This window comes from Lissotriton vulgaris, chromosome 2_1, assembly GCF_964263255.1.
Source record: "Lissotriton vulgaris chromosome 2_1, aLisVul1.2, whole genome shotgun sequence".
Taxonomy (NCBI): Eukaryota; Metazoa; Chordata; class Amphibia; order Caudata; family Salamandridae; genus Lissotriton; species Lissotriton vulgaris.
The window spans coordinates 1104124253-1104268431 of NC_141687.1; the positions used below are offsets into that span (position 1 = coordinate 1104124253).

A 144179-nucleotide genomic window follows, 5' to 3' on the forward strand; every position below is an offset into this window, starting at 1 on the left:
CCGGACGTGGGTCTTTATTATCTATGTGCTCAACCTCACCATGCTATTCACTAATATGGCTCCACCCCTTTTCTCCCTCATCTGGCTATTGAACAAGGCTATATGGTACCCATCCCCTCGCCTCCTTCACTGGCATCCTTTTGGCTAGCCCCTCAAATACTTTATCTAGGGTTGCTTGCACAACTGCAGCCTGACAGAGACCATGCCATAAAGTGGGAAAGCGCATTGTTTATTAATCTTTGCCCCTCTGGAATATCACCCCCTGTTGCGGGTCACACATGAATCCTCAAGCAGACTATCAACTCAAAAAAAGAGGCCTTACTCATTGGGGTGATTCGAATTGTGCCGGCCTACTCCTTACGCAATCAGACTATATATAGGAGCTGAACAGGCTTTCCTCTGGATGAATTTATGTACTTCAGACTGAAATGTAATTCTAAAGCAGCCGTCCTAGATTTCACAGCTCTACCTCCTAACACTGCTTAACTGTTGCAGGCCAGGAGCACCAAGCACGTGGTTTCCTTTCTCTGCTGCTCTAAGAAGGCTAATTATCCAGGCCCCCGGGGTCCGGCTCGTCAGAGCTGGAAAGAATTGTTAGCTGCCCTCTCTCTTTTTTTTTTTTTGCAGAGTTTTATATAGCGCGAACTTGACCCGAATCAGGTATCTGAGCGCTTTACATAGCACCAGTTGCATTAAATGAGGACACATTCATTTTTGTTAGGCACAGGGAGATTAAGTGATTTGCCCAGAATCGCAGGATGTTCAGCGTCATTGCCGAGACTCGAACCCAGTCCCCCAGATTCGAGGTCGATATCTTCCAATAGGAGACTCAGGATCATCCACTGTAAGTTCCTTCAGAAGACATACAGTACCCCTGTCAATCTGCACAGGTTCGGTCTTAGGCCGGATAATCGGTGTGCCAGATGTGGCATGGGTGGGCAATTTCTTTTTTATACTTGGCATGGTCCTATGGGCTGGTGCATTCTTACTGGCTAGAGATGCAAGCTGCCCTCTCCATCATGACAGAAGAGATGCTGCTGACTCCTCTAATGGTTTTCCTAGGGCATGTTAAAGATTTGTCTGCCTCCTATAGGTGATGTGTTACACTGGCACTGCTGCTTGCCAAAAGAGTGGTCGCCTGTTGCTGGGGACGAGAATAGGCACCTAAGATCAAGGACTGGATCACAGATCTAATATACTGTAACGAACAGTTAACATTGTATGCTGAACTCCTACGTATCCCTCGAGAACCAGGGATAGCTGGCACCCCATCCACAACTATCCTGTTTACAATGTACAACCTGCCTCGGGAGAGTCTTCTGATATTATATTGAGACGCATCTGAGCGTAAGTACCCTCTGCCATAATGGACAACAGTTCAACAGCAGCCTGCTACCTGGACTATTGCCTCAATGAGATGGTTATTTCCTTGTATGTCTGCCATTACTATCTGTATGCTGCTGGTTAGAGGAGGCAACGGGATTGCATGGATATACCATTGTACATGGGGATGAAGGACAGCTACACTTTACATATGATATATTTAGGTTGCAGCCGTATGTTTCTGTTTTGACCCATTCCAATAAAATCCAATACACAAAAAAGAGTGGTAAACAGAAAAAGGAACACTGCTCAGGATGAGATTCGACCTAGGACAAGAAGGGCACCTATTAGGCTGTATTACAATGTTTAGTAACAACAGACAATAACTTTGTTCATTGGAAAGTTTCCATATTTGTTTTTTCTCATGTCCACTGGTTGTTACATTTGATAACAGGAGAGAAAGGGCTTGAGGCAACACTCCTGTGCCCCCAGTCAAATATATAATAACAACAGAGGAGTGAATAGCACAGTGCTCAAATTATAAAACTAAGCTACAAAAAACAGTGTGTCAAAAAACCCTTCAACAGGAATAGCAAACACCTCCCCCAGTTGGGTAGTAACTACAACTGGGCACCTGTATCCCACATTGTAGAACAGGACAGGGATCTCCCTATTTGTAGAAGGACCCTCACTCACCACTAGCTGGTGACATGCTTCATCATGGGGTCCCCGCTGGGGTGGTCTAATACCCCCCCAGCGTGCTGCAACGCCTGTTTACAGCGGAGCAGGATGTGGTGAATGCAACAGTGCCCAAATCAAAATGTAGTGATAATATGTGCAGATTAAGAAAATACTAGGTTGTAGCCTTTATACCTGTTTTAATAATGACCAACCCGTATTTGTTAAAAGCAAGTGAGCGGACTAATAGGTTCTGTATTAAGCAACCTGTGTCCTTAATGATTACAGAAAAATTGTGGTCAACATGTTTCTGCTGTTTGGCTGCGATTTGCTCAGCATTCGTCAGGACCTTAAAATAAACCCCCAGTGGTATGCGCGCGCTAAGGCGCTCCCTACTGTGAGGCTCAATGTGTGAATAACAATTAACCATCACGGGCAGTCTCCGTGATAAAGGTCAAAACAAAATGTAAGACCTAGCCAAAAAACGCAATTAGCGAAGTGAAATCTCTCCCATAGGTAAAGACAGCATGGGTAATCTTCACGCGATAACTGTTGCCTTACTCGCGGCTCCCCGCTCGCAACCTATGTTCAAGGCTGCCGTCTCACCCGGAAGGTGAGACGGCACTGGTTGTTACACACATATGGTTCATTTGGTTTATGCAGTGTTCGCCCTTCTTATACCCCAGTGTACCCCCGACTTATTAAGCTTGCATTTCAGGTTAAGAAAGGTTAGAAAGAAGGGATATGTGTTGTCAGGTTACTTGTTTTGCCTTGTGCAGTTTCTTTAAGTAACGTCTTTATATAATGGGATCCATAGTTGCTGGGAGCTCTTGGTCAACTGGTGTCAGCTGGCTAGTATGGAACTTCCAGTCTGCTGTGGTCAGGGTTAAATACATATAGAAGATTTTAAACTTAATCGGGGATAGGCAACCGACCTGGAGCTATGTTCAACTCAAGATCTACAGTACCCCTAACATTTAGCAATTGAAAGAATCAGGAAGAGTTATAAGTGAAAGGAAGCCACAGTTGCCCTGTTCCCAGCATTGTGTCAAAACACTCTCGCCTCATTTGCCTTTAGTCTGACATACATAGTTAATACAATAACATATTGCTTCTAAAGCGGATGAAAATAGAACATTCAAAAAAGAAAATGGCTATTATTGATTTTTTTAACCAAATACTGTGTGTTATGGCCATTCCGTCCCACGTCCATGCATCTTTACTCTCTACCAAACCATCACTCTCACACCCGCACCCCTGTGAGAAAAAATATAAATACCACAACACGTATCATCCTGAACTTAAAATAATTTATTTAATTCAACCTAATTCAAACAGTTATGTTTTAACAAAAGTAAAAGATGTCTTGGAGATGGATGTTAAAACACTTGCCGTTTCTCACCATCTTCCAATATTTCGACATTACTTTGATAACTGCTTTGGCCAATTTAAGCATTCAAAGTAAAGAAAATTCAATGATGCCTCTCTCTCAATATATCGGTTTCTTCTCGCTCTAACAAAGTAAACTCATTGGACAGTACATGTCTACTGGTCTTGTCTCATTTGCATTTTTCTACAACATATTTTTTTGGAAATAAGAGTAAGATTTGACCAGGACGGCGGATCCTTTTTAATAGAGTTGGGCTAATTCTTAAAAGTATTCCACTTGTGTAAACGCCCACATGTATTGGTAGTCCCAAAATACAGTCCGTGAGCAATGACTGAGCGGAGGTGGAAGAGAGAATTACTCTACAATATCTCACTTCCTGTGTTGGAGAATCTAGAAGAAACTAGGAGGAATTAAACAGCCTATTATTTTCAATTGAAGCAAAAAATGCATTGCATTTACTGTATGATAAGACATTAATCATTGTGCTTCCTTCTAACAAAAGCCTAAACTTTAGTGTGAATATTTCTGTGGCACGTTAAATGTTATATGGTAACTATCCCCCAAACACCTGGACAAGTGTAGAGACAGTAATGTTGGTCAGCATGGATTTTGCATAGATTAAACTTGAAAACCATCTACAACTAAGTAGGAGACGCCATTCCTGGTGGGCAAATTCAGACGTTTAATTATAAGTGCTTTGAGAAGTAGGGCCGGTCTTCAAGATTCTATTTGATGTGGTTTTGTTAGAATTTCCCGCCATCCAATCGAATGCAGATAGACGGCACATCAGATCATAAAGGCTTTTTGAACAGCAGATAATAGGTTTTCCAGATAGCTGCTCAACAGCATGTGTTCAACTTAAATGTGGTTAGAAATCATGCCTTGCTTTTAGTTAGAACAAGAAAAATGTCAGGAACAATGAAACAGGTAGTGGAAGGAAGGTCTCAAGAGCATAGAATCGTCACCACTTAAACTCACTTATTTTCTGCAAAGTTCCTCATTATTTTAAAGCAAATTAAAAACCAACTGCCATTTTGCTATTGCTTGTGCTGTTCTGCTTACCCCAGATGCCCTTCAGCAAACCACTGCAATGTTGTCTATCTTAGACATCCCACAATATTGTGGAGAAAATAGCAGCAAAGGCAAGTGAAAAGGCTGATCTGAAAGTTGCAGAAACAGATTCACCCACCCAGGTGCTGAATCAAAAGCGCATCAAAGCGACCCTCCCAATTTCAGATATAGTTTAGCTGAAAGAGGCTTCCTGGACCTCTCCTGCATTATATTTGGCACAACAGATGTATTTATACATTAGAAACACAGTTAAGGAAAAGAAAACGCTGATGAAAATATGGCACACAAATATAACTTTCCAGAGCAGTGGTGAAAATAACAAAAGCAAAACTTTAGATCCTGAACCGTCTGGCGATCGACAGCGGCTGACTGACATGAAACATGCTATTATCTCAATATTTTTCCACTGGCCACCTGTAACAGGAGAGCATCAGCATCCTCTCTAGGACTGTCTGGAAACTCATTAAAATCATATAAACTGCATCCACATTAGAATTCTCACTCAAAATCCTTAGTGCTTGATCTTTGTATTCGAGCAAATCATGTAACAAGCCCAATATAACTTTCCATGACTCCGCGAGAAGCCATTCCAGAAAGCAAGGTTGGTAAGAGAATAAGATCCTGGAATTTTGACTGGAATTCATATTTTCATTACATTCTTGGTCTCCCTTGGATTATTCGCCTTCTTTTTAATGCCAGTACATGGTTCTTTTTGTCCAGAAACACCTTTTCAATGTTTCAAGTGAACAGAGACAGAATTGTCTCCTAATTGAAGAAACTTCGCTCTTCGAGATGTCCAGCCGAGTTAGAAAGGCGGCCTATGACATGGCTTTTCTAACATCCAAAATGAAAAGGTCAATATCTTTCACCCAAGTAAAATAATTAAGATTATTAAGTGATGAAAGAGCCACTGCTACCGGCTGCTGGACTCCACTTCGCCTTCATACCCCTCGGTCTTCATGTCGTTCAAGCCTAGCTCCTCATTCTGCTCGAACGAGCGCTCATAATGCTCCACCTTCATTTCTGGGTCCTCCTCAGGGGCATAAACATTCTGCAACCACAACATATTAAGTTAGCAAAAATTTACAAACAACTGTATTATCTCGAAAAATGCAACTTGAAGTAGAAGACGGGTGTTCCCCGAAAATGTTTGTTAAAACAATGGACTGCTGAAAAGCTATAACTCCGTTCAAAAGTGGGCTTACTCGTTGCATGGAGTGTGTGTTGGATTTTGTGTCTGGAAGGTGGCGATGTCAAACACATTTGAAATAATAACTGGAAAGCATGAACCACCTTGCGCTATGGACATTAGAGCCCAATCACCTCAAATCTTGTGCAATGAATGCAAATGGGAAAAGACTTTCCTTGACACTTTTAACATGTTGGTTTAACAAACAATAGCATCTCCCCAGTACCCAACCTGCTTTGTGCAGCTGCAGCACCTTGTACAGTGTTACATAATATCTGTAAAACCTGGCTACTTGGGTGAAACAGACACAGAGAGATTGCTTTTTGATTAGACTTACCTGAAGGTAACTGTTACCCGCTAGGTCATCAAGCACCAATTGAACTTCCATCTTCCCCTCTATGATCTGCAATTGGACAAAACAAAGAGGGCAGGTCACACTTGGGTTTACGAACGTTACAGACTGGTGCTTCTAAGTGCAGTGCAGACTGGAGCACAGTGAATGCCCCCTGATAACACGGCCATCCATGCTTTTACACTCAACCTTCCTTAGTCCATTATGAAAGGAGGACATCCCATACAACACACTAGACTATGAGAAAGGTTTAAAATAATCACCTACAGAAAAAGCACTATGCATAGTCAGTAGTTATAAATTCTACCAGTTTGCAATATGCAATAGTAGGAAACCAAGGGCTCTTGACGATTCACACGAAGATGCTAAAGGGCACTGTGAACAGCGGAAAAAAGACCTTCAGTGGATACCCTTATTACCACGTGTCAACCAGAGAAGACATAATCAAATTGCTTGCATTTTATAAATAACTGCAAACGTTTGCGAACAGGACTCCCAGGATATAAAATACCAGATAACTGTTGTGGTGCACCTGGCAGAGCCAAGAACTATTAGGTGGAACAGTGGGAGGGTTGGCGTTTGGATTACCCGGAGCTACTCTTAAGAAGAATCACAAAACTCACCCTACATGAAAAACACCCAATCGCCACACATTCCAAATACCTCCCACCCAAGCCCTTCAGAAACAACATATAACCTGTTAAAAAAAAAAAAACTTAAATAAAAAAAGAAATCACAAAATTAAGATGTTTGACATTCTGTATGCATTATAGTGCAATTTAAGTATTTTTGATCTCTTAATAATACTATACATAGTTGTCTGGTTAATTGTATTGATGAGCCGTCCAAGTCTTTCTAAAGGCATTAGGCATGTGTCTAACTGTGGCACCAGCAGCGTTGTGGCATCAGGGACGTGTTTCCCTGCTTTGATGACCGGCGCACAAGGACTGGTACCCATTACCCTTTTTTTATATACATGAACACATCTTTGAAATAAATGCAGACAAAACATGGGAGTGACCACCAATGGACAAAAGATGTTTTATTTAAAAATATTGTAAAATACGATGCAAACCTGGTCAAGCTTCCTTCCAAATTCTTGTATTTTTTCTGCTCTGCCTGGGATGGAGCTATCTCCCACTGTGAAGGGGTTTTTCGACACAATCTATAAAACAAGAAGAGAAATGATCAGTTCTGTGGATGATTTCTACATCGTTAACATGGGGTTACAAAAAAGTATATTTATTCAGAAAAAATTGGCTCAACAATTAAGGTCTGAAACAAGCTTAGTGGCAGCTACGGTGAGTGTTTCAAAGAACGAATAAAGACTCTTGCTGTCATCTGGTTAGCATAGAGATTTTAAGTGACATGGGGTTAGTTCCAAGTGTGGCGTGGTGCATAGTTTCAAACAGTATTTCAATACATCCAGTACATGGAAATTCTGTGGCGAAAAGAATGGGTAAAGCATGGACACAAAAAGAAGAAAAGATACATGGGTGTGCTAGAAATCAAGTGTCAATTCCCCACTCACACACCCACACCCACGCCCACGCCCACGCCTTGGGACCCTTACAGGAGATTGTCGCGCTTTACAAGACAACTGAATGATTAAGAAGTGGAAGGATCGCTTTCAAGCTGTAAAGAAGTGCAGTTTTATGATCAAAAGATTTCACAAAGTGCAGAAATGACTCCACAGTGGAGGCTAGATAGTTGCCCTTACAATTTGGGGATATATTCAAGTTTATGCTTACAATCACTTTCAATCAATGGGTAGAACTGTGCAAGGCTGCATACTACTTCACCTATGGAAAGGAGGGCTACTACGAACACTCTGAAACTCCTCTGCTCAGACACAAAAGTTGAAGTGAGAAAATATTGGTCGAAAATATTGGTCCTGGTTCAGAGAATCAGTGCACAATATGCATGTTCCAGTGACTGGATAGTATAACCAGATGCTCCCTTACCAGTTCTCGGATATCTTTCAGTAGCCCTTCAACAGTGGTGAACTTCCCGCCAAGAGCACCCATGCCCAGCTCGAACTCCAGTTCTGGAATGTAGATGTTGCATGTCTCCGACTGTTAGGAGCAAAAGTACAAACGTCAGAGAAATGTCTAAAGCAGCAGTGACTCATAGTAGGATGTAGAGTTGGGCCATATAGTACAAAGATGAAATAACCAACACATGTTTGATCTGCTGAAGACAACATAAAGCACTTTGAGCCAACACAAATGGACTGAGAGGAAACATCAGTCTTACAGCTGTGGTTTGTGGCAAAGTGAATGTACGTGGGCTTTTAAATTTAGGAGGAACCAAACATGACAATCAATAAGGCCAAAGAAAAACACCTATTTTTACTATCAAGTCCACAAAAGAAACACTATTTTCTTTGGCGTAGTCTTTCAATATCTTATTTTAAAGCACAATATTTTTGTGAATTTGTGAGAAAATAACTAAAATCTATACTGTATGGAAAAAGCTAGTGCTAACCACCCAAAAATTGATATGCAAAAAATATAAGTTTGTAAATAACATCTTTTTGTAGGGCAAAGTCAAGAAGAATTCTGCCCAGGTATGCAATATCTTGGTATGAAACATTACACATTTTAGATACAAAGTACATCGACAGCTGTATCAAGCTCCTAATGTAAAGAACGTGATTCCTAACCCTAAAGAAATTAATGTAATGAGGACTTTTTCCAGTCTGTAGAGATAAAACCTCAGCTTCCTGGGTGCAAAGCCAGTGTCTGTTGGTAGTTAAATAAAGACCAATCACCACAGACAGATACCAATGTCTCTGCTGTGACGTAGCATAGTAACAGATAAAGGTCTGCCCATGATTTGCTCTTGTCCATGTTCACCTCAACAAATCAATAACAGTAATTAACCAACAGAATTCATGCAGACTTTTGATTGAAATACGTTTAATTTGAGGAAGATGGTGGACAGCTGAATATAACTTCCTGCAACCCTTATGAATAAATGGAACCGCCTGCTAAGTTTAAATCTTAAGACACAGGAAAAGCAAATCTTTTTAAGAACATCCGATTCCAGGCATTTATGTGTGCCTACTACTCAACGAATTGAAGATTAGAAGACATTTGCTACCGATATGCCCACAGCCTTGCCCTTCAACCAGGTGCTAATGTATTTTCATACAGCATCAGTTGTCCTTTCATTCAACTTATTTGCACTAAATGCACACACAATTTTCCTTTCTCAAGCCTTGCCTTGCGCCTGCTAAGGTGGCAGCTATGCACACAGATAATACATTTTTGCCTCAGCACCCTTTTACTATTCTTATTCAGCCCCAGCAAGCCTTTCCTTCTGCATGCTTTAGATACATATGCAGGAAGGCCTACCAGTTAAATATAGACCAATGAGCCATACATTTATGAAAGTGTAAACTGGCACTTTGATGCTCCTTTTGTAAAATCTGCTTTTGTTGTTATGTTCACTGAGGCACATTCACTGGTGGCAGCGCTCGCACGCATTTCACCTTTAGAGGTTTGATATGCATTTAACCTAAAAGTTAATTTTATTTTCTATGCGATAATTACATAGCGATAGGAATGAACCAATTTGTTTTCAATGAAGGAAAAATTAACAATGAATTGAGTAATATGCTAGATCAATTGTTTTTTCTGCGACCTGTACCATATAATTTTCTGCTTGAGGTACTCCTTGTGTGATAATATATATTAGGATAGTTGAACATAGAAGTAACATCAGGCGGAAAAAGATCACAACCAAAATGATATCCCATTTCATTGAACACAATCATACGCCAAATGATATGAAGTGGGTAATCCTTGAAAGACTGTATGGACAAGACAATTTGGAACAACGTCTTTTGGAAAAAGAACAACGGTGGGTGTATACATTGAAAACTGACACCCAAGGATTAAATGATTCCATCCCTTGGGGCCTTTTGGCAAGACAATGAAAAACAATGTAAAGGATCTATGTTCATTTACATCGTAATACACCCTCTGTGAACGATTATGCCCTGAAGGTCTCTACATGAAAAGATCGTAAAATTAATATTCTGATATAATCGTAAGTCCCTTCATATGTTTGTCCGTATCTATATATATTTGTGTAATCGTATTCTTAAAAAACTCATTTGTATTCGTTCATTTACCTATCCCGAGTATTCAAAGATGGCTCCCGTTCGGTTCCAACACGAGCGGCCATCTTTGTATAACATAAGTGGTCTAGCTACCCACCCGGAAGCAAGATCAGGGAAGCTTAATATTCATGCTGTGAGAACGAGACAGGGTCCGCCGGTCTCAAGGGAAGCCGAGTAGGTTTTCCGCAACAACAGAGCCTCGTAACAAGTAAGATCTGTCTTAATCAATGAAATAGAACAGTTATGAGGTCCACACGTTTTTTGAAGAGCGTGGTGTACCGGAAACCCAGGTATTTAAGATCTATACCACTCTTTGATTATTCCATTTTTAGGTGTTTACGGGGACAAATAACCTTACCGCGATTGACCATGAGGTTCAGTTAAGCCTCTGAAACAGTATGTGTTTTGTTCCTCCGTTTATTTGTATGCCCGTCATGTTTTGTGTTGAACCTGAAAACGACGCATTTGTGCTTTTTAAAATGAATGTATATATATTGTCACAGACAAATCACTTAGGGTGTTCCTTCACTGGGGGATCACTCGTCTTTTGAGAGTGTGTGTAAAACGGGTGAAGGTGTAATCAACTTCTCTCTATGAATGTCATTTAGACACAATTTTTTAAGTTAAAAAACTTTTGATAATTCTGAAATCGGTTTTTGAACATATAACATTGGAAGTGTCTTTTCTCTTTACAGATATGCCAATGATTTGCAGAAAAATAGTATGTATATCCATATATTAATATAGGCATACTTTTTCACGTTCTTTTTGGAGTGGTACTCACAGGGCGGGACCCTGTGCAGTCCTGAAGAAGAGCTGGGGGGTACAGCTCGAAACTAGGTGACTTTTTACTAGGGTACTGTGTTTCATAATAGAACCGGCTCACCTAGTAAACCACCCCATTTTTAATGTATCTGCTAGGCGCCTGAATAAAGTTAGTTTAGCTCACTAGTAGGATATTTTTAACCCTTATCACTCCACTTGACTTCCCTTTTTTCACATTACACGACACATAGTCCTCACAAAAAAGTGCTCCTACGCAATATCGATAGTTGTAGCACGCCTCAACCCGCAGCGGGTTGGGAAGCCCCTATGATGAAGCATGTCACCGTGAGGAAACTCCGGTGAGTGAGGGGACTAAAAAGAAATGTTCCTTTCCCGATCCTATTCTGTTTTTCCTAAAGACAGACCCAATGGTGTAATGTCTTAGTAGCTAGCTAGGTTCTCTGGGTCTGAATGGTTCAGATCTTTTTTGTATACTTGATGCTGTGGAGGGCGAACCTGGCTAATGTTTTTCCTCTACCCCACCCCCCCCCTTTTTAAATTTTTTTTTTTTTTAATATATATTATATACCAGCTTACGCGTTGCTGCGATCTCAGAAGAAAGGAAATTTAAGGAAACTTGTTATGATAACATTCAATTTACATTGTGTCATTTTTATTGAAATTTATTTTAATATGGAAAACATTTTAAAGTGTTGTTTTAATTCTGTTTATTTATTCGAGTGCTTGTGGATTTCTCTGTATTTTTTGTTTTTCCGTCTGGTGCGTACACAAATAAATCCGAAGGTTTTCTGACGCGTGAGCTGGCCACATACAGTTGTCCATGTGAGAAGCACGGATTCTCCAAATCTAGTCCATACACTTGCAGCGATTGTCCTTGTGCTTTGTTGATGGTCATTGTAAAAGCGAGTCACACCGGAAACTGTAAACGTTCAGTATGGGAAAGATTATGGGGGGACGGGGGGACGGGGGGACGATATTTAACCAATTTTTTTTTGTACTCAACAACTTCTTAAAGTTTTATGACGATCGGATGAATGGTGTAGTAATGCATGAAGGACAAACAGACATAGTTTCGTTTTTATATATATAGATAGATAGATAAAACAACAATCCTGCTCCTGGAAAGATGGCGGCACATACTCAAGGCTGTAAGTATACAGGGCTTCTTTATTTTCTCGGGTCTCCCTCGACCCCATGGCTAGAGAGACGCGTTTCGCCTGCGCAGCAGTATACATACATACATAATATTAGATAGAAATATATATATATATATATATATATATATATATATATATATATATATATATATATATATATATATATATATTTATTTTGACAGCGCAACAGAAAACCTATCCAGGTACATTGACTTTTTTTTTACAAGAGTGGGTAAAAGGATTGAACTCATATATACGAGATACAACTGACTTTTTGTATAAACTATCTGAGCAAAGCTGGTCTGAAGATTACTTACTCATGACATTGGACATTAGTTCATTGTATACGTCCATCAGGCATGTAGATGGCCTAAAGGCAGTGCAATTCTTTCTGGACAAACGTCCCATATATCACATACAGCACAACAAAATGCTTATGGGAATGTTAAACATATGCCTACAACAGAACTTTTTTACATTTGGAGGCCAGGCCTATCAACAACTAAAAGGGGTGGCCATGGGGTCTTGCTTCTCCCCCAGCTTCGCATGTCTACACATGGGGCTGTGGGAGGAGCAGACCCTGATGGGACAGCACAGGGCGGCAATGGAACGACATGCAATATTGTACCTCAGATATATTGATGATCTGTTTTTTATCTGGAGGGGGTCCAAAGAAAGGGCCGCCAATTTCGTTGATGGGTTAAATGTAAATAATTTAAATCTACAATTTAATTCAACGATTAGTAATGTCTCAGTTAATTTTCTGGATGTAGAGGTGTATGTTACTAATGGCAAAATAGAAACCAAACTGCACAGAAAGGTTACCGCTGGTAACACGGTTTTGCATGCCTCTAGCAGCCATCCTCGCCATTTGATTCGTAGCATCCCCTATGGGGAGATGCTACGAATAAAACGCATCTGTAGCACTGAGGAAGAATGCAACATTGCCCAACTACAGTGTAGGATGCGTTTTTTGGAAAGAGGGTATAGCAAGAAAATGATAGAAGATGCCATGAGGAAAACAATGAGAATAAGAAGGGAACAACTATTAGGAACTTGCCCTGTCCCTACTGTTATAACAGAAACTATGGTTACGCCAACAGAAAAAATACAATGTAGGGCCATTGTTACGTACAGCCAGCAGCATGCTGAGATACGTAGGATTTTCTCAAAGAATTGGAATCTCGTACAAGGAGATGCAATTATAGGTGATCTGGTACAGAATAGACCTGAAATCACTTTTAGAAAATCCTCGTCATTAGGCAGTGCGATTGTGAGCAATACCTTGGACGTTCCAAAGAAGTGGTGGGAACGCATTGCGGGCTTCAAAAAATGTCAGGTCTGTAAAGCCTGTAAGCATGCCATAAACAAGACCCATTACACAAGTCCTTTCCATGAGAAGCCTATAGCAATCAAACAGAAGCTGGGGTGTAAGACGGAATGTGTGGTATATGTGTTGGTATGTCCATGCGGACTACAATACGTAGGAAGTACACGCCTTCCAGCCCACAAACGCATCCTACAGCATCCAAGAGCCATATCTGGAAAGGACCAAGCTTATCCAGTAGCGAGGCACTTCGAAAAATGTCACAAGAGCAACCCAGAGCTGTTAAAATACTATTTGGTGGACTCTGTTCCACCTTTGAGGAGGGGAGGAGATAGGGACAGCAAATTAAGTCTGCTTGAGACCCGATACATCCCCGAGTTTAACAGCAAACATCCTGGGCGGCTTAACAGCACGGAAGATCTTTATACCTGCCTATAATTGGTGATGCGATCGTCAGCAAAGTTTTTTCTCTGATTTGTATAAGTCTGATGAAACAAAACAAATATTTCTACATCATGTTCGGTAGCCTGCGGAATCTTACCAAATAAGAAAAACTAAAAAATTAAATTTTAATTGCACATTCACTTTAATTTTGATTTATATATACAACCCTAAGGATAGTAACGGGCTGAGGCATATACACAATATAATCGGTTGTTCAATGTCCGATTTTCCTCCAACACCCACTTGGGTATTATCTTTTTCCTCAATATGTCATATTCCACTATTCCCCAATGCATTACACCATAACTGATGAAAACATTAGGTATCCTTTCCATAAATAGCACTAGCTAAAATAATATACTTGGTTTAGGACCTATGAGGCTTGACCAATGGAAATTTTATGGTATATATTTATTGTACATTATGTAAATATATGAATTTGAATATGAACACTACATCTATATATTTATTTTTCTACAAAAATGAATGTTATTAGAATTTGTTTAGAAATTTATGAACTTTTGGCCTCATTTTGATACATCAATTTATCTATAATGTTTTCTGGTATAATGTAAATAGATGATAATTGCATTTATTAACTTTCGTTGGGGATGTGACTACAATGTAAAACGGGCACTACGCCCTGTATAATTTTGTGAGGCATACCCCTTTTAAATTTAAATGGGAGGTACTAACAACCATGTGACCGATGATGCTATTTAAGGTTACTTCCTTCCTCCTAAACATGACATGTGATCAAGCCTCGGCTGAGGTGAAACGCGTCATGGCGACTGGTGGGCTGTTATTCTTTATCACGAATAAAATTCACTGGTAACGAGAGCACGGAGTCTGTGGCTTTACTCAACTTCCGTTCCTGCTGCACGGCGTGATACTGCTACGTTGTGCTGTATTGTATCGGACTGAGCGCATATATATATATATATATATATATATATATATATATATATATATATATATATATATATGTATATATGTATATATATATATATATATAATCTATCACAGCCCTTGGATAAAGCGTGGATAAATGTGGTCAGTTATCCCCATTTAAATCCAAAGCCTCATGCATTGAAAATAAATAGACTACAGATGATTTTTCATCACATTCACAGTCTTGTCACGCTGCAGTAGCAAGTTATTCGGGGTACCATGGTCATTAGTAGAGGGACTCAGCTGGTATATTCGAAAAATATTAGGTGTTGGATTTAAATGGGGGGGGAGGGGGGGGGGAGGGGAGGGAACAACTGACCACATCACGTGATGTATAGGATTAAGACCCAGGAGGTTCGAAATGCATGATGCACAGAACTCTCTGCAAATTAACAAAGTTTTTATGCTACTTACCGGCTGGTTGGCTCGCTTTATCCCTGGAGGCAGGGGTGTTTTCTGTTTGCTAAATAGGATTATACGATACATATATTCGGATTGGTGTCACTACAAAGCATGCTTTTACATCGCATGCCTTTACAACGCGGTTTTTACCACGCAGTCCATTACAACGCATAATGCTTTTAGGCGCTGGATAGTGAATTATTTAATTTACTATTCCAACTCCAGTCCCCGTGGATAGCAGGGAAGGTGTTGGATAGTAAATTAAATATATTTCCTATCCTAGAGCGCCCCCCAGCGCAATGCGTTGTAATGGTATGCGTTGTAATGGTAGTGCGTTGTAAAAAATGCGTTGTAAGTGATGTTCCCCATATATTCATTCCACACAGCGCTCAAACTGCAGGAGTATGAAACTTCCAAAAACCGAGGTCTTTGTGCTTTTGGGGTTCAGTGATGTGGGAAAACCTCATCAAATTTTCACTCTCTAACAAGGCCACTTGGGATTGTACATTTAAAACATCGATAGACAGGAGACATGAACAAAGTTCATAAGACCCTGGTCTAGCATTGCACACCTTGACTAATGAGAAGAGTACTCCCGGAAGAGGGTCTATGGACTAGGTGAATGCTTTGAAGGCTTACATTTTTTAATAAGACTGCTTCAATTCATTTGGGTGGGATTGGGTGTGGGGGTTGTTTGGAACGGCGGGAGAGGCGATAGCACGGATCCTACAATAACAACTTATTTTTATTTAGTGCATAACGCCATCCAGTCCCAGCCCGTCTTTGCATTAGGGAACTTGTAGTATTGCGCTGATCTCACAATTAGAAATGAAGGTCTACATGTATCAGAATGTGAGAAAATTACCAGGACTAAGTTACAATATGGTGTAATATGTCAGCCACAGCTTGAGAGATTACTGTAACCACGTCACGTGATAGCTATCACGGAACGCTGGGGTGTGATCTGGGGAGTTGAGACAGTTGGTTAATTTGGCGACAAGCGACTGTCCTCCGACCAGCTACTGTGAAGGTGAACCCAGATGAGACGTTTGACCGAGCCCCTGCTGTGAGTAAAGGGATCAAATACTCTGAAAACTATATGGAGGCTACAGATGGCTTGAACTTTCGACCATCGAGGAAAAGAGCATTATTAATAAATGCATGTTTTCAAATTTTTACTGGCAACAATAGGGGCGGATAGCAAGGAAATAGAAAATCCATATCTTGAAGCTAGGAAAAGGATGGATATTTACTTTGGAAAGCAAATGAACATTGTCATGCAAAGTCATAAGTTTTACACACAACCAAAAAAGGCTCATGAGTCAATCGATCAGTTCATAACGAGATTTCGGGAACTAGCACTGAAATGCTATTTTGGAACTATGAATGGTAAAATAAACAGAGACCATTTGATGTTGTGTTAAAATAATTTTTAAAGAACACTTACACCAATTGCTTTCTTGGCGCTAGTATAGGAGTAGTTGCGTCCCCGTAGAGCTATTCATGGCCTGGGAAAAAAAACAGGTCTTAAGAAGTCTCCTGAACACAGGTAAGTCTGAGCAGGATCTGATTTCATTGGGAAGAGCGTTCCATAAGTGTGGGGCCAACACTGAGAACCTGCTGCCCTCTAGTCTCTTCAGTTTAAAAGATGGAATGACCAGCAAATTCAGGTGGGCAGATCTCAAATTATGCATGGGTACATGTCTCTTGATTAGATTAGAGATTAATTTTGGGCCCGCATCCTGTACGGATTTAAAGATGAGGCACCCAATTTGAAAAGCACAGCGTTGTGGTATTGGTAGCCAGTGCAGCTGCCGCATAAGGGGGGTTGCGTGTTGCCATCTAGGTTGATGGAAGATCAGTCTGGCAGCCTGGTTCTGCACCAGTTGCAGTTTCCTGACTAGACAAGCTGTTGACCCAAGATATAAAGAGTTTGCTTAGTCTAGATGGGAGATGACCAGGGTTAGGACAACCTGCACCAGTGCTTCTCTCGTAAGGAATCTACAGATTTTCCTGATCCTCCTTAACTGGAAGAAGTAGAGACTACTGCTCTGATTTGGGACTTCATAAATAAGTAATTGTTTAGTGTGACCCCGAGGCTGATAGTACAATGGAATAAAAAAATGCAGAAGAGACTATGGGCAGTAGGAAACTCAACCAGACAGGAGGCAATTGGAATAGTCAAGGTCGTGGGGGAAATTCAACAGATGGAAACAAGATACAGACGGAGTCAATGTAGGGAGCAAGAAAGAAGGACATGCAAAATAAAGCAAGGATCTGAATAGTAAAGAAAGAGCTGATGGTGTTAAAGGGATGAAGAAATCAAACATTAAGTCAGGGTTTAATGAGCGTTACAGATGTGGCAGCATATTGCATGCAGCTGATTACAAGTATGGCTTTGCTTGTGACAAGGCGTTTGAAAAATGAGGGAAGAAGGGCCACTTGGCGAGAGTATGCAAAGAGATGTCTAACGGTCGTGTGGCGCAATTAGATAAGCAAAAAAACATACAGCAAAGGGTTCTGTGTATTGAAAGCAAGGAAGGGGAAAGCATAAACAGGCCATAGCTATATTTAAGGTGAACAATTAGCAAATTCAATCAATGGTTGACCCAGGGTCAATGTACACTATTGTCCCAAAATAAATTTGATCGGGTGTGGCTTGGGATGTCAATGTAGCCAAGTGACATACAACATACAGGGAGACGCTTCGCTGGTGGAGAAAGCGGCGAGCCAGCGCGGTGGGAACTTCTGAAGAGCACCTACACGCCCCAGACTGCCACGGGGCCAGGACCGGACTGCCGGCCTCTCCCACTTGCTCTGGGGATCTTAAAAAAAATCTCGAGCCTCCCGCTCTGCGGGAGATGCTTCGCTGGTGGAGAAAGCAGCAAGCCAGTGCGGGGGGGGGGGGGGGAGGCTTCTGAAGAGCGCCTACACGCCCCAGACTGCCACGGGGCCAGGACCGGACTGCCGGCCCCTCCCACTTGCTCTGTGTTGTATTTAATCACCCAGCTCCTCCCGCCACGCGGGGCGCGGCGGGCGCCGGGCTAAGCCTGGGCAAAGGGCGGGCCATCTGTGGCCATCAGGGGCCAGAAGAGGCCGGGACATCCCCCTAAGTTCTATCTATGGGTAAGCAAAAACAACTGTGCAATGGGGAAGAAGGGAGTAAAAAAGCTAAAGTGCTGCAAATATCTGATTCAATTATTTCCTACCCAACCTCAGCAGTGTGCGTTAAATCCAAAGAAATCGCTAATGCTGAAAAGGAGCTGGGGTTGAGCTCCTCGGCATCCGCTGCAGATGGTCTGGGTCTTAATGATATGACTTTGCCAGGAGCACACTCAAAGACTCAGCCAGCACAAAAAGATACTTTGTCTGATAACGAAGTAAATATCGCCACAGTGGAGGTAACAAGTGAGGATACTCTGGTCTCTCAGCCTCCTACAGAAAAGTTACCTGGCCCAAGTGTGCAACAGACTATGGGCAAAGGAAGTACCAAGAAATGCGCAAGAAAGACGAAACACGTCATTAACACCCAGAGTAACAATGAACATGTTATCATAACTAAACTGAGTGACAAGATAGAGGAAATGTTTATTCTGCGCTTAGAGCCAGTTTTAGTGGGAATTGCAAAAGACATTGTGGACTCGCTTAATACATGCATCTCAGGTTTATTAAAGAGATGTGATGTAATGGATTCCTTTGTGAAAGAATATCGTGTGCAACAAGAAGCACTGATACATACCCAGAAAGCACATATACTTGGTAAAGGGCGAAAGGAAAGTTATGCCACTAATGTTTGGTCAACCACTTCCCAGGATAAAACGACTCCGGTTCTAACCAATATAGATCCAAGTATGATTATTAAGCCACCTGTTTTGGGGAATCCACCGACACTAATCGTACCAGCAGCTGACAATTGCATAGGGCAAAAGAATATAGTAAATAATTTTAACGCAAATAAGACACCACTTAAACCCTGCAAGACCATGCTGCACCTCCCCCCAGAAGCAGTCTCTTTTGTGGCAGTACTTACAGGAGTACCCCCACTAGAAACAAACTGTAGAGAGTCCACTCAGGAGCTCCTAAGAAAATCTAGGAACTGGTGTATGCAGTATTCTAGTCGGGTGACAAAAGATGAAGATTATTTAAGGATGCGACTCAGGTCAAAGGTTGTTCATCCATGTCATCAAAATGAAGGAGTCATCACACAGACTCGATTACCGGACCAAAATTATCACTTTAAGTTATGTGGTCTTAAACATTGAACTCTTCCATCAGTATCGGGACATCACTATGTTTATATTGTGTTTTTTAGCGTTTAGTTTTGATTGACGAGGGACACGCATTGCGAGTAAGGTTCTTGCTACACGATGGACACAAGGGTGATGTTGCTTTCAATTAGTACAGAGTGGGTGGGGTGGAAATACGTGAACGCAACACATCATCATTAAGGGTATACAGGTGTGGAAGCGAGCGTCACTTTTTAAGTTTGTCAGTTCACATAGCTTGGTTATTCAGTCAGTTGAAGCACGCATGGGAAGAGCGAGGTGCTTTAAAGCAGCGATTACTTAAAAGGTATGGAGGAGTGAGGGTGGGAATTCATAGTTCAGAATTTGTTAAGAAAAAAACAAAAAAATGGGGCAGTCGGCCCGCGGTTGATGCTTTAAAGCTGTGACAACTATCTGTATGTAAGAGGAATTATTAATGAATATGGGAATATTCACCAACTTGGGACGTGGGGGAGTGTTTACATACAGCGTATGTGTGCATACTTTTCATATTGAAAAGGGTGTTAGTGGGACATTATTCACCATGAAGGTAGCAGTTTATTTTGGGTTTACGTTACATTGTTGCTATATGAATAGGGATGGTGGGGCAGAGATTCACAAATTATTTTCTTGTGTTATTTTGAAAATGTATGTGCTATATATGTTTCAAAGGATGTTGTGGTTTTAGTGATGTGTTAGATGGTCCAGTGGTTGATAAATGTATTTTTTACACATGCATTGGGTGTAGTGATTGGACTTTGGATAACTCGGAATTTTGTACAAGTGTTCTGGAATAGGCCTGGATGGGCAATTTTGGAATATGTAACACACACAAGCAATTGGAATTTCGAGCCTTTGACGTGATTGAGGAACTGTGAATAAAAATTGGAGATCAAAAAGGATGAACTTTGGAATACTTTTGGTTTAAGTGTATAAAAAAATTTAACACTAGTGTATCAGGCTGTGCAACTCTTTGTTGAACAGCAATCAGTGTTCGACATTGTTAGGGCAATATTCATAATCGAGTGCTTGAAACGGAACGGAGCACTATTTGGGTGCTGCACGCCAAACTTGAGTAAATGACAAGTAAGAGGATGTTAAAAAACACAAAGGGTGTGCTCCAGATTACACATGCAGTGACAGATATTTCCTCATGTATCAACATGGTTAGAAGGGTAGGTTGGGTTGGCCATCTTCCCAAGACCCTCGCAGGGGATTGCATCATTGTAAATTTGAACAAGAAGGATGTAGCAGACAGATTGTTCTGGGATGGATCTGTCCTACTTAACACTGGTATTAGGCCTTTGACCTTGGGTTATTTTTACCCACCTCCTAGTAACCTGAGAAATGCTTGCCCCATTTCTACATCGCCCCTACCACGGAGAAGAAATCTCATTTTAAGGACCGGCGAAATACCTGCTCCTCCCCTAATTAATACCCTCCCTCCCCAGTATTCCCAAGTGACCCAAAAAACATACATGGAGCCCGAAAGCTCACAGGGCAGGGGTTTATGCTTGACCAATCGTTTTTCTCCTTTGTCCCAACTGGAAGAACGATTGATTGGAAAACACAAACCATACACCAGAGGTGAATGTCACCGATCAGTTCCAAGTCAACCTTTGCATAATCATGAGCTGGAACACTGCGGGAATTAGGCCAAAAAGTAAGGACGAAAAATGGGTGGGATTTTTAAAGTTGTATGACATAATAGCACTACAAGAAACCTGGGATATATCAAACAGTTTCTTTTTAGATGGATATAGTCAATTTTGCATCCCTGCAAAACCTGGCCAGGCTGATAGAGCAAAGCGAGGCTTGGTACTCTTTGCTCTTAAATTTAACGGTAACTTAAAGCTGCTAGAGATGGGGTCCCATAATTGGAGTGGAGTATTGTGGCTCAATGGTTAGAGCGGCAGACCCTGATGCAGAGGTCTGGCCCGGGACCAGGGTTCAATTCCAGCCTCGGAGGGTCTTGGGCTCAATTTCCTCGGACCTGATGAATAAGTTACTTACCTTCAGTAACGCTTTTTCTGGTAGATACAGTATCTGCCTGTGGATTCCTCACCTTGTGAATATCCCCTTGCGTCAGCAACATTCGGAAATTCTTTTTGTAGCTTCGCGCCGACGTGGACGACGTCAGAGGCACAGCATCACGCGCGACTCTGCTGACGTCGCAGACACCATAATAGGCCCACACCGGCGTGATGACATCAGTTCCGCCCTTTTTTCCGTGCCTTCGAGGCACACTGACGGACCGATGACAGTAGATATATACACAGTACACAAATGTCAAGATAACACAAACAGTGTGAAGCAAATGCAGAAATGCAATTAAAATAAAACATGTCCTTGACAATAAACTCCGGTATAGAAGAGTGGACAACGGGGAGGCGGGTGGGTCAGTGAGGAATCCACAGGCAGATAATGTATCTACCAGAAAAAGCGTTACCGAAGGTAAGTACCTTGTTCTTCTGATAGATACATCTGCCGGTGGATTCCTCACCTTGTGAATAGAGTCCCACAGCAGTCCCCACTCCCGGAGGAGGGTGTCCACTCTCCTATACCAGGAAATCTTGGAGGACAGAGCGCGCAAAGTGGCCGTCCCTCCTCACCTCGGTATCCAAGCAGTAATGCTTCACGAAAGTGTGGAGGGAGGCCCAAGTCGCGGCTCTACAAATATCCTTAACAGGTACACCTCTGGAAAGAGCAGATGTTGAAGACTTCGCTCTAGTAGAATGAGCCCTAATACCCTCTGGAGTTCCTTACCCGCCAGGGAGTAGCAGATCTTTATGCATAAAACAATCCACCTCGAGAGCCTGCGCTTGTGCACTGCCTTCCCCTTCTTGCAGCCAGCAAAACCAACGAACAGCTGGTCATCCGACCTGAGCTCTCTCGTCCTGTCCAGGTAGAAATTCACAGCCCTCTTAGGGTCCAAGCGGTGAAGCCTTTCCTCCTTGGAAGGGTGGAAGGGTGAGGGGGAGGATAGAAGGTAGGGAGGGTAACAGACTACCCCAGATGAAATGGAGTTACCACCTTCGGCAGAAGAGCAGCCCTGGTCCTGAGACCCATTCGATCAGCATGAATGGACAAAAACGGGGGCTTTGAACTAAGAGCTTGAAGCTCACTTACCCTCCTTGCTGAGGTAATTGCCACCAGAAAAACAGTCTTTAAAGACAAAAGTCTCGTGAGGACATTTGTGAAATGGTTCGAAAGGCGAACCCATCAAAAACGTAAGCACAAGGTTCAAATCCCATTGAGGAACAATAAAAGGTGTTGGAGGAAATTTATTTGTAAGGCCCTTGATGAATCGTAATACAACAGGAGATTTAAATAAATAGGGCTGGTCCGGCAAACAAAGGAAAGCCGATAAGGCTGATAAATAACCTTTGATAGTTGCCACAGCAAAACCCTGCTGGGCCAAAGAAAGTGCAAATTGAAGTATATTGGACAAACGAGCCCCAAAGGGTCAATGGACTTCTCCCCACACCAAGTAACAAATTTAGACCATATATAAGAATAGATAGACTTAGTGGAGTCACGCCTGGCCTACAAAATGACGTCGACCACATCGTGTGGAAGAGAAAAGGAACTCAGATTGCCCCGTTCAATCTCCAGGCATGAAGGTGTAAGGTCTGGAGGTGGGGGTGTAGAACCTGCCCTTCCATCTGGGAGAGGAGATCTGCCCTGTGAGGGAGACGGAGCGGCGAGCACGAGGAGAGGTGGAGAAGATCTGTGTACCACACCCTTCTTGGCCAATCCGGGGCGATCAATATAACTTGGGCCCGGTCTTGGCGAATCTTCCTCAGAACCGGAGGAATCAAGGGTATGAAAGGAAATGCATAAAGGAGTTGCGAGTCCCAACTCAACTGAAACGTGTCCCCCAGTGCTCCTTGCATCGGAAACTGGAGACTGCAAGATGACGGGCAGTGAGCATTCTCATGAGTGGCAAACAGGTCCACCTGAGGAGTTCCCCACGTCCGGAAGACGTGACGAACCACCTCCGGGTGAAGACTCCACTCGTGGTCGGCCGAAAACTGCCGACAGACTGTCTGCACGTACGTTCAGAGCCCCGGCCAGATGATGTGCCATCAGACAAATCTGATGGTCCTGAACCCAGGACCAGAGACGCAGAGCCTCTCTGCAGAGACACAGCGACCCTACTCTTCCCTGCTTGTTGACATACCACATCGCGGTGGTGTTGTCAGTCAGGACTTGAACTGACCGACCGCGAAGGGAAGGGAGGAAGGCCTTGAGCGCTAAACGTATGGCCCGCAACTCTAGAAGGTTGATGTGAAGCAACCTTTCCTCTGGAGACCAAAGACCCTTGAACTCCAGATCCCCCAGATGAGCACCCCACCCTAGAGTGGATGCATCCGTTATCACTGTGGCCACTGATGGTGGTAGTTAAAAAGGCTTTCCTTGTGACAGATTGCCCTCCATGCTCCACCAAGAAAAATCCGCTGAAGTTTCCCTGGAGATCTTGACTGACTCCCTGAGATCTTCATCGTGCTGATACCACTGCCTGCGGAGGCACCACTGGAGTGCCCTCATGTGCCAGCGTGCATGGTTTATCAACAGAATGCAAGAAGGCATCAGACCGAGCAGACGAAGGACTTTAAGGACCGGAACAACCGCTCCACTGTGAAATAAAGGAATCATTTCCTATATGTCGTGAATCCTTTGAGGAGGAGGGAATGCACGACACACAGTAGTGTCCAGTACCGCACCTATGAACAGGTTGCGCTGGGAGGGCACCAGGTGAGACTTGGGTACATTTATCGAAAAACCCAACCTGTGCAACAACTGAGTTGTCTCTTGCAGATGATGGAGCACTATCTCTGGAGATTCTGCTTTGATCAGTCAATCGTCCAGATACGGAAATACAGGTATCCCTGACCTTCTGAGATATGCAGCCACTACTGCCATCACCTTGGTGAAGACTCGAGGCGCAGTAGTAAGACGAAACGGAAGGACCGCAAACTGGTAGTGTTGCGACCCAACCGTGAAATGGAGATACTTCCTGTGCGACTTCAGGATAGGAATATGAAAATAAATAATACGCATCCTGTAAATCGATCAACACCATCCAGTCTTCTTCCAGCAGCGCCTGAAGAACCTGCGCAAGGGTGAGCATCTTGAACCTCTCCTGTTTGAGATAGAGGTTCAAAATCCTGAGGTCCAGGATTGGACGAAGTCTGCCATCCTTCTTGGGGATCAGGAAATACCGGGAGTAGCATCCCTGACCTCTCTCCTGCTCCGGAACCACCTCTATTGCACCCTTTCTGAACAGTGCCAGGACTTCTTCCTGCAGGAGAAGCAGGTGGTCCTCCGAACAAAAACCCTGGCAAGGAGGGTCATTTGGGGAAAACTCCCGAAAAGGAAGAGCATACCCATTTTCCTCGAGATTGAGAACCCAAAGATCTGATGTAATCAATTCCCAAACTCGTAGGAAATGGGTAAGCCGACCCCCCACTGGCCCCACATGATCCGGAATGGCGGATCTAGGGCTGCTTTGCTGCGTTGGCAGGGGTCTGGGAAGGGGAAGAGGAGGAGGAGGCTTGACGACCTCTTGGACGAGCTCTTTGTCTGCCCCTATAAGACTTGTACAGCGTATTTTGCTGCTGCTGTGGCTGTTGTTGAGATGGTTTGTAGGCTCAAAAAGAAGACCTGCCAAATCCTCTGAAGCGCTTCCCAAATGTGCATCTTGTCTGAAGGCCCAACGACTTCGCCCTGCTGTCTTTAAAACGCTCTAAAGCAGAGTCAGCCTTCTTCCCAAACAGTCCAGACCCATCAAAGGGCAAATCTATCAAGGCAGACTGTACATCTGCTGAGAACTCTGACGACTTTAACCACACAGCTCTCCTAGTGGCCACCGAAGAGCCCATGACTCTCGCCACCGAATCTGCCGTGTCCAGCCCACTCTGGATTACCTGCCTTGCTGCAGCCTGAGTGTCCGATATAACCTCCTGAAAGTCCTTTCTATCCCCTTCAGGGATCTTGGGCACTAACTGTTTTACAGAATCCATCAGGGCATGGATGTAACGTCCCATCAGGCAAGTCGCATTAGTAGATTTTAACGCCATGCTGCCGGATCCTGCTTTCTCAACTCTTTCTCCAGGAACCTGCGGAAAAGCCCCCGCAGACTTCTTAGAGCAGGCAGCCTGCACAACTAAACTTTCAGGCAGGGGCAGTGTGTTGATAAAAAGTCAGGGTCATTAGGAACCACCCTCTATCTCCTTGCAACTGCCCTTGAAATGGCAGGAGCTGACAGAGGTTTCTTACACACCTCATAGATTGGCTCACCAAAGCATCATTGAATGGCAGCATTGGTTCAATTACAGAGGAAGGCGAATGGAGAACCTCCGTCAGAATATTTGACTTGCACTCAGCAGTAGGCAGAGTGATGTTTAACAAATCTGCCGCCTTCCTTATTACCACATGGTAAGGAGTCACATCTCTAGAAGGTGTATCAGATGTAGAGGCCAAATCCCACTCAGGAGAAAATTCCAGGCCACTAGCCTCCCTTAGGTCATCAAAAGGATCCTCAGACTCCTGAAGCTCACCTTCCTCCACGTCTTCATCCAGATACCTATGTTCCTCCAGAAGCCTCTATGCCTCACCCCTCGACCTCTCCTTCACAAACGAAGCTGACGGATCCAGCGCCGGTGTCGAACCTGAAGTCGGGCGAAGCAGTTTAACTAGAAGTCGAACCGAATTCGGCATCGGAGTCGAGGGTACCGCCGTCCAAGGAATCAGCGTCAATGGATTCGGCGTCGAAGGCTTCGCCGGCGTCGGAAAATGCCAATGCGGTGCTGGAGCAGGCATGAAAGGCATGAAGGGCGTAGGGGCATAAGCCTGGGGAACACCCAGACCTAAACGCCATAGGACCCGTGGGACCAACAGGTGCACCAGACGGGTAAATTGCCCTGGAGTAGACCCCGAACATGGCATTGAGGAATTGTGTCGGACCCTGACCTGGAGCCCGAAAGGCAGGATATGAGCCCCCAGGCTACTCCCGAGGGAGCGGAGTCGTCACGATGTCGACCTCTTCTTCAGGCTGGTGCACCGGAGTCGACTGATCCGCAGGCAACTGAGCCTTGACTTCACCAACTTCCTCCACCTCCCCTTCATCCTCCTGGCCTGAAGGATGGGACGGAACCGGAGATGGATTCACTACCTGCTTAGGTGAGCCAGGCGAATCCGCACGCGAAGCCTCACCCTCAGAGACCTGTGTTTCCGAAGCTGAAGACACCACCTCCTTCCGAAGCAGCTTAACCTACGACTTCGGTCTCAAACTCGAGTCCTTTCCAGAATGACGTCTTGACTCATGGCTCCTCTTCTTGTGTTTCTTCCTCGCGGACCTCAAAGCATGAGCAGAGGATGACTCCGATCGAGACCTCGAACCAGATCTCGACCTCGAACGCAGAGTTCGCGACTTCAAAGTTTATTACTCCTTCTTACTTTTTAATTTTGCAACTCGGAGCTTAGTCTCCCTCTCTCAAAGGGCCTTTGGTGTCATTTTCTTACAAGATTGGCACTCCTCGATGTCATGGTCGGAGCTCAGACACCAGACGCAGCACTCATGCGGGTCAGTGATTGACTTTGTCTTGCCACATTCACCGCAAGCCTTAAATCCGGTCATCTTCGACAACATCTCGACAGAAGACAATAAAACACAGAGAAAAATCACAGAGTAACAAAGTTACTGTAACAGCTACAGACGATCCCTTGAAAACAGTTAGCGTCAACGACGCGGAAAAAAGGGAACTGATGTCATCACGCCGGCGTGGGCCTATTATGGTGTCGGTGACGTCAGCGGAGTCGCGCGCGATGCCATGCCTCTATGACGTCGTCGGCGCAAAGCTACAAAAAGAATTTCCGAATGTTGCGGACGCAAGGGGATATTCACAAGGTGAGGAATCCACTGGCAGATGTATCTATCAGAAAATTCTCGCCTCGGTGTCTAATTTAATCATGGGTCCCACGCTGCAACTCTGGGCAATAGCTTGCTTAATCTCCACAACGGCCCCAACAGTGCTAGGATGCCTGACTTTGACCCTGGGGGTGCCCAGGAGTGGGCAATTCACAGGGAGAGGCCAGGAAGGGTTCCTCAGCGGTATGCTTACTGCGCCTTGATGCCACGTTATACAGGAAACATTACATTTACATTTACATAATTGCTTAATAGTAGAGTTGTCAGTTACAAAAACATCTACAGTGCTATTTATTAATTTTTATAATTCATCAGAGAGTGATTTTTTAAATCAGTATTTAGTTTCTTTAGATTAATTTTTGGCAGGATATAGATCTAAACAAAACACTTTTGAGGTCATCCTTATGGGGGACTTTTAACATTTACCCCTGCGGCCTAGATTGTATTATTGAAGATTACGAGGGGCCCCCATACTCTGTGTTTACACATTTCGAACACACAAAACTAGGGGAGGCCCTGAAGAATCTTTTGGCCTCTATGAATCTTTTTGAATAAGGGTGTAATGCTGGTGGACTAAGGGCACCCACGTTTAAAGGAAACGAAGCTGGTACAGTTATTGATTATATTTTTTTGTCTTCTTTTGTTTTATCTAGTGTTGTAACATATAAGGTAGAAGATTCTGTTTTTAGTGATCACAACCCTGTGATCCTAGAGGTGGTCCCAGGGGGTGTCTTGGGATTTAAAGAAACGTAGGTCATGGAAGTTAGTGACCTGATGCCTAGAGACCAGGGTAGAAAACTTAAATGGGCAAAGGTGATCCGTGAAACCTTTTTTATTGGAAGTCTTGTCTAAGGTCGAACCTGAGGTGGACATTTGTTTGGACATTTCTGCCCCAAATACTCAGATAGTTGATGCATTTGATGCCATATGTCACCAAATACATGTAGACCTGATGGTCAAAAAAAAAATCAGGCGGGCATAAAGGCAAAAGATGGTTCAACAATAGTTGTTCTAAGGCACATTCTGCCCTGCTCAAAGCTCTGAAAGATAAACCTAGAAACAGAAAACAAATAGTAAGTTTAAGAAAATCATATAAACAGGCTACCCATGAACGTAAATTACAGATCAAAGAGGATGCCTGGAATAAACTGCTAACAGATGAGGTTCTGCGGGATAGTGAAAAATGTTGGTCAATTATTAACCAGGCGTGGAGAATTCCCCCCTGGAATGCAACATACCAGACGACCGGTGGCTAGCCCATTTTGGGAGTATTTATGGACCCCAGAGGCAAGAGATCCTCCCTATGGCTAAATCTTTTTCACATTCAATTCCCGCAGTAGCTTTTGAGGCTTCAGGCGTGGAAAGAGCAATTATAGAGACACAAAAGAACAAGGCTCGGGGTCCAGACAGGGTACCGGCGGATCTATACAAGAGTGCGCCCAAATTCTGGGCAAAGATCCTGACTAATGTTTTTAATGCATCAGGATCAAACAGTTTCCCTGCTTCCTGGGCCAAATCTAATATTATCCCGATTTTTAAAAAGGTTCAAAGGGGGGATCCCTCTTGCTACAGGCCTATTTCCTTAATAGACTCTGCAGTTAAAATTTTAGGAAGAGTCATTTTGTATAAATTGACGGACTGGCTTGAAGGCAGAGGGGTCCTGTCTAATGCCCAGTATGGTTTTAGATCAAAGAGAAGCACCCTTGATCAGTGCCTAAATTTACAACTTTTAATAAGTAAGTATACCATAGCCAAAGAGGGGTCACTCTATATGGGTTTTATGGACACCTCATCAGCTTTTGACTTGGTGAACAGGTCAAAGTTGTGGCAAATCTTATTGGATCTGGGCATTGAACCACCTTTAGTTATTTTTTTAGCTGACCTCCATTGTGGTCTTTTGGCTTCAGTTAGGGTCTCCCAGGAGGGGAGGTGTACTAGTTATTTTAGGTCGGAGAAGGGGGTCAGATAGGGGTGTATTTTGGCCCCCCTTCTCTTTACGTTATTTATTAACGCACTAGAGCCAGCTTTAGGCGAGGCATCCCTGGATGTACCGCGTATAGGAGAAACTGTTATTCCGGTTCTCCTATATGCGGATGATGCCGTCCTTTTAGCCCGCTCTGGGATTGAATAAATTATTGGATTCCTTTGGTAACTTTATGGTGTCCCTGGACCTGAAAAAAAACACACAAAAATCTCAGGTCATGATTGAAGGGGAATATAGCAGAAAGAAAAAAACAAAAACTTTCTTTTGTTGTGGAGAAGAGGTCAAGAGGGTGCCCATTTTTACATATTTAGGGGTCCTCTTTGATGAAAGAGGGACCTGGGGCCCTCAACAGAAGTACAAAAGTAATGCAGTAGCTAGATCCACCTCGGCCCTATTGGGATTCGCAAATTAACTGGGGGCTAGACCAATGGAGGCAATCCCTAAGGTATATAGAGCCAAATGTTTAGCAATAGCTACATATGGTTCTGCCATCTGGGGACATACGACGCGAGACAGTATTCAAGTGGTGGAAAATAAATTTCTAAGATCGTTACTATCAGTGCCACAGTCTACCCCTACTTTTTCCCTTAATACAGAGTTAGGGTTGGGGTATGTTACAGACTCATTGAAATCTGCCCCTTTGATCTGTTGGCTTAAAACCTGGCTTAACCAGGAAATTTCTTTGAACCACTTGATCCTCAAGGATTGCTTAGCTCTGAATAGAGTCAATAGGATCCCATGGTTGGCTTATATCAAATCAACATTTGTAAAATTGGGGCGACCCGAGCTCTATTTTTCCCCCCGAATGTATTGAGAGAAGATATAAGCGGGATAAAAATTGCTCTGTTAAACCTGTTTACATTAGAAAGGGAGGAGATGGAAATGAGAAAACCTATTGTAAGAATGAATCACGCATTAATAACCTTTCCCGGGCTAGAGCCTTATCTTAACATAGTAACGAGACCCTACCATCGGTACCTTTTAAATAGATTCCGTTTTAATTTAATTCATTTTACACCATGCTACTTCCCAATTTGGGATACTCTTGCAACTGTGACAACTTTTCCGCACAAGACACACTACATTTTATAATGTTTTGTGAGCACTACTCAGAGAGAAGGAAAAAATATTTGTTTACTATTTTGAGGGAGGAGGGATTTTTACAGGTTAGGCTGGCCCTTCTTTTTTTGCAAATGCTAAGTAGTCCCCGTGTCATATTCCACTTTGCAAGTTTTTTAGTTGCCGGTGTGCGGATCAATAAGAAATGTTTATGTGCCCGGAACATCTCTGTTTAAATATATATGAACCAGTGGGCAACTGTAACACCCACTATATGAATTAATTGTTTAATTGCTATTTTACCCTACCTGAATTTTGATGATTTAATTTTTTTTTGCTATTTTTAACTGAAAATGTCTGTTGTTTATTTGATATGAATGGATTGTACCGGTGTCTTTTTTTGATTTGTATTAATCAAATAAAAGTGTTTTGACTGACTGACTGACATACAGCTCAAGGGATATGGTGGTAACAATATTCATACAGTGGGTTTTATGCACAACAAGTTTGAATTTGAAGGAAGAAAATCCGATGGGAAAATATATTTGTCCTAGGAGGGTCCAGCAATTTTGGGTTGTATACAACACCAAGATTTACATGTTATTACGGACCCTATATCTAAAGAACAAGTGTTGGTAGTGTAGGATGAGGAGGGGCTAGAAATCACATTGAAGAAACTTGACGAAGTGTTCAAGAATCAAATTGGGACCATGAAGAGATATGTGCATGAAATAAAGTTAAAAGAAGGTGCCATGGCAATTAAGCATGGGTTGTTGAAGGTTCAAATAGTGGTGAGAGGTTAAGTGAAGGAAATACTGAATGACATGCAGGAAGAGGTGGAGACATCGGAATGGCTTTCGCCGCTGATGATTATAAAACAAGTGGATTGGCATCTAAGATTCTGTGTGGACCTATAATCATTGAACCAATGCATAATGATGGACAGTTTCCCCAGTTTTCCCCTTCCAAGCAGATGATTGTTTTACTGTTATGTGATGCCAAATACTTCACTAGGTTGGATTTATATCTGTGTAACACCAAATTAAGTTGCATGCACGATCTAAAAACTCAACAGCCTTCCTCACAATGATAGGAATGTTCCAATTTTTTACAAGGCCTCCTTTTGGGTTAGTAGCAGCCTCTAGCGCAGAAGTAGTCAAATATTTTGATGCCAGGACCCCCTTGCCAACATTGTTTAGGCGTAAGGATCCCCCTCCTGACAAACATTTCTAGAACCTGGCACTCCTCATCATCGACAACTGACTATAATCATAACCACCCCACCCCCGATTCCCACAGCAAATCATTTTTACGGTGGGGAAATATTATTAAACAGTGTTTAGCAAACCAAAGGTCCGTGAGCGTGGGGACGTGGTCAAAGGTGTATCTAAAAACAAAGGGCTTCATTTATGCAAATTGGCAAAGGGCAGCGCCGCAAGTGTTCTTGCTGTGCTGCCCTATGCGCCAATGTGAAAGGGCAGGAATGCACTGTATTTATGAAATACAGTGTATTCCTGTCCTTTCCCCCTGCGTTGGCACACAAATTGCTGCCTATGTTGCACCAACATAGGCAGGATTGTTTTGTGCAGGAAGTGGCACTTTCCTTCACAAAAACAAACCAGAGAAGCGTTTTCCTATGCGTAATGCAGCACACATGGAAAGAGGAAAAAAAGAGAAATGAAAACATTTCTCCTCGTTACGCCTCTGCTGGGGAGGCGCAAGTTGTTGGTGCTGCCCGGGGTTTATGTGATTTTGTAACTCTGGGGCAGCATTAAAATCCATGTGTGTTGCGTGGGAACCCCCACGCAACGCCCATTGAACACCTCCTTGACACAGAAAAGCTACGCAGTGACTTGCGCTGCTTTGTCTTACTCTATATCCACGAGGACATGCAAAGCCACGCAGGGTGACTTTGCGCTGCCTCATAGGTATGGTTGAGACACTTGCGCCGGAGCGTAAAAAAAACACAAAAAAAACGATGCTTTGGCGGTGCAAACCCTTATAAATAAGCCCCAAAATATGCTAAATGTTTTTTATGCCTTTTACCATCAGGTAGCTAAATATAAAACAACGGGCAGCTTAAATGAAAAATAAGTTTTAAAAAGTTGTTACCCACTGGGAAACCTTTAATAGTTAAAGCACTGCAGAGATCTGTGTGTAACCAGAAAGCCACAGAATAAAATGTTGGTTAGTGCAGTGTAGAATAGTGATTTATGTATTGATAGGGCATGGAGGTCACAGCCTTTGACAGAAAGCACAATGAATATGCAAGTCATTATTTTCTACTTGCATTACACACAGTAGAAGATAGACTGATACAAAATGTGCAAATAGTTTTACAATAAAATGATGCTCCCAACATGTAGATTTTATTAATACCAGAGCGTATATTAAGCAATTTCTTTTTACATAACTGTCCCTTCAACACCTCCTTAGGGGCACTAAGGGCTGTATAAATACAATTCCAATTAAAACCACACACTTCACAGCCCAGTTGTTAACTCTTTGCACTATCACACCAAAAAAACAAATCTTTGTCATCACAAAGCTTAGAATAATACTGCACAAAGGCTTTTTACAGCACAAGAGACTCGATTAATGAATCTTCAGCTGGATTATTCAATCAAAATTAGCTGTCCCGGGATGGTTGTCTTTTTCCCAAAGAAAGAAAACGATATGAATTAAAGGTGCAAGTGAGGCTGGGAAGTAGCGATCGTGCTTTCCAGGAGCTGGCAAAGAGTATTTGTGAAGGGGGCAGCGAGAAGGGGATGATAAGTTATCTTTGCATTGTTTAGTCAATTCATGTTGTAACTTCACTTAAGGTGCGACTGATGCAATAATTATGAGAGGAGAGATGTACGTACCTCCGAAGGGGTGAGGAGATTAATGATGTTGACCAATAAAGGTCACTTGGGACGGTCAATTACAAAAAATACATTTAAAGGAGACCTTTTGGTGGCTAGGTTTGGACAGGGAGGTGAATGAGTTGGTGGAAAGGTGTGTTTTGTACAGGGAGGGCAAGAAGCGGTTGAAGATAACAAATGAGTGAATGGGTTCCTAGTGAGGGGGAAAGACCTTGGATGAAAAAGTGTTTGGATTTAATTGGTACCATTGACTATTTAAATGAGACAGAGCGTTTTGCAGTGGTGATGCTGGATGCGTTTTCAAGGATGTGTTTTCAAGGTAGAGGATGGTGGAATTTCTAAGAAATATAACTACGAAGAATGTTGTTAAAATACTGGCGAAGGTGTTCAGGAGGGAAGGGAGTCCGGGAATCCTAGTGGCACACGAGGGAACACAACTCACATCTATTGTTGGAGGAGAAGTGTGGCTCAATGGTTCGAGCGGCAGACCCTGATGCAGAGGTCTGGCCCGGGACCAGATTTCAATCACCCGCCTCAGCGGGTCTTGGGCTCAAAATTCCACGGACCTGATAATTCTCGCCTCGTGCCTATTCCAATCATGGAGTCCCACTCTGCAACTCTGGGCAATAGCTTGCTTAATCTCCACAACGGCCCCCACAACGCTAAGGATGCCTGGCCTCCACCTTGGGGGTGCCCAGGAGTGGACGCCTCACAGGGAAAGCCAGGATGGGTTCCACATCGGTATTCGTACAAGCGCCTTGAGACCCTTGCGGGTGAGTAGTGCGCTATACAAGTATCAATTTACATTTGTTATGAAAGACTTCTTTAAAAAGCGTGGTATTAGATATATCCATACATCATTATATAATCCAAACGCATGATTAAGGCCACAATACAGATGGTGGTGAGAGGTAGAAAGGGAGTAAGTGATGCGGTTGAGAGAATGGTGTGGGCGTACAATACCACGAAGAATTGCGTGATGGGTGAAACTCAGTTTGTGAGAATGAGAGGGAGAGAAGCTAGAAATGGCTTTTTCCCTCAATGGATGAGGGAATATAGAGCAAGAATTGCTCATGACATCAATCTGGAGGGAGGCAGGATTGAGAAAGGGGACTGTGTGAAAATCAAGTTAGAGAACAGAAGTAATGAGAAGCAAGTTTTCGGATGCCATGGAGGTACAAGAGGTCTATGAATTACATTTAGTGTTGCATAATGGACAAAAATAGAACAAGAGGAGGGTATCATTGTGCTGTAAAATGAACAATGTGACACTGGAAAAACAGGAAGGTTGGAAAGGAGGAAAACAGCAATGTATAGGTTTCATGTTGATGGGTGAAAATAGCAAAAGTGAGGTGCAGTACGTATGTAAGGGAAGGAGTAGAGGTGACTGACCTGAGCAGAAGTCGGAATGGAGTGAGTGGCGAAGATGCCAATATGAGGAGTGTGGAATGCAGACTATGTGTTCCTGCCAAGTTCCATGACTGTACAATAAATTGATGTGTTCCTAACCAAAGGGGAAGGGAATGATGGGTAAATGTGAAAGGGAATAAGTGTACTGTTGATGTTTCATCAGTGAATATATTTAAGTTGTGTTGGTGTAAATATTTAAGTTGTGTTAGCTTAAAAACTTAAGTTAAGTTAGTAATCATATTCATGTTTACTATCATGGGTTATATAAGAGTAGCATGCTATGATTTAATTCGTTAAATGCATTTATGATTACATAGCATACTATAATTGTATTGTAATTGCATTTACATAGCGCTTACTACCCCTGACGAGGCGTAGAAGCCCTTTTCGGTGAGTAGCACGCTACTCAGGAACTCAAAGGATTAGTGGCGAATTAGTATAGTGAAATATGAAAGTGATTTGAGTGATGGGTATGTTAGTTAGTTATTTTGGTTGAGAAGGATAGTGGAGGGATAGAAGAAGGAAAAAGGTTTACATTTATAATGTACACTTGGGGTTTGTGTTGAGTAGAAAAATAATTATGTAGAGTATTTTTGTTGTGTAAAGAAAGGGAATATGTTATAATATGGGGAATATATAAGCCACAGTTTGCGTGGTTAAAGTAACCATGTTGTCACAGTGATAGCCATAATAGAATGCTGGGGTTATCTAGGGAGTTGTGACAGTGGATGTGGAGCAGATGAGGGAACTTCACACATTTAGCTGGCTCTTGAATAAAGTACTGATAGAGGGGCTCTTGGAGTTACTTCAGACTTAATTAACTCACACATGGGGTGGGACAACTTGAGATGATATATCACATTTATTCAGGGAAGCAAGTGAGGTGGAGCACTGCAGTGAAAGAACAGTGGAGTGGTTCATCCCTCAAAAGATGGACAGTTAAGTGAGAATAGTGTATAGTTTACGTTTGCAGAGGATTATTCTTTCTTCTGGCTCCTGTCACGGATTTAGGAGAGATTAAAATGACCGGAATGCGTGGTTAACAGTCAGACAAATTGAGGCTCTGCACCAACTATTTAACAGTTGTGTAAGAATATCAGCCATACAATATGATGTGAGCAGGGAGCACGTCAGAGAAGCCACCTCTTCCCTTTTCTCAGGTTTGAACAAAGTGTTCCAAGGGGAAGGTGGCAGGCGCCTTTTGGGGCACTACAAGCCAAACACATGGTGGATCCCATGAGACAGACCGGACTACCCAGCTCTTTTAATACAACTTTTTATTTGCTTTTTTTCCACAAAGTATACAGGACCTCAATATCCAAGAATAATAACGTAACCATGACTCAACCACACATCTCCCATTCAAGATAAAAATAAAATATTTACATGGTATTCTCGCCCAAATTCTGGATATTCAGCTCTTACCTTTAACAAATCTCGAGTCATATCCGAAGAGTCTGTAATACGCAAGGTTATTTTGGTGCCACGCGCCTCAATGGCACCTCCTGACTTCACCTAGACAAAAAAGATCATAGCCAAGAAATATACTAGGTCAGAACAGTAAAAAGTTTGATAGTCAGGTACTGGAAAGAGATTAAGCCATGGCAAGAACAACTTTTTCAGATTGAATAATGAGTCTCAATTGGTCAACAACCAAGGTTTTTCCTCAAATCCGTTAAACGTTTTCGTGTTTTACATAAAATAGCAGCAAAAACAATAATAGAAGGAAAACATAATATCAAAAATTATTGAATTCCCCCTTCCTTATTCACCTTTTAGACCTTCACGTGCAACCCTATCATTCACAGCATTCATGATGTAAGTGGGTCTTATCACCCTCTGCCTACACTGTTTATGCCCTTATTCATTTGCAACCGTCTTCTAGAAGTTGACTAGCTGCAAGTTTGGAGATTTTCTTCTCTGTATGGTTAAGGTCATGCAGCAGTTTTTCAAAGACGATAAGTTACCAAAGCTTCCCAAACCACTAGCTTATCGCCAGGGGCACTTTGTACTTCCAAAACAACACTAACTATCTAGCAGCAGCAGCATCTTCCACATGAAAGCTCTGTTCAGTGTGATTTATCAGCACAGTGCCATCCTGCAGTATAGGGCTTTTTCGACTGTGCTGGACCTTCCCATGTGATACAAAAGCGCCAATGCTGCCCGCTGCGCGGGTCACGCCAGGGCGAAGACCGTGCCAAGATCGGCACCGGTCAGAGCCTGGAGGAGGCTGGGCCGGACCCCCACCCCCCCCTCCCCCCCCCCCACCCTTTGATCAGGCTTGTACACACGAAAGATACCAACACATTTTCTCTCAGCCAGCCCAATCTTCAGATATTTTTTGTATCGTAATTGCATTTATATAGCGCTTACTACCCTTACGAGGCGTCAAAGCGCTTTTCGGCGAGTGTCATGCTACTCCGGAATCCATATAACACCGAAGAAGGTGAAGCACTTAGTTTTCACATTCAGGGTACTACAATCGAGGCATTGTTGCCGACTAGGATGGGGTAAAAGAAAGCTGGTTATGGCCCACTTGTCCGTCCCACCAAGAGTACCTCCTATGACAGGATGTTATAACGGGCCGTTGGGGTGTTCAGCACGGAAATAGCTCTTACTGAGAGAAGGCTCTCACTGAACTCGGGTGCTGTACCCAACTTATCTGCTGCTGTGAATTTAGTTCCCTCACCCTTGGTGTTGTCGCCCCCTGTTCCTGAGAGAACCCTCTGGAGGTAGGCCCCATAAAAACAGAGCGCAGCACCCCAAGTTGGCTGTGAAGTCTGAATGAGGCAGATGCTGGAACTTGTGAGCCTCAGAGCGAGCTCCTTATAGAAGCTTTTAGTTCTAGTCTTAAAGATTTGCTGCAGACCGAGCTAGCTCCCATAGTACACCCTTTAGGCCATCTGCTATTTTTCGGTTAGGAAGACAATATCCCCAGCAGCTATAATCGAGATCTCTAAGCATTCTAGTAATGGTTTGAGACTGTTTTGGTGTCTCAAAGAACCTAGTACAACACTTTACCTTTTGGTGAAAAATCATTAGTCACTTTTCTTGGGGAGTTTGGCTGAGGGCAGTGAAGAAGTTTGCTCAGATCATTATAGTTCCTTATGTGTTAGTATTAAGAGGCACATGATGAAACCAATCACACCAACCACTAAATGTCCAAGATGGTTTATGTACAGTGGCGATCTGCCATTTGAGAAGGGTTCTGCCTCGAATCCCAGGGACCCCGAGGAAAATCAAGCGGTGAGAACATCCTACTAACTTACCCTAAGGTGTAGGAGGAATTTCCTGCTTAAAGATTGTGAACAACCTGAGCAGTCAACCTTGGGTAGCTGTAGTAAAGCTTTTCGGGAAATAGTAAACAATATCCAAATGAGATATATAGGTTAACCCTCAGTTAACAGGGGGCGTGGCCACGGAGGCAACCGAGAAGGCTGCCTGAGAGTGAAGTTCCGCTGCCCGGGCCCCCCGGCATCGAGGATGGACATGTAGCCCGTAGTTTTTCTGCCTGCAACACAACACCATCCGACTGTGGTGACCTTCCCGCATCCTCCGGAGGCTTTGACAACTGCGGGGACATTCGTGAGGTGCTAGACTGAGGGGATCGAGGGTCTCCATTCCCCCGGCGGCTTCCTCCCTGAACTGCGCCCGGCCATTAGGTGAGTGCTCTGCTTGGGGCGCCCGTCCTTGCCTTGTGGACTCCCGCGTCCAGCTCTTTGCCTGCCTCGCTCCTCACGATGCCTGGCCGATTGGAGCAGCGCCGCGGGGGCGCCGTGCCCCCCCCCGCTGTACATCTCAGCGGTGGACCCACTACCATCAGGGAGACGCCGAGCCTGACCCTCCCTGGAGCAAGACCGGCCTAAGCTGCAGCCACAACGATCGTGGTGACGGCCAGGCGGAGCCGAGGACTGGGGGGGCGTTTCTCCTGAGACGTGGTGGTGGAGACTTTGCTGGTGCCTGCGGTGGCCATTTTGTTGCTGGCTCTGGATTGAGTCGCCGGGCCGGCGCGGATTGCTGCCTTTCGTGGGGGGGTGGACCACCATGCCCCAGCAGGCATATTCACGCTTTGTTTTAGGAGCCAACGCCACGGATACGCCATATTGAAGCTGTTCACGGCCGTGCTTTCGCTTATGCTCTTACAATTTCAGGCCCTGTGACCGGCCTATTATTGAGAACTCCTGCCTCTCCGCCTGGGCCGTGCTACCACTTCTTCGCACTTCACTGCCGCCTCAGCGCTAACCATGGGGAAAAGAGATCCTAATCAGCGCAAACTTCGTTTCGACAAGACCTCCCTCCTCACATCGGACGCTCCGCCTGGCTCATCTGAGGGGGCTACTGGATCCGCTGTAAGTGAGGACACAAACTACCTAGTCACTGCCATGCTGGGCGAAATGCGTGCGGGTTTTAAATCACTTGGTCGCTTTGACACCCTTGAACAAAAGCTGGCAGATATGGGAACCAAAGTCCAAACCCATGACCGCCTCCTCGACGTGGAGTCCAGAGTTTCGGACAGTGCCACGAAATCACTCAAACGATTGGAACGCGCCGAAAGGATACTCAAGGAGGTTGCCATAAAGAATGAAGATTTAAAAGCGCGAAGCCGATGCAACAACATCCGCATCATAGGCGTGGCAGAGACGACCGCGACAGGTCGCATGGACTCTTTTGTGGAGCAACTACTTATTGACTTGTTTGGCAGAGAGGTGTTTACGCATGGCTTCGTGGTAGAACGTGCCCATAGGTCATTGAGACCTCTGCCTCGCCCTGGGCAACCACCCCGTCCGATCAATGCCAGACTCATCAACTTTCGCGACCGGGATGCGGCCTTGCGTGCAGCGCGTGAAAACGGGGAGATCCAGTGGCAGGGCAGTTATTTGTCCTTTTTTCCGGATTTCACGCTGATGGTTCAGGAGGGGCGGCGCAAGTTTGCTGGAGTCAATGCTACCCTTCGAAATCTGGGACTCAAATATGGAATGTTGTATCCAGCGAGGTTAAGAGTAGATGTGGCCGGCAGATTTCGTATTTTTGACACTCCCACGGAGGCTCAGGAGTTCTGCCAGACTTACAAGAAACAGGGAACCCAGTCGCCCTCTGCCGCTGGGACCCGGTCCCCGTCGCACGGCGACTCGCAGAGCAGCGTTGACCTCTTTGCAGATCAGGGATCCGGACAATAACTTGTCACGCCAAATCCTTCTACTTGTGTTGCAGGATTTGACTTTTGCATTCTTTGATAATTTTGTCAGGCAGTGTTTTGTCTTTGATGTTGGGGAGTCTGCGGAGTGTGGCGTTGCTACACCCCATGGCGAATGCCCTTGTGCCTTCATTCTTCTGTTTTTTTTTTTGTTGGTCCATCGGTTCTTTGGACGCTAACATGTTCATTCCCACGTATTGAAGTTTGTACGTATGGGGTTTGCCTCTATGGGGTTGTCAGGAGGCTGGGTGGTGGGCGGAGGGGGGTGGGGGTGGGGGGGTGGGGTGTATTTTATTTTTGTGTAGATTCGATTGTTACGACATTCACAGTGCATCTGGAGAGAGAGGAGTGGCGCGCAGTCCAACTCAACACTCATGTCCTTTATACTATGGCCAGAGTAGGCTTACAGTCTGGTCCTTCCAGACTATCCTTGATGTCCTGGAATGTTCGGGGCTTAAACAATACCAGGAAATGCAGACAGGTTTTTATTTGTGTATCTCGCCATAACATTGACATTGTTTTTTTGCAGGAAACGCACTTGGCACATTCAGATTCAGCTTATGTTGCCAGGAGCTGGGGGGGCTCAGAGTTTTATCGAATTTTAGTAGATATGCTAGGGGGTTGCTATACTCGTTCACAGGAGGGTGCCTTTTGTGTTGTCAAGTAGCATCACAGACACTGAAGGTAGATTTATTATTGTAACTGGTGTACTTATGGGATACAAGGTCACACTGGTGGGAGTTTATGGCCCCAATGTGGACACTCCTTCCTTTTTTCAGGACCTTCAGGTTAAACTCCTCAAGCTTGATGTTGACTTGTTGATTCTTGGTGGGGACTTTAATTTATTGTTGAATCCAACTAGAGATAGCACCTCTGTCTCCCCTGATGTCAAAACCCGCTCCCGCTCAGTGTTGTTGGATGTATGTGCTCATTTCCCTCTCATTGATATTGAAGCTAGACTCCAACCTCAAACACCGGACTACACACATTATTCCAGCTACCACAATACAAGGACTAAAATCGATTACTGATTCAGAAAAGGGGGTGGTGATGAACAGAGTGTCTGAATTGAGCAGACCACTCTTACCCAGTCCAAAGATCAGGGCTTGATCCATCACCGTTATTTATCTCACTGCACCATCCCAGCTCAGAACCTGGCTATATGCAAATCAGTCTGTCCCTGGCCCAGTGCATCATGGGAACAGGGCAGACTACAGAATTGTACAGATTACAGAAATTGTAGACTCAAGGGGTGCGGTTCACCATTCTACCCCGGATATTTGTGACATTTTTGTCTTATTATAAAACCCTATACTCCTCCACGCTATCAGGAGACAAGAGTGTTCCTGGGCCTTATTTAAATAAAATCGCCATGGTGTATCTCGAGAAGTATATGCAGGAATTCCTGGCCGCTCCCATCACTCAGGACAGCATAGTCGAAGCCATTGATGCTTTGAGAGGCTCCTCGGCCGCCGGGTCTCGATGGCTTCTCAGCTGATTTTTATAAAGCATATAAGGAAGAACTGGTCCCTAAGCTGGTGGAGGTATATGCAGAGGCCATGGACTCTGGCGTGATACCGCCTACTCTCCGCGAGGCGGTGATTGTTCTTCTCTCAAAACCTGGTAAGGACCCCACTTCTTGTAGCTCGTATAGACCCCTCTCCCTGCTGAATCTTGATTATAAAATCCTTGCCAAGGTCCTGGCCAACCGACTTTCGCTGTTGAAGGAATTCATAATTTCACCAGCTCAGTCCGGATTTGTCCCGCACCGCTCCACTTCCTTGAACTTGAGGACATTGTTTGCTGTATTACATAGAATAGATCCCTCCACCCCGGCCGCGGCTGTGCTCCTGGACGCTGAAAGAGCATTTGACACCCTGGAGTGGCCTTTCTTTTTGTCCGTTATGCGACGTATGGGTATGTCTGAGGTTGTGGCCCTGTTGTACACGGCGCCTAGGGCCCGGCTGCGCTTAAATGGTACTATCTCATAGCAATTTTCACTGTCGCGCGGCACGCGCCAAGGGTGTCCCCTTTCCCCGTTGCTATTTATCCTTGCAATGGACCCTTTGGTTCGTCACTTCCAGGAGAGGCATCTGCACCGCGGTCTCCAGTTTCGCAAGGGCCCGCTGTTGATGTCACTATACGCAGATGACACTATTTTATATGTCAGAATGCCTCAGGTTAACTTGGAACCCTTGGTGCTTGAAATAATCCGCTTTGGGGAATATTCCGGCCTATGCATCAATTGGCACAATAAAAATGGTGGTTCTCCCTCGTTTTTTGTATCTTTTTAACAATATCCTGATTCCACTCCCCAAGATTTTTTTTCCCCAATTACGATCCTTATTGCTACGTTTAGTTTGGGGAGACAAGACTCCACGCGTTTCTTGGCGTGTCTTAACACTCCCATATGAAAGAGGCGGTTTCGGAGTCCCTGACTGTTATCTCTATTTTTTAGTGGCGCAATGCTCCTATGCTCACTCCTGGTTTCATCCGGACGCCCGGATTCTGTATTTGAAGCCTGAAGCTGACCTGGTGCACCCTGCGCCCCTTCCCAATGTTCTCCCCAAGGGTATTCCTCATGATCCGCATGATATTCAGACAGTCTCGTCCACTTGTTGGGCCTGGGATAGAACACGCAGATTGCTTTGTCGCGACCAATTGTACTCTCCTCCCTCCCTTTGCCCAATGCTCATTGGCTTCCTATAACCGGGGAATCAGTGGTCCAGCGAACGTTGTCCAAATATCAAATCCATACAATAGGCGACCTCTCCCCCGAAGGGCATGCCTTTTCAATATCTGAAGACCATTGTTTTGCTGACCGATCATTCACGGATTCTTTTGTATTGACTAGAGTGCGGTCTATGTTGCGTGCGGCGTCCCCCACATTCCCGGTTCCCCCTGTTGAAACCACACCACTTACGTTTATCATACAAAGCCAGACAGGAGCGCATATGGTTTCTAAGCTGTATAAACAATGTGTGGCCTCGCTCCCCTCCTAGGACTCTAAGGTACGCGCCACATGCAAGAGTGATTTGGGTAGGCCAATAGCGGATGACCAATGGGCACTATGTTGTAGAGCCTCGAGGGATGTGTCCATCAACAGTAGACACAAACTCATTCACTTCAAGTTTCTGAGACGGCTTTATCACACCCCGCCCTTTCACACAAGATTGATCCCGGCAGGCCTCATTGTTGTCCCAAGTGTAGGGCTCCCCCAAAGGCCGACTTTGCGCACCTGTCATAGACCTGCCCTCTTCTCTGTGACTACTGGGTTAAGGTACATCGTATCTTCGGCGATATACTGGGTATTGAATTAATCCCTACCCTCGAAATAACTCTACTGGGCTATGTTGCCAACTTCCCACGTTCAGTCCGTAAGCTCGCTGCCCTTGGTTTTTTGTTAGCAAAACGCGAAGTCGCATTGCTCTGGTGTGCTAAACGTACTCCGAGTGCACAATCTTGGCTCCGGAGCATGGGGTTCTGTAATGTTAACTCTGTGGAATATTCCACACATGTCCCTTTGTCCTCCCGCCCAGTTGACATCTGGGGCCCAATCCGTTCGTATATATCCAAGATAACGGAGGAACACCAATCCCAATCTATGAGCTCCATTGTTCCTGAAGGGGTAGGATGAGCATTGGTATGCATTTTTCTCACTGCTGTCAATTCTGTTTTTGGTATTCATTGCAATTGATGTGTTAACTGTACATGCAATCAAGGAGGGGAAACAAAACAAAAACACAAAAAAGGTAAAAGGAGGAAAATAAGTTTTTTTTCTTTCATTCACATTTTTTTTTAAAATTCTCGAATGATATACTAGGGCACAGGGCCCGCAGCACTAAGTGTGTGTTTTTTCCTTTTCACTGTCAACGTTCTGTATTGTTTTGCAATGTTATCTTTACAGTGTCATACCGGTTTCATAACCTTATTCGATTGTACTCAATGCCCGTACACACATTATGTTAATGGTTGGATGCCGAGATGCTCTCCTCCGTTTGGATGTGAATGTCCACCTATTATGATTTGCTGTCTTCTGTTTTATCATTGTAACAATCACTTGAATCGATCTCATTCCTTTTCGCTTATTGAAAATAATAAAAATATTTTTTTTTAAAACCCTCAGTTAACATGTAACATAACTGGTTTCGCTTGGGTAGCACATTTCACCTCTATATACCAAATAGCTGAAGATACATCATTAATTAGCTTACTGAGTGACACTCTGCGCGAAGCACCACTCTTGCAAATTACATTCCCAGAAGTTGAGTATTGCATCCACCAAAGCCCTGGTAGTAAAGCACCAAGGCCAGACAGGGTTCTAATGAACCTGATTAAATGATCCATGGGGCACCTTGTTTGTAACTTTATTCAACAACTCCTTTTGCCATAAGATACCAATATCATGGACACTTTTGACCATTGTCCGTATCTTTAAAAACCGGAGAGGAACCTGCATAAATGCTATTCTTCGATTTCTCTCACCGACAGCACATTAATTCGCTAGAAAATTACCCTGCCTATGACTTTTAGAGACTGGACTTGCCAAAATAATATCTCATCTCTTTTTCAATATGGTTTTTGTCCTGGAAAAGATACAGTGGAATAATATTTACATTTACAGTTGATCTTGGGAAATTATACATCTGCCAAGCACTGCCCTCTGTAATTGGCATCATGTTATGTTATGTTACTATCATTTAGAACGTGTGCAGCCACTTAAGAGTGTCCGGGCGCGAAAGCCAAATGATGGAGGAAAGGAGCTGGACAGAGTGACACGTTTATTTAAACAGCCAAGTTTTTAGCAATTTCCTGAACAACCTTGGGTTAGTAGTGTTCCGTAGTGTGTAAGGCAGAGCGTCAAAGGCTTGAGACTCCTTGAAAGAGAGCTGCCCCCCCCCCCACTCGTACCAAATGAAACCGAGGGATCACTGCCAACCGCTGAGAGGCTGAACGCAACAGTCTTTGTGGCACATAGAAACTGAAGAGATTCCTCAAGCCATGGAGGGCTGCATGGGCCAGGGTGAGAGCCTTAAATTTGACCCGTTGAGCCACGGGAAGCCAATATAGGTCCAGCAAATATTGCTTCACACTAGTTCTTCAGGCGATGTTTAGCAGACCTCTGGCTGCCGCATTTTGTACAACTTGCAGCTTCCTCAGCTGGAAGTCTGGCAGACATATATACAATGCGTTGGCATAGTCTAGGCGCGAAAGAATCAGTGCACGTGTGACCATTTCTTTGGCTGCCTGGGCAGCAGTAGCAGAAACTTCCTGAGAATCTTCAATGTACCAAAACACTGTATGGCCAGTTTATTTGTGTGGAGAACCGAAGGTCCCTGTCAAACCAAACACCTAGGTTTTTGACCGGCTTACCCACAGAGCTAGGTAGAGAGCAGTTTGCGGCCAGAGGGTTTCCCTAAAGTACGGGAGAAAAGACCCATGCAAGAGAACCTCTGACCTCTTTGTTACTCTTCAGCTGGGCCAGAGCCAGCCATTTAAAAACTGCTGTTAGAAAGGCTAAGGCTTGGACAGGGGATACATCTACCTCCCTCCAAGTGAAGAGGAGCTGGGTGTCATCCTGATCTTCGCTCCCAGTTCCTCTGCAAGATGTATCAAGGGGGTGACGTAAATACTAAACAGCAGAGGGCTCAAGGTAGATCCCTGCAGTGGATTTGTTCGCAGCTTTTGATTCCGTTAACAGGCTTAAGCTTTGTTTGAAGTTGTTGGATATGGGTGTTGAAGACTACATTGTAAACTTCCTGCAGGTTTTGCATGAGAATTTATCACCCCAGTGCGGTATGGTCCTGCGGGTGAAACCACCGATACCTTTTCCTTGGCTCGAGGAGTGCGCCAAGAGTGTATTATTGGCGCCCCTCATGTTTATTTATATATCAATAACCTATGCCCACATTTGAATACAGTTACAAATGACCTGCCAAAAATTGCTAACACTCCGGTAACGGGGCTACTTTACATTGACAACACTGTTCTGCTGGCTAGGAATCAGAGCCATACATTGTTTAGTTGAATCATTTGTTTCATATATGAGCACGCTCGATTTGGCTACACATTTTGGAAAGTCACACATAATAGTGTGTGGGTCAGGGAAGAGAACTATGGCATCTATGACAGTTAGGGGTCAGGCCCAGAGTAGTGTGAATAACTTTTGCTACCTTAGGGTCACTTATAGCTCAGGAGGGTCTGAGCCCAGATGTGTACTGGTGGTACTCCAATTCTTGTTTTTATCTCCCAGCGTTATGTGGGAGTGGAGGTCCCTCTCGGATGCGGCGTCGACGACTTCGGCGGAGCCGGGAATTGCCAATGCGGCGTCGGAGCCGGCATATAAGGCATAAACGGAGCTGGAGGATAGGAGTGAGGAACTCCCAAGCTGTAAGCCAAAGGACCCATGGGACCCGAAGGTGCACCAGAGGGGTACCACGCCCTTGAGGAGATGCCATACATAGCGTTAAGAAACGCTGAAGGGTCCTGGCCTGGGGCAGGAAAGGGCGGTTGAAAACCCTCAGGCCGGTCCTGAGGAGGGATCGGATTCGGCTCTTCAACAGGCGCGGAATCCACATCCTCCTGAGCCTCTTCCTCTTCTCGGGCCGGGGACGGCGCCGGAGATGGATTCGGAGCCGGAGAAGGATTCGGAGCCGGAGTAGGAGACCGCCCATGCGACTCCCAAGGTGAGGCCTCACCTTCAGGCTCAGTGACATCCAGAGTAACCACCTTCGAACGTACCTTCTTCGGTGACCTTGACCTCGAGCCCGACTCCTTACCGGAACGACGTCGGGACTCATGTCTCCTCTTCTTATGTTTCTTCTTCGACTTCGAAGCATGATCCGATGCCGACCTCGAAGACGACCCCTCTCGAGAACCAGACCTCGACTTCGTCCTCGACTTTGACCTCGCCCTTCGAGAACGAGACCTCGACGATTTCTCTTTCCCAGCTTTCATCTTCTCAACCAGGAGTTTGGCCTTTCTCTCCCTCAGGGCCTTCGGGTTTATCTTCCGACATGAAGAACAATCTTCCACATGGTCGGAACTCAAACACCAGATGCAGTCATCATGCGGGTCGGTAATAGACATCATTTTACCGCACTCCCTGCAGGGCTTGAAGCCGGTCTTCTTAGATGACATCGTCGAAGAGACAGGATACAAAGAAGCAGAAATTTGCAACAAAAAGGCAACAAAGTACCAGTTGGCTACAGAGATTCCCGATAACCGTTAGCGTCGACGATGCGGAAAAAAGGGAACTGATGTCATCACGCCGGCGTGGGCCTTTTGTAGGCGTCGGTGACGTCAGCGGAGTCGCGGGCGATGCCGTGTCTCTATGACGTCCAAGTCCACGTCGGCGCGAGGCTACGAAAAGAATTTCCGAATGTTGCTGACGCAAGGGGGATATTCACAAGGTGAGTAATCCACACGGCAGATGTATCTATCAGAAACTCTGGTTTTTCGAATTTAAACTGGCTGTGGCCCTGCTAATCAGGACCCCAGCCTAGCTGTTCTCTCTCTAAATTGATGCCATGTACCATAGGTACCCTGGGCATAGGTGCATCCAAGGCCTACCAGGGGCTCCATGATGTATTATGCCACCCCTGGCTGGCCCTCCAAACTGACAACACAGGTCTGTTTGCACAGCCTGGGTAAGGTGGTGTAATCACCCCTTACTTATATATAGTATATCTACCTTATATATAGACACATAGTAACATATAAGTCATTCCTATGGCAGGCCTTATCAATCCTGGAGGCAGAGTGCTTGGTTTTATGTGAGAGGGTGCCCTAGCATGAGCTGAGCCCCTCTGCAGCTTTCGGAACCATCTCCTTATAGCTGTTCTATGATAAAGCCATACCATATACTCTTAAGTGCATTATAATCCTCGCGGTTAATGCTAACTTTGGTTTGGCTTTATCAAAACATGTTGTGTAAGGTGTCAAGCACTTTGGAATACTACCCCCCCCCCACCAGTTCTGGTGGCGGGGGTAGCATTCTACCCTTCTAGAGGGAGAAGACATGTAGTTACTGGTAAACCCAGTTAAAGTTAAACAGAGCCTCAGCATCATAAAATGGATGCTGCTGCCACAGACAAGAGCCTGACCTCCTGCTGCTGGACGAAACTCCGGCAGGGGAGGCCTGGACAATAGGTTTCCTGTCAAGGGAGGAGCGTACACCTCCCTAGATGGGCTGTAGTGTATTGGGGCAGGGAGGGCTGTATTCAGAATGCATTTTCCAGACACTGCCTGGGGCACACAAGGTGCTGCATGCATAGCCCGGTTCAAACCAGTTGCTGGGGCACTCCAGCCCCACTCTGGCGTAAAACTGGACAAAGGGAAAGGGGTGTAACCCCCCTCCCCCCTTCTCAGGTCCACCCATAGGAGGGAACTCCCAGGTAATCCCACCCCTTAACTTGGTATAAGTATAGGAGCTGTGTCCCTAGGACTTTAGATTATACTGGACGAAACTTTGAAACACAAATCCTGGACCTTTGACGTCTTCCATCTTCCAGTCGAAATGGAACATCTCCCTTGTGGTCAAGGAGTGACCACCCTGTGCAAACAGGCACCACCAGTAACTTGCCGGCAGTCCCGCCGGCGCAGGGTAAGTGATCTCAGCCGTCGGGTCTCCATCAGGGGCTGCTTCTCTGAGCTGGAGGGGTGGGGGGGGGGGGGGGGGGGGTGGGAGTGGGGCTTGGGACATCCATGGCAGAGTCTCGTGCACCAGAGGGCAGCCTAGAAACAGTTAACCATGGGCGCAGGCTGGAGCCCGTCAATAGAGGCCCTTTGTTTTCAGACCATACGTGCAGTATTGACATTGGAGGGCACAGGCTGCTGGGGATGGATGGGGCTGTGGGTTTTACTCTGGGCTAGTGCGTAAATATAGGGAGATAAACGCCGTGGAGGTTTGAGTGTGTCCAGTCCCTTGCACTGGGGTTTCCACCGGGATTGCGTAGGTCTGTGTATCGGGACTTATTTTGACTAGTCTGTGCTGGGGACGTTTCTTGTTTTGGGTTGTAATCTCTTTGTATCAGTGCAGCGCCCTTTCACGAGTGCTGCGCTGTTTGTACTTTATTTGTTGTGTATTTTCGCTCCAGTCACTGGCTCCAGTTTTTATGGGTGTTTGTAAGCTCTTTGTATCAGTGCAGCGCCCTTTCACGAGTGCTGCGCTGTTTGTGCTTTATTTGTTGTGTGTTTTCGCTCCAGTCACCGGCTCCAGCTTGTTTTTTGCTGTGTAAACTCTTTGTATCTGCGCAGCACCCTTTCACAAGCGCCACGCTGGTTGCAATTTATTTGTTGTGTATTTTCGCTGTTGGTCTCGTATCCCACTCTCTCTGCTCTCACTACACCCTCCCTTCTCCCCCCTTCCTCCTCCCTTCCGGTCACTGGACTCCAGCTTTTATTTTTTTTATTATGAGCTCTTTGAGATTATTACGTAAAAGCCATTCAAGCGGGTATGTCCAGAATAATTATTTAAATATAACAGAACCATATGTTTTTAAAGTTACTCTACATTCAGGCAAGGGAAAAATTAGACTTGATTCTGGTGGCAATCCACGCCTGCTGAAAACCATTAAAAGCTTCTTTAAGCAACAGTTCAGTAACCGTGAATCTCGCACTGCAAAAATTTATAGCAAGTCTCTGCACATCCGCCAAAGTACACCCAGGCCATACAAAAATATCACTATCCTTTCTGATTCCTGCTGGGGCATTTCTCTCATCCGGAGGCTTTTCACTTCAAAGCTGTACCTATACATTTAACAAGGAATAGAAGCAAACATAATCCGGTTTCTGAGGAGCCATGTGTGCCCTACTGCTCATGACTGGAGCCTAAGCTATGGTTTGCAGTGCATTAGATCTTGCATTTACACAAGTTTAAGCTATTGGTGTTGTAATTGACAATGCCTTTTATTTATGTTTTTAAATCCAAAACATAAATAAAAGGCATTGTCATTCACAATGCCAATGATTCAAACTTGCGTAAATGCGAGACCTAATGCACTGTAAATGCTTGTTATTCCAGACGTGGTTCTTATTCCACTATTTTAGTATATGGTTTGTGAGGCCCCTAGGGCAAAACTGTATTTGTGCAACTTATCGTATGCTAATTAAGTAACTTGTATTTTGCTTTTACCTCTGACCTCCGAGTGCAGAGGGGTTGTGTTTAGAATAAATACATATATATTGGATATATACCTTGTGTGGTGTCATTTCATTTGGCATTCAAGGGATTATAATTGGTAAAACCACCAGCTTCACATGCTCTCCCAAGTCTTAGCCTGTTGACTGCTGGTCCATGCTACCACTAGGATAGCTTTCTATAAGGTTGACTTTACAACCACCATCAATAAGGGTCGATTAGACTGGTGCAAGGTGCCCACTAGAACTAGTGGACATCATATGCCAGGCTAACTTCTCACAGGAATTTGATTGAGGTTATAGCCTAACCAAATGGGAATAAGAATCTAATTTGAGATGTTGCAATAATTGTAAGGGGTAGGTTGAGCATCTCCAACTTTTAATGGATACCTTTAAAACTTGATAGAGTATCAAATCCGTCAAGGCCTAAGCTACTGTGGGGAGGGAGATCTCTGGATTTTTCAAAGTCAATAAGATATCCTCTGCGAAAGTACAGACCTTATATTGTTCCCAACCAAATGTGAATCCATGAATTGTCTCCTACTTACAGATTTCAATCACTAGTAATTCTACAGCTACATCAAAGAGAAGATGAAAGAATGGACATCATTGCATTGTTCCCTCAGGAGATTAAAGGAGCACAGTGTTAGGCTACTATGGTGAATACAGGCTTCTGTAGCCCTGTAATTTGCCAGGATCCACCCCCTCATCTTCATGCTAAACCATCTCTCCTAAAACCTCTGTCAGATATTGCAAACTCACTATCAAGCTTCTTTTTAGCATCAAAGCTCAGTAGGATGGTTGGGAACTTGTTTACAGGATACCTTTTCAATGAAGTGTGCCCCTCGTCATCACTCTGTCTGCCTTATTAGAAAACCCACTTTGCCGGCTCAATCAAGCAAGGCCTCAGCTTAACCAATCTATTTGTCAGAATCTTAATAAAGATATTAGCATCCACATTGAATTAAACTATTGAACGAAAGCCTGAACATTTCTCTAGGTGTTTACCAGTCTTATGAATAAAGGTGCTATCCGTCCATTTACAAGGTAGGGATTCCTAAGACCCAACCAAATGAATTAAAGCGGGTTGTCATATGCTTTGCCAGGTGTGGTAAAGTTTTGTAATACAAAACCCTGGTGTTATAGCAATGAACATTTCCTTAGACGCTTTCCTTATTGGAGATCTCCAGGACTGGGGGATAACTAGTTGGGAGCTGCAGGTTTGGCATCAATGTCAGAAATTACGTCAGGTGAGGTCACTAAAACCATCTAGTGCCCACCATGGTGCAACATCAGCTTCCATACATTTTTCTAAGCCTTCAAGGTGAAAGGATGGACTGGCCTAAACTGTAAGTAGTAAAGTTCCAAACCCAATGAAATCTTATTGAACATTCCCAATAACATATCCATCAAACGGATGCCCACTCTGACTCGGCCCTTGAATTGTGCCCCTGTGATTCGTGTCTAGAGTAGTCTATGCTGCACTTTTTCTGGTTTTTTTGTAAGCTGTACAATTTGCCTAGGAATAAAATTCTAATCCAGTTGGGCTATCTAGGTATTTTAAATGTATATATCTGCGCAAGATTTATTGTGTTTGGAATGGCCTGGCGTAGATTATGATAAATTGAGCTCTTTCCTCATTCTTTCAGTCACAATGCACTTTTTAACCTGAGTATGGGTGGAATGGTTGGGTCTAAAGACATTCATTAATAGCAGATTTGAGTAGGCAATTTTTATGCGTCATTTGCGAAAGATGGTGCTTACTGTGATTGAGATTTTATGTGGATACATTATTTTAATATGACTCAATACCCAGATGTATTGTTATGATGTTTTTATATTGTATATTGCTTGCTGCTCATTTTTACAGGATCAAACACTGCATTTTTTCCGAATAAAGATTATTCTGATTCTATCAAACGGGGAGGCAGATGGGATCAACGAGGAATTTGCAGGTAGAGAAGAGTATCATCATGGTAGATAAGTAACTTTTTCTTCTGATGCATACTTCCACCTGCAGATTCCTCACCAGCAGTACACCATTGAAGGACAGTTGAAGGATGGTTAAATGAGAAAGTCCTGCAGAACAGAACTGGCAAGTGGCCATCCCAATGTACTCCGGAATCCAGCTTGGCGAAAGTGTATAGGGATGCCCATGTGGCTGCCTTACAGACTTTGCAACTGGATCCCCTCTGGCTAGGGTAGAAGTTGATGATTTTGCCTTGGTGGAATGAGCCCCAACTCCTTACGGGAGTTCTTTTTGCACAATGTGTCTTGATGCATTAAATGGTTCATCTTGACAGTGTCCGCTTTGCCTTTCTGGAAACCACAGTACTCAAAGAAGTGTGGGTCACGCAGTCCCATGTCTTCAGTATGGGTAGGTAAAAGCAGACGCTTGCCTAGGATCCAGCCTATGAAGCTCCTTCATAGGGTGGGGTGGGGAAAAGAAGGTCGGGAGGGTCATTGCCTGGCCTGAATAAGAGGTAGTCAATACTTTAGACAGTGAAGTAGTCTCATTATCAACACACATTTTTTAGAGAAAAATAAGATGAATAGCGGGCCTGTAATTCACTGAATCAGCTCCCAAGGTGATGACCGTCAAAAATACTGCTTCGAGGGTTAACATGGGCAACTGGCAACTCTGAAGAGGCTTCAAACATAGACCCCATTAAAAATATCAAACACAAGACAGATTTCACTAGGCCACAACAAAGGGAGTTGGAAGGTACAATATAGTCAATCGTTTGAGTAAAAACACCTCAATAAGGGATTTAAACAGGGCAGGCTGGTCAGGGAGACAGAGGAACATCAACAACGCAGCTAAATATTTTACAGTGCCAATTGCATACCACTCAAGACAAAGTGTAAACTGTAGTATCTAAAACAGACAATCCTGAAGAAGGTCTGCATTGTTGTCTGCACACTATGAAACAAAGATTTCCATCTCGCAGAGTAAATAGATTTAGTAAAGGAGCAACGAGCTGACAGGATTACGCGTACAACCTCTGATGGCAGATTAAAAGAGCTTAGGTGTCCCTGCTCACTATCCAGACATGAAGTTGGAGCATTTGTAGCTTGGGTGGAAGCACCATTACCTCCAACTGAGAGAGAAGGTATGGTCTGAATAGTAGATTAAGCTGTGGATGAAGGGGGAAGCACTGAAGGTCTGCATACCACACACACACATCTAGTCCAATCCAGGGCACTTGGAAATACTTGGTTGGGTCTTGAAAATTCTTCTTCAAAATTTAAGGAATCAAGGGTGTGGGTGGGAAACGTGTAGTGCAGCTGAAAGTTCGGCCTCAACTGAAATGCGTCCAACAAAAGCTCTCCACAACGGACACTGCAGGAAGGCACAGAACTGGTAGCATTAAGCATTCTCGAAGAAGGCCTAGAATCCACTTGAGTAGTGCCCTAAAGGTCAAAGATGTCCTAAGCAACTTTTAGTAAGAGTGTTGGCATGATGATGCCGGCTCAGACTGCTGGCTCTGGCATTCAAAGGCAATGCCTGGTGACTGGCTGTCAACCATATCTCTTGATGGTTTGCACAAAAGACCACAACCTCAATGCTTCTAAGCAGAGGAGCGGAGACACTTCTCCCCAATGTTTGTTTACATATCACACTGCAGTAGTATGGTCAATCAGGATCTGTATGGACCGACCTTGGATGGACGGAATGAAGGCCGTGAGCACCAGCCAAATCGGCTGCAGTTCCAGTAGGTTGATGTGAATCACCGGCTCCTCTGGAGACCAAAGTCCCCTAATCTCCAGGTCCTCCTGATGAGGCCCCTCCCACCCCCACCCCAGTATAGGGTGGCAGCTTCAGTCACTGCCTTGCCACAAGGTGAGGGGGAGTGTGGGCCATTCACGGTAAAGATTCACCCCATTCCCCCACCAAACTAAGTCGGCTGCAGTGCTTGGGGAGTTTACAATGGAATCAGACCGGACTCTCCCATGCTGCAATCTCTGCATGCGGAGGAGCCCCTGCAGAGATCTCATATTCCAACAGCTATGTGTAACCAGGAAGTCAGCAGGCGTAGGCTCTTTAAAAATGGAACTTGCGCACCCTTCAGGACAGACCCTATGAATTGGAGGTGCAGGGAAGGCACCAAGTGAGATTTGGGCCCGATGACTGAAATGTCCAGGTCAAACATTATCAAAACCGCAGATGACGCACCACCACCACGGACGTTCCAGCTTTGGTCAGCCAGCCATACAGGTATTGGAAGATTGTGCTTTCCGACCTTCTGAGATAGGCACTGTAAGAAATTGGGCTATTAATAAAGAGGGGTGGAAGTCCCACTCCAATATTAAACACAATCTTGGTCAGGGTGAAACACAAAAGTCACTAAAATAACCTGTGTTTAACACTCTGGCAGCTTGGCACAAAGCAGTCAATGCACTGTGTAAAGAATTTATGCAGCACTCAAAGAGTAATAAAGTGAAAAGACAACACAAAACAAATTTAAAACCAATTTAGATAGAGCAAGTTTTAATAGATAAAATAATACCAGAACAAAAAGTTGGCGTTGACGAGGGAAGCAAAGTGGTCACTGTTGGTGCGAGAGCAGGTCCAGCATCGCGGACAGTTGACACTGTAGCTTTGCATTGGCAATGACTGTATCCTGTCACTTTCAGTGTGCAGTGCAGGTCCTGCATTACTGGTCGCTGTTAGAAAGAAGAGCAGGCCTGCTGGAACTTCGCCTTGGTGGTCATCACAGGTGGTTGATTTTTGGAGCAAAGAGGTTACCTTGCAGTGGTGAGAAGCCCAACGTCTGTACCTCAACCTTATCTTCAGGAGGAGTTCACACTGATGCAGCCAAGAGTCCAGGACCTGGAGGGTATCTCTTGGGGACCAGGACTCCAGTAGAAGCTAGCAGCAGGGCTCACGTAGGTCCAAACATGTCAAGTTGGTGCTGGTCTGATGTGCATTTGTAGCTTGTGGAAGCTTGTTGTGTCCCTGAAGCTCACACAGATCAGTTAACTCGCCCCTTGAGTCACACTGGGTAGTATGGGTTCAAGGCAAGCAGGTCCAATATTTCTACACTCAGCAGCATAGTCACTCTTCCTCAGACAGCAGGGCAGTCCTTCTGAATCTTCCACAAGTCCAGGCGTATTCTGATGAGAGGATGTAAAGGTCCCACTTTTATATCTGGTAGCTACCTTTGTGTGGTGGGCATTCCCTGATATTCCCCCAAAACAGGTTCTGGTCAGTTCATGCCCTTACCCTTGCTTTGGCTCCAAACTGTTTAAGGGGACAAAGGCAAGGGCAGGCCTGGTATCAGGTCCCTTTCTGTGTGTAGCAGTCAGACCCCTCTGATGTGTAATCAGTGCAGGGTGAAGCGCCTCCCCAGCCATCCTGTCAGGAGAACTCACTATTCTCACCCCTAGGTTTCTTTTGATTCAATGTCAGAAAGCAATGCACAAAACACAACAAGAGAACAATTTTTAGTCTTGTGACTCTGGACACTGGCAGAAAGGCACATTTGATTAGAGTAGAAAATTGCCAAATTTCGAAAAGTGGCATTTTCAGAATAGTAACTTGAAATCTGACTTTACCATTAAAGAGGATGTTAAATTACAATTCATTACAGTATAAACAGCATCTCTCCATCTAGTCTCAAACTGAAGTTAGCATTTATAAAGTGTAATAGGGTACCACCGTGTTAGTCTATGGGACACTTAGGGTAGCCCAACAACACAACACTAAACAACAAGTTTAGCGACTTTTCACTGCCAGGACACTATACCCATATGTCCTACTTTTTTTTAATACAATGCACCCTCCCCTAGGAACTTTAAAAGCCTAACTCAAGGGTGACATTTAAGTATTAAAAATGAATTTTTTTAGCCTGGCATAAAGGTTTATTTTGCCAGGTCTATATGTCAGTTTAAAACGTAAGTACAGGCTGCTATGGCATTCAGTTGCAGCTGCTACTAAGCATGGGGGGGAAGCAGAGGGGGGGAATAAAACAAAAACATACACTGACTTACCTGGATTGCTGCTACCTCCGCTACGTCTCCTCTGCGCCGACACAGGAAGCTCCCAGAATCACCTGTCCATTTACAACGCTGTCTGGAGCAGTGTTGTGATTGGTCTGAGCACCAGGGATCAACGCTCAGACAAGAGCTTGGAGACTTTGCATCTTCCCCACCAAGCTGCATTACACGGCCTGGTGGGGAACATGCAAAGTGCAAATGACTGTTTGACCGACTCTCTTGGGCAGGTCAAACCGTCATGAGCACTTTAGAGTATACTTTAAACCCCTCCCCTGCGCCCTGCACTAGCCAGCTTGGCCAACCAGGAGGAGGAAAACTAAAATGATAATGTTACATTCATTTTAGTTTTCCTTTTTACACTGCTGAGTGAGTGAGGCAACCCTTCTCCAAATTAGCGGAGGAGCCGCCGCTGGTGGCAGGCCTGAAACATGTTTAAAAGGCTACTTTAGTGGGTGGCCCTATGAATCTGTTGCCTACTAGTAGCAGATAATTTACAGGCCCAGTGTACATGCATTACCATATACTATGAACTTACAAGTAGATTAAATGCCCCAATAAGGTTTAGGCCAATTTTACTATGTTTTCAAGGCTGAGCACGAACACGATCACTGGTTAGCAGGGAAAAATGTGCAGTGTTCTAAACTCCAACAAAAACAGGTTCAGCAAAACAATCTGTGGTGACCATGCTTAAAGGGCCATGTCCAATAGGCCGAAACTCCACCATAACCTTGGTGAAGACTCATGGTGATGATGACTAACCAAATGGGAGTACCACAAACTGGACGTGCTTAAAATGCTCTACAAAGCTTAAGTACTTCTGATGGGGCAATAGCACCTAAATGTGGAAAAGTGGGTCCTCTAGGACGAATGAAAACCATTACGTTTCCAGCTTCCAATGTCAACACCACCTGAGCTAGAGTTATCATCTGGAACTTCTTCCTTAGAAAGTTATTCAAGTCCGCAAGGTTCAGCACTGGAAGTGGACCACTGTCTCTCTTGGGCACAAGGCAATATTGACATCCATGTCCCATATTCGGCTGTAGCAAAAACTCCACAGCTCCCTTCAGGAGGAATGTTCCTACTTCTAGTAGCAGGATGGAAAGATTGTCTAGTAGAAGGGCAGATGATCAGATGTGGAGTCTGAAGAAAGAGTAGGGTGAAACCCCCCTCTATAGTCCAAAGTAATGGTCTTCCAGCCTGGCAGAAAGGAGGACTTAGCTTGAAACAACCACGCCCTTGCGTCCACAAGGGCTCGGAGAAGCAACCTAGACCTGCTTTCCCGCAGGGGATGAAGAGGAGGTGGTGCCTTGCTGGAGGGATTTGCAGCCCTTACCCTCTGGCTCGGTCCCTGTATTGCTTGATCAGCATATTCAGGGGCTGCAAGAATTAACCCTGGTGGAAGGTGAATCCTCTTGCAAACCCCCAAAAGTACTGTAACTGGAGATAGTGCCAAGTTGGCTGAGGCTGTTGGGAATCCCAAGTATGAGCCTGGCCTTACTTTATTGGGGGTGGGGGGTGGAGTGTTATATAGCGCTAACTCGACCGAAAGGTATCAGAGCACTTTACATGGGAACCAGTTTGTTACAGACGGACACATTTATTTGGTTAGGCCCTGGAAGATTAGGTGATTTGCCCAGAATCACAGGATGGTGAGTGTCCCTGCTGAGACGCGACCCCGGTTCCCCAGCTTTGAGGTCGACCGCTCTAGCAGTTAGGCTAGAGCCTCTCACCGTTCCAAAGCGAAGTCAGCTCTGTTCCAAAACAGATTAGCTCCATTGAAGGAGAGAGCTATCAAGTTAACCTGCACATCCAAGTAGTAGCAGGATATTTGGAGCCGGGCATTTCATCTCAACAGACGGAGTTACCCATAGCATGCGCCATGGAGTTTACAGTGTCCATGCTAGATTTTTATAACGCAACGAGATGCTTTATTCATCTCCTACAACAACCTGGAAGGGGGACCTCATGCCATCCAGGTAGTTGGTAGGGAGGGTTAACCAGGTGGGCTAGTTCCCATAAAGCATGACTGTATTGTGCATAGACACGTGGCATTGAGGGATTTGAGAGCCGTGCTGTCTGCTTGGAAATGTTTTTTCTCAACGTTTCCAGGTGTTTTGATTACATATCAGCACAAAAGGAAGGTGCAGGTGGACTGTCCAGAAGAGCAGGATGCTTCAGCAACCAAACTTTCAGTCAGTGGATGTGCAGAGAGAAAGTTAGTGCTGTGCAACCAAACCTAATGCCGAATGGTGAGGTGAGCTTGTCCCAGGCTGCCATGACCAGGCTCAGCAAGGCCTCGTTTAAAGAGAGACAGGGGTTCTGACAATGATGCAGATGGAAGGAGAACCTTGAGGATATTAGTTTTGACATCTACCATCCGGAGGTGCATCTCCGGCACCGCAGACACTTTCCTAACCACTGAGGGGAAGGACATCACTTCTGGGATGAGAGGCCCTGTAGGGAGCTCCAACTACATCTCTGAAGGCGGTGTTCAGTCTACTACTGGCTGATGAAAGGCATGGTAGCTCATAGATTTGATTTCTCCCACCATCATAGTCATAGGCATAATCACTCACAGGATCAGAGTCCGATTCAAAAAGGTTGTGATCTGGTGCCTGACTCTTCTAGCTTTAAGTGTTTCTTGGTCTCCCATCTGGACATATTTCAATGTATAGTCTCAGGAAAAGAAGTTGGCGGCGCCAATAGGTCCGTGTTCGGTGTCAGAGTTAGCAGCATCAGTGGATTCTGTGGCTTGAATAGCGGAGGCATTGCAAATCAGAGTGCCGCACAGAAAGATGGCGAAGCCAGTGCAAGACAAACATAACTGCATTTTAATTGGGGCAAAAGGCATAAAGTTTGGCAGGCCATAAGGTGTCATGGACCAAGGGGTGTGCAGGATGGCATTGTAGTGTGGGCAAAAATAGCATACATAGCATTCAGGGACACCGCCAGGTTCCAACCTGTTGTCGGGAACTCTGTTTAAGAAGGTGTTAGTGCCGGGAAATCTAGGAATGATGGAGCCAGAGCACCAAAGGCGTTGCAGGAGGTGATCAATATGGTTCCCTGTTCTTTGGAGACACTAGCACAGGGCTGCTCAGAGGAGGGTCTGCCGGCTCTACAACGTGCAACTCCAGCTCTGAATATGAAGATTTTGTGGATCATGGAGGGATTTTGGAGACATACCTTTTGTGGACTTGCCAATGGACGGCTGTGCCTGCCATGATGGTCCTGGACCCTGAACAATTTGGTCTCACGCTCGCTGATGGCCATCGGGTGCACACTGAGGGAGGATTGCAGAGACCGGGAGTCATGGTCTAAACGTAGGCACCAAAGACAACTGAAATGTGGGTAAGTAATCACCATCTGTCCCTCACAGTCCATACATAGCTTTATGCCAAGAGCTTCTAAATGGATTATTTTGTAATAATTTGTCACATTTGTGACAAAAACTTAAAACTCAGGAAATAGTTTCGGTTTTATCACCCGACATCACTTATAGCATCAATACGAAGACAGTGCCTCCCGCCAACTCCCTCCCACCAGACGTTTTAGAGCTTTTAAGTTTGTTGATCCAGTCCGACATTTAGAATTCTTCTACAGGTGAGGAATCTGCAGGTAGAAGTATCCATCAGAAGATAGTTACATTTTTAAATAGCTCACGAGAGGCTTTCATGCTATTCAGACCTTTACTATCTCTCATTTTCTAGTGAATGTTAAGTATAGTAAAAGTTATGAGCTGGTCAAAAAAAAAATTATACTGTCCCAGAGGATCTCAAACTCAAGATCAACCTACTCTCCTTTTGGCAAAATCTCAAAACCCACTTTCAAACCTTTCCAAAGAAATTAGTCCTATTGGTACTAGTTGGGAACTACACTTGCATTTAGCCATTAATGTTGCTAGGTCCACACAGTACAAATATCTTCCATTTGCGAAATAACTCTGAAACGATCACCTAGGTTTTCTATGATTTAGACCACAATCTTGGTTAGGCTTCAGAACACTCGAGCTCATGATTCTATTAGACTTTTTCAATGAGAGGGGAAGGCTGGACACTAACTTGAAACTGCAAAAAAATAGGCTGCTCCTAGCGCCTAGAAGCATTTCGAAACAGGAGTGACAAATTTGTCTCAAAAGATTTATTAGTAAAAATCAAAGCACCGAGGACAAACAATCCATCGTGCAGTGGTGAACATCCTCTAATTAGCACAGCCACATCACACTTGGTCTAACAACTAGTAACACAGAGGAAATGTGGTGAACGATATGTATGAACAGTATGCATGAATGCATGGTTGTTTGGTGTAACCCTTAAAATTGTTACACTGCACTAAGAAAATATAGTCTCTTAAGAGCATTAGTCTAATAGAAAAAAATAGAGTAAACTTCGATTTAAGAACAATGTCGCAAAAGCTACTCTACCAATACGACCACTTTTGAGGAGTGCGCAAACAATAGAAGCCTACAATGTGAATCAGACATGCAGCACAGCAACAAGATGAGCCTGGCATGCTGCAGAAGAACAACAAAAACCCTCGAAATAGATCCAACAGGCAGTGCAAAGGATAATGGGACACACCAGATTAGGTATTGCATGAGGTCACACTGAAGGCAAATGACGGAAAAATAAAAAAAATACATTCAAATTCACAATTGGACTGGGGACCTCTTCTCAGAAGAGCCAATGTGATACTGGCTTCCCTGGTACCAGCAGGCAGGTCCACAAACCCAGCCCAGAAATTTAAACATTCACCTGATCTGATGGGGCAATGCAAGAGGATAATGCACTTGGACCTAGGACATCAAATTCATGATCTGTATGTTAGTAGTTCCAGGTAACCCCACTATTGTGATAATGCCTAGTGTGCCAGTTAGGCTAATTTCCATGCTGACTCCACGACACACCAAGCACAATAAATGACAAAGGCCTGAATCCCCAACTCACCTCATTGGTTCGATGTCCACAGGTATCACAGTTTGTTGCCATAATGATCACCTCCTTGAAGTGTGGGATTTCTGCAGCAAGGAGAGTTAAGGAAACAGCTCCTGAATCTCCACAACACAACTAATTGAAGAACAAGGCTGTAAAAGGTATTCAAACTTGGGGCCACTCTTGTATTGTGGACTTTGGGCAATCTAAAGAGAGCAGCTGTATGACACTATCAAAGTTATAATAGTTTTGAAAGGATTTGAAAAAGTTATATCAAGATATCATAAGCACGGACTCAAACAGAAGGTATCTCTAGACATGGCAAGGGAGGTGTTTAACATCAAACAAAGGACAATGATTTTCATAAATAACACATTAAGGGCAGTTTGCAAAATTTACTCTCTTGGGCACTGCAAGTCCCACAGTTTCACAATAACTCAGTGGTTTAAAAAGGATCAGAAAAGACAGACAAAGAATTTCTATCAAACAGTTATTGAGACAGAATTACACAGAGCTGGGTCCTAATTCTGTTCACTGCCTACCAGAAGCACATTTGCTGATATCACTTCACGTATCATAGCATGCCCCTTTATAGCTCTACTTACTATTCACTCGAAATCACTTTCAGTATATCCTGAGCATATGCCACAACTTACTATTAACCCCACAGTACTGCAATGGCATTGCCGAAGCGACTCTTTCCCGCAGAGAATTATTTAATAGAAATGCAGGACCCAAAACCTTGGCTAGAGCTTCAAATCTAAAGGGCATTTCAGATGTAGAACACTGGCCTGTAGCTGTAGTCTTCATTTCAACGCAGATTTCATCCTTTGTATTAGTCACTTAGCATGGCATAAGGCATTATGTGCACATTTCTAATCCTATTACCGTAAAGGATACGTACTAACTTCATATTGGTATTAGCCGGGGAATTGCATTCAGGGCAATTAGTTCCAAACTGCAACACCTAAACAAAGAGATAGAAAACAGTCAGCAATCCCATCAATGTATGCTTTATATTGCAATGAGAAATTATTTCTGCTACAGATTACCACTGTGCTGTCAGAACTAGAGGCAGTGCTGTCCGGGCTCCCAGGTAGTATTCCCCATCCTCACCCATTGCAAATATTATTTGTCTAGTCCCCTACAGATGCGGCCACCACTTAAATGCCCAAAAAGGGCGACTAGCAGAGCTGACCAACTTAAGTCAAACATTGTGGAAGTGATCAGTACCTCATTTCTCAATTCATCCAAAGTGGCTGGTGAAGTTTCTTCTGGTTCTGCTTCATGGTCTTCTGGCTAAAAACAAAACATTGGGAGTTGACTCATTAAATTCTACGCTGCTCCTAAAAACTAACCAGAAAGTTAAACATCCTACACCTTTAAATGTTTTGTCTGTGTTACTACAGCCGGTCATCATTTTTAACATGAACAGCATGTGTTTTGTAATTACTTCTAACATCAGAACAAGCGCAGCAACAACCTCTCTCTCTCCCTTTAAAAGGTTCCACCCAGCCCATCGGATTTGGGCGCAAAAGGTTGCTTTAATGTAGAGAAGAGGCTGGGAAAACAAAGGGATTTGAGATCTCGGTCCCATCCACTTCGCACCCCTTTCTTCATGCAATAGCTAGATTGATAATTCCCTAAAACCTCCGAAAAAGTCTAAAAAATATAGAACAAATCCAGCCAAAGTCGCATTCAAAGTGCATTCCGTGGTATGCACATTTTTTCTTAAGTACTGTCTAATGCACCTCTTGCATCACCCAGCAGGAAGCCTTACTTTCCACAGTACCGCCCACTATAGCTTCTAAACTGCACAGTCTGAAGCCTTAATTTATTACCCTGTGAACAATACATTTAGATCCAAGCATTGTGGTATGAAAGAACACATTCATACATAACCACAGCTCAGGCACTTAAAAAACCTTCAGGTAGTGGTACATCTTTATCCAGTAACATTCAAAAGGACCGCCTCTCATCACTTCTGTATGGTGGACGTACAGCACCGTAGCAGTTTTCAAACAAGGTACTAGAGAATGGTCTACTGGACACAAAAAGGCACAAGATCGGGGGTGGAGGGTGGTCACACCAAAGGTCTCTAGGATCAAAATTTAAAAAAAAAACAATGGATCACCTTGACCACAACTAAAACAGAAAAGCAGCCTTTCTCGCAGCAATACTTTTATCAGCAGCTAAGTTTCAAGTATTAGTTGCAAACCTGAAATCAGCCTCCGTGTTCAAATTCAACCATACATGTGGGAATTCACCTTTAGAGAGCTCTGCTTACCCCGAGGCCTAGCATGGTGTCCTGCTCTGTGCTTCGCTTATAGTGAGTCACAGTCATGGCCTCGTCCTTCTGAGGAAAGGACGGATTTTCCACAAAGCTGTTTCCTGAAGGATCGTCTATCATCTGGGTGAGGCAAAAAACAGAAGTCGTCAATCTCCAAACTGCAGTCTACAGAATAGGGTTACCATGTCAGAATACCACCACGTGGTTACAAATTAAATTAATTTGGAACGGTATGAATACTTGTACCTTCTGCTAGCCTTGGTCTTTAAGTTTTATCGCTTAAGATTAATCTGTTTCTGTTTTTCAACCTAGTTATACTGATTTTCATTTATTTTGTAGCAATAAGCGAAAGCTCAAAGTTTCTTTAGGAATTTAGGAGAGAAACTGCATCAGAAAATCCGCAACATTAAACAATGTATCAGAAATAAAAGAAAATACAACAGTTCTGACAATTTGTTACGGAACACATTTATTCAGTGAGCAGGTTATCATGGACTTTAAAGCATTATTGGTACGTTCAAGCTTGTTGATTCTACTTCAAGAAATGTTTCAAAGCATGCGCAGACCTGTTTTTTGGTAAGGTGAAGTACACATTGATAATTTCTGATTGCTTCCTTTTCAGGTACTCAATTTAGTGGTCAACTGTTTATGTGTGATTGTTGTAAAAGTGGCATGTCATGGCTCATTCCAAAGAGGGAAACTCAGAATAGGAACAGTTTCCCACACCCCGTAACTACATGGGGTACTGGTTTTTAATGAGTGCAACAAATACCACACCCTACTCTGCCCCGCCAATAAATACCACAGCCTACTTTGCCCCGCCAGGAATTACTGCCTTTGTGTTTTCCTTCATAAATGAATTTACTTAGAGGTATAAAATCCGATTGTATTAATATGTCAGTAACCTCTTAGGAGTGTTGAACATAATTTTAACTGGGCACACCATACATCCCTTCATGCTCTACCTACCAAAGTGAATGGCGAATCGACTTCTTTCAGTTTTTCCAATTTTGCAATGAAGTCATCAATTTTGGCTGCAACGTCTTGCTCCTTCTCCTATGAAAAATAAAGTAATACTCTTTGATGACACACCATCCTATATTCCTGGAACACCATCCATTGGTGCAATTGACAGTAAGCCTCAACAACCTTACAAGAATATAAATCATATTACAATACAAAGCACAGCACTCATATGCAAACTCAGTTAACCTTTTACCCCAATGACACAACAAAGGCAAAATTATGAACCCCAAATTTGAAGATCCATCTTATGCCACATGCTTCCACCCAATGTCATCAACTGGTCCGACCACTTCCCCATCCCCTCCCACATTTTGGTCTCTACACCACCACAGTTTTTTCCCAATGCGTGAAAAGCTGCAGGATCTGTCTGGTAATAAAAGTATCTCCTGACCTACTTATGACCTTAGTTGTCTGAAACTAAATCAATTAAAGTTTTCTGCAGGCATAACTAAAATTTTGTCCTAAAACAATGTTATCCCCAAAAAGTATTGTCTCGCTCTCCTTCAGCTAAAAATCCTCAACTACTTTACTGACAAGATAACATCCATTTGAGAAAAAAATCAATTCCGATACTTCGGGTAATGTTTCTCTACCATGTTTCTCACACATGATCTTACTCCCATCAAACATCTCAATCCTACAACTTAGTTTCTTGACTACTAGCTAGAAACATTAGAACCCACTCCCATATCTTCAACTTGACCTGGTGACCATTAATCACAATCTTTAACCCAAGGAGTTTTGAGACACATTCAAAACCATTCTGGATCACCCCATCCAAAAAAAATAAATTCTAGACCTTGGACAGCTTGCTTTCTAACTACAGTGATAGTAAGATGTGTGGTTATTCACATGAAAACCATCATAGCCTAAAAACAGCTAATTACCAACTATCAATCTGGATTCTGTCCACAACGTAGCACTGACATAATCACTCTACAGATCCGGGAAGATGTCCACTGCATACTCTAAGACGGACTTCTGCTTACTCAATTTTCTGGTACCACCAGGGCCTTTGATACAGTAAGATCACAGTACACAGTACAATACTTTCTACGGTGTCTTTCATGGTAATGTTCTGAGCATTATTTCCTCTTTTTCACAAACCAAAACCAAGTGGTAAAGATGGATAATTTCATTCTGGAAGCATTCCTACATCTTGTAGTGTTCCTCTGGGTTTAATTCTAGCCCCTAGGCTGTTCAACGTGTACATGGGGGGGGGGGGGGGGGGGGGGGGGGGGGAGGTCTCATCTATAAAGTCTGGAAAACCCAATTACTTCTCAAAGCTCCTTATTGCCCTCAGGGGGTCAAAGGGATATGAGAGTTCTATCACACTACAGCTGTAATTCCTTGTTTCAAAGCTGCCCATGCAAAGAAACACTCCTTTTCAAAACCTGCAACCTCGGTTTGGTACTCACTGCCCACCAAGATAAGAACTGCATGCTCTCTACCAACACTCAGGAAACATCTAATAACATAATTTTCACCTTTTTCTGCACTAATACCAATCTAACCCCCCCTTTTTTGCTATGACAACTGACCGACACGGACACTTTTACAGACTGTTTCTAGCCTATTCTGCAGGTCAATTGCTGAAGTTTCTCATGCATGATAAGCAATTCCTTATTCAAGTTCAGAATAGGTTGTATGTAAAGCACACCAACATATCCTGTGGTGCAGGTGCACTATAAACAACTATGAAATACATATACCACAGATCACATGCGAATGCCTCATGCTCAATCTGCACCACAGTGGGTACCATCAACCAAAGTAACAGCCAAATACACTGCCAACAAAGTGGTGCAAATCTGTGCGTACAAATCTAAATGGTCGTATCCCGGGCCACATGCTTCTAGTGAAACAGAGAAATGCAATATAACAATGCTTTGTTTGACGTTGCAGATCAAGTCTACCCTTCACATAAGGTGCAAACTAAGCCCCAGTGGGTGTCACAGATAGCCAACAAAGTTCCAATCAGCATACGAATAGCCAAAAGGCTGTTGTGCCGAGAACAGAAAGCTACGCCAAGCTAAGTGTAACAGACAGCAATCACCCTGATGGTTGTTCCTAAGAAATGTAATCACCTATCAAGTACCAGAGACCACAAAATTCAGCTGTGTGTTATATTCAACTAACCTACCAATCACCTACCCACTCACTGCTTCCCAACGCTATTTGGGAGCTACCTGTAAAGCGATTAATCGACTTCAGGTGCTACAGAATGCTGCAGCTCGCCTCATTTTAAACCTCCCAAAAAGATCGAACTCCAAGGCCGCCCTCCAGTCACTCCATTGGCTGCCAGTGAGGAGCAGAGTTGAATTTAAGTCCCTCTGTACCTGCCACCGTATCCTCGCTAAAAAGGCGCCAGCACCACTCCAGAACCTTATTACAAGGTATGCACCAACTCGTGCACTGCGCTCCTCGCATGGAGGCTTACTTAAGGTCCCTAGGGTGAAAAAGGCCCGCATGGGAGGAAGATCCTTCCGATACCTGGCGGCAAAAAATTGGAATAATTTACCTCTTAATCTCCGTCTGGACCCCTCCGAATCTAGTTTCCGGAGGAAATTAAAAACTTACCTCTTTTCTAAATAAGTGGGCTCCTCGCCTACTTCTTTCTCAGAGTGCTTCAGTTCAGCGCGGGGACACGCATTCTTGCGTAACCAGGCGCTCTATAAATGCCCCTTAATAATAATAATAATAATAATTACGGATAGTTTCTAATGCCAGGCTGCTCTTTGCCAATTCAATTTATACCTTGTTATAGGTCAGGGCTGATTGATGGAATTCCAAGTGATTTACTACTGCATTTCTTAATCCAATCTAGAAGCTCAGTCTCTCCTATATTATGTGTCCCTGAATCAGCGGAAAACATTCAAAGGCATAATTCATTTTAATGGTATTCCACTGGAACAGGTTGAGGCTTTTACGTATTTAGGAATATCCCTTCAGAGTAACATGAGCTGGAAAAATCACATTGATATGGCTGTTCTAAAATTTCACCAGCTGGCGGGTGTAATCGCCCTTAAACATAAAGCTTCTCTGACCAAGCCAATCACCCCGGCCCTAGAAATATATAACATGAAGGTGATAAGTGCCTCTTTGTACGGTTCGGAACTGTGGGGATTTTCCAATCTGAATCAATTAAAATTAGCTGAGAATAGGTTTCTACGTCGTCTAGTTGGGGTCCCCCAAAGTACCCCCACTGTACCGCTTGTATATGATCTTGGCAGGAAAAAATAGAGGATTTGGCACGGTTACGTCCCCTATTGTATTGGAGACGGATCATGACAACTCCTGAACTAGCTCACTATGCCACCGCCCTGAAGGACATCACTAGGGCAGATCGATTTCATTCTATCCCGTGGCTCAAAGAAATAAGGGGTTTATTAACGAAATTGGAACTAGATCACTTATGGGTCGACCCAAATGTCTCAAGGTTCCCGTCAAAGATAACCTTGAAATAAAATGTACTGGGACATGGTTTGGTTGTCTGCCCTTAATACTGGATCCAACACAGAGTTAACTGGTCGTTTTCTTGATATTAAATTCCTACCATTGTGTGAGTCTTACTGGGACATTATAGAAAGGCCCTATGAAAGAAAATTGTACTTTCAATTCAGAATTGTGACTCTTCCAGTAAAAGCTTTTACTCATAAATGGTCGGTAAACCAGAATGACAAATGTCATCAATGTAAACATATGGTTGAGAATGTACCCCACCTGTTGTTTGTATGTCCCCTTTATATAAGCCCCTGCCGTAAGTGGATAAAACCGGTGTGTACAAACCTGGGGACACGCAGTTTTGTAGAGGCTTTAAGAATACTCGCATCAGATTGCACACCCTGCGATAGTGGTTGCAAAATTCCTAGGGTGGACCTGGACAATACGCACCCGCTCCTTGCAGTCCCCAGAGGCTAGCCAATGAATCTTATCATATCGAGTAATGTACGACCAATTTTTTTAATCAATGTTTAATTGAATTGTTTTAACTCATTTTGTATAAATTGTTCTTAATCTTTGCAAGCGACAGCAACATGGTTTAATAAGTTTTAAAAAAATGATGTATTTAACTTTGTAGTATTTATAGTGTAGTCTTAGGATGAATAATTGCTTTTATGACATGCTGTCGAATAAAGCTTTGAAATTTGATTTGTAACAGACAGCAATCACCCTGATGGTTGTTCCTAAGAAATGTAATCACCTATCAAGTACCAGAGACCACAAAATTCAGCTGTGTGTTATATTCAACTAACCTACCAATCACCTACCCACTCACTGCTGCCCAACGCTATTACGGATAGTTTCTAATGCCAGGCTGCTCTTTGCCAATTCAATTTATACCTTGTTATAGGTCAGGGCTGATTGATGGAATTCCAAGTGATTTACTACTGAATTTCTTAATCCAAGCTAGAAGCTCAGCCTCTCCTATATTATGCCACTTACATAAATACAGAGCTGAGTGAAAGCACTGTAGAGGATCCTGCTAAAAACACAGAGCGAGCCTATCAACAGAGCACTCTTCTTAGACAGAGGCCCAGCACCTAAATGCTGGGTGGGGTGCTAAACGTCATCTGCCATTGCACAGCCAGCCCATTGGGTAGGGGGTGTTGGTGGCAAATTAAGGTTTAAGCCCTTGATACTATACCATGCATACTGTTGAGTTTCGAAACCACAAATGAAAACCATTCCTGTACTGCACCCCAAAAAAATAAAGTCACTGTTACCCGTCGGGCTGCCTGGTCCTGCTCCAGCCCAGCTATGGCTCTCATGAGGAGACCTTCGATTGTAGTCAGAGCTGGAAGGAAAATAAAATAAGATGGTATGAGCATATCACTCAATAAAAGCTTATCAGTATTTCAAAATTTTACAGAAATCACTCTGCATACAACAAACAGTGTGCACTTAGACCACAGTATAGTTACTATTGCATGATGAATCCACTATTGGTCTTGTGGAGAGAGGATGGACAATGAGGACTCAAACATGTGTCTAAGATAGGCTAGGTGGAAGATCTAAAGTATCTTGAACGGTTTCAATACAAGACCTCAGAGTGGACTTTCCTTGCTTTTTTGTTTTAGATCCTGCACAAATGAGCAATTAAACAAAAAACACTTTGCTTCAATCGTAAGCCAACAAAAATGCTTCGCTTTTAATAAAAAATAAAATTCAAAAACAGGTTGCTACTCGCATGCCTTTGCATCTTGTCTAGGAAAACGTTTGTAAGAAGTGTAAGTCAACAAAAAGGTAATATCTGCAAACTTTTCCATTTAGCCAGTGAAATAAAAAAAATCGCTCACCTCTAAACTAAACCTCATTTAGCATATCAAAAAGATTAACAAGAGAAATAGTCCTTAGCAACATTCCATCATGCATCAAAAAAAGCACGGACTTCAATGCAGACAAAACAGCAAACAAGACAATTATTGAAATGGACTCCTGTTTAGGACCTGCAAATCACCACATATAGTAGCAAAATCAGTTTTGAAAACAAAAGATAAAAATAAATTTAGGAACAAGGTGCTCACAAAAGAGAATAAATAAACTGAATACAGCATATCGTCATAAATGGCGATGGAAAACCTTCAAAACACCTGGAAAACCTTCAAAACACCTGGAGCTGGCTTATATTGAGGCTTGTGGGCGCAAATTCATAACTTCAACTTTCTGTATTGTCCTTTAGCAAACATGCACGAATTCCATTTCCGAATCTGGATGTTGTTTTAATTTTACGGCCATTTGCAAATAAAATCACACAAACCCCATGCTTCAGATTTGGATTTCATAAAAACATCAATTCCAACAAAAACCACAAAGATTGTTTTATGTTAAGTTATCAATTTTTCAGTACCTCATAGGTTATCAGACTGTGAAAATCATGTCAAATCACAATTAGCCATACGTTCTGTGCAATAATGCATGCTTTATTCAAACACAGGGGCTACAAATATATGCTTCCAGTGACAGAACAAACCAATACATTGACAGCATTTAGCAAATCATATTTACACTATAAATCAGAAAAGGCACACAGGAGTATGCAAACCCGGCTATTTTAATTAATCAACAAAAACACATTATGTTCGCTATGAGAAAACTAGAGTCAAGCAAAAAACATATGTGCAAAAACACCAATTTGGTGCATTAGTTACTCTACCCTGCACCAAAAACATTAATAACCGATTCATTTAATTTTGTTTGATTGAAAAAATAATAAAACACAATCCCTTGCTAGCCGTGAGCTGTAGGATACAGAAAGCATTACTCACTCAGAGTGGGATCTGTATATCCCTCTCACTGATTGAACTGACGACCTCAGAACACTCACCTCCTTTCTGTGTAAAGGGTGGAATTTCAAAGTCAAGGTCTGGTATTCTAGTTGTTGCACTATCCATTTTCACCACCTCCCTGTCCAGATCCTACAAACATGTAAACAAATAAAAGCATTCTATGGTAAAAATCCAAATTATGACCAGTCGTTTGACCTGAACAACTTATTTACACGTGCCCTTGCTGCTTCAATCACTGACTTCTGCAAGAGATAATTTGAGGCACCACCTGTGAGCATAGGCCCGATTACATCATGATACCACATTAATACATTTCACAGAATATCTTGTACATGCAGTGCATTGCATCCACACAGAAACTCACTGCACTGAAATTTAAGTTCGAACCAAGGTATAACATATTTAAAACTGAAGGAAAAAAAATGTAATTAAAGATGCTGTTAAAGTACAATTCCACTGTACAACAAGAACTGTCAAAAGCCAATATGCAGAATTTTGGCTTTCTCAATGCAGAACTCTTGGCTTTGCCAAAACATTTTTCTGATGATGCTGTGCACTGGGAAAAACATTGGTTTGCATGCTGACCAGCCTTGGCTAAAAAATAAAAAAACATGCATTGGCATAGCCAATAGGTCTTGCCTTTTGGGCCTTATAAGTATTTAGTTATGCAGCACAATATTCTTGGTGCAACAACATGCACTGTTGCATGGTTAAACACTTATAAGGCCCCAAAGGCGAGACCTATTGGCTATGCAAATGCTTGTTCTCATCTTTCTGGAGATTTCGGCAATTACCATTTACTGACGGGCGCTCTGCTAAACTAAAAGCTCTCCCACATACTTTTTAAAAATTATTATTAGCCGATCTAAGTTGTGTAAGTCATCGAACTTATGTTGGTAAATAAATAAATAAATAAATAAAATGGCGCTGTTCTTATTTGCATGCATGCAGGGTGATGCTTGCTCACGCCTACAGAATGACGGGACATGCAACAGCAGCTGTGTCCTCTAGCCTTTTTTGCCTTTTTCTATTTTCTCTTTTTTGCCGATGCTAGTTAGCATCAGCAACACGCATTTGCAATGCAATAGGTCTCGCATTAGAAAAGTTTGAGCTATTGGTATTGTAAATGACATTTTTTTAAATTTATGTGTTGGTTTTGAAAATAGCAAAATTAATAGCTTTGTCATTTACAATGCCAATAGTTTTACCTTTCGCAAATGTGACACCTATAGCATATTTGTAATGCAATATGTGTTGTATTTACGTGACTTAGATGTATTGATATTACAAATAACAATGGCCTTTATTTTTTTTTAATAATAAATACAGAAGTGAAATATTAACATCTTTTTGTGACATTTGTAATAAAGCTTGAAACATTGAGAGAAGATATTTGAACCAGTTGTTGTTGAATGGTTGTACAGATTGCTGATGTGGTGGCGACGAGTGATGTGGTGGCGACGAGTGATGTGGTGGCGACGAGTGATGTGGTGGCGACGAGTGATGTGGTGGCGACGAGTGATGTGGTGGCGACGAGTGATGTGGTGGCGACGAGTGATGTGGTGGCGACGAGTGATGTGGTGGCGACGAGTGATGCGGTGGCGACGAGTGATGCGGTGGCGACGAGTGATGCGGTGGCGACGAGTGATGCGGTGGCGACGAGTGATGCGGTGGCGACGAGTGATGCGGTGGCGACGAGTGATGCGGTGGCGACGAGTGATGCGGTGGCGACGAGTGATGCGGTGGCGACGAGTGATGCGGTGGCGACGAGTGATGCGGTGGCGACGAGTGATGCGGTGGCGACGAGTGATGCGGTGGCGACGAGTGATGCGGTGGCGACGAGTGATGCGGTGGCGACGAGTGATGCGGTGGCGACGAGTGATGCGGTGGTAGAGCATAGTGATATTGTGGTGCCCCCGAGTGGTTGTGGTGATGCGATAGAGGGAGGGCGATAGATAGAGGGAGGGCGATAGATAGAGGGAGAGCGATAGATAGAGGGAGGGCGACAGATAGAGCAATAGATAGAGTGAGGGCGATAGATATAGTTAGGGCGATAGATAGAGCAATAGATAGAGTGAGGGCGATAGATAGTTCGATAGATAATAGATGGATAGAGTGAGGGCGTGCACTGACAACTGGTGGTGTGTGTCTGGTGAAAGCATGTATTGACGGCTCGTGGTGTGTGTACCTTTTGAAAGCGTGCACTGACGGCTGGTGGTGTGTTTGTGGCTGGTGAACGCGTGCACTGACATCTGGTGGTGTGTGTGAATGGTGAAATTGTGCACTGACGGCTGGTGGTGTGTGCGTGCTTGGTGAAAGTGTGCGCTGATGGTGTGTGTGTGCCTGGTGAAAGTGTGTACTATGTCTGTTGGTGTGTGCCAGGTGGAAGCGTGCACTGACGGCTGGTGGTGTCTGTCCGGTGAAAGCGTGCACTGATGGCTGGTGGTGTCTGTGTCCGGTGAAAGCGTGCACTGATGGCTGTTGATGTTTGTGTGTGGTGAAAGTGTGCACTGATGAGTAATAGAAAAAGTTTTATTGTTTCAGTTAATTAAAAGCATAACAATACATTTTATAAAATCAACTACTCATTTACAATTTCCTTTTGTATGGATAAATTCTCTATTAAATCATTCTAAAACATTGAGTCTAGTGCAAGCATTTGTTGTTTAAAAACAATTAAGCAATCCATGTAATTTATAGTTCCAAGAGTTCTGATATTTATACGTTATTTAGTTCAAAAGAGCCCTCTCACTGCACTACCGCAGTTATGTTGTCCTTATGTGGGCAGGGTGCCTGTTTGTGTTTTAACGCTTGGGCGTGAGCCACGAGGAACTTTAATAATAAACAGTTCAAACGGGTATCTATTGGGTTCAAAGTGGACATGATCGCCGATCTACACGTTTTTATGCCTCGTTCGTTCATTGCCTTTTTTAGGAAGAATGCTCGTGCTTGGGCTAAATTCGGGCAGATACAAACTAGATGAATAAAGTCCTCCTTCCTGCTCCCACATAGTCTACAGATTTTGGATCCGTCATGCAGCCACATTGGTTGGTCCATGGTTGATGGAAAATTTCCCAGACGGAGCCCCATTAATTTTCGTTTTCTGTAAGCTGGAAATGTAATTGTTAGATATGGGGCTGCAGTGAGAGTTTTGTAGTTTGATATGACCATCCAGGCGTGTTTTCTTGTGCTGAACGTGGCTTTGTCAAGTAAAAGAGACTAGAATTTTGTTGACTTGTTTATGGCTTGTTTAAACGCTGGATAAGGCAAGTTTAGTTCCCAGAGATTTCTTGTTCCAGTCTCGGTTATGGCCTTCTCAAGGTACTGGTTGTTTGGGGATTTAACATCTTTTATTTCTTCCCACAGTGCTTGATGCAGTTCTGAGGTTGCCATGTTCGGTTTCAAGCTGTACCAGTGCTTTATATTTGCGTACATTCTTCCCACTGTTTCATTTATTATTCCAAATTCTAATCTTGTCTGGGCTGGTGAAGCTCCCCGTTGAATTTGGAAGGTGGATTTAAAGTTGGCGGTCTGCATTTTATTGAGCAATTCCGCGTCTTTCCCGTGCAGTCCCACGCTGCCGTACGACAGGGTGGGAAGCACTTTTGCTTTTATCGTTGCCAATAGAGGTTTATATGATGGCCCCGTAAGCTTTTTGGCTAAGGATCTAAAAGCAAATGACAGCGAGTTAGCTGTCTGGGTGATGTACGTCTTTTGCTGCTGGTGGTTATGTTGATTGTCAAAATAGAAGCCCAAGTACTTATAGTTGGTCACGGCCTCTATTTTTGTTCCCTCCAGTTAGATGTGCAGGTTGACTGATCGTCGTCTGGTGATGACCATTGTTTTTGTTGTGTTTATCTCCAGGTTGTTATTTGTTATAAATTCCGCCAGCCCTACTAGTGACCTTTGAAGGCCAATCTTTGTTAGGGTCAACAGTACCACGTCGTCCGCGTAGGATAGATGGGTTAGGGATAAGGAGCCTAGTTTGGGTGGGTGGGATGAGATCTTGTTTAGGGTTGGGGCTAAATCTGCCATAAAAAGATTAACAAGCATTTACAATGCAATGGTCTCGGCATTATTAAAGGTAGAGCTATTGGCATTGCTCATGACATTTTTTTTATTTTTTTAATCTTCAATAAACGTCATTGTCATTTACACCGCCAATAGCTTACTCGTTAAATAAATGGCAGTGTCATTTGCAATGCCAATAGGTTAATCGCTCGCAAATGCATGACCTATTGCATTTACACACACACACACCCAGAGCCACACACACACACACACACACACGGGGGAGCAAGCACAGCCAGGGGGCGGGGGAGCAAGCACAGCCAGGGGGCGGGGAAGCAAGCACAGCCAGGGGGCGGGGAAGCAAGCACAGCCAGGGGGCGGGGAAGCAAGCACAGCCAGGGGGCGGGGAAGCAAGCACAGCCAGGGGGCGGGGAAGCAAGCACAGCCAGGGGGCGGGGAAGCAAGCACAGCCAGGGGGCGGGGAAGCAAGCACAGCCAGGGGGCGGGAAAGCAAGCACAGCCAGGGGGCGGGAAAGCAAGCACAGCCAGGGGGCGGGAAAGCAAGCACAGACTGCTTTTGCCTGTCTCTAAAATACGCTTGTTGCTCAAAACAGCCATCCTATATTGGAAAGCTACATTGAAATACACCAAATACATACATAAAATACATACATAAACTGTTTGACTATAGCAAGTACAATGGAAAAGTCATATGTCACTGAATGTAAGATTGGAAGACCAACTGTGTACTGTGTATTATGTTGATGATTCCTGAAACCTATAATAATGCCATGCTCGATTGTAATGATAACCTGAATAAAACCAATAAAAGTATGTTTAAAAAAAGCTAGTAGCTATTTTCTTTTATGTTGTGTGCACCCCAGAGCTCGCAGGCTAGAGTATTGTGCTGAGTGGGCCCCCTGCAGCTTGCGGGCCGCAGCAACACGGGGCCTGTGCGGGCCTGTGTTACACCACTATGTTTAGAGGGGGCTGGGTGAGTGCTCTAAGATCTATTTATTGTTCTCACTAATCATGGTTCACATATTGAGATTAACCTAACCTTTTAGGTGGCGCTAAGAGGTGAAATACGACAAAGCCTCTGCTCTGTGGGGCCGGGCGAGAGGTGATGGTCAGAGTGGAGATGCAGGGGCGCTACAACAAAGCCTCAATAACATGTAAATGGTCTTTTAAAGACCTGCTAAGTACTTTGGTGCGGCTGTCTGGGTGTGTGCGCTGAGGAAGCTGAAGGCTGACACAGACAGACAGACACACACACAGTGAGATGGGGGAGGGAGAGGGAGGGGAGAGAGAGGGCAGGAGGGAGAGAGGGGGCAGGAAGGAGAGAGAGGGCAGGCGGGAGAGAGATATGGAGAGGGAGGGCAGGAGGAAAGGGTGGCCAGAAGGAAAGGGTGGGCAGGAGGAAAGGGCAGAAGGGAGAGTGAGGGCAGAAGAGAGAGTGAGGGCAGAAGGGAGGGCAGGAGGGAGAGGGAGGGTGGGCAGGAGGGAGAGGGAGGGCAGGAGGGAGAGGGAGGGCAGGAGGGAGAGGGAGGGTAGAAGGGAGAGGGAGGGTAGAAGGGAGAGGGAGGGCAGGAGGGAGAGGGAGAGGGAGGGCATGAGGGAGAGAGAGATGGAGAGAGAGATGGAGAGAGGGCAGGAGGGAGAGAGAGGGCAGGAGGGAGAGAGAGGGCAGGAGGGAGAGAGAGGGCAGGAGGGAGAGAGAGGGCAGGAGGGAGAGTGAGGGCAGGAGGGAGAGTGAGGGCAGGAGGGAGAGTGAGGGCAGGAGGGAGAGTGAGGGCAGGAGGGAGAGTGAGGGCAGGAGGGAGAGTGAGGGCAGGAGGGAGAGTGAGGGCAGGAGGGAGAGTGAGGGCAGGAGGGAGAGTGAGGGCAGGAGGGAGAGTGAGGGCAGGAGGGAGAGTGAGGGCAGGAGGGAGAGGGAGGGCAGGAGGGAGAGGGAGGGCAGGAGGGAGTGGGAGGGCAGGAGGGAGTGGGAGGGCAGGAGGGAGTGGGAGGGCAGGAGGGAGTGGGAGGGCAGGAGGGAGTGGGAGGGCAGGAGGAAAGGGTGGGCAGGATGGAGTGAGGGCAGGCTGGAGAGGGAGGGCAGGATGGAGAGTGAGGGCAGGATGGAGAGTGAGGGCAGGATAGAGAGGGAGGGCAGGAGGGAGAGAGGGGGCAGGAAGGAGAGAGAGGGCAGGCGGGAGAGAGAGATGGAGAGGGAGGGCAGGAGGAAAGGGTGGGCAGGAGGAAAGGGCAGAAGGGAGAGGGAAGGCAGATGGGAGAGGGAGGGCAGAAGGGAGAGGGAGGGCAGAAGGGAGAGGGAGGGCAGAAGGGAGATGGAGGGCAGAAGGGAGATGGAGGGCAGAAGGGAGATGGAGGGCAGAAGGGAGAGGGAGGGCAGGAAGGAGAGGGAGGGCAGGAAGGAGAGGGAGGGCAGGAGGGAGAGGGAGGGCAGGAGGGAGAGGGTGGGCAGGAGGGAGAGGGTGGGCAGGAGGGAGAGAGAGGGCAGGAGGGAGAGAGAGGGCAGGAGGGAGAGTGAGGGCAGGAGGGAGAGTGAGGGCAGGAGGGAGAGAGAGGGCAGGAGGGAGAGAGAGGGCAGGAGGGAGAGTGAGGGCAGGAGGGAGAGTGAGGGCAGGAGGGAGAGTGAGGGCAGGAGGGAGAGTGAGGGCAGGAGGGAGAGTGAGGGCAGGAGGGAGAGTGAGGGCAGGAGGGAGAGTGAGGGCAGGAGGGAGAGTGAGGGCAGGAGGGAGAGGGAGGGCAGGAGGGAGTGGGAGGGCAGGAGGGAGTGGGAGGGCAGGAGGGAGTGGGAGGGCAGGAGGGAGTGGGAGGGCAGGAGGGAGTGGGAGGGCAGGAGGGAGTGGGAGGGCAGGAGGGAGTGGGAGGGCAGGAGGGAGAGAGAGGGCAGGAGGGAGAGAGAGGGCAGGAGGGAGAGAGAGGGCAGGAGGGAGAGAGAGGGCAGGAGGGAGAGAGAGGGCAGGAGGGAGAGAGAGGGCAGGAGGGAGAGAGGGCAGGAGGGAGAGAGAGGGCAGGAGGAAAGGGTGGGCAGGATGGCGTGAGGGCAGGCTGGAGAGGGAGGGCAGGATGGAGAGTGAGGGCAGGATAGAGAGGGTGGGCAGGAGGGAGAGGGGGGGCAGGAGGGAGAGGGAGGGCAGGAGGGAGAGGGAGGGCAGGAGGGAGAGGGAGGGCAGGAGGGAGAGGGAGGGCAGGAGGGAGAGGGAGGGCAGGAGGGAGAGGGAGGGCAGGAGGGAGAGGGAGGGCAGGAGGGAGAGGGAGGGCAGGAGGGAGAGGGAAGGCAGGAGGGAGAGGGAGGGCAGGATGGCGAGAGGGCAGGAGGGAGGGCAGGAGAGAGAGAGAGATTGAGAGAGAGGGGGCAGGAGGGAGAGGGTGGGCAGGAGGGAGAGGGAGGGCAGGAGAGGGAGGGCAGGATGGATAGAGATATGGAGAGGGAGGGCAGGAGGTAGAGGGAGGGCAGGAGGGAGAGAGGGGGCAGGAAGGAGAGAGAGGGCAGGCGGGAGAGAGAGATGGAGAGGGAGGGCAGGAGGAAAGGGTGGGCAGGAGGAAAGGGTGGGCAGGAGGAAAGGGCAGAAGGGAGAGGGAAGGCAGATGGGAGAGGGAGGGCAGAAGGGAGATGGAGGGCAGAAGGGAGATGGAGGGCAGAAGGGAGATGGAGGGCAGAAGGGAGATGGAGGGCAGAAGAGAGAGGGAGGGCAGGAAGGAGAGGGAGGGCAGGAGGTAGAGGGTGGGCAGGAGGGAGAGGGAGGGCAGGAGGGAGAGAGAGGGCAGGAGGGAGAGAGAGGGCAGGAGGGAGAGAGAGGGCATGAGGGAGAGAGATTGAGAGGGAGGGCAGGAGGGAGAGAGCGATGGAGAGCGATGGAGAGAGCGATGGAGAGAGGGCAGGAGGGAGAGAGAGGGCGGGAGAGAGAGGGCAGGAGGGAGAGAGGGCAGGAGGGAGAGAGAGGGCAGGAGGGAGAGAGAGGGCAGGAGGGAGAGAGAGGGCAGGAGGAAAGGGTGGGCAGGAGGGAGAGGGCAGGCAGGAGAGAGAGATGGAGAGGGAGGGCAGGAGGAAAGGGTGGGCAGGAGGAAAGGGTGGGCAGGAGGAAAGGGCAGAAGGGAGAGGGAAGGCAGATGGGAGAGGGAGGGCAGAAGGGAGATGGAGGGCAGGAGGGAGTGGGAGGGCAGGAGGGAGAGGGAGGGCAGGAGGGAGTGGGAGGGCAGGCTGGAGATTAGGGCAGGATGGAGAGTAAGGGCAGGATAGAGAGGGAGGGCAGAATGGAGAGGGTGGGCAGGAGGGAGAGGGGGGGCAGGAGGGAGAGGGAGGGCAGGAGGGAGAGGGAGGGCAGGAGGGAGAGGGAGGGCAGGATGGCGAGACAGCAGTCACTCGAGCGGACAATCATCAATAATTTCAGCATAGTGACGACGTCACCAGAGTGCACAATTATCAACATTTTCATCGTTCACACATAAGAATAATGGGTCCACATTAAAGAAATACATGATTAATGGGTCCACATTAAAGAAATACATGATGTATTTAATAGAGAGGATAAAGGAATGCAGTAGCTTAATTACAACAAGTAGGACAAAGCCAATTTGAGGTAGCAGGAGAAGACAGGAAATAGGTGAAATGGTACGGGCATATGCTAAATTGTTTGAAAATGAGTTTTCAGGGCACAGTACAAAAGAGTTGCCAGGGAGGGTGGTGATATAAGGAGTTTATCAAAGGCCTAGCTTAAGATTTTGTTTTCAGATTTGCCTAACCAGTGACATGAAATGTGTCGACTAGTTCAGAAAGTTGGTTGAGTGGAGGATTTTACAGCCAACCCAGTTTGAAGAGAACATGTTAGCCAGCATTGAGCTTTCAGGCTGTGGGAAGCAGCATGGCAAAAAACACAGCAGGCTGTTGAAATCTCTGTGAAACTTGTAGGTCATTTATTGGAATGGCTGGTGGGCTTACTTAGTGCATCATCCTTTCGAGGTTAGAAACATCAGCACCTTTGCATTAAAGCTGCATGTCAGTGGGAAAGTTTGTGGTCATTTCAATTTAAAATCGGCTGATTACAAACGACAGTGGGCCCACCCCTTCATGCTTTAGTTATTTATTTATTTATTAAAAGTGATAGTTTTTAACCATGATTTGAGAAATATTCCTGCCCCCACCCTCATAAAAATGTTGTTAATGTGTATCGTATATGTGGCTAGATGTGTATTAGATATGGAAAAAAGTTTAGGTCTAAGAAATCAAATTAAAGAACTTTTGGTAAAAGCAGACAGCATTTGAAGGTGCGATCATATGTCAAAATGGCGGCTCAATTAATTAAATGATTTGCCCTCGATCACATCATTTGAAGCCAGATTATGGGTCGAGAGCGTTACAAATAGGTCAAGTAGATTAAGTCACTAGACCTGCAGATCTAGTAACATTTTCAGGATTTTTCGAGGACTGAGTACACTTGCTAATAACCAGCTATATTAGGACTGTCAGGAGTGATTTTTAGGTCTACACTGAAAAGCTAATTGAGTCAACCCTCTAAAACGAGAAAATACAGATACTGAAAGTACTTAATACCAATTAATAGTCTCATTGACTGGAAAAAAAGGGAGCTTTCAGCATGATAAACCTCTCACACAATTAAGAACTAAAACAAAAGAATCAGGAACATGGGTAGTCTGGCTTCAGAGCAGCTCCATTCCTACAGAGCTCCACCTCCACTCTGGGTCTGGGGGTCTTGAATTGCGCCAGGCCTTGGAGTTCACCCCACTGCATACTGGCCATATGAAGGAAACGGGAGTGCACCAAAGGTATTTAGTCTTGCCTGTTGGGTGGAGACAACTAACTAAGATTAACATACGAGGCAGTGGCACACTGGCAAACACGCGTGAGTAATTGAGAGTGGTTCCACGCACGATTTCCGAGTTGAAAGAAAACCAGAACGCGTCCATCAGTTAGTTCGTGTGCCTTCTTTCAGGCTCAACAGGGAATTGGGGACGTGGGATGTATGAATATATATATATATATATATATATAAAAAAAACAGACGTGGGGCACAGCGAGATGCTTCTTGGTTGAACGATGGGGAGGGGGGCTTAACGAAAAATACGTGCTGTATACATCGTCGCTGGGTTAACGTATATCAAACTAAAGAATTTGCTATATGCGGTTTCGGTATGAAAGATGGCTAAATACAAGACATCTTGTGCCTGGAACAAGGTTAAGGTACTGGTACTTAAACTTGAATATACTTTCGGTCGTTCGAATCTGTAATTAAAACAGAGTTAAATAGCAGTACGATACCTTTTTCAGCTCCATATCTATAGGAGCCGCCATAGCGATCTTTGTGTCTTTAACTCAAGAACGACAACTCCCATCAGAGTTCACACAACCGGCTACTGCGTCTCTACGCGACATGCACGCAACGAGACGTCTTACGTCACATAAGTTCGTCTCACCGTTAAAGGGAAACGACTACCCGTTAGAGAAATGACCCTTAGCAACGCGATCCCTTTACTGTTTGTCACGTCATTCCCTGAGTTGCCCGAATCGTAAGCAACCCAGGTCCCTGTTGTGCAGGGCACGTCCCACACAGCTTAAAGTCTAGAGGTGGGGAGCTAGCAAATAAATAGGGAAAGCCGAGTCAGAGTTGGGGTCCGGCTTGGTTCTTAGAGACAGTCCGTGTACTTGCCGAGCCCTGAAAACATTTACAATAGAACTCATTCAACAACAATCGCGTAAACAATGGAAAAGTCTCTTTAAAAACGTGTATTTCTGTAACATGTGGAAGTTTTCACATTAATAGATCACATTGTAGCAATGCACTGAGAAGTACATATTAAAAGTGATAGTTTTTAAGCATTCTGTCTTCAGCCTTGCCGTGGCCTAATCACGATTACGAATGCGGGAGGGAGGGGTGGGGGCCGGGGAGCGGCAGAGCACGACGGAGGAGAGCTGCAGCAGAGGGAGGGGGGGGGAGGCGAGAGCACGACGGAGGAGGGCAGAGGGAGGGGGGAGGCGAGCGGAGCCAAGCAGCTCCTAAAAGCAGCAGGGAAGGGAGGCGAGCAGCTACGAAAACACGACCACGTCTCTCCGAGGCAAGGAGACAATGCCTCGGAGAAACGCACGGCCATTTTCGGATTCGGGGGCGTGTTTTTGCGCCCTGAGTGACAGACAACGTCACAGGGCTAAAGAATGCAAAAAATCACGCCCCCGAATCCGAAAGAGACGGAGCTTCTTTGGAGGGACGGGTCCCTCCTTCAATGGCTGGCCTCCTTTTAGGAAGCCAGCCAATTGAGGTGAGACGGCCGAGGGAGGCGGGTTCCAGATCCCTACTAAGTATCATACGATCTCCTCCCGGAAATGCTGGCAAGCCAGCATTTCCGGTCCTCGACCGAAAGATGAGGTGCCAGAACACAGCCCTGCTTGAGGCCTTTGTTGGTATTGATTTGTCTTGAGAGCCGTGTTCCTTTCCCCAATTTTACTTCCATCCAAGTGTTGGAATAAAGGAGTAGGATTCCTCTCAGTGTTTTGTCCGGGATGTTCCAACTGCGCAGTTTTCTCCATAAGATGTTGCGATCTACGCTATCGAAGGCCGCCTTTAAGTCGATGAAACATAGGTAGAGGGGCAGTTTTTTCCGTAGGTATTTGTCGGCTAACACAGAGAGACAGGATATTTGCCATCGTCCCGGTCCCTTTCCTGAAGCCTGTTTGGTTGGGCGGTATTCTCTTTGTGGCATGTTATGTTATGTTAATAACATTTATTAGGCGCAACAGCTGCCCCAGCGAAGGGGCGTCCTGGCGCCAGATCATGTGCAGCAACATAACAGATCAAAGCTGAACAAGGGGGATATTTAGCTGACAGAGGTAAACAGGTGGGTTTTGATGGCCCGTCTGAAGAGGGTCAGGCTGTTAAGGGCGCGAATGTGAACAGGAAGAGAATTCCATAAATCCGCCGCCATCACACGGAAGGAACGGCCTCCCATCCTGCTACGCCTGAACCTAGGCTTATTCGCCAGATACTGGACTTCGGATCTGAGGGATCGCGTAGGGACATACAAAGAAATAAGGCCTGTCAAGGCCGGGGGAGAAGACAGCTTTAAAATCTTGAATGTCAGGCAGAGAGCCTTGAATTTGATTCTCTGTCTGACCGGAAGCCAGTGCAGAGAGGCGAAGACAGGAGAAACAGAACATCGTCTTGGGAGGCCTACAATGGCCCGTGCAGCAGCGTTCTGCACCCTCTGGAGCCTAGTCGCCTCAGCCTTGTTGACTCCAAGGAGTAGGGCACTCCCATAGTCTATCCGTGAGAGGATAGAGGCCTGAACCACCAGTTGACGTGTGGGAGGATCGAAAAATTTGAGGACTGGTCTGAGTCCTCGCAGAATGCCATGGCAGGTAGCTGCTGTCTTTTTCGTATGACTGGTGAAAGAAAGGTTAGAGTCCAGCCATACTCCCAGATTTTTAACTTCGTCCACTGGAATGGGCATCGCCCCCAGTTCGAGAGGCCACCACTGGTCTCCCCAGAGTTCCGCCTGCTTCCCCACAATCAGGACCTCGGTTTTCTTGGCATTGAGCTGTAAGCAGTTGTTACGCATCCAGCTAGCCACAGCTATCAGTCCCGCCTGGAATCTGGGCGCAGTCACCTCAGGGTTCCCACTGAGTGTCACCGCCAGCTGCGTGTCGTCGGCATACGATGTCATCGTAAGGCCATATTGCCTGACGACGGCAGCCAGCGGTTTCACATACAGGTTGAATAATGTGGGACTGAGGGCAGAGCCCTGAGGGACTCCCAGATCCAAAGAATGGTACGAGGACTGGCCAGGTGGAAGGGCTACTTTAAAAAACCGGTCCGAGAGGAATGAGCGGAACCACTTAAGGGCCTTCCCGGCGATCCCTACCTCCTCCAGACGCCGCAGCAAGATGTCATGAGACACCGTGTCGAACGCGGCGCTCAGGTCCAACAATAGGAGCGCCGCGGTCTGCCCCGCATCCAGCACTGTCCGCAGATGCTCGATCATGAAGAGCAAAGCCGTTTCAGTGCTGTGCTGAGCACGAAACCCATTTTGACTCTCGTCTAAGATATTATTGCGCGAGAGGTGGGCAGACAGAGTGGTATTCACGTGTGCCTCCGTGACCTTGGCGGTCCAAGGCAGGAGGGAGATGGGCCGATAGTTCTCCAGGAGCAGGGGGTCCGAATTTGGTTTTTTCAGAATGGGCTTGACCACAGCCTCAGACCAGTTTGTTAGATCTTCCAGGATTAGGGATGCAAAGTACTTCGCCTCCATGTCCAGGAGGGCGATTAGTCTGCAATTTGCTGGGGATGTCCTGTCTCCTCCAATGAGTGATGGTGTCTGTGCGTGGTGAAAGTGTGCACTGACTGTTTGGTTTTCAGTGTGGTGTGTGTGTGTGGTGTGTGTGTGTGTGTGTGTGGTGCTGAGTGTGTGGTGTGTGGTGCTGAGTGTGTGGTGTGTGTGGTGCTGAGTGTGTGGTGTGTGTGGTGCTGAGTGTGTGGTGTGTGTGGTGCTGAGTGTGTGGTGTGTGTGGTGCTGAGTGTGTGGTGTGTGTGGTGCTGAGTGTGTGGTGTGTGTGTGGTGCTGAGTGTGTGGTGTGTGTGGTGCTGAGTGTGTGGTGTGTGTGGTGCTGAGTGTGTGTGTGTGGTGCTGAGTGTGTGTGTGTGGTGCTGAGTGTGTGTGTGTGGTGCTGAGTGTGTGTGTGTGGTGCTGAGTGAGTGTGTGTGGTGCTGAGTGAGTGTGTGTGGTGCTGAGTGTCTGTGTGTGGTGCTGAGTGTCTGTGTGTGGTGCTGAGTGTCTGTGTGTGGTGCTGAGTGTCTGTGTGTGGTGCCGAGTGTCTGTGTGTGGTGCCGAGTGTCTGTGTGTGGTGCCGAGTGTCTGTGTGTGGTGCCGAGTGTCTGTGTGTGGTGCCGAGTGTCTGTGTGTGGTGCCGAGTGTCTGTGTGTGGTGCCGAGTGTCTGTGTGTGGTGCTGAGTGTCTGTGTGTGGTGCTGAGTGTCTGTGTGTGGTGCTGAGTGTGTGTGGTGCTGTGTGTGTGGGGTGCTGTGTGTGTGTGGGGTGCTGTGTGTGTGGGGTGCTGTGTGTGTGTGGGGTGCTGTGTGTGTGTGGGGTGCTGTGTGTGTGGGGTGCTGTGTGTGTGTGGGGTGCTGTGTGTGTGGGGTGCTGTGTGTGTGGGGTGCTGTGTGTGTGGGGTGCTGTGTGTGTGGGGTGCTGTGTGTGTGGGGTGCTGTGTGTGTGGGGTGCTGTGTGTGTGGGGTGCTGTGTGTGTGGGGTGCTGTGTGTGTGGGGTGCTGTGTGTGTGGGGTGCTGTGTGTGTGGGGTGCTGTGTGTGTGGGGTGCTGTGTGTGTGGGGTGCTGTGTGTGTGGGGCGCTGTGTGTGTGGGGTGCTGTGTGTGTGGGGTGCTGTGTGTGTGGGGTGCTGTGTGTGTGGGGCGCTGTGTATGTGGGGAGCTGTGTATGTGGGGTGCTGTGTGTGTGGGGTGCTGTGTGTGTGGGGTGCTGTGTGTGTGGGGTGCTGTGTGTGTGTGGTGCTGTGTGTGTGGTGCTGTGTGTGTGGTGCTGTGTGTGTGGTGTTGTGTGTGTGTGGTGTTGTGTGTGTGTGGTGTTGTGTGTGTGTGGTGTTGTGTGTGTGTGGTGTTGTGTGTGTGTGGTGTTGTGTGTGTGTGTGTGTGGTGCTGTGTGTGTGTGGTGTTGTGTGTGTGTGGTGCTGTGTGTGTGTGGTGTTGTGTGTGTGTGGTGTTGTGTGTGTGTGGTGTTGTGTGTGTGTGGTGTTGTGTGTGTGTGTGTGTGGTGCTGTGTGTGTGTGGTGTTGTGTGTGGTGTTTTGTATGTGTGTGTGTGTGTGTGGTGTGGTGTTGTGTGTGTGGTGTGGTGTTGTGTGTGTGTGGTGTTTTGTGTGTGTGGTGTGTGTGTGGTGTTTTGTGTGTGTGGTGTGTGTGTGGTGTTTTGTGTGTGGTGTGTGTGTGGTGTGTGTGTGGTGTTGTGTGGTGTTGTGTGGTGTTGTGTGGTGTTGTGTGGTGTTGTGTGGTGTTGTGTGGTGTTGTGTGTGTGTGTGGTGTTGTGTGTGTGGTGTTGTGTGTGTGTGTGGTGTTGTGTGTGTGGTGTTGTGTGTGTGTGTGTGGTGTGTGTGTGGTGTTGTGTGTGTGTGTGTGGTGTTGTGTGTGTGTGTGTGTGGTGTTGTGTGTGTGGTGTTTTGTATGTGTGTGTGTGTGTTGTGTGTGTGGTGTGGTGTTGTGTGTGTGGTGTGGTGTGGTGTGTGTGGTGTTGTGTGTGTGGTGTGGTGTTGTGTGTGTGGTGTGGTGTGGTGTTGTGTGTGTGGTGTGGTGTTGTGTGTGTGGTGTTGTGTGTGTGTGGTGTTGTGTGTGTGTGGTGTTGTGTGTGGTGTTGTGTGTGGTGTGTGTGGTGTGTGTGGTGTGTGTGGTGTGTGTGGTGTGTGTGGTGTGTGTGGTGTGTGTGTGGTGTGTGTGTGGTGTGGTGTGTGTGTGGTGTGTGTGGTGTGTGTGGTGTGTGTGGTGTGTGTGGTGTGTGTGGTGTGTGTGTGGTGTGTGTGGTGTGTGTGGTGTGTGTGGTGTGTGTGGTGTGTGTGGTGTGTGTGGTGTGTGTGGTGTGTGTGTGTGTGTGTGTGTGTGTGGTGGTGTGTGTGTGTGTGGTGTTGTGTGTGTGTGTGTGGTGTTGTGTGTGGTGTGTGTGGTGTGTGTGTGTGTGTGTGTGTGTGTGTGTGGTGTTGTGTGTGTGTGTGTGGTGTGTGTGTGTGTGGTGTTGTGTGTGTGTGGTGTTGTGTGTGGTTGCATTGTAAGGCATTCGCGAGCGTGGCACTGCTAGAGTTCACACCTTTCACCGATAGGCTTTGGGGTAGAGGTGTGCCAGAAAAAAAACTCAAACTCTAGATTACAGCATAATGTGTACTAAAATAGATCAGCCTAACAAAAGTGTGTAAAAGACAACACATAATAAAATAGTTGTCTAACAATTAGGCGGGTCAGATGGTGGTGTGTTTGCCTGCTAGAAGCGTGCACTGATGGCTAGTGGTGTGTGTGCCTGGTGGAAGCATGCAAATATAGCTGGTGTTGTGTATGCCTGGTGAAAGTGTGCAGCTGGAAGAGTGTGCTTGTTAAAACGTGCACTGGCAGCGTGTGTCTGCGTGGTGAAAGCGTGCACTGACGGCTGGTGGTGTGTGTCTGATGGAAGCGTGCACAGACAGCTAGTAGTGTGTGTGCATGATGGAAGCATGCACTGATTGGTGATGATGCCATTTGGACCTTCTGAAGTATTTAGCCATGCAGCACATTATCCGAGGTGCTACACCATCTACTGTTACTTCAGGTGCATTGGTTAACGACCACACACCCAAGGATGGGCTTCCGGGCGTTTCAATGAAAATATGAAAAAGTTGTGTACGTGTGTCATGTGGAAAAAAACAGTGGAATTGAGAGACAGGTAAAGGGACGTCGTTACCAGTGGTGCAGCAGGTGGCGCCAGGTCAACTGCAACCAAATTGCACAAGAAAAACGATATTAGATGTTCGTGACCGACCTCACACTATATGTGGAGCACATGCGGCTTGATTGCTATATGACTGTAGGTAAAAACTCACATGGACAAGGAATTAGCGCATCAAAAGTTCAATGTGATGAATCAAAAAGTTCCACAGTCAGAAGAGACAACATGTGTTAACTGTTTGTTGTATCTTTAGCCAAGAATAAAGAAAGAATATAGAAATTAGTCTTTGTGGACTTTATTGTGCATTGATTACATTGAAAGTTTGCTCTTCCTCGACCGTGATTCAGAAATAAAGTTTTGATGTTTTTTACTTTAAAACTAGGGGATAGTTGGGCCGTTTTCTTTCCTTGCACATGTGCACATTACGGTGTCTGAAATCCCTCAGTGCTCTGTGCGGGACGGTCACATACCCAGCTTCAGGTAGGAAAGCACCTGGGGTGATTCATTCTTTAGGGCTTGTCTCTGCTTCCGGAGCGCGCTGTGAAACGACCACTTGCCCCTGCTGGTTGGACGAAATGTCGAAGAAAAAGCTAATTTCCGCTAAGCCTGCTACAAGGGGTGTCAGCTTGAAGGCAGAGCCATGCTCTGTGAGAGGATGTGTGGGCAAAGAGGGTGGGGGCGCTGCGGTGACTGTGGGCAGAAGAGAGGCAAGGCCTCTGCCCAAAATCCTGCCCTGAAGGGATATCCCGGGACTGAGAACGAGAAAAGGCCCGTTCGGGGGTTGGGATCCCTGGAATGAGAGAATACAAGGCGAAAGGGGAAGGAGAAGCGTACAACGAAAGAGGGAGTAAAGGTCAACAGAGAGCAAATATTGAGAGGCAGAGAAGGGGAGGACGTGAAAATAAAGGAGAAACAAGCGGTATATAGATCGCGCAATCTGATTATGCAAAGGAAGTGGGTGATGTGAAGGGAATGGACAGTCCAAAGATATAGAAAAGGAGAGCAGGAACATATGAAAACAGTGGAGGGAACGGGCAAATTAAAAGGGAACGCAGAGAATATGAAGTGAGCAGAGGGAAGAGTAAACTAATAAAAAGGGAAGTAGTAAAGAAAAAAGCTAGAAAAAAAGAGATTGAGGAAGTGAGTATAGAGGGTAGCGATAAAGTAGTTGAAAAAGAGGGGAATGAAGAAGAGTTTGAGAAGGATGAGAAAGAGTGTGTCTGAAGAGAGAAGAGAGCGGGGAGAATGAAAAGGAGAGTATAAACAAAGCGAGTGGAGAGGGAAGACAAAAAAATAACGGGGTAGATGAAAAGAGCAGAGAAAAGGAAAGATAAACAGAGACATGGAAGGTGTACATAAAGAGGACACAATAAAAAGTAGAGTGAGGAACGTGCAAGTGAGTGAAAGTGTATCTAAATGGGAAAAGAAAAAAGATGAATAAAAACAAAGTATGGAGAGGTTAATACATGGAATGCAGGGAGTACACCCATACTCTTGGGGTGAGAGGGAAGACTGGATACTAAGCTCGAGGGGAGAGGTCAATAAAGGGAGAGAAGGGAAAGTACAGTGGTCTGGAGAGCACATGGGTTGGAGGGTGGGAGAGCAGGTTGTGGAGGGTGGAAAGTCAAAGATTGGTCAGTGTGTCTGGAGAGAATCGGATTTGGGAGGGGGGCAGAGGAATATTCTAAGAGGTGAGAAATAGAATGGGACTTACTGACTGAGCGGGCTTACCAATTAGGTGAGTGGGTGTCTGTGGCACAGCAGTTTGGAGGAGAGTCGGAGGAGAAGGAAATGGGAGTCAGAACAGTGGAGCGTTATTGAAATACGAGGGCAAATGGGCGGGGGAGCATAGAGTCGCCCAGTTAAAGATGGAGGTGGGGAGAGAGGAGGGGAAGACAGCAGCGACTAGAAATCAACAAAGGGAAGTGGATGAGGCGCGGAGAGACTGGAAACGGGGAGAAGAGTAATGGCGTAAATAAAGGTGTACAGAGACAGTGGGTGCTGGAGAAAGAGGAGGGGAACTTGTAGACACCCTGGTATTGATTCTCCTCAAGCCCCACTGATCTAACAAGTCTGAACAGACCTTGACGGCAGCACTTTGGGAGAGGCCTGCCAGGCTCGGCTAATCAGTGCTCCCAGTAGAAGAGGGGCGAGCGCACAGAATAGTGTGAATGTGTTCGGGGGGGGTGGGGGGGGGGCTGAAGAGTCTAAGGAATCACTGAGGAATAATGACAGTGGAGAGAGAAGAGGGACACCGTGCACTCAAAACTAAATTTGGGATTACAGAAGTCACTGCAACAAACAAGAAGAGAGAATAAAATGCGAGAAAGTAGTTGAATTAAAAAATATGACATGGGAGTGGAGAGAAATGATGAAGGAGGGTGAACGAGTGGGGCGCTGAGAAGAAAGGATGAGACGTGAAGACGAACAAGACCGAGAGGTGGGGTTTAGTGAAGAAGACAGCTCGAGCAAACTTTCTCGGGGAGCGGCAGCGGCTGGTTTTATCACAAGGAGGATTAACAAGGTCTTGGTATTGCTGTGGGGGGAGGGGGGAGTGGGGCAGAAGCGCATTGCTTTGAAGTCGGATGCGGGGGAGCAGCTTGGGAGCGCATTCCATTGAAGTCTGATGCTAGGCTGATGGGTTTGACGTGGACGCGAGCGTCTCACACGACTGCATCACATGAACTGGATGTAATCCGCAGTTGGTAGAAATTTTGTTTTGCCTACTATATACTCGCCTATTTATCCCTGCGGGATATAATAGTCTAGACCTAAAAAGCACTGGCATAGCCAACAGGTTCAGTTTGACATCTATAGGTTTTGAGAATGTTGGTTTAATTTTGCTTCTCATGTCACCTTTAAAATAGAAGCTCATCTATCTATACATGCCAACATTTTGAATAGGGAAGTGGGTGATTAGGGGTCACTTTGGGCTTTATAATGTCTGAGTTCTGTACTGAATGAGGTGCCCTAGCCCTAAGGGTGTAGCAACCTAGTTTAGGGGGAGAAAGACACCCTTTTACCTTCTCAACCTTTTGCTCTTCAGGCTCCCCTCCCCCCACCTCCATACAACAGGAAAGAAAATCACCGGAAAAGTTACCAGCCTCCCAATGCCCATATGCGGGGAGGATCACTCCTCTGGGGACCCATCCAGTAAACAAGCATTTGCAATGCAATAGGTCTCGCATTAGGAAATTTTGAGCTATTGGTATTGTAAATTAATTTTTTTATTTCAGTGTTGGTTTTGAAAATAGCTAAATTGATAGCTTTGTCATTTACAATGCCAATAGTTATAACTTTCGCAAATGTGACACCTATAGCATTTGTAATGCAACATGTTTTGTATTTACGTGACTTAGATGTATTGATTTTACAAATAACAATGTCTTAATTTTTTTAAATCATTAATACTTAAATTAAAGTGATTGTAATTTATAATGGCAATAGCTTAAACTTTTGTAAATAACTTTTGTGAAGATAATGTTCAGTGTATTTTATTGTGACGAAAATCCAAGAACAGAATTGAAATATTAACATCTTTTTGTGACATTTGTAATAAAGCTTGAAACATTGAGAGAACATATTTGAACCAGTGATGCTGTGGTGGTGCTGAGTGATGCTGTGGTTGCGCCGGGCGATGCTGTGGTTGCGCCGGGCGATGCTGTGGTTGCGCCGAGCGATAATGTGGTTGCGCCGGGCGATAATGTGGTTGCGCCGAGCGATAATGTGGTTGCGCCGAGCGATAATGTGGTTGCGCCGAGCGATAATGTGGTTGCGCCGAGCGATAATGTGGTTGCGCCGAGCGATAATGTGGTTGCGCCGAGCGATAATGTGGTGGCGCCGAGCGATAATGTGGTGGCGCCGAGCGATAATGTGGTGGCGCCGAGCGATAATGTGGTGGCGCCGAGCGATAATGTGGTGGTGCCGAGCGATAATGGGGTGGTGCCGAGCGATAATGGGGTGGTGCCGAGCGATAATGGGGTGGCGCAGAGTGGTGCTGGGGTGGCGCAGAGTGGTGCTGGGGTGGCGCAGAGTGGTGCTGGGGTGGCGCAGAGTGGTGCTGGGGTGGCGCAGAGTGGTGCTGGAGTGGCGCAGAGTGATGCTGGGGTGGCGCAGAGTGATGCTGGGGTGGCGCAGAGTGGTGCTGGGGTGGCGCAGAGTGGTGCTGGGGTGGCGCAGAGTGGTGCTGGGGTGGCGCAGAGTGGTGCTGGGGTGGCGCAGAGTGGTGCTGGGGTGGCGCAGAGTGATGCTGGGGTGGCGCAGAGTGATGCTGGGGTGGCGCAGAGTGATGCTGGGGTGGCGCTGAGTGATGCTGGGGTGGCGCTGAGTGATGCTGGGGTGGCGCTGAGTGATGCTGGGGTGGCGCTGAGTGATGCTGGGGTGGCGCTGAGTGATGCTGGGGTGGCGCTGAGTGATGCTGGGGTGGCGCTGAGTGATGCTGGGGTGGCACTGAGTGATGCTGGGGTGGCGCTGAGTGATGCTGGGGTGGCGCTGAGTGATGCTGGGGTGGTGCTGAGTGATGCTGGGGTAGCGCTGAGTGATGATGTGGTGATGCAAAGGGCAGAAAGTCACAACAAGTATTATTTGTAGATAGTGTTGTGTTGTATAATTGGTATGTGTTGTGTAAATTAGTATGTAGTGTAATATATGTTTTGAGTGTCGTAAGCATAAGGGTTGTATAAATATGTCCAGCACAAATGTTGTATTTACATTTTTTTATTAAACAAATATATGCTGCAATCAAGTAAATATTAGTAAATAGTTTCTGAATTATTTTAGAGACAGTTTTTATTATTAGCGGCACATTATATAGAACAGAGCGCCGTAGGTTGTAAAAGCGAAAGATAAGTACAGCCACAAATCATATTTACCACGACAGTTAATAGGCACACACTAATAAACAAATATAAAAGACAAATTTTTAAGAGAAAGGCACATTCTCTACTAATTTTCACTTCACCAATATTTCTGTTCTGGAGATTTATACAAACCAAAAATTTAAACTCCCTTGGTAAAAGTTAGTAGTACTACAGCCGAACTCCGGCTTGAGTCAATATAACACCAGCAGTTACAATGCAATAGGACCCCATTACTGTAAGTTAGAGCTAATGATGTTGCATTATTATTTAGAACGCCAATAGCTCGAACTTTCAGTAATGGGAGACCTATTGCATTACAAATGAATCGCTTGAGAAGCAAAGAGCCGTTGGTGAAAAGAAGGATAGAATGACGAAAAGGCATCCTACCTGTGGTGAGTGGTTGGGAGAGTGTTAGATGGCTGGGGAGAAAGAAAGCATAAGATGAAAAGAGGGACGGGGTAGGGAAGGGAAGCAAGAAGTCTTGTGGTGAATTAAGTGAGTTTAGGGTAAGGAAGGAGTAACAAAGAGCTTGCAGTCGCAAGGAATGCACGGACAGGACGAGGGGAAGCAGAGAGTGCCTTTGGAGATTTAAAGGCTAGTAAAAGACAGACAGAATGAATGCACCCAGTAATGAGACGGTGAAAGATGATGAATGCCTGCAACATCTCGCCTGTGGTACTATGTGCTACATAGATGCAATTTAAACCTAAAGTAAAAGAGGAACTGAGTTAGAAGGGCAGAATTGGAGCGTGAAGGGGCAGTGAGGACAGCATGACAGCCTTCAATAAACGACGCAACAGACTGAGAAGGAGTAGAAACATGATGGAGGGACAGGCGCAGGAGAGGGTAGGCAGGGGCATGTGGTGAGTGTGGGCACAGGGAGGTTGTGCTGAATGGCGAGTTGGGGAAGGAGGAGAGACAGAGGCTCTGTTATGGCAGACAGACATAACTAGAATGACATGAGATAAAGAGAGAGTTCATGGTTGATGGGGTATCGAGCAAGAAAGAGAAAGTCTGCGGGGTGGAAAGAGACGTAGTATGAGTGAAGAGGCCGCCTGCAAGAGAGACTGGCCATTATTGGGCACAGTTTACAGTGAGAAGGAAAGAGCGCCACCCAAATTACGTTTGATCATAAAGGTTCAGGCTAATCACTTTTCCGTTGGTCCCCTCGCAGACCAGTTCAGCAGCTCTCTAGTCACTCGGTGGGTGCTTCTGAGCGCATCGCTTCTTTACTCAAAAGTGCACCCACAGTCCCACACATTAAAAGTGACAAAAGTAACTTGACACAAACAAAATCCCATAAAAGTCCCGGTTTTACAGCCAAAACAAACTACCGTTCTAAGTAAACGATGTGCCTTCAGTTTGCTAGGTTTCACAGTTAAAAAAAACAAGCTCTTGGCATTGCTGTGGGGAAGGGGGTGGCGGGGGGGGCGGTGGGGGAGGAGAAATGCGAGACACAGCCTGGCGGCCGTGAAAAGTGAGAAGAAGTGGCCGGGGGAGCGGAGCCCTTTGAAGCTCTCGGAGGCAGGAGCAAATAGTAATAAAAAGCCTGTGGGGGGAAAAGCGCGTGCTTGTGTTCACGTGAACGGTGTGAAATCCGCCTGATGGCTTGAGAACTTATTTTGCCTCTTATAATTCTCCTCTATCCATTCCTTGTGGAATGGGATAGGAGAGACCTAAAAAACCAGCAGCTAAGATCTCCGCCGGCAAGCCTACCCGCTCAGAGATGGACACACTGACCTCTGGCACCGCTTGCCTCTTTCCCGGGGGTCCCTCTAGCACACTACTCCGCCTCAGCAACTTTACCCCGGAGGCAGAGTCAGCATACACGGCTCCTGGGCACCCTGGGTGAATCGAAACCAGTAGCGGGCAGCGTCCCGACGTCTCCGCAGCCGCGCCGCTTCCTCCTACCTCCAATCGCTGCTCTAACCGGGTGAAATCTGCTCCCCTCCGGTAAACTCCCGCATATTTCTCTCTCTGCAATTCCAAAAATGCAAAAAACCATGAGCAGAAGAGGGAAAATCAATCACGTCCCATCGGGGGGTAGGGGGGCAAGGGAAACATATATCCACCACGTCGGCCATCAGATAGTCACCCCATCCATCGCAGAGGTGAGCGCGACCGCGGCCGTTTAGCTGGCGGCCGCCATCTTCCTCCGATTGTTAAGCTGAGCCTAGAGCAGCGCATTCGCTGCTTACTCGACTTTTAGTAAGGGAGTTTTGAAAGTGCTACCGACAAGCTTTTCCTTGCCTCAAGCTTGTGTGCAAGGTCGCAGCCGCCATCTGCCTTTCTTATCTCTTCCTCCGCATCGCTGGCCATTACTTTCACTTTCGCTGCCGTGTCACTTTCACTGCCGCGCAGCCATTGCTTGTTTAAATAGAGGCTGGGGTGCCCAACTATGAAGCATCACCCACTTTAGCTGTGTAGCAGAGCCAAGGTGTTGGGAGATGCCTTTTGAGGTGATGTCTTATCGTTGGTGGGGGCAGTGTGTTCTCGGATTGCAAGTATGTTATTTCCATTTATTTTCATTTGTAGCGCTGCGGTAGTCACCGTTCTGCCCAGTTAGCAAGCAGCGCTAGAGTAACACATTTACATAAACTCAACAACGTTCAAAGCTAAGGTTCAAATACCAAAGCAGCTCTCTCAAGACGTGGGTGGCCGCAGATGGCCACACATCCATCTCTCACAGCCAGCTGTGAAGTGGGCAGACATGTTAAGACTCCATCATTATGACGAAATCTGGGCAACCCTGCAGCGCTCGGCCACATCTGCAAAGCCCCCCTTCCTGGGCGCTACACTTAGAACGGAACTCAGCATCCATGTTTCACAGTCTCAAACTCACCCTCCCCTGTTCCCGCCCCCACATGCCCTGTGTGGAGCGCAGATATCCATCCTCTTTCATCGAAAATCAACCACCGCCCACACCGCCCCCCTCCCCTCCCCCACTGTACTGCTTATTCATTATTCCTGGAAGCGCACAGTCCCATGATGGGTTTAAATTCCTTCGCCCTGCAAGGATGCATTTGAAAAAAGTAAACATTAAAATTAGTTGGATAGTTCTCCAGTTTCCCCTATACGATAATTTTGAAATGCTGCCGGGCTAGGTGGGAATTCGGGGGTAGAGGGGGCTATAATACATAGTGAGCTATAATACATAAGAGCACAAAATACTTCTAAACAAGCCGTTTCTAATTGTCCTAGTACAGACGAGTTAGGATGTCTCTAGATACAGAAATGACGCAGCTGGTCAACTACATTAAGGTATTACAGTTGACTTGTGACACCATAATACCCACTGCCTGACCCAGCAACCAAGGTGAATGGGCAGCCACACAAAATTAAAGCTGCAGTTCAAACAATGAACACTAGATTGGTCTTCTGAGCCCTTTTTGTAAAGTAAACACTGATCAGCGCCAAGGTGGCAATCATGGCAATTTTATTTTATGTTTTGCATTCTATGGATGATTACAGTAAGAATCTTTTTGCATTTTTCTACCTGTTCACAACTTTTTTTTTCTTTTGTTTTCCGTTTTCCGTTTTTTATTAGGCTGATTCTGATATATTTTTGCAGCAGATTACTAACTGCTTTTGGTGTGTTTAATTTTGTACTACAGATCAAAATTGTAATCTTCACGCCTGCATCCATACTATCTCTTTATCTGACAGCACAAGACAACAAGGATGTACGCAGTTTATGGGAAGTGTGATGGTATGACTTTGTATTATAAGCTATAAAATACCTTCTGCCATACATTAAAAGGGTATTAAAAGTCACCTCTGAGTTTCATGCTCTTATAAAGGAACTTGGCCTTCCGTATCATTCATATGCACAGCATATGCCTGAAACAAATGTCTGTATAAAAATAGTTTTGCAGCGTGAATCTTTCTGGATTCAATATGCTGTGCATATTCCGCAATCTGGTGGTTGGGTCCGGAATAGTAGTCTTTTTTTCTTTTTTTGTAGCCCAGGTGGGCGTCGACGTCCCACCTTCTGGTGTACCTTCGGTGACGTCGGCATGCTTCCGGCGGAAGCTACCACCCTTTGGCGCCTTCTTCAGATTCTTTTTTCCGCCGTTGGGTCTGGATCGTCGCGTGAAGCTCCAGAAGTTTTGGAGGAAAAAAGGAGGAAATACAACTACTATTCGACAGTAAAGACCGGAAAAGATTGGGAGAAGAAGACCATCAGAGAGGAGACGACGAAGAAAGAGAAGAACATCGAGATCTTCGACGTCCTTGGAGGAATGCGCATACAGGGGGCCCCCTGAGCGCAGGGATGTACAAGACTCCATTTAAATTCTGCAAAAACTGCCACCACAAGTTCGCGCAGAAGGACCAGCATCCGGTCTGCAACCTCTGCCTGCCTATCGACCACGAGAGCAGAGACTGCAACGCCTGCTCCGTCTTCAAGCCGAAGAAACTCAGAGTTCGAGAGAAGCAGAGACTGCAACGCCTGCTCCGTCTTCAAGCCGAAGAAACTCAGAGTTCGAGAGAAGCAGAGGATAGCTCATCACACGATGCAGGGCAAGGGCCAGGCCCCGACGCTTTACGAACTGGGCCTCTCCACCGACGACGAGGACAACATCGCCAAAGGTCCAGATGACTTCACAGTCGCAGAGACCGATAAGAAAACGCCTGACAAGGTAGGAGAGTCTACGACCCCGAAAACTCCCACAGGGCCTCGAAAGCCAGAGGCAGACTCTCGAAAGGCAGAGTCCAAAGCCTCGAAAGGAGCACCGGCACCGAAAGTTCAACGGCCGAAGCTGCATCCTCCGAAAAAGAGCCCAGCGGATCCTTCGACAAGGACTCCCGGAGGATGAAGAAGGCGAAAAGCAAAGGACATCGAAGCAAGCCCCCGAAAAAGGGTCTTCGACTTCGAAGGAAAAGGAGCTGAAGAAAGCTTAGACGACGCCGCCGAAGAGAGCGGCCGAAACGCTCGGCGACGACCAGGCCGCAGAGATGCTGAGAAAGAAAAGAAGGCTCGAGGCCGAAATGGAGAACATCCTCCAGAGAAAGAAAGACTTAGACGAAAGAATGAGAATTAACAGGATCCCCTTGAGGACGGCAACGTCCGTCGCTGAGGTGACAGAGCAGGAGGAGTTAGACGTTGAAGAGCCGCCGAAAACTCCGGAGCTCTCGGAACAGGAAGAGGACCTCTATTATACAGAAGGTGATTACGGGGACCAGCAGTCAAGCTACGGCTCAGGTTCCTCGACGGCCCAAGACCAGGATTGGCAGGACATCGAGGCCGAAAACCCGGAGGAGGCTGTGGAGACATATCCTTCGAGGCCTTCGCCACCGGATGACATTGGGGCATACAACGAGGTCGTCAGGAAGGCAGCAGCAGCTTATGGGGTTAGGCTAGAGGAGGAGAAGCCAAAAGCAGATTTCCTGCTGGAAACATTGCTCCCCACACAGACAAGAAGCCAATTCCGTCCCATGCTGAAAAGTATCACAGACCAGGGGAAGGAAGCCTTCAAGGACCTGGCTACATGCAGATCAGTAACGCAGAGGACGGAAAAGAAATACAAATTCTCCTCACAGGACCCGGCTTACATTAAGGGGTCCGTCACAGCAGATTCAATAATCACTGCGACGGCCAGAAGAAGGGCCAACATCCCAACAACATCTGGGCCTCCACCTGACAAGGAAAGGAGGAGGATGGACCTAACGGGGAGGAAAATAGAGAGAAACGCCGCAACGCACTGGCGGACGGCGAACTCAAACGCCCTCCTAAACAGACATCAATACCAACATTGGGATGAGATGGGGCAATTGCTCAAGCACCTCCCGGAACAATACTGTGAGAGGGCATCTCACCTTGTGGAAAAAGGGAAAAGCATTGCTAACTCGTGCCTGAAGACAGCCTTGGATGGGGCTGAAACATCCAGCAGATTGATGGCTAAAGGCATCACAGAGAGAAGGCAAGCCTGGCTCAGGATCTCAGGCTTCAAAGCGGAGGTTCAGAACAACATCCTGAACACTCCCTTCAAAGGTGAAACACTGTTCGGAGCCCCAGTTGATGAGAAGCTCACACAACTGAAAAAGGACAACGAGACGGCAAGATCCATGGGGGCCCTGCAATTCAGGGGGATGAGAAGGGGCACTCCTATGCAGAGGCCAAACGGCAGAGGTGGAAACCAGCAAGGAGAATCACACCAGGCGTTCCACCAGGGACAACAGAGTGACAACCAAGGTCACCAGGGCAAGCAGAGGCAAAACTGGAACTACCAGAACAGGGGCCAGTCCTTTCGATCAAGAGGAAACGGACGAGGTCCGAGAAGAAGAGGCGGTGAACAACCCCCCTCTAAGTGACTGCACACGAGAAAAGGTGCTCACCCACCCGAACCCCCCACGGGACTGAAACATGGCTAAACGAGAGCTCCGGCCCGGACATCGCCATGGCTCTCCCTAATAATTACACCTTTCTGGGGAGAAACCGAGCTCACAAGGAGGATGGTGGTATTGCCATCAACTTTAAAAGGGAATATTCCTGCAAATGGGAAGATCTTGATTTCCCCAATTGTGAAGCTGGTCTTTTTAAGCTTTTACTTTCTCCTAATTTTACTTTGACTGGAACTCTCATTTATCGTCCCCCGGGCTCGGCTTGTGCATGGGCATCCTCCCTCCCAGAGCTCATTGCCCCCTTGATGTTACAATCCACCAACTTCTTAATAGTGGGTGATCTAAATATTCACTTCAATCACATATCCTGCCCTATTAGTACTCGTCTGCTACAGGATCTGGCCGCCCTGGACTTACATCTGCATAATTCTGGCCCTACCCATAAAGCTGGTAACTTACTGGACCCCATTTTTTCTAATCTTAACACCATCACCTGCCTCCCCCCTCAGCCCATTGTCTGGTCCTATCATTTCATTTAAATATATCCGACCACCACAAATCCCCTACTACTTTACACCCACACAAAGCCAGCAGAAATTGGAAACGCTTGGATAATGGTAAACTTAACACCTGCCTTGAGAATTCTAGGCCCGCGTTTCCTACTATCACTACTAGAGATGTGTCCTCTATCAACTCCTGGCTGATGACAACTTTAGATTCTTGTCTTCCAGCTCAGAGGAATAAGCCTAATATCCACCATCCACCGGCCCCCTGGTTTAATGACACTTCGACAGGAAAAATCTCGCTGCAAGAAACTGGAACGCATTTGGCGTTCCAATTATTGCATCGATGATAAAAAAAAATATAAGATTGCTCTTCAAGCATACCATGCCGCCTGCGACACTGCCAGGGCCAACCATGCCAACACCACTATACTCAATGCCCAAAATCGAACTAAGGCACTTTTTAAAGTAGTAAAAGATCTATCAGGCATGTCCTCTGCACCTAAAGCTCCATGTCTCGATACAGAACAATGTAATTCTCTTGCTAATTTTTTCATTGAGAATATAGATAAAATTTATGCTAATTTTAGCGCCTCTTCCTCTGATGCTTCTTGCTCTCATTTACAAACACCCCATTCTTTATCTGTTGAGGCATTTACGGCCATTCCCCCCGCCCCTCAACTTCACTCCTGGGACTTGATTTCGTTCCCTCTTTTCCGTAAATACCTAGATGAAATAAAATCTGGCTCTCCCCTTGACCCCATGCCTCCGCAAATACTTGGTACCCTGGACTCATCTACACTCCAGATTATTTTGGATCTTCTGAACGCTTCACTGGTCGAAGCCACGGTCCCCAAAGCATGGAAGCATGCAATGGTGGACCCGTTGATAAAAAAGGCCAATGCTGACCCAAATAATCCATCTAATTTCCGGCCCATCTCTTTGCTTCCATGCAACTCCAAAATTCCGGAAAAGCACGTCAACTTTTTTCTCACTTCCTATGTTGAATCCTCAAATTTCCTTCATTCTTCACAATCCGGGTTCAGGGCTGGCTTCTCCACTGAGACCACCCTCTTGGAGTATCAGAGACCATCAGACGACAGGTGGACAATGGGGAGACAGTGGCACTCATTCTGTTAGATCTGAGTGCCGCATTTGATACTGTCTCCCACACCATCCTTTTGTCCACCCTGAAATCTATTGGCATTGTTGGCCCTGCCCAGACCTGGATTGCTAGCTTTCTTTCTGACCGCACCTTTCAAGTTTTTTCCTCCTCCTCTGTTTCCTCAATCCACGCTTCTTCTCACGGTGTTCCCCAGGGTTCTATCCTTAGTCCCCTCTTTTTTAATCTTTATGTTAGGCCTCTAGCCTTCTTAGCTGAGCAAGCAGGTCTCTCTATTTACTCTTATGCAGACGACGCCCAAATTGTCTACTCGCTCTCAACCAACAAACACCTTCCCACGTCCTCCCTTCGGTCTGGTCTGGAACAAATCTCTAACTGGATGCACAGACATAAATTAAAACTGAATGGAGATAAGACGGAGCTGCTTCTGTTTGGTCCGACTTCATCGCTCTGGGGCCCGAAAAATTGGCCTCAGCAGATGGGCCCTATTCCCACCCCTTCAGTAACAGCTCGTAACCTGGGGGTCCTCTTTGACAACCAGTTGTCAATGAAGCAACATGTGGTAAAAGTCTCAGCCACCTGTATTACCATCATCAGGTGGCTGAGAAAGATCACATGGATGCTTCCAGCAGACACCCAGAGGACAGTAGTCCAGGCCCTTGTTACATCACGGATGGACTATGGGAACATCCTTCTTCTGGGTGCCTGCAAGGAGGTCACCAAGAAACTACAGGTGGTTCAGATTATGGCAGCGCGTCTTATCTGTAATCTGCCCGCCAGGTCCTCGGTCTCCTTCCATCTGTGGAGAAGTGTGGCTCACTGGTTAGAGCAGGCAGACCCTGAAGCAGAGGTCAGACTCGGGACCAGGGTTCGATTCCCGACGCGGCAGGGTGTTGAGCTCAAATGTCCACGGACTCGATAATTCTCGCTTCGGTGCCTGACCTAATCATGGGTTCACACTCTGCAACTCTGGGCATTAAGCTTGCTTAATCTCCACAACGGCCTCCCTGCGGCGGGATGCCTGGCTTTCACCTTGGGGATGCCCTGTAGGGGCTATCTCACAGGGAAAAACCAGGACGGGTTCCCAAGGCAAGCGCGGAGATACCCCTTCGGGGGTCGATTCTGGCGCTATATAAGAAATGTAATAATAATAATAATAATAATAATAATAATAATAATAATAATAATAATAATCTGCGCAATCTGCACTGGCTGCGCATTTAGTGCCGAGTGAAATTTAAAGCTCTTTGTATAATGCATCACATCAAAACTGGCAAAGCCCCGAAGTATCTGTCCTCTCTGGTACAGCATTATGTCCCCTCCCGCACACTGAGATCCTCCACGCAAAATAAGTTTCAGATCCCGCGCTTCAATAAAGCCAAAATGGGCGGTCGCTCGTTTGCGTTCTTAGCACCTTCTCTCTGGAACTCTCTGCCTCAACCCCTGCGATCTGAAATCTGCTACCTTAAATTTCGCAGGGGAATCAAGACCTGGCTTTTTAATTCCTAAATCTGTTACTTAACCCTTCTCAGCTCATTTCACCCTCTGTTTGCTCACTAGCGCCGGGGAAACCTCCAGGTAGCTGCACGCTCAATAAATGTAATAATAATAATAATAATAATAATTATTATAATAATAATAATAACAACACGGAAAAACAAAGAGGAGAGGGCTACACGGACAAGACACAAAAGAACATGTAACTCCAGTAGGAGGCAGGCTAAGATTTTTTCTCCAGGAGTGGAGAAAAATCACCACAGACAAGTGGATACTGAACATCATGCAGTTCGGATATGGCATAGAACTGCTAAAGAATCCACCAAACAGACAGCCAAAGAGAAGAGAGCACTCGGGAACAGAACTGCGACTGCTCCAAAAGGAAGCTCAAGAACTACTCCTCAAAGAGGCCATCGAAACGGTCCCATTCAAAGAACGGAACAGAGGAGTGTACTCAAACTACTTCCTGTACCAAAAGTGGACGAAAGCCTAAGACCCATCCTGGACCTACGGTTCCTAAACAAATACGTAAAGACCCAAAAATTCAAGATGACGTCCCTACAAGAGGTCATCCCACAGACAAAGGCCGGGGACTTCTTGTCCACCATAGGCCTCAAGGATGCGTACCTGCACATCCCCATGAACAGGCAGCACAAGCACATGCTAAGGTTCACAGTGAACAACGATCACCACCAATTCACAACCCTGGCTTTCGGTCTAAAATCCGCACCAAGGGTGTTCACCAAATGCCTCGCGGCAGTGGCCGCGCATCTGCGAAGGGAGGGGATACACGTGTACCCCTACCTCGACGACTGGCTCGTAAAGGCAAGCTCTTACAGGACATGCAAAGATCACGCACAGCAAGTCACGAGAACGCTAACAGGCCTGGGTTTCTCCATACACTGAGGAAAATGCTCAATGGAACCAGAGCAGGTGAAGAACTTCTTGGGTGCTCAAATCGACACCGTCCAATGCAGGGTGTCACCCAGCGAAAAGAGAACACTCAGCCTACTGAGGGAGAAACGTCACTACCAGAAGGGGCGAGCTCTGACAGTGGGGGCAGTGAGCAAGATCTTGGGGATGATGGCGTCATGCATACACCTGGTCCCCTATGTACGCCTACAGATGAGACCGCTCCAAGAGTGGCTAAAACAGCAATGGTCACAAGCTACAGGAAGTTGGGAGGATCTAGTGGTTGTAACGCACAGGGTGCAGGAAGAAATAAGGTGGTGAACCAAGGAAAGGATAACAGTAGGGAAACCTCTAACACCACCGGACCTAACAGTGACCATTACCACAGACGCATCCCAGAAGGGGTGGGGCGCACACATGAACAAGCTCAGAGCGAGGGGCCTGTGGAGCCCTACAGATGCGGTCAGACACATCCATTACCTGGAGCTGAAAACAGTGTTGCTAGCACTCAAGGCCTTCCAGAAACACCTGTACAGCCAGAAGGTGCTGATACAAACAAACAGACAACACCACAACGATGTTTTACATAAACAAACAAGGGGAACTCAATCATTCCCCCTGTCAAGCTTGGCACAGGAAATCTGGAGATGGGCAATACCACTCAAAATAGACCTGCTAGCCATACACCTGCCAGGGAAGGACAATGTAGAAGCGGATTGGCTCAGCAGGCAGACTTCAGCATCCCACGAGTGAGAACTCAATATACAGGAGACAGAGAAACTATTTCATGAGGTGGGGCACTCCGACAATAGACCTATTTGCAACACGCCGGAATGCAAAATGCCAATACTTTGCATCTAGGCAACCAGAGGCACTAATACAGGGGAATGCCTTATGGATAAGCTGGTCAAAAACATTTGCCTACGCTTCCCCCCCCCCCCTGATACCACTGATCCCCAGGGTTCTCAACAAATGCATGACAAGCAACATGACGCTGATCCTGGTGCCACCACAATCGGCCAGGCTGACCTGGTACTCTCAGATAATGGAGATGGCGCAGGGGCCCCCCCACAAGTTCTCAAAAAGAAGAGACCTACTCTCCATGGAAAACGGAGAAGTGCTACACCCAGAGCCGGAGAGCCTCAACCTCTCAGCCAGGCTCCTGAGGACTTAGAGTTCGCACATCTAAAACTACCAGAGAGCACCCTGAGGGTGCTGCGAGAGGCAAGAAGGCCCAGCACACGCAAATGCTATGGGGAAAAATGAAAAAGATTCACTCAGTGGTGTTCCAAGAAAAAACTACACAGAAAACTGACCAGGGAATCTACGGTGCTAAGGTACCTCACGCACCTAATAAAGGCTAAACTAAGCTCATCCTCGCTAAGGGTACACTTGGCAGCGATTGTGGCATACACAAGAGGAGAAACAGGGAGAAGCTTCTTCACATCTCAAGTCGTAAAAAGATTCTTGGAAGGGGCTAAAAGAATAGCACCACCAAAAAGAATGCTGCCACCGGCTTGGAACCTGAATGTAGTACTGACAGAGCTCATGAAAGCACCTTTCGAACCTATCCACAAAGCATCACTGCAAATGCTGACTATGAAAACAGCCTTTCTGATAGCAATCACATCGCTACGGAGAGTGAGCGAACTGCAGGCTTTAACACTACAGGAACCCTACATTCAGATACACAGTGACAGGGTCGTAATGAGAACGGACCCGCACTTCATGCCGAAGGTGGTGTCAAGGTTCCACATGAATCAAAGTATTCAGATCCCTAGCTTCTTCCAAAACCCCACTACAAGCGCTGAGATAGCACTCCACACTCTAAACGCAAGAAGGGCAGTGATGCAATACACCGAAAGGACGAAAGGACACAGGAAGACAAAACAGTTCTTCGTATCCTTCGCAAACAGTTACATGGGTAAACTAGTGACAAAAAACACCATAGCTCGATGGATCGCACAGACTATACAATTCTGCCACAAGCAAGCGGGCCTGGAGCTAACAGGAGGGGCACAGGCCCACTCAACCAGGAAGAAAGGAGCAACAATTACCTTTCTGGCCAACACACCAATTCAGGACATATGCCTGGCCACAACATGGGCTTCGGTGCACATGTTCACTAAGCACTATTGCGTGGATGTTCAAATGAACAAGGAAGCACAAGTAGGACAAAAGGTGCTTCAACATATTTTCAACAACCAACGCTCATCTTCCACCCAACCGCCACAAAAGTAACAAAAACCGCTACAAAATCTATGCACAACATAGTGAATCCAGAAAGATTCACGCTGCAAAACGAATAGTTTACCTGTCGGTGTAGTTTTGCAGCTTGAAGATCTTTCTGGATTCACTAGCGAACCCACCCGCCTCCCCCAGAAAGATGAGGCTGGAAAAGAAGGTGGAAATGCATGGAGAAGGAGAAGGAGAAGGAGAACCTTTTTCTACAGCACTTCTGCTGTTTCTATGCCTTGTAATTAAAAGTTACTACCAAAACCAGTTTAATGGTACGGAACTCGCGGACCTCAGAAGGATGAAAAGCTAAATTGGCCATACCAGGATTCAAGTGTAAAAAGCATGCTATCTACAAGTCATGAGTGGAAATCTAGGGACACACAAGCATACGTTTCATTTATGCACACCATAATTTCACAAGTTTTTTTGTCTCTATGGTCCAAAGTTGTTTTTCTCATAAAAAAAGGCGAGATATGCATTCACCCCAGCAATGACATCTGCAAAGGCAGTCAATTTACTCCCTTGAAAAGGGGGAACTCCTAGGGTGGACATTCCAATTAATCAGTTACATATGGTCCCTACTGTGTCCATATGCAGACCCATCGAGATTTGGACAGCTACTGAACAGAAAGGGAGAAAATTCCAAGTGACCTGACGCAACCGGTAGTTGAGGTCTAATTGTTCAGTGCTAATTCCAGCTGGGTGTTTGATTTAACCAGTAGAATTTAATGTCGTTTTTTCTGTACATGAAAATTTCAAATCACCTTATGGGTAACGAGTTTTGGAGTGTTCAAAACATTTGTGTGCGTTGTGATAATTTTGGCTGATTCTTGCCCGGGCTCTAACTGGCTTAGTTGTCACCCCTCAATCCAGGGCCCTATACAACTAGGACAAGCATTTGCAATGCAATAGGTCTCGCATTTACACGAGTTTAAGCAATTGGCCTATTTATGTTTTAAAAACAAAATCATAAAAAGGCATTGTCATTTACAATGCCGGGGGCGTGGCTTGGATGCCGAGGAGGTAGGCAGCGTGAGCTCGGAGCTCCGCGCCCGATCCCGGAAAATATCCTGAAAATCTGATCGGACCCCGACGTAATTGATATCATCCGTCACTGGAAGATACCGCAGAGGGTCCGGTGCCCACGGAGGAAGACGTCGGGCCATTCCTGACCCGTTATTCGACTTTGAAAGTTGGACTCAGGCGCGAAGTATTCGACCTAAGATGGCGGCGGTGGCATGAGACACGGAGACGACGGAGTCTCCGGACCGGAGCCCGACCAAGCGCTGCTGCCTCTACAGTTAGGAGGTGTTCGCGGTTACATCGCACCCCTCCCTGGGTGGTGGGGTGGACCTCGGGCGCACCTTGGGCGGTGGCTGGGATCCACCCCTTGGTAGTGGCGGCGACAGCATGGCTATGGCCCTGTGATGATGGCCCTGGGCCTCTGAGCACGACTGGCGCCATCCGGACTAGCGGCTGATCGGAGACTCTGCTCCCTAGAGACAGCCTTGGACCCGGAGCCCTGAGCGGCGCCCCAGGCGCGGAAGGGACAGGTTTTCCCGCTGCAGCTGCAGGGGACCTCCCTGAGGACGAAGTCCGGCGACGTGCGGAGAGTGAGCAAGGACAGAGTTGGAGGCCATCGCTCATGCCGGCCCAGATGGGGAAGCCAAAAGGGAAGGGAGATGGTGCGACCGATACAGAGGCTGCGGAAGGAGCGGATCGAGACCAATCGGCGCTGCAGCGGATGCAGGATCGTATCCTGGAGGCCATCGCCACCACAAAGGACGCTTTACAACAAGATATAGCTCAGGTGGCGACAGGCTTGGGCCTCCTGAAGGCCGACCATGATAAACTTAAGGACCGAGTGAAATCCGTGGAGATCACAGTTAAGGAATTAGCCCCGGGCCATGCAGCGGTGAAGGCGCAGATGTCGGAGGTGATGGACCGCTTGAAGGTGCTGGAACGGAGGGCCGAAGATGCGGAAAACCGGAATAGGCGCAACAACATACGCCTTGTGGGCCTGCCGGAAAAAATTGAAGGCGACGATATGGTGGGCTACCTCGATAACTGGTTGCGAACGGAGGTGGCACCGGAGGGACTGTCCCCCTTCTTCTCCCTGGAGCGAGCGCATAGGGTTCCGGCGCGCCCGCCGGCCTCAGGTCTTCCTCCTCGCCCAGTGGTGTTCAAATTGCTCCATTACCGGGACAGAGACTGGCTTTTGCAGAGGGCGAGAGAGGCAGGGCCCTTTCAAGTGGACAACAGCAGGGTCACTATGTTCCCGGATTATACGTTTGAAACGCAGCGGCTCAGAGCGAACTTTCTGTCCCTTAAGCGGGAGCTCCGTGCTGAAGGCATCAAGTACTCCCTGTTGTTCCCAGCGAAGCTGAGAGTGGTGGTGGATGAACAATCACTTTTCTTCACGTCCTCTGCGGACGCTTGGACCTGGTGGGACACTTATAAAGCAGGAACGGACGGTGCCAAGGCCAGGGAGGAGGAGGCTAAGGTGGCACAACCGGTCAGGAAATCCCAACGGATCAGGAGGAACCGCAGGAGCACCGGCAAACCTTCGGTGTCGCAGACGGAGGCGGAGAGGCAGGCGGCTCTACAGGCGGTAGCGGACTTATCCAGGACCGCCAGAAGTCAGTCCGGGAAGGGCACGGACTCAGAGGGCCCGGGTACGGGCTCGGAGACGGGACAATCGGAATTTGGTGGGGCCCGGGGCCCTATTGTGACACCGCAGACTTCGGAGGAGATACTCGAGGCGTGCTGACCTGGGCTAGTGGAGTGGACTCGCTGGTTGGACACCGGGGCACTGGGCCCATGGCAGTGGAACGCTGTAATTTGAGGTTTTGGGGCGCTATAATGTGGGGATTGTGGGGTGGAGTGCGCGGGGTGGATTTGCTTTGAGGATCTATTGCATCGAGCCACGCCTTACTGGCCCCTAAGGTCACCGCAGTGGAGACTGCGGCCATTTCTGCCTTTCTTTGAGGGGTGGTTGGGAGTGTTAGTTTGGATGGGGGTACTTCCAGTTGCGGGGGGGGCCTGTCCTGGGGGGGTGGGTGTTGCGAGCAGTTGGGGTTGCTCGGGGGGCAGTTGTTGTTGGAGGGGTTTGGCTCCCTGTTTGGAGAGGGAGGGAGGGTTGGCCCGTGGTCGCGGAACACATGAGGACATTGTTCTTTATCGTCTGGTCTGGTTGTGTGGGGGGGGATGGCTAGTACCGGGGCATTGAAATGTGTTTCCTGGAATGTGCGGGGTATGCAGTCCATGACACGCAGGCATAAAGTTCAGGCATACCTCAAGCGTAGGGGGGTCCATATAGCGTTCCTGCAAGAAACGCATCTTAATAAGCAAGAGGGGGCTGCTCTGCAGAGACGCTGGAGGGGGCAGCTGTTTCACACGACGCTCTCGGCCTTTGCGAGGGGGACACTGATTTGGGTGCGGGCGGGGGTCCCCTTCCAGGTAACAAAAACGTTGGTAGACCCGGAGGGCAGGTATGTGGAGGTGGAGGGGAGGCTGAGAGGCAGGGTGATATCTCTTTGCAATGTGTACGCTCCTAATGTGGATCTGCCCGCATTTTTGTCTACAATCTCGGGCAAACTGGCGGGTTATTTGGCAGGGCCGGTCCTTTTGGGGGGGGATTTCAACTCGGTCGAGGATGTGTTACTGGATAGATCCCATCCCCCACTGCGCGCGTCCCCAGTGCATAGAGTCGCCAAGCGCAGGTTGGAATGGCAGGAGAGCTGGGCCCTCACAGATGCATGGAGGGCGTTACACCCAACTACTAGGGACTACTCCTTTCACTCACACTTGCATGACCTACATGTGCGGCTAGATGCTTTTCTTTGTTCGCCATGCGTGCTCCCTGCGGTGGGAGGGGCGGAATACTTGGCCAAGACGATATCGGACCACAACCCGTTATTGATATCCCTGAACTGGATGGTGACTGCTAACAGCGTGCCAACATGGCGCCTGCAACCCGACACCCTGGATGACCTGTTGTTCAGGGAGGCTCTGGGGGAGCGTATTGAGAGTTACTTTGAGGAAAACAGTGGCACGGCCTCCACGAGGGCGGTAGAGTGGGATGCGTTTAAGGTGGTGGTGCGGGGACACTGTATTGGGCACACAGCTGGGGCCCGTAAGACTTTGCTGGACGACTTGGATAAGGCTGAAACGCGGCTGAGGGAACTGGAGAAAAGGCGCCCGAATCACCCTGAGTTGCAGGAGGGGCTTAGTGGGGCACGGGAGGGGCTGGCTGTAGAGTTGGAGCGGCTGCGCAGCTTTGACCATAAGGCGTACAGGACGAGGGCGCATGCGGAAGGCGATAAGGGGGGTCTATGCTGGCATGGCTCGCTAAACCAGTCAGGAGGGGCATGCCGATCATGATGATCCAAGAGATAGGGGAGGAGCCCTGCCATACTCAACCCGGGATCCTGAATAAGTTTCGTACTTATTACGAGGGGCTCTATGAGAGTGGTGAAACAGGAGGGGCGGATGAGCTAGGGGAGTTCTTGGACGGCCTCCAACTGCCGAGAGTGGAGGACTCGGAGGCAGAAGAGCTGGGTCGGCCCATCACTCTTGGAGAGATAGGGTGTGCAGTAAAGCAAATGGCCAGAAACAAGACCCCGGGACTTGACGGACTTCCGATCGAATTCTACAGTAAATATCTAGAGTACCTTGCTCCTCGCTGTGTGAGGTGTACAATGAAGCGCAAACGAAGGGTCGGCTCCCGGGCTCCATGAGTGAGGCCCTCATGATACCGCTCTTAAAACCGGGCAGAGAGGGTGCGGCTTTGTCCTCGTACCGTCCGTTGTCCATGCTGACGACGGACTACAGGATCCTGAGTAAAATTCTTGCCAACAGACTGCTGGTGCACATGACGGGCCTTGTTCACAAGGACCAGTGCGGTTTTATTCCGACACGCAACACTACCCATAATATCCGCAGGCTTACGAGACTGATGGGTGCGGACTGGCCGAGCGCCGTTTCCCCATTTGTCCTTTCCATTGACATAGAGAAGGCTTTTGACAGCCTTGAGTGGGGATACCTGTATGAGGTGATGCGACGCTTCCGATTGGGGGACGGGTACATAAACTGGACCAAGGTCCTTTATACTGATGCGGTAGCGAGAGTCCGAGTGGGTACTCTGATCTCGAGGCAATACCCGGTCAGGCGTGGTACCAGACAGGGATGTTCACTTTCTCCGCTCCTGTTCGCTTTGGCTATGGAACCCTTCGCTGTGGAGGCCAGGCTGGGCAGCTACTATGCCGGTTTATCATTTAGGGGCAGGCCGCACCTCATTTCCTTGTACGCAGATGACCTGCTGATGTTTCTGGCCGACGCGGGCCCCGACCTCGAGGGGGCACGGCGGCTACTGGGGCGGTTCGGCCGGTTGTCGGGCCTGAGGGTCAATTGGCCTAAATCCTGCCTGTTTCCCCTGAGATCGGGAGAACCGTGTCCACTCACCGCGCAAGAACTTCGGTGGGAGCCGCGCTGCCTGCATTATTTGGGGGTCTATATTTATCACACCCCGGCGGATTTGCTGGAAGGCAACATCACCCGCTGTATTACTGCCCTACGGGGGTCCATGGACTTCTGGTCGACCCTGCAGTTATCCCTGGGTGGTAGGATTTCCCTGCTCAAAATGGTGGCCCTACCCAGGCTTCTGTATTATTTTAGGACACTCCCGGTGTGGGTCCCGAGCTCTATTTTTAAACGCCTGAGGTCTCTGGTCATAGCGTTCTTATGGGGCACGGGCAGGAGGCGCATAGCGCTCGACACTTTGCTGCGCCCCAAGGATGAAGGAGGAATGGCGGTGCCGGATTTTGAAGGGTATTACCTAGCTGCGCAGCTGCAGATTTTTACTCAGGAGGTTGCGAGAGTATATAGAGGCCCTGAGGACGCGAGAGTAGAAGGTACCCCGCGGCATGTTCTGGCGTACATCTCGCTGCACCAGAAGCTCCGGGTGGGAGATTTGACGGTCGAGGAGCAGACGTTCCGACTCTGCTGGGACCGGGCCCGTAAGCGGGCAGGAGTCCGCCTTATGTATGCCCCTGAAATTCCGCTGGGTATGGTCACGGCCCTCCCGCATGGAGGTGACTGGTCACGCTTGCTAGGTTGGGAGGAGGCGGGGATACAAATGCTGGGTGATCTATACGAGGATGGAGTACTGCTGCCGTTTCAGGCTTTGCAAGAGCGTTTCGACCTGCCGAGAGGCGACTACTTGTTGCATGCTGCGGTCACGGGTGCTGTGCAGGCCCACTGGGGGGAAGGCTTGCAGAAGCCGGGCACCTCCATGGCTTGTCAGTACACGATGATGGCTGCGGGGTCCTTTAAGGCTGTAACTTGCTTGTACTCCAGGATGCAGCGGGAGGCCTTGCAGCCACTGACGGCCCTTAAGGCCAAGTGGGAGCTGGACCTTCAAGTGGAAATACCCGATGCGACCTGGGGCCAGTTATTGAGGCGGGCACGGAAGAGCTCGAGAAACGCCAGGTTTCAACTAATCCACTTCTATGTCATCCACAGGGCATACCTCACACCGGGGAAAATACAACAGTATTTTGGGGTAGACAACGCTGCTTGCCCTAGATGTAATACGGTCGGGGCGGATCTGGGTCACATGCTATGGGATTGCCCCGCTCTGGGAGACTATTGGCAGGAAGTAGGGCGGGCCCTTAACAGCGCGACGGACAGAGACATCCAGTACACAAAAGCGGTTGGTATCCTCCACTGGTTCCCACACACGCCTAGAAACAAGACCACTAGCAAATTTATAGACTTGGGACTTATTCTGGCCAAGCGGGAGACAACGAGGAATTGGAAGTCGAGAGTGGGGCCCACGTATAAAAGATGGTATGGGGAATGCCTGAGGTGGGCCGCTTGTGAAAGTACCCTGAGGTACCAGGTGGCCTGGAGGATGAATGACGAGAAGGGAAATGATGGTGCAGGCACTCCGAGATATGGATGCTGAGGAGCTGGAAGGTGAGGGTGAGCTAGATGGGGCAGGCCCTGTCACTTTGCAGGAGAGCACACCTTAGCGAATGTTTGTTCCTCCTACAACGCGCCAGACACTCTTACACTGCTGATTCAACGCAGAGCGACCACGGGGGGGGGGGGGGGGGGGGGGGGGGGGGGGTGGGGGGGGGAGGAAGTCGGAATTGGCGGGCTGTTGGGGCACCGAAATCAGGGGAGGGGGAGGGGTGAAAATCACAAAAGCAACCCAGCAATACTTGGCTACTACTACTGTCAGACATTGTAAAGTGATACGAGAGACATTTATGGACAAGGTCGCCCGCACCAGAGGAAATGGCGGGCCCCCCGGATGATGAAGGACTGGATAACACTACTCTTGTACGCTGTGAATGTATATTGCTGATTATCTTGTCTGTACATTTCTATTGGTGATGCAATAAAAATGATGTTAAAAAAAAAAAAAAAAATCATTTACAATGCCAATAGCTTAAACTTACGGAAATGCGAGACATATTGTATTGCAAATCAGTGTTAGTTTTGAAATTCATCCCCTCTATGTCATATCAAATAAAGACCTGTATTCCAATTGAATCAGTTCGGGTACAGAGGTTCAGAAAGATGCATAAGGCTGATTTATTTATGAGATCTGATTCCTACTAGCCATAAGCTTGGTAAAACAGGTAATCAGAAACAGGTAGTACACACAAGAATCTCATTTATATACATTGTGGTTATATCACTCAACAAGCTAGAAAATAACTTAAAAGAATGAATTAGTCACCTGCTTGGTACGAACGGAGAGGACATAATGCACTCCCTGGTCTTGAATCCGACCAGCAGATTGTATTTCTGTATTGGCCCAGCCACACTCATCACACTTGAAAGAGCTCACAATGATTTCCTTAAAAAATGGGATTTTTGTCAGGAGCAGCCTAGTCACACCCTTTAAAAACAAGACAAAGATTTTAGTGAGGTGTTTGGTAGAAAAGAAAAAACAGAACACTGGATGCAAAAGATGCCATTCTCCCCAAGCCGAAACAAAACATTCTTTCATGCCTCTTATAAAGCAATACACCCATTTTTTTTCAGACCCTCTGTGACAGATACAACGTTAGCATCACAAATCTACATGGCAGCTTCAAGTGAGCCACTTAAAGTTAAGAATTTGTGAAAACAAGTTCCAAACTAATAATTTGGGCAGTGTGCGTTATGCACGGGCATTTTAAATGTCTGATTTTAGGATGTTAAAAATAATCATAACCTGTTTTATATATAGTGCCTTGTACCACTCATCTGTAATTTCCCTCCTAGTTAATGTTATGTGCGGCCCCAGGTCTGTGACCTCCAATGTCTAGTTTCCTAAAGTCACTACCCAAAAATGTTTGCCAATGGTATTACAGCCAAATGGTTCTGGAAAGGGGTCTAACAGCACTGATTACAAAAGTATTGGTTTATAGTGGAAAGGTTTGTGGCTTGTAAAACAAATGCAAAAGACACACACATGATGGACGGAATGCACAGCAAATCAAACATTCACCCCCAGTCAATAGATCCGAGTTAAATCCATTGTTCTTTTGCTCACCATACCACCCCAGTTTAGACCCAGCCATATGCAAATCAGTCTTGAACCTGTGCCTCATGGGAGCAGTCCAGCCCAAACTGCCAAGCCAGGTCCTCCCTGGACCGGAAACAAATATCCTGGGGACGGTTTTGGGGGGGAGGTGGGGGGGGGGGGGGGGGGGGGGGGGTCAACCCTCATCAGCCAGGTTAGCTTGAATCCAGTGAGCATACGTGTTATATCCTAAGTATTACATTTATGTGTAATCAGCCTAGGTCCTCCTAGCTGCTCAGCTAGTGTGAGAATTGGTTATGGAATGTTGGTGTGACTGAGTGGATGTGTGGATGACAGGGTGAGAGGGGCTGAGAGGCTAGGCAGGCTGCTCCTGGTGGGGCTGGTACATGGCTGGTACATGGCTAGTACCTGACTATAGCTGGCTTGACTAAGATTGTTAATACCCCGACGTGGATCTAATAAAGAAGACTTGGAATTACACTACAAGGCTACTAGTGTCACTATGCAGGGTACAACATTATCTTGGCGACAAGCGGACCAGGAGACAAGCGTTTGTAACAGAACCAAAGACAAAATGAGAAGTACAGAAACCAAGAGACCAAAAGGAACTTGAGCATCTTGTTGGAAGAAATTAACTGTGTAACAGTAAATAGTGTCTTGTTAGAGCAACAGGCGAGCCAGCCCCACCAGTGTCCATGTCATTGGACAGCCCCAACAACTGTGTGTATCCAGCCTGATCGTGCTCCATGGATTTGACCACAGGTATGGTCTGTTTGTTAGGGTGTATCTGAAATATCTTTCACCCTTAAGCATGGAAAGAACTAATTACATCTGAGTAAAACTATATGGACCTGTGAAATCAGCAAGTGCAGCAACAGACATGGCTCTACACAATTTGTGCTTTGGAAGTCATGTGTCTGGGAAGTTATGTACTTCACTAGAGGTCTGATACACAACTGGTCCTGTGAAATCTCAGCATTGGTTCAGTTGTGGTCACTAAGCGGTCTACACAGTGTTTGCCAATTTCTACACATGGGCACAAGAAGAGAAGTGTTATATTACATCTCTGTGTTTAGGAGCGTATTGATCTGGATTCTTCTGTGGGGGAGATATGGAAACATCTATTGTTATTTATCATGCGTTATCAAGCACAGACTTACAATCTGCACATGGGTCTTGAGGTGAGCTTGTGGTCTTGCCTACACAGTGTGTTTGCCACGATTTGTCTGAAGTGTCAACTAGGAGCAAGACATTGACGGTGAGGCCCTTCCTGTCTTTATTTTTTTTCTTGCTTTTGAGGCCTCCTCATATCAAGAAGTTTAGCTGTCTTGTAATCCCTGCCTAAGCGATGGGAGTGGGTCTTAGTCCCATGTCTTTTCTTCATGTTATTGTCACTGATTATTTAAGCCTTATTACCTTCTCTAGGGGTTGGCTTAAGGGGTGTATTCCCTTGCTACGTATGGTATGGGTGTTAGCCCCATTTCCATGTGATTTGTCTCTTCACAACTTTGCTGTTAACCCTCTCACCGTTTGGGTTATGGGGTGTTTTTCCCCATTTACGTATGTTGGACACAACACTTCTTTGCCTTTTGGGTGTCTTCTGGAACGTCAGTCCATTTGTGTCATGTTGTGTGTAAGTCGCCCTGCGCCTCACCCTGTACTTTTATGTCATGTTGTGTGTGTAAGTCATCCTGTGCTTCACGTCGATGTAATGTGTGCGTTTGCCACACTGTGATGCATCTTTTTTGTGCTGCATATGTTCTTGGGTGCCCGTCCCATGCAACATCAGTCTTTACACTGCTTAGCTTATGGGTTAGTCCCATCTTAGCATGGTCCCTTACATGAGGGGATGCGTTTTGGCCAGTCTCCTTAGTTGAGTAGCTCTTCTTTGGGTGTAGTTCACCCATTGCGTTTTAGTGTTGGGGTATGTTTACCCTTTACTTTCAATGTGTTGTTGCTCCCTTGTTATCTGTGAGCTGTTCTTACACTACTTACCTAAACACTTTTCGTATCTAATTTTAAGGGAGGAGGATGGTGTTAGTATGTTTCTATCATTCTTCTTTCCTCCTTTGTATGTCTGCTTTCCCTTATGTGATGTGGTAGCTGCTCAGCCAGTGTGAGAGTTGGTTATGGAATGTTGGTGCGACTGTGATGCGTGGAATGCCTGGGTGCCTGAGTGGATGACAGTTGGAGATGGGCTGAGCAGCTAGGCAGGCTGCTCCTGGTGTGGCTGGTACATAGCTAGTACCTGACTAGAGCTGGCTGGAATAAGATTGTTAATACCCTGATGTGGATCTAATAAAGAAGACTTGAAATTACACTACACGGCTACTAGTGTCTCTATGCAGGGTACAACAATACAGCTGGGTCCAAACTGTGGCGGCATGGTAAGCAAAAGATCAATGGAATTAACCCAGATCTTTTAACTGGGGGCGGGGGGGGTTAAAGTTTTGATTTGTTCTGCAATTCATCTATCACTTGTGTGTCTTTTGCTTTCTCGCCCTAAGTGCGCCGGGTATGCCCAGACATGGGACCCAGGCTCACTGTGCCACTGGATTCAAGCTACAATCTCAGTTGTGAGGCACAGTGAATAAAGTTACTCACTACCCATGCTGTCAGCACAGTTAAGAACATTTAGGGGTGATTGTACAGGGGCATATTTAAACTTCAACACACAACCTTCTTACAATTGACCTCCCCTCCCCATCTCGTTCCTAACGTATGAACTGGGGGCGCAGGGGGGACACCAATTATCCACTGCTTAGCCCACCCAGCTGCAATTCTCTCACCTATACAGACTGCCCCTTCACTTTCACGCCCAAGCCACTTACGGAGGAGCATTTTTTGTCCTTCAGCCACTTACTATGCTAGTTGCTGAATCTATCTTGGGAGTAGTCCCACATACAGGGCTTTAAGTGGGCCGGGTCTCACCACTGGCATTTTTTTAAGGAGGCCTCGAAACGGGTGTTTTGTGCACTGGCACAAGCGGTCCGTTTTTTTCGAGCGTTATAGGAGAAGGGAAATCCTTTAAAGAGAGTCATTTTCTCTCTGGATTTCTCTTCTTTTTTCGAAACTCGGCAGCAGCAACACTGTCGTGGTGTCAGCAGGGCTTTATGTGGAAGGTTTTTCAATATTCTATAGAAGCCATAGTTGCTGCTTATTTATCTTATGCAACTAACAACCATTGACAAAGCCAATAGTCCTGACTTGTTGTAGGTATAATGTGACTTGTTGTATCTTTAATCTGGATGCAAAAACGGAAACCGCAAAAATACCAGTAGGGCGACACACTATGCGGAGCACAATTTTTAGCTTACGTGTTTTAAAGCCACGCCACTAATTACATTGGTCACGCCCGCCTTGGGAGACCCCAAGTTTTTCATCCCACATAAAGCCCTGCCCGCATACACTCCACCCCTCCCGAGGTCACCCGAGTGGGAACTAATTCCTGTTCTTTCCAACAATCGTCGCTAAACCCCCCTCTCTTCCTTCCGCCGAATAGGATGGTTCAGACCATCGTTCGCCTTCCCAGTTGCTTGTCACCCCAGTGCCTCACTCTGTTCGGTAACGTTCACCTCACCCCAGTAACTTCTCCTCCCTTTTGACCTATCAAAGGCCCGCTCCGCCCCACTCACGTTACGGTAGCACCGCATGCACAGGCTCTCCAGCTCGTCAGGCTGCTGCTCCTCGCCGAGGTCCTTAAACGCCGCCCCACGGGCCTCGGTGGATTCTATGGTGGACATCTTGCACACCGGTACTGAGCACTTCCGGGGAATGTAATTGTAGACTGCACGAGGACTACCACCAACCCGGAAGCACTGATGCACAGCTGTCAACGCTGACCCGGAATTGCTGCTACAGCTGTCCGTTGAGCCGCAGCCACTAGAACTCCTACCAGCAACAATCCAAAATGGTCACCACCCCCCTCAGCTTTGACATCAAAGTCACGCAGCGGATATGTTAGACGGGAAATGTAGAATTTTAATACATCTGCACTTATGACTGGATGGCTGTAGACTTATTGTCCTCGCTTCGCTGTTTATAAAAACATTTGAAACGGCTACATTTTAAAAAAAATGTTATATAGCGTGAACTTGGCCAGTGAGCATGAGAGTGGATTACAACAAACTGCGACTAAGTTACAGAATCATTTTGTCGCTAGGATATTAAGAGATTCCACAGCAGCCAAGTTTCGATCTTTCCTATTTCTGATATATCTGTTGTTTTTGTGCGCTTATGTGAGATATTGTATTGCCTTGATTGTGATATGAGCGAGTGCTGGTAATCGTGTGTAGAACGAAGTAGTTATGGTCATGTAATAAGCTAAATATCAGAAGCTATTCACTTGTATGTTATGTGAAAGTTTTGAAGTGTCAGTTAAAGAGCTAAAAAATGCAAGTGGTCCTTGCTAGAAATGTCGGAATGGGCGAAGGTTTCAGCTGCCAGTGTCTCTTAGTGCTGTCAAATTATGGACATGTCACTGTCCCATCCATTCTTCAATGACATGTCAGGAAATTCCTTATTAACATCAAGAATGACAGTGTAAATGGCACAATACAATAGCAGTAATTTTCTTCAGCTTAGTAGTTGACAGGCCGAATACACTCTGTTAAAAGATCAGCACAAAGTGAGTTACAAACATATATGCTTTATTCGTCAGACAGTGTTCCAGAACACTATACCAACATTCCATTAGGGCTCCCTCCTTCAATAATTTAAAAGTAGAACACTAATAATAAAATAAAAAAATAGAATAGACGGAGGACATTTAAAATATAACATATATATATATATATATATATATATATATATATATATATATATATATATGCAGTTATTTTTGTGTGGATTACATACTGAGATCTGTTTACTCAGGCATTAAGCTGGTATTGAAATTACGAAAGTCTGTCTTCCTTATCTATTTCTGTACAGATCAGCTGACTTTGATTGATTGCACTAGCATTTTAAATGTTCTTTCCCACTAACGCATAGCGTCATGTGATCAAGGACCAGGTGGGGCTGAAACGCGTCGTGGTGGCAATGCAGGGTGTTTCAAAATAAAATAATTGGCACAAAGAACTTTGGGTCCGCAATTCATCTTTCCTTTTGGATTGGAATGAGACTGGATGAAAGACTGCAATGTATATGTATATATATATATATATATCCAAGCAATTTACCGTCTTTACTTCGCAGACAGAGAGTCGAGGCCCAGATAGCTTTTCAAGTGTTTTTATTCCGCAACACTAACACTCTACGCGTTTCGCAGCTTCTACCGCTTTCTCACGAGTGAATAGCAATGTGATACAATAAAGTTTATTGTATCACATTGCTATTCCCTGACTAAACGCCGCGCTCTGCGCACTTGCCGTGAAACCTCGGACCCAGCCTTCCTGTGACTCCACGCCTCGCCGGACCCGCTCCGCGGGTCCCGCTTCGTGGTGTGTGGTCTTAGCGCACCTGGGGCAATTTTATTGGACCTTTGACACCGGCAGGGCTGCGAGGGTAGAGCGGAGGACTCCAGTGTCCAGGAGTCTCCGCGCGCCCGTTTTCAGCTGGGCTCCTCTCCCTGCCGGCAACGCCCCCAGCAATTGAAGATTTAACGGGCTGACAAGGGCTGCACAGGTGGATTCCCTGACTAAACGCCGCGCTCTGCGCACTTGCCGTGAAACCTCGGACCCAGCCTTCCTGTGACTCCACGTCTCGCCGGACCCGCTCCGCGGGTCCCGCTTCGTGGTGTGTGGTCTTAGCGCACCTGGGGCAATTTTATTGGACCTTTGACACCGGCAGGGCTGCGAGGGTAGAGCGGAGGACTCCAGTGTCCAGGAGTCTCCGCGCGCCCGTTTTCAGCTGGGCTCCTCTCCCTGCCGGCAACGCCCCCAGCAATTGAAGATTTAACGGGCTGACAAGGGCTGCACAGGTGGATTCCCTGACTAAACGCCGCGCTCTGCGCACTTGCCGTGAAACCTCGGACCCAGCCTTCCTGTGACTCCACGCCTCGCCGGACCCGCTCCGCGGGTCCCGCTTCGTGGTGTGTGGTCTTAGCGCACCTGGGGCAATTTTATTGGACCTTTGACACCGGCAGGGCTGCGAGGGTAGAGCAGAGGACTCCAGTGTCCAGGAGTCTCAGCGCGCCCGTTTTCAGCTGGGCTCCTCTCCCTGCCGGCAACGCCCCATTGGCGTAACATTTAAAAGGAGGCATCTGACCCGCTGCGCGGGAGCGCGCGGGAGGGCGCCGGGAGAAGCCCGGGACAAGGGCGGGACCGTCTGTGGCCGTCCGGGGCCGGAGGAGGCCGGGCTGGGCCTGCTCTCTTTCGTTCGCAGTCCGGAGGACATTGTTCATTACATAATGGATAAGGCAACAGAGGAAGAAACCCCGGGAAAAAAATCTAGGTTACGTAATGGATCCCTGGAGAATTATTTTCCCAAGAGGAGCGAGGGAGATAAGGATTCCATCCTAGCGGAGCGTAGGGCAGAGCGGCGCCGCTCTGTTGAAAATATGAAACACAGACCCCTCACTGATAGCCTACTTGAATTAAATCGGGAAGGTGATTCGACTGGCCTAAGTGAAGATAATGTAAGTCAAGATGGAGTCCCCCTATTGTTTCGTGACTTTGTAGCTACTCCTTGTTTGCCCCCGGATAATAATAATGTTATAACTGTTTCACCCACCCCTAGTGGTAGTCGTGTGGCCGACAAAGCCAAAGCTAGGAAGCAGAAAGTTAATATTTATCCAGCAGCCCAGATCCACCGTCCGCCCCCTAGTAAAAAAAGAAGGAAACAAAGGGTGGTAGCAGGTAAAGCAAAAACATCGCATACTGACTTTGGTAAAGGGATAATAACCCCGGTTACAACTGAGACCCCCACAGTAATAGAGCAGGAACATACTCCACAGGTAGCTGTTTCACCGGGTCATAGTCCTTCTTCAGTAACCATACAAGTTGAGGGTCCCGATAAGAACACTAGAGTCACCCCACCTATTACTTCACCTGCACTTCCCTCTTCAGTATCAGGGAATCTGGAATTTTTGTTAAGATCTCTCCTTCTACCCATTAATGAGTCAATTAAAAAGGTGGAAATTAGACTAACCATATTGGAAGCCGCCATAACTAGTATGTCTACTCATACCAAAAATAAAGGAAGTGTGGCGGTACATCCCAAACCCCCTTCTACCGGACCTCAAAGTAAATCTATAATTCCTCCCGCTCCTGCTCCGGCTAAGCAAATTTGCCAGCCGCCGGGGGGAGCCGTGCCCCCAACCCATATTACACCACAGCCTAAACAACCTAAAGCACCAGCTACTGGGATGGGAGCGGACCCCTCCAACCCATCTCTAAAGGCCCCGACGAGTAACAATCAGAGTGCACACGGGGATGATGGAAAAAGCAGAATGCCTCAGAAAAGGGTTCCACCAGTAGAGATTCCCCCAGAAGCTGTGCCCTACGTGGTGATCCTAACAGGGGTCCCGCAGCTAACTGAAAATAAGAAGGAGGGATTTGTCGACCTTAAAAATAAAATTATTCACTGGTTGCGGTTGCACAGGCCGATAGCACCTAACATAGATGGGGACATAGTTCATGTTAGACGGATCAATTGGCTGGGGAGTAGAGCTAAAGATATTGAGGGGGACCTAGTGGTGGTCAATTTTAGAGACCCCCGGGCAGTTGATTACATCCTAAACTGGCCACCTGGGAGTGGGGAAACCTGTGTTATCCCACGGGCTTTAACATACTTTTATCCCAGGTCAACAATTACCAACCCTAAATATTTAAACAGACCACAACTTTATAGGCCTCCCTTTATTCCGCCCTATATTAATAATCAACCTCAGTATGGTCATCAGCTGACTAGGGTGCCCGATCTACACTCCGCCTGGTCATGGTCCCTCATGGACATAGGCAGAACCAATGTCCCAGTATGAACCATTTGATGCCCTTTACCCCATTGGACACCTATAATCGGTTTTCTCAGCTGTCAGGGCTGGAAGACTGCGATTGAAGTTGGGGCCAAGGGGGGGGGGGAAACTGACAATGAATCTCTAGGGGTGGAGGATCCTCGTCCACTCTGGGGTAGCACTGTTACTGAAGAAGCTATTTTACCTCCAGACCACATGGTGTCCACCATTGACATTAATGAGGATTTTAGGCCAGCTGGGCTCGTGAAGAGTACGGTTGATTGTTTTGCAGCCGTGACTTCATTGGCCCAGGAGGGGGGGTGCCCTTTGACTAGGGTTGTTAATGAGAGGTTGCCAAAGGTGGGTTATACTTCCACGCCCAGAGGACGGAGGGTAATAAACCTCCTCTCTTGGAATATTGCTGGGCTAAAGAGGAAGTTAGATATTCCAGAGTGGCATATACAAATTGAACAGTTTGATGTCTGCCTGTTCCAGGAGACATGGAGTTTAGTTCCATTACATAAATCGGGGTATACCACCCACTGTGTGCCCGCAGTAAGTAAGGGCAAGGGCAGACCATCGGGCGGGCTCATAGTCTGGATAAAAATAGATCTGAATTGGGTGGTTACAAGACATATTGTGGAGTGTAATGATATACTCCACCTCTCGGCAAAAGGAGGGGAGGGTGTTGATAGGTTTGACCTTTTTAATGTTTATGCAAGAGGGACGCAGGGTGACTCCCCCTCTTTGACCCTAACATCCCTGGATTTGGCCTTAGCCAATTGCCCCAGCTTAGCTAAAATTCTGGTGGGGGGTGATTTTAATTGTACATTTGAACCCCTTCTCGGAGATGACCCTTTAGGAATCGAAGAGGAGGACTCAAAATGGTCTATTCCAACTCTTTCTTTGTCCCCTGTTAGGAAGTGGTCGTCTAGGGCCATACAAATTAATGCACTGACAAGGGACCATAAACTAAGAGCCCTCAATGGTAGGACCATATCTGACCAGTTAGGGGCATGGACCTTTAATAGACTTTCCGGTCCGTCCCGAATCGATTACATCCTAATGGATGTTGGATTCTGGCCGGACCTGATTGATATGGAGGTCGTCCCAAGCCAGGATAGTGACCACAATCCCCTGTGTTGTAAATTCCATTGGGGTGTTCGGAATGACAGGTGTGCGATGGTCACCCTAAAAACAACTAAAGAAGTTATCCCATTTAATAACAACCGTAGATTGAAATGGGATAAGGCTAAGCTTAATGAGGGCGATATAGGAAGCATCAAAGAAATGGTTGAGGGTTTGTCTTCCACCTTAGAAATATGGGCTGGTGAAAATAGGACCGTTAGTCCCCAATACCCCTCCCTTGACTCTGCCTATAAATCCACAATAGACCAAGTTGGAAAATGTTTTATCTCGAAGGGGAAAAGTAATAGGGCTCCTGCTATACCCTCTACTCTTAGCAAAGTTTGGTATAATGAACTTTGTAAAAGCAAAAGGAAAAAATTGACAGAAGCTCTACTTTCGAGGGACCCTCCACTGGTTAGAGCGGCCAGGAAGGATTACCTGAAAGAACTGTCATTGGCCAAACGGGAGTGGGAGGAACAGCATTGGCAGGATCTTTCCAATGCAGTGAGTGGTAGGAACCCAAACCTCTTTTGGGAACTAGTTAATAGATCAAGGCAGAGAAAATCGCAACCATTGTCTGATCATATAACTTGTCAGCAATGGTTTACACACTTCTCATCCCTATATGGAGACTCGGAAGAAACAACTCGTCCTGGGGTGAATAGCCTGGGTCAAGGGGCCCCCGTGGATGATACCGAGCTTCTGTTTTCATCAGGAGAAGTAGTATTGGCGATTAGACACCTAACCCCAAAAAAAGCTGCTGGGCAGGATGGGATCCCAGGGGATCTATTGTTGGCGGAGCCTGAGGCCTGGGCTAAACTAATCGCGATTATAATGAACCTGATTATGAGGGGACACCAGGTTCCAGACTCCTGGAAAGGGGCTGAGGTAGTTACCGTGTACAAGAAGGGGGCTAGAGATGACCCTGCAAACTACAGACCCATCAGTCTGATAGACATAATCCAGAAAGTGGTCGGCAGGGTCATCATTTCAAGAGTAGGCGACTGGATAGAGGAGGCTAGTATCCTCTCCCATTTACAAGCGGGGTTCAGAAGGAAGGTAGGTACGATGGACCAGGTCTTTCGTTTCTTTGCCATCTATTGGAAGGCAGTTACCATCATGAAGGGTAGTTTGTATATGGCCTTCATTGATCTTAAAACCGCTTTCGACCTGGTCCCTCGTACTAAACTTTGGGGAATTCTAGGAGAGATGGGTATTCCCAGTGGTCTTCTGAGCCTAATCGTTAAGCTGCACGAGGGGAACTATGCGAGGGTGAGATGGGGATCCCAGGGTCAACTTACAGATAGGATCCCTGTGCGAAGAGGAGTGCGTCAGGGCTGTGTCATGGCTCCAACCCTCTTCTCCCTATTCGTAAACGGAGTAGTTGACCATCTGATGGGGGAGGAGTCGGATGCCCCATCCCTGGCGGGGGAGAAAATCCCCACACTTCTCTTCGCCGACGACACCCTACTAATTTCTAAATCCCCGGTGGGCTTGCAAAAACTCTTGAATCGGTTTAGCTCCTTTTGCACCAACCGAGGTTTAACTATCAATACATCGAAAACCAAACTGATGGCTTTTGCACCCTCAAGAAGATTTAGAAATAATTTTGTGCTTAATAACGCCCCCCTTGAGCTGGTCGAGTCCTTTGACTATCTTGGTGTCCGAATTAACAGTCACATGACTTGGAAGGATCATTTGTCTAAGATGCTATTAAACCATCATAGAGTATCCGGGGTGACGTTGAAGGAGATTCGGGAGTCAACCAGCAAACCGGTCTCCCCAGCTATGATCATCTACGAGGGCCAGATCCTTCCTGCAGCACTCTATGGCTCTGAATTGTGGGGGTTTGAAGGGGTTTCTGACTTGATGAGAGCGGAAAACAACTTTTTTAGGAAAGTGGTAGCTCTCCCCACTTCCACCCCAATGATCCCACTTAGATTAGATCTGGGCAGGAAAACAGTAAAGGACTTGGTGAGGCTTCGCCCGTTGTTATTCTGGTCCCGACTAAGAAGAACTGAGGAGCTCGCAAAGTACGCAGAAGGGCTGGATGAACTGCTACTATTGGACACCTGTAAAAAAATAAGATGGTTAAATAAATTGAAAGAATTGGTTCTCAGCTTGGGTCTTAGAGAGGCATGGGAGTTGCAGTCACCACCACCAAAAGATGTTATAAAAAAACTGTACTGGGACTGGGTACAGAATAATACTATGAGGTCTATGAATTTGGGTTCACTCACTGACCAGTTTTTGTCTATTAAGTCTGTGCGTAAACTGGAACCCTTTTTAGACTTAATAACCAAACCATTGGACCGAGCGCTGTACCTTAAACTGCGATATGGGACGCTCCCGGTGAATGAGTTTACGGTGAGATGGCTGAATACAGATGTCTGCTCCCGTGGTTGCCCGGGCTGTGCGGCCCCTAAGGAATCGGTGGCTCACTTGTTCTTTGCCTGCCCAGCTTACAAAGGGGCACGGAAATTCTGGTTGAAACCCGTCTGCAGGGAATTGGGGCTGAGGTGCCACAGTCAGGCACTACGTGTCCTTTCTACAGAGTCCTCATCTGCCAGTATGATCTGTGGGGTGGCTAAGTTTTTAGGAAGTGCGTGGTTGACACGTTCCCGGTTACTGAAACTACAAACTGAAGGTCCCACTAGTTGAGGACGATTTTACTGACTGCCATATTGATGAATGATGTGTCCATGTTTTTACTGTATTTTATAATCTTTTTATCGGGATGAAATGTTATGTATGTGTATTCTTTTATGGTGAAAAATTGCCGAATAAAGATATTCAAAAAAAAAAAAAAAAAAAATCGCTACAAGAATCGCAAAATGTGAATTACCTACATAAGCCCCCTTATCTCTAAGCACTGGTTGGAGTGTTGCAGGGCACAATGAAGGCCAAATATCATGTGGTGTTTGGTCGTTGGTGGCACATTTTATTGATTTTTGGCACTTTTTATTGATTTGTGGCACTTCACCCATACACTTAAACACATTAGAGATAAGATGTTAAGATATGATAAGATGGGTAAGTAAGTTTCCATTTCTTGTTATATTCTTAAATAGAATGTTGCGCCTATAATCGTGTGTAGAATTCTGCTCCAGCAGTGTTACACTCTTGTTTGTTTGTTTTACTTTGTGTTCTAAAGTCCTTGCAGTTGTTCCCCGGCTGTTTAGGGGGAGCTGCTACACTGCATGAGTGGTCCAATAAAGTACATATTTTCTCTTGTTTACTGTGTTTGTGTACTTACCATAATAAACCCATAACCAGAGAACTTGTCAAAAAAAGAAGCAAGCAAGGAGGACAATGGTTTATTGTTTGAAGAAGGAAAAGTTAAGAGTCCAGGGATATATCTGTCACCATTCATGGCCCTAGAAAAAGCACTGACTTCTATGAGAAGGGTTTTTGGGGTAGTTTTTGTTGCATGGAGGAGAGGATTCTGTAACTCCCATTACGGAGGTCAGTGAAAAGTGGAGTTTTGGGTTATAAATGAATTCCCAAAAACAGAGAGGCGGAAGAGGCAGAGCCTCAAGTGGTAGAGACTAGCAGTCTGGAGCATCACAAGGTGAGTATGGGGATTACTCTTGGTTCTTCCCATGGAAAGGTGGAAGGCAGATTGAGGTTTATAGGGAAATGGTTAGTCAAAAGGGGGAATCCCTGGAGTCGACTGGTCGACCGGTAACTATTGGCCTTTCCTATTTAAGAAGAAAAAATCACAGAGTGCAGTGGGTATTTAAACAGATATAAAAATAGGTTTCCACAAAGAAATAGAATCGTTAACAATCTATATTTATTAAAATTACAATCAATCAAACAATAAAAAGCAAAGCAGGTTCATACAATTTTTGCAATACAGTTTAAAATCCAAGGGAAAGGTACCTTGGAGGGATAAAAATTAAATATTCAACAATGTTACACAAACACAATATTACGGTACACGATAGATAGGGACACAATTAAAGCATATTCACAGTAAATAGACGGCAAACTACATATAGTCACAAAAACCCCTAATGCATATGTGGCCCACCAGATATCTATGCCACTGTATTTAACCAGATCCAATGGCCTGAACCAATTCTGTTACTATAAAGCTTTAGTGGAAAAATGAAATACCCATCTAAAGTTTTACCCGGCCCTGACTGGATTCTTTTAAACAAAAAACAGTGCGTCGACGCGTTTCGGTGCTGTACAGTTGATTTTGTGGCACCTTCCTCAGGACTTCTCTTTTCTGGGGTTTCGAGGAAAGGATGGTTACACCGTATCCTTAGAGTCGTGTGGGAGACGTTCCAGGATGGTGTCTGTTTAAAATCTCACTTTGCTTCTGCAAATATTGTTCTTGAAGCCTTCTCTCTCCTGAACTAGGAGCTCCTTGTCTTGGGGTTTCTTTCTTTGAAGTTGTCAGGCGTTTTCCCGATTTTCGTGTATCTTATATAGTTTTAAAACGTTCTTTGAACGGGCATGCAATGTCGCTGGTCTATTCCAGAACTGGATATGTTCAGAATAACGCTGTGGTCGTGCTTCTGCCTCGTTCCTTCACGTATGGGGATTACTCTTGGTTCTTCCCATGGAAAGGTGGAAGGCAGATTGAGGTTTATAGGGAAATGGACCATGATAATTGGGGACCTGCGTGTTGGGAACTGCAAAAGGGTACAAAATAGAGTTGTCAAAGAGCCAGTAGAACAGGAACAGCCAAGGAGTGAGAAGGGCATTAATTTAATGGTTAAGCACTAAACTACATGTTACAGAATGCAGAGTTTTGTAGGCAGAAAAGGGCAACAAAATCTGGTTTTGCACACATTATGGGATTACATGGAGTGAGGGTTTGACACCAGGCAAAACAAAGCACACCAATTTTGTACTTGAGTTTCAAAAGTTAGTTTAATGAACAGAAGGATTGTTGCACAAGCTGTTAATCCCTGTGTTAGAAATGGCGGTCTCTAGTTGGCAATGGTTTGCACCGCTGTCCAAGTAGGGACCCTTCTTCCTAGTCAGGATGAAGGGGATACACTTCTTAAATAACCCTTGCTCACCCCCTTGGTAGCTTGGCACGAGCAGACAGGTTTATCTCAGAGGCAGTGTGTAAAGAATTTGTGAACACATACAGTAATACAGAGAAAACACTACAAATGGACACCACACCAGCTTAGAGAAATAAGTAATCTTTATATAAACCAAACAAGACTAAAAGAACAAATAACCACAATACAGTAATCTAAATATAACTTTTAAAAGGTAAACATAGTTCTGTTCAAAGCAAATTACAGATGCAACACTTTTCACTCAAAGTACCTTTGATCTGTCACACACACAAACAAAAACTGACGCAGGGAAGGTGATGCGTCGTTTCCTTATGCCCAGGGAATGTGATGCGTTGGTTCCTTACTTCAGGTGATGGTGATGCGTCGGTGCCTTACTATCTTGCAGGAGTGGTGATATGTCGGTTTCTTACTGTGCAGTGAGGTGATGCGTCGGTTTCTTACTGCGACCCTGGTGTTCTTAAACAACAAAAGGAAACTGGAGGTCTAACAAGAAACTCTACACAGAACAAATGATAGGAACAGGACTCACACTAGATCATTTTACTGTCTAACTATCAATGATAGTGAAAGAATGATGACGCAAATGCGACTTCATGTCAGAAGAAACCCTGAGGAGGGCAGAAAAGTAAGGATTCCCATCAACTGCCCTTGGTGGCCAGTGTCATCATATGGAAAACTAAAGTAAACCCTGTCACCTCAGCTCTTCTGGCACCGAGCCAAACGCTGGTGGACTAGGCGTGTTGAAGACAAGGATAGAAAAATGCAGTGCAAAAGTGAAAGTGTGTGTGAATTAAAAAAGATACATCAGTGGTCCCAGATACCTTTATTGATGACCACTGGTGGACTTATTAAAAATATATATACATACTTCTCCCCAGTGCCTTAAGCATGAATTATATTGGGCCTTTTACTAACATCTTGAGGATACCAGTGCACTTAGGTTGTAAACTGCTGACTCTAGCACTCCGTATTTTCGGGGTAATGTGACACATAGACCCTATTTTAACTATTAAGACTAATGTAACTTCCCTTTTGGCAATCATCTTGATGGTAACATATTGTCCATGAACATATTTGACCTTAGGTATACTCACTGGTCTATTCTGTACTTGTTACCTTCATTTTATAGGGCGATGCCTCTTCCTCAAACCTGAGTCAGAGCCAGGTGAGGTGAGGTTTGTTACCTCACACAGAAAAGGTGAGTGTATTATTTTGGAATTCTCTCTTTGAAACACAGAACATTTAGGAGGCAGTATAACTAAGTTTTTTACTGCAATCTTGATGCCCCCTTCTTTTTCCCTACAGATATGAATTATCTTTCCTGTATAGAGGTATCGTGATTGGTCACATGTATTAACACTGTGATTTTTTGCTGTTTTGTTACCACTGTTTTTTTCAAAATTGCACTTTATGCAGTAGCTATACTAACGAGGTCCTTAAGAAAGCCGGGGTTCTGTAACCCGCTACGGCTGAAACTAGTAGACCATTTCGGTTGATTAATTCAAAACCGACACTGTATATATATTTTTAATAAGTCCACCAGTGGTCATCAATAAAGGTATCTGGGACCACTGATGTATCTTTTTTAATTCACACACCCTTTCACTTTTGCACTGCATTTTCTCTATCCTTGTCTTCAACACGCCTAGTCCACCAGCGTTTGGCTCGGTGCCAGAAGAGCTGAGGTGACAGGGTTTACTTTGGTTTTCCATATGATGACACTGGCCACCAAGGGCAGTTGATGGGAATCCTTACTTTTCTGCCCTCCTCAGGGTTTCTTCTGACATGAAGTCGCATTTGCGTCATCATTCTTTCACTATCATTGATAGTTAGACAGTAAAATGATCTAGTGTGAGTCTTGTTCCTATCATTTGTTCTGTGTAGAGTTTCTTGTTAGACCTCCAGTTTCCTTTTGTTGTTTATTTGTAGGATTGGGGATTGAAACTGGATGGGTCTCTAAATATTTTCCCTAGGACCCCCTCTCTCTCCCTCCCCGGGAGTTGAGTTATGTGTAATTAACCCTGGTGTTCTTGTCAGCGAGGCACCCAGATGCGATGCATGAGGATCGGGGATATGTCAGTTCTCGATACAGAGGCGGCGACAACACTGCATGGTTCTCTCTAGCCGCGGCCCCACGATGCATTGGTTTTTGCAGCCATAAAGCTGGGCCTGCATAGAAATTGGAGCCGGGATCTTGGACTTCGGAGATCGGTGCACAGGATTTAACGTGCTGCGATTTCTCGTGCCGCGGCAGACGCTGCATCGGTTTCTTCAGGTGCGGATGCGTTTCACTACTCAAAGTTGTGTAACTTTTCCAGCTCCCAGTGGCAAACAGCCTTCAGTGGTCTAAAACAGCAGCAGGCACTTCTTAGCATATCAGAACTCCCAGCAAGGAAGTTCAGGGGAGCTGGTGGTAATGTCTTTGTATCCCTGAGACTTCAGAACAGGAGGCAAGCTCAATTTCAAGCCCTAGGAGATGTTCCTCAAGCAGGGGACACAGCACACAACAACGTCCTTGTCCTTCCGTTGGCAGAAACAGCTACTGCAGGCCAACCCCAGAAACAGCAAATTGACAGTACTCCTCCTCAGTTTCTCCAGCTCTTATCCTTGACAAAGGTTCCTCTTGAATCCCAGAAGTGATATAAAACTCTGGGGTCTGGGCCCCTCTTTTTATAATACAAAATCCTTTTTACTCTGTGGCAGAGAAGCTCTTTGCCCAGGCAAACCCAATTCTGTCCTCTCTGGTGTAGCTTCCTGGCAGGAGGTGGAGACAGCATTGTCTAAGGTATACCAGGCCCATTCAAGTGTGAACGAAATCTCCTCCCCCTACTCTGAATGCAGCCCAGGTATATTCAGCCCAGCCCTGACTCACCCTGGAAAGGCAGGACACACCTAACCCCCCACAAGTGGCTGTCTGAACAGAATGCACATCCACAGCCCCTGTCACTCCAAAGCCAGACAATCAATTCACAACCTAGCAGAGGCACACTGGATGGTTAGGCAAGAAAATATCTACTTTCTAAAAGTGGTATTTTCAAACCCAGAATGTAAAAATCAACTTTACTAAAAGATACATCTTAAAATTCTGAGTTCAGGCTTATCAAACTTTACTTTCCGATCTTGTCCCAATGGGAAGTTATATTGATAAGATGTTATTAATGAACACCCATTCTATCCTATCAGACAGATAGCGAGAAAAAATAAATTGGCAGTATATCACTAACAGGACATGCCACACACATCAGGGCATGTCCTACCTCTAACCTACACTGCACCCTGCCCGCAGGGGTACCTTGGGCCTAACTTAGTGGTGACTCATATGTAAGAAAAGGGAAGGTTTAGGGCCTGGCAAATGGGTGCACTTGCCAAGTCGAGTACTTTATCGTCACTCTGTTCTTGGACACTTTTCAGTATTTCATGGTGTCTTTTTAGGTCTCGCGACCTATCGATGCGCGCAAGCGCATCGAGCAGAGCGAGAATTCATGTCGGCAAAACACAAGTCAAACCAAGGGCTTTCAGCCCCGCGGTTTTCTTGCAGTTCACATGTATCACGTGAGCAAACATGCACGAGCATCGCATGCAAGCCCAGCCTCTCGTATTCCCAGGCTCTCCCACCCCCATCCGGCATCAGGCACTCCTCCCACACCTCACGGACATCTGTTCATCACGCGCATCGCATGCAAGCCCAGCCTCTCGCATTCCCAGGCTCTCCCGCCCCCATCCGGCATCAGGCTTCTCCTCCCCTAGCAGCACTCCTCCCACACCAGCAACTCCCCCCTCCCACACCAGCACCTCCCCTCTCTCTCCCCACAAACACAGCCTTGCCCTAGCAGCACTCCTCCCACACCAGCACTTCCCCCCTCCCACACCAGCACCTCCCCTCTCTCTCCCCGAAACACAGCCTTGCCCTAGCAGCACTCCTCCCACACCAGCACCTCCCCCCTCCCACACCAGCACCTCCCCTCTCTTTCAGTTTGCTTCTCTTCATCAGTTTATGAATGCCTACAAATACATTGCTTGTACTGTGTTTTTGCCCGTTTCTCTGGCAATAGTGTTATTGACTATGAAAGCGATTTTATCTTTTGGGTTGTTGATGCCAAAGTATTAGCCGTAATCAAAGAGTCGGTGTGCTGTTTAAGCTTTGTCATGATCGATGCGCTCTTCGAGTCCGAATAGCACAACGGCAAACGTTTTTTCTAATCAGAAGCTTTGTCCGGAGCAAAAGCCTGAAGCCTGGTGTGGGTGGTCGACCTCTTTCCCGTGCCCTCAGCACTAGCGCCCCCACTCCCTGCTTCTGGACTCTAGAAACTTTGAGGTCAGTGATTTCCACAAACCCGAGAGGGCAGAGCAAGGCGAAGCCATGCCGTCTCGAAAATAAAAAATCCACATAATATTGTTCGACAGAGGCATCTGCTGCATGCATTTCTGTGCGCAGATGGTTTCAGGTAGACGCCTAATCAAAGAGTCGGTGTGCTGTTTAAGCTTTGTCATGATCGATGCGCTCTTCGAGTCCGAATAGCACAACGGCAAACGTTTTTTCTAATCAGAAGCTTTGTCCGGAGCAAAAGCCTGAAGCCTGGTGTGGGTGTTTGGTCGACCTCTTTCCCGTGCCCTCAGCACTAGCGCCCCCACTCCCTGCTTCTGGACTCTAGAAACTTTGAGGTCAGTGATTTCCACAAACCCGAGAGGGCAGAGCAAGGCGAAGCCATGCCGTCTCGAAAATAAAAAATCCACATAATATTGTTCGACAGAGGCATCTGCTGCATGCATTTCTGTGCGCAGATGGTTTCAGGTAGACGCCTGGGAAAGGACATGCGGCCCCTTCCCTCGCCGCGCCCCCATTGACTCTTAGAGCTGTGGTGTGAAGGGACTCCCGGGGAGCAGGTATTTGCATACAGAGTGTGCCAAAAGGTGACAACCCCCACGCTGCAGATGCCCGCACAGGGACCCTCCCTGAGAGAGCACACAACCCAGGGGTTTCATTGTGAAGTCATGCACGGGTCACGGGGCTGCAGGCAACCAAAACCAAAACCGCATGCCTAGCCTCGGTGCATCGAGGCACTTAGTCCCTGCCCTGAAACAGTGGCGTAAGCAGGATGGCGCCCTCCTGCAGAATGTGATGAGGGCCCCCTGACTATTGCCACTCTGGAAATATACTTACTCCTGCCCATGACATGAGAATATCTGTGAATGTTTCTCTCCTATGAAACCGTCTGCAAGGGATTTACATATAACAACAAACTTGCAAGCTTGTGGCCATTCATCAACTTTTGCTAGTTAGACATATCTGGTTTCAGATGTAGGTTGCCAATGTCCACGTATTTCTTTGCACATGAACATTCCTACGTAAAGGGGGTGTCTCTATTTTACGCTGGCTACAACGTTTGTCATGAATTCAAGTATAAACAAACAAGATCAGTAAATAGAACTAGCTGACAGCCTTTCCTCGGTCAATTTTTCGCAGCAAAGTCGACAGGAAGACTTTTGATATTTGTATTTTGATATTTGAATGTGTATTTATAAAGCGCGGCGTTCGCTCCGGAGGGAGCATCATGGCGCTGAAAGTCCTTGGAGCCAGGTCGAAGAGTGGTAGGGGGGAGGTTAGATGGCAGCTTTGGTCCAGTCGTCTGGAAGGTTAAAAATCCACGTTTTGAGAAGTTTTCTAAAAGGCTTCTCTAGGGTCTGTTGTCTTAGGTGTTTGGGCATGCTATTCCAGGCTTTGATGGCAAGGGAGCTTTACATTTACAACAATGTGCTCAGAGCATTGACGGGGGCCAGAAATAGATATAGCATGATAAGAGACTGTGTGGAAGATACTCAAAGGAAAATTGATAAATAATGCATTAACGATAGTGAAGAGCAGTTTTCCAGTATATGTGTTTGAGGAAAGGAACAGAGAAGTATACCGTGCTGAGCAGGCTAGATGGGCACCATATATAAAATATGGCACGTGCTGATTATGTCATCACCAAGCAAGCACTGTATATGCTATGTTTGCTTGACACTAAAAATGAAGAGTGTTGGGTCATGCGCTAAACTGAGTGAGGTATGTCTTTTGTCAGTTTTGTTCTCAAGGCATGACCTTGAGTGCAAATCTTCTTGCATACACTGCCACCTAAGCGGCAATAGCCTAATATGTAACTTTTGCAGAAATTGCCATATATTGCATCTTGTAGTCCCTCCATTCCATGCTCTGCCTAGCTCCTTACATGCCCCTCGCCTCCCCCTCAGCTCTCCCTTATTACAGCTGGTTCGCACCTCCAGCTGTCACCCCCTCCCTCCACTACACAACCAGGCTCCGTTTCAAAGGCAGCCAATTACTGTTTGCATCTTTCCGTGGTACCGAAAGAGAGACATGCAAACACACACACACATAGACACGCGCGCTCCCTCTCTCGTTGCCTCCCCACCCTCTCTCTCACACCGAGATTCATATAGGCACAAAACACAGACTCAAATACGGGCAGCCACAAATCAGTGCAAACAGATGATAAAAATAAAATGACAGATAAAGACACGAAATGCACAAGGAAAAATAAATAATCAGAAGGCAATGTAAATAGGTGATACACAAACACACACACATTACATTCTCGAAATAAACAAACAAAACGAAATAGGCAGTGACAGAACAGATTGTAGCTGGCTTCAATATTTGTCACCCCATCCAACCCCCCTCCCGCACCCTTCCTTCCAAGCATCCAGCATGTCTATGTTGGCACTGACATGAGCTCATATCACAGTTCATGTGCAACAGTGTTTGAGGGCTATTTTGATATTTCCTAGAAAATGTAATAACATTTCACTTTGTGCCTCCATCGGTCCTTGGGGTCCAAGAAGACCATATACACACAGCTCACATACCTCTAATTAAACCCTATCTCAAGTCCACAGACGCAGCAGTGCACTGTACAATCATTACACGCAGGAGGCAGCCAGGGCAGCCGAGAGTGCACGTTTCTCATGCATGCAGGGAACTCATAGCATCAGTTTCACTCACAGGGTACTGAGGTTCACTCTCACACAAGTGGTAACGTTCTCTGTCTTCACTTGCCAGGGCAGAAGTACCTACTCACAGCACCACTCAGCACCACCACAGCTTCACTCAGCACCACCACAGCATCACTCAGCACCACCACAGCACCACTCAGCACCACCACAGGATCACTCAGCACCACCACATCACCACTCAGCAACACCACAGCATCACTCAGCACCACCACAGCACCACTCAGCACCACCAGAACATCACCCAGCACAACCACAGCACCACTCAGCACCACCACAGCACCACTCAGCACCACCACAGCATCACTCAGCACCACCAGAACATCACCCAGCACCACCACAGCACCACTCAGCACCACCGCAGCATCACTCAGCACCACCACAGCACCACTCAGCACCACCGGAACATCACCCAGCACCACCACAGCACCACTCAGCACCACCACAGCATCCCTCAGCACCACCACAGCACCACTCAGCATCACTCAGCGCAACCACAGCATCACTCAGCGCAACCACAGCATCACTCAGCGCAACCACAGCATCACTCAGAGCAACTACGGCATCACTGGTTCAAACATGTTCTCTCAATGTTTCAAGCTTTATTACAAATATCACAAAAAAGATGTTAATATTTCACTTCTGTTCTTGGATTTTCGTCACAATAAAATACACTGAACATAATCTTCACAAAAGTTAGTTACAAAAGTTTAAGCTATTGCCATTATAAATTACAATCACTTTTATTCAAGTATTAATTATTTAAAAAAATTAAAAGCCATTGTTATTTGTAATATCAATACATGTAAGTCACATAAATACAAAACATGTTGCATTACAAATGCTATAGGTGTCACATTTGCAAAAGTTATAACTATTGGCATTGTTAATGACAAAGCTATTAATTTAGATATTTTCAAAAACAACACATAAATAAAAAAATTGTCATTTATAAGACTAATAGCTCAAACTTGCCTAATGCGAGACCTATTGGCAACGCCAGTGCTTGTTTATATGAAGTGTTGTAAATTGTGTTATTATATGTATAAATTGTATATATTTTTAATTTGAATTGTCATATAGCCTGACTAGTTTCAGTTATCTATATGATTTTTACTATGCGTATTAAAAACATGTTTATTTTATACAAATAATTATTTTTTCTCCTTGACTGTACCTTCTGCATTTGGGTCTAGTTACTTGTTTATCTACTGTTTAGATTGCCTAGGAATTTTTTGCATACATTTTGTCTAACCTGCCCTGTTGGAGTTACTACCCAGGGGGTCCTTGTTTTTCGCATATTGCACTTGCCAAGTCTACATGGCAGTACCAAACTGTGCACAGACACTGCAGGGGCAGGTCTGAGGTACATTTACAGGCTGCTTATGTGGGTGGCACAATCAGTGCTGCAGGCCCACAGCAGCATTTGGTTTACATGCCCTGGGCACACACAATGCACTGTACTAGGGACTTAACAGTAAATCAAATACGCCAATTATGGAAACACCAATCCATAACAACTATTTACAGAGGGAGCACCTGCACTTTGGCACTGAACAGTAGTAGCAAAGTGCCCAAAGCATCTAAACCAGCAAAACTAAGTCCAACACGCAGCAAAAACACAGGAGGCAAAGGCAAAAAATGCAGGAGAAACCCACACCAAGGCTGTCAGGTCTAACACAATGTATTAATTTACTTTAATATTATAATTTCTGTGACAAATTTGTTGTAATTCTTGTCGCTTGAGTGAGATTGAGCGGGTGGTATTTTCTTAGAGATTTAATGTAATTTCATCCGTATATGGTAATTTCATCCGTATATGTAAGGATAGTGTACAAGTTTGAACCACACCTACCAACACCAGTCCATAATCCACCAGAGGTTAAAATGCTAGCAGTGTGTTATATTCTCTCTCAATAGGTCCTAATAGAATGTTGGTATGGTGTTCGGGAGCCTGGCTGTCGCCAAGTTCAGGAACACTGTCATCTCAGCAGTTGGCTGCCTGGTTGCCTCCTGGTTGGACGAAAAAAATATATATGCTGGTAACTCACCATGTGTGTGTTCTGATCTTTTCATTGGTGATACGGATGGTCTGACCAATAAGAGAGCCATCCAGAAGTTCCTGTGATGCAATCCGGAGTTGGAGTTTACGTATAGTGGTATGTCGGCAGTTGTGTGTTATCCCAAGTATTGGTGATACGCACACCTGTTTTTTAGGAATTAAATGCCATGTTTCTTCAGCTTTTAGTGACATGCAAATCATAATGACATCTTCTGGAAGGTTTAATATCAGCGTGTTACCACCTAAGAAGCTCAGTGACACGCTCATAATATTTGCGAGGCGTTTAAGCATGACGATATGACTAGTTTCAAGTAGACAGTGCCATCTAGAGTTCATTCTGGTTCACATCTCCTTTTAGCCATTTATTACAGAGGTATCTCAAAAGATTATAATTTGGGGTTGGTACGTTTATATATTGTGGCACAAAGTAAATTTGTCACATGTTCTCAGTTATAGAAGGTTTGATCGCTCCTATATGTTTCTTAAAGAGTCCTGGTGAGCCCGCAGTTCCATGGGAAGTCTGTAAAGAAGGGTTTGGAGCATACGTACAAGCCATATGGGGTAACATCTTCTCAGCTGCTAGGAAACTAGCTATGTTGAAATACTGGTTGGGGGCTGAGGGCAGATGAATATTAAAACATTTGCCAACAGTGACTACAGATGCAGAGGAAGAAGATGAGGAAGGAAGTGGAGATGATGAATATGAAGTAGCAGTAAAAAAACTAGGCCTAAATTTCGGGAGGAAAAAGAATGAAGTGGTTGAATGATTTTAATGTTTAAAAGAAGTCAGCTGTGTGAGTAGTTGTAACGGCAGGATAATTTGCCCTATTTGGATTGGTGATGACTATGGTCCACTGCCATCTCAGTATATTGCTATGAATCCTTTATTTTAGCCTACTTGTAGGGTTTGCCTATTGGCTTTGGCATGATTCTATGCCTATTTTGCCTCTTTTCGGGCTGTAATGACCGGAATCTCAGACCGGATAGGACCAGCTCACCAGAGCATCACCAACCCGGCCAAAACGTAATCACCTCCCTCCTTAGAACATATTTACAATGGGTATGTATATGTTTTGTTCCTAAGGATGGGGAATTAGCAATATACATGCATAGGTTTTCTACAATATCCCACTCATACCGGTTAGTCTCGCGGCAAATTAGGCCCAGACTAGTCTACCCTAGGGCAGTTCTGATTAGTTACCATTACACACTGACCACAGTCAGTGCTCGCTCGGCACCTCTGCAATCCTGCGTGCCTACACACCAGTGTCCTCCCTGGTGTTCTCTCACTCACAACCCGGTCCACAATCCGGCGGTCCTATGCACCAGTCTCCCCCCTGGTTTTCTCTCACTCACAACCCGGTCCACAATCCGGCGGACCTATGCACCAGTTTCCCGCCTGGTGTTCTCATTAACGCCGCTTACCAACGACGACCACTTTCCTATGGATACCCTTGGAAGGAATCTCTCATTGGCTACTCGGGATATGATACTACAATATGATGAATTATACAACAACTTACCAAATTAGAGAATGTGCGATCTATTCTTCACCCTAAGGGGCCCCTCTCTCCCTCATTGCTCAGTCACTACTTACCAGACCGGGAATTACATCCGTTCATGAAAACAATGCCTGACTAGAAGAGCAGTTTACCCTGATTGAACAAGAATACGAGGCACATACTGGTTCACTAAGAACTGGGGTATCTTTATTACACTGATCATAAAAAGAACAATACAATACTATGACATATATCCTGCAAAGGAAAGTGAAAGGTTAGAATGTGCACACTATAGAATATGGGCAGATATCACCTTATTAACGTGAAGTCGGGGTTCGGCAGTCATCTAGGTTCCCTTCTCGTCTGTGCCTTGGCTCGTCTTAAAGTCACACCTTGGCAGTCACGGATACACGTCTGCACCTCTATGCTCTGTCTTCTCTGCTTCCCTCCAAGTCACTGGAACCTTCCTTTCATTAGCTGCTTTCTCTCTGGCTGTTCTGCACTACTCCTCTCTCCTCTCAATCACAGACCATCTCCACTTCTCGGCTTCGATCTTATAATTTAGTTTCAGCCACTCTGGTATTCGTTCTTCTGATTAACTGCTTCATTCGAAATGCTCTGATCGTATGGGTCAAAGTTCGCCAGCTGCTCCAACTAAAATAACTTCAATCTTTCTAAGAGAGTATCAGCTTCTCGATCTTTCTCGGACTTCAAAATGGCGACTGTCTGCCTGGAAATAATTAATAGCATTGATGCTAACGGCTAGCTGCTGCCTACAGACTGACTAACTCACTGCCTCATGCTTTCGCTAATATGGAAGCTTGTCCTTTCATGGAAAGTTACGGCCAGTAACCTGCCGCCCACCAAATTCTTGTACCTCCCTGTACCAAGGACACGTTCCCAGCCGGCCGGCCTGATGTTGTGTCTTCGGAGTGGAGAAAAATACAGTCTTTCGATAAGGGCCAGCCTGAGCCTGTTCTCTCCAAGCGAACAACACTTCGAAACTAAAACATTACACTTGACCTAGAAGCATCTCAAGCTGCCGGGGCAGAAATCAAGATGGAGTCTCTCCCGTTTGAGGCCTACAAGGCCCGAAATAAGCATAACTCCATAGAAAGTATACTAACACTCTTGCAAAAGGACGGATTATCACTAATACTAATGAATCTATCCCCTAACATAATTTTATAAGCCCTGATCTAAGGAAAAGGGTACGAAAGTGCATTACTTTGCCCTATGGATAGGCCCTGTTTATGGTTCTAACCCTTGCACTAGAATGTTAATAGACTAGAGTCACTTCCAATCATCCTTCCTCAAAGGAGGGCCGAAAAAGTCGGTCAGAACACTTCACCCTTGACTTTAGTCTATTAATCATTTGTTATATGGAACTAACATCTGTGGAAGAATAATAGGAAACAAAACTAACGGATCTATTCTTCATGCCGAATCTACAATATTGGAGTAGGGAAGGGATGCACTGAATAAAGCAGCAAATAGCCACTAAAATACTAATAAAAATTACAATACCCCCTAATATCTGTCGCAGGGAATGTAAGTCAGGTAACCAATTGAAGCGCCAGTCAAACCAACCCTGGTCAATGTGTTTTCTAACCTCCTCAGTCAAGTCATGAAGTTTGTCAATATGAGCCTGAATAGATTTAGTGTGGTCAGACAGGTTGAAACAACAAAGACCTTCGAAATCAGAACAATCATGTCCATGTTTTAGCAAAAGGTAATCAATGGCTGCACGATTTTGCAAGATAGCTTGGCGTTCACCCTGGGCATCTAATAACATATCCGATAAAATTGTAGAAGTTTGATTAATTGATTTGACCATCCAACAGGCCATTTTCCCGATGGACTTGGCGTTGTAAACAGCCAATGCTGGGACACCAGTAATGGAAATAGCCAAACTAAGATATTCGGACTTGGAATAAAGATGTAGGGAAGAATCACAGTCCTCATGTAATATCATAGCATCACAAACTATACGGGAATAGGTATTAGGATGTGAGGAAAACATTAACAAACTCAATCTAGTGATGGCATATGGGCCTCCGGAAATATTTGCAGGAATATAGGGCCAAGAAGTGTTGCCACATGAAAACAACCAACCAGAAGGTAGCAACATTGAACGGTAGTGGCTAGGAGCAACTACTATGCTTTTACAAGTCATATTATTTTTAACAGAAGTACATGATTTCGGAGGTCTCCGGGAGCACAAAGTGCGTTCATGAGTCGAAAAAGTGGTTGATGCTTTGAGTTTCAACTTTACACATTCAGTAATTGCATTAGGATCACAAGTAAGAAAGAAACACAAGTCACCCTGGGTGATATTATAGGTGGTAATTTGGGATTGAATTGGGGGCATTGAATCTGAAAGGATAGTACATAAGGGACAATATTCATGCGCTGCAAAATCGCCTAGAATGATATTGGGTCGGGCATTTGATATATTAAAGATATGTTTTAGAGTCTCTAGGGAGGCGGGGACAGCAACCAAACAGGTCCCTAGAATGTCAGTCACTGAACGCATCGGTGTCAAACAAAAATGAGGGGAATTGGTAACTCGTTTAGCTAAAGTTGTCCAAAAGTTCGATGATGAATCCCACGCAGCGAAGGAACGCGGTACTCGGGTTCTCCAATCAACCAAAGTCTGTGGGTTCTCTCCTCTCCCGACGTAGCAGACCAAAAGGAGTCCAACGCCGGCACATCCTGCAGCAGCAGTCCAGAGAATGATCTGGAAGAAAATCAAATACAGGCATTATTCATTCTCGTAAGTAACATTTGTCAGCCGGGACAGCTTCCCAGCTATCTTTCCCTGGTCTCATAACAAGGATCGTATTATCATGACCGGTTGCAATAACTTCAGCTTGTTCAGGGTTTTTTTTAGGCGATTGCACCCATATTCTCGCTCCAGGGTTATCAGTTGAGCCAAAGCCTTTCTGGCCTCGCACAGTTAGCAACGTTGGGGCAGTGCCTTTCTGAATCTCACCACTGAAAACAGGCATGATTAGCAATTGAGCAACTCGGTCAGTCTTGTGAATCGATAAATCAACCTCACTGCTATTCAGCAGGAGAACCTTAAGCTCTCCCTGATAATCACTGTCAATGACTCCTCCGAGTACTTGAATGCCTTTTAAAGCCAGGCCCGATCTAGGGGCAATCAGTCCACAATTTCCGGTTGGTATACAGACACCAACACCGGTTTCAAGAATGGCTTGATCTTTACTCTTAATTACAGTGTCATTCATTGCATGCAGATCCAAGCCTGCGGAACCTGGGGTTGCCCTGCATGGAGCCAGGGCTCCGGGGGAAATTTCCCAGTACATTACAGTATTTCCAATGGTGTTGGGTTTCGCATCGATACTTGGGGGGAAACAAACGCATTAAAGGGGATTCAGCATTCAAAAAGGGACGATTGTTCAGAATTAATAATGCTTGAAACAAATAATCTCTCCAATTTTTATACTTGTTGTCAGTCAATTTTCGCAATTGTTCTTTAAGCAAACCATTCATTCTTTCAATAAGGCCTGATGCCTGTGGATAATATGGTATATGAAACACCCACTCAATATTATTTTCCACACAAAATTCCTGTACCAATCTTCCACGAAAGTGGGATGCATTGTCAGATTGAATTTGAAATGGGACGCCATAATAAAGTATAATCAATTCCAATGTTTTAATGGTATTCACTTGGGTAGCTTGTTTGCAAGGAAAGGCCACTAAAAGGCCACTGTAAGTGTCAACAATCGTACAAACATATTGGCAATTTTTGCTCATAGGTAGTGGACCAATATAATCAATCTGCCAAATTTGAGCGGGCAATTTTCCTCGATGTAAATGACCTTTAACAATTTGGGGTATTGTTCGTTGTCTAGAATGTTGACAGACGGGACAATGCAAAATGGTATCTTTAATGTAATTTAAAGGAATACCTGCTAGTGGCTTTCTCTCCAAAATGTCCTGCTTTCTGGTGGGCCCATTTCGCCAATCCCGCCAAATCAGAATCTTGCATGTCCACCACTGCCTCAGCAATTTTAGATTTCTCATCTGCAATGTTATGAAAGAATTTGTCAAGGGAGTCTATTGGGGTATGAGCATCCACATGAAAGATTGTCACAGTACTCTGTAGGAGCATTTCCCAAATGTCTTGCCATAATTCTTTTCCCCACAGTTCTTTTGAATGCAATTCCCAATTATGAGAATGCCAAGTTGGTAACCAAACCGCCAGCCCATTAGCAGTGGACCAGGAATCAGTAAAAATATGACATGTGCCAGGCAATTCCTGCTTCAAAACTTGGTAAACTGCATATAATTCAGCGAATTGACTACTCTTACCTTCACCGGTTGTACTCAACAATCTCTGTGTGATCGGGATATAGGACACTGCCTTCCAATGCCGCTTCTCTCCTAGGAACCTTGCTGAACCATCCGTAAACCACACATGTTTTCTGTCCTCCACGGGCAAATCATCAAATGGCTTACCCCACTTAACAGGAGATTCCTGCACTACAGGTACGGAGCAATCACTTCCAGTCTCAATCGATGGCGCCTGCGCCACTTGCTCATGTAAAGATGCTACACCTTTCGGACCCACACGTGCCCTGTCTTGAATGTACCATTTCCACTTAATCACACTCGCCTCTTGAGCATGTCCAATTCGATGAGTTTTTGGTGAACTCAAAGCCCACTGCATGATAGGAATTTCAGGTCTTAAAATCACATCATGACCAAAAGTCAATTGCTCGGTATCCACCAGAGCCCAATAGCACGCAAGCAACTGTTTCTCAAAAGGTGTATAACGCTCACCAGCCTCAGGTAACTTTTGGTCCAAAAACCTAATGGTACTTTTTGTCTGCCTTGTTTATGCCACAGACTCCAATTTGCATAAAGTTCTTGCACGGACACATTCAAATCCACATCACCCTCGCACACAGGCCACAAATCCAAAGCATACTGAATCGCTTCTTTTGCCAGATTAAACGCATTTTGCTGTGGTTCATTCCATTCAAACACATTCTTATTACGAGTGACTCGATACAAAGGGGCTAATATTTGACTCAAGTGTGGAATATGCTGACGCCAAAAACCAAACAGGCCAATGAAGCTCTGGGCTTCTTTCCGATTTCTTGGGACTGCAAAGTCTAAAACTTTTTGTTTAACCTGCGGGATCACCTCTCTATGACCTTCATGCCAATTGATGCCTAAAAACTTTACACTTTGGGATGGACCTTGTAATTTATCGGGATTAATTTCCCAACCTTTTTCACGTAAGCACTCAAGGATTTGATCTAATTGGGTTTGAACTTGATTTTGTGTTTCACCTTGAATCAAAATGTCGTCAATATAATGACATACCTGAATTTGCGGGTGTACAGTTACTTGAGACAAATGTTCCGCCACCAACCAGTGACAGATCCTAGGACTGTGTACATAGCCTTGAGGAAGACTTCTAAACGTCATTTGACGTCCATGCCAAGTAAAACTGAATTGTTCCTGACACTCGGGGGCAATCGGAATTGAAAAGAAAGCATTAGCAATATCAATGGATGCATACAATGTACCTGGATGCTTTTGGATTCTTTCAATTAAAGTAATGATATCCGGTACTGCAACAGTCAAAGGAGGTGTATGTTTGTTCAGCTCGCGATAATCAACAGTCATGCGCCAAGAATTATCACTCTTGCGCACAGGCCAGACGGGATTATTCCAAGCAGAAGTAACCGGAGTTATAACTCCTGCATCAACTAAATCCTGAATAGTGGCACTAATTTCTTCATGGCCACCCGGAATACGATATTGCTTCTGTGAAACAACTTTTGTAGCCTGAAGGATTTTTATGGGGGGCATCCGTAAGTGACCAACCTGTACGGGTCTGGACGATATATAATGTTTAGTTCCAAATTGATAACAGCCGTCATCTAAATGCAAAGTCATTCCTTTTAAAATGTCAATTCCGATTATATATTCTAAAAGTGGTACAACTAATACAGAATATTCATTTCGGGGAATCCTGCCTATTTTCATTTCAAGAGTAGTTTGCACTGCGGGAGTTTCCTTTCCACCTAAACCAGTAATTGTGAAAAATTGGCCTTTGAATTTCTTTGATTTCCCATGAATAAGAGTGGCCTCCGCTCCTGTATCTACCAATGCTCGGGCTCTTTGGATATTACGATGTTTCCAAAAAATTTCAATATCTACATAGGGTCTATTGTCTTTGTGAGCCCACCTGCGTACTGGAGCTTGACCTATTTCCTAGTCATTCTTACTGCGTTCCGTCAACCAGGACAAATCAGGATAAATACTCTCATGTTTTTTGGGTATCAAAACATCCTGCTCATATCCATCTCCGTTACGAAATGGATTCCTGTCATGGTACTGTGAGTTTCGATCGGACAGTCTGTATCGATCCTCCCTTCTCCTCAACTCAGGGGACTGATCCCTTTCATCTCTATATCTGTTGTAGACACGATCATCTCTCCCCCTTTCTCT

General features: G+C 46.1%; 1 protein-coding gene across 2 annotated transcripts; it reads right to left on the bottom strand.

The window, feature by feature from the left end:
• Positions 1-3294: 3294 nt before the first annotated feature.
• ZPR1 (ZPR1 zinc finger) lies at positions 3295-116970 on the bottom strand. 2 transcript variants are annotated; one of them, XM_086956814.1, is made up of 14 exons: positions 116675-116970; positions 112248-112409; positions 70621-70711; positions 69020-69090; positions 64236-64322; positions 63264-63386; positions 62210-62275; positions 61877-61943; positions 60992-61062; positions 36140-36229; positions 7968-8078; positions 7079-7168; positions 5989-6054; positions 3295-5513 (listed from the first exon to the last, which is right to left on the bottom strand). In XM_086956814.1, the coding sequence occupies exons 1-14, from the start codon at positions 116780-116782 to the stop codon at positions 5376-5378; spliced, it is 1341 nt and encodes a 446-aa protein (XP_086812940.1). In that variant the 5' UTR covers positions 116783-116970; the 3' UTR covers positions 3295-5375. The 2 variants fall into 2 exon arrangements, with proteins under 2 accessions (XP_086812940.1, XP_086812941.1); XM_086956815.1 differs by lacking the exon at positions 112248-112409 and having other exon boundaries at positions 116675-116817.
• Positions 116971-144179: the final 27209 nt, after the last annotated feature.

Coding starts and splice junctions, on each gene's coding strand:
- ZPR1 (XM_086956814.1), bottom strand. CDS start 116,782: ATGTCCACCATAGAATCCACCGAGGCCCGTGGGGCGGCGTTTAAGGAC. Junction 69,091..70,620: donor ACCCTTTACACAGAAAGGAG/GTGAGTGTTCTG, acceptor TTTTCCTTCCAG/CTCTGACTACAATCGAAGGT. Junction 8,079..36,139: donor TGACTCGAGATTTGTTAAAG/GTAAGAGCTGAA, acceptor TGCTCCTAACAG/TCGGAGACATGCAACATCTA.